This window comes from Gymnoscopelus microlampas, assembly GCF_963454915.1.
Source record: "Gymnoscopelus microlampas genome assembly, chromosome: 10".
NCBI lineage: Eukaryota > Metazoa > Chordata > Actinopteri > Myctophiformes > Myctophidae > Gymnoscopelus > Gymnoscopelus microlampas.
The window spans coordinates 297,501-435,000 of record NC_139947.1 but is presented as its reverse complement, the minus strand read 5'-3'; the positions used below and the strand labels follow the sequence as shown (position 1 = coordinate 435,000).

The 137,500-nt window shown below is 43.8% G+C and overlaps 2 protein-coding genes and 1 pseudogene across 3 annotated transcripts in view; all 3 read left to right on the top strand.

Moving 5' to 3' along the window:
• Positions 1-7,506: 7,506 nt before the first annotated feature.
• LOC311053287 (chitotriosidase-1-like) lies at positions 7,507-26,801 on the top strand (the record flags this gene model as incomplete). The annotated part of the gene is made up of 8 exons (XM_084068746.1): positions 7,507-7,724; positions 10,000-10,056; positions 10,733-10,898; positions 15,882-16,006; positions 16,510-16,615; positions 18,274-18,456; positions 22,084-22,216; positions 26,362-26,801. The coding sequence occupies 8 exons, from the start codon at positions 7,507-7,509 to the stop codon at positions 26,799-26,801; spliced, it is 1,428 nt and encodes a 475-aa protein (XP_083924872.1).
• Positions 26,802-34,332: 7,531 nt separating this feature from the next.
• On the top strand, positions 34,333-98,547 carry LOC311053286 (transient receptor potential cation channel subfamily M member 4-like; annotated as a pseudogene). Its single transcript has 26 exons — positions 34,333-34,442; positions 35,270-35,331; positions 36,191-36,359; positions 39,422-39,617; positions 40,630-40,799; positions 41,929-42,121; positions 43,468-43,532; positions 44,796-45,017; positions 46,427-46,529; positions 54,975-55,099; positions 80,705-80,983; positions 81,554-81,652; positions 84,262-84,390; positions 84,656-84,785; positions 87,247-87,383; positions 87,959-88,077; positions 88,230-88,437; positions 91,296-91,411; positions 92,212-92,344; positions 92,499-92,672; positions 92,965-93,130; positions 93,848-94,038; positions 96,087-96,219; positions 96,812-96,883; positions 98,057-98,132; positions 98,308-98,547. The product of its transcript is annotated as a transient receptor potential cation channel subfamily M member 4-like (transcript).
• Positions 98,548-118,917: 20,370 nt separating this feature from the next.
• Positions 118,918-137,500, top strand: part of LOC311053953 (uncharacterized protein) — an 18,593-nt gene continuing 10 nt past the window's right edge. The window contains exons 1-3 of the mRNA XM_084069766.1: positions 118,918-119,247; positions 123,755-123,904; positions 135,882-137,500. The exon at positions 135,882-137,500 is cut by the window's right edge and continues 10 nt beyond it. Coding sequence (XP_083925892.1) covers positions 118,953-119,247; positions 123,755-123,904; positions 135,882-136,720 — 1,284 coding nt within the window. The 5' untranslated portion in view covers positions 118,918-118,952 and the 3' untranslated portion in view covers positions 136,721-137,500. The remainder of the gene's footprint in view (positions 119,248-123,754; positions 123,905-135,881) is intronic.

Here is a 137,500-nt window from a genome sequence, read left to right as displayed (position 1 = left end):
TTACAATAAGTGCATTCAACATAGGTAGGGTACGAAACTACTAATCACCAGAAGTCTTAAGTTCATTTCCTGCAAAAACAAGCAACCGAGAGTATACCTACTGTAGCGCTAAGGTAAAAGTGCAATATATCAGCTACGTACTTTCTTAAACAAAAATTATTCTTCTTTCTTAAGCAAAATCGAATGAGCAAGAGCTAAAATAAATAAGTGTATCGACTAAACAAGATCCAATAAAACAATACAACAACTAGAAAAAGTGCTCCTCGGAGCACAGGTCTCCGCCAGGTCAGGTACGTTATTGTGGCCTCCTGGTGGCGCTATAACAGGCCAATGTGAAAGGGGTGTCATTTCTTCTTAGGCTTTTCACGGCAATCAGACACTGCATTCATGATATGAGGCTTTTGTTCCAAAAATGTGTTTTGCTAAGATTAGACCTGCTGGTGGCGCTATAACAGGCCAATGTGAAAAAGGGTGCCCTTTCTTCCTCGGCCTAGTGGGAATGTGCGTGCGAAATTTCACGGAAATCGCAAGCTGCATTCATGATTTGAGGCATTTTGTTCAAAACGGACCAATCCTGCAAACTTTGGAAGCCAACCTTAGCCAATGAGGATGGAATATGGAAAATCGGACAGATCCGTGTTGATCACATGACTATAGAGATAATGTGTACCGATTTGCATGACGTTTGGATAAAATCTGTAGGAATAAATGGGTTTTGCACAAATCGGCCTCCTGGTGGCGCTATAACAGGGCTATGTGAAAAATTTGGGGCAGAGGTTTTGAATTGGCATCCAGGGAGTGTGTGTGCACAGCGAGCGGGCCAACTGTGTCGGAGATTAGCTGTTCACAGACGGACACACGGACGGACACACACACGGACACACACACGGACGGACGGACGGACGGGGGGTAAAACATACTCTCTCGCCATGCCTTCGGCCTGGCGGAGACAATAAAACAAGAGTTCGTACAACTAGTTAACAAAAAGTAGGCCAGGCAAAGAGGAAGGGTAGTGTTTCCTGAAGAGGTGGGTTTTCAGCCTGCGGCGAAAGATGGGCAGTGACTCTGCTGTCCTGACATCAGTGGGAAGTTCATTCCACCACTTTGGGGCCAGAACAGAAAAAAGTTGTGACCGTGTCGATCGACCAGAAGGACCCTTGAGTGACGAGGCAATCAGTCGCCCCGAGGTGGCAGACCGAAGTGGTCGGGCAGGGGTGTAGGCATCGACCATAGTCCGGAGGTAAGAAGGAGCTGTTCCTTTCACTGCCCTATAGGCTAACACCAGGGTTTTAAACCGACTGTTGGAATAATTATGATTATTAGCCTACTTCCCAGGGAGGAGATAAAAAGGGGGGGGGGGGGATTGAGAAAGAAATGTCTGTCCATAAAATAGGCCAGGGACGTATTATTATTTACTGTTAAACAACAGCTACAGTTATTATATTGGAACGTCAGACTCTAACTTGGTCTCGTTATTGATCATCAAAAGGTGCTGATTTGGTGCAGGTACCAAACAAGAAGCATTCTTATAAATGGTTCCACTGTAAAATACAGAAGAGCATTATCAACTGTGCTCAAGACATCTGTGGTTAATGAATCAGGGTTTTTTTGTTTGTTCTTTTGGACTGTTCTTCAGTTGCTGTTGGTAGTCATGGCTGCCAGTTCCCACCTGATGTTGTGACTGTTCCAGCAACTGAAGAACAGTCCAAAAAAACAAAAAACGTAAAAAAAAAACTGATAACTGCTAGCTGGCATAATGTCTAGACTACGACTTAAAGGGATAGTTCACCCCCAAAATGACTTTTTAATTGATGACCGGCAGCAGTTCCGGAGACAGTTCCGGAGACACAAAGAATGTCCTTTGTCTCGTACCGGAACCGCTGCCTACCGGTCCGCTGGTCATGAAATTATTGGCTTAGGAATGTGACGAAAACATTTTAAAAAATCCATGAATTCAAGTCTCGATGGGGTGACTAATCGATGGAAAAAACATGTTTTTTTTGGGGTGAACTATCCCTTTAAGTCTGTAAAATGTACAGGTCATTGCGTGTTTTCACTTATACCAAGAGGGTGATACGATCTCCCACCATGCAACAGCAATAGGCTACATTGGACCTGGGCCTTCTTTCCCCTTGGGCTCAACTTGCTTCCAGGAGAAGGTCTTTGGATTGAATTTCCACAAATCATTGAAGGTCTTTTTGATTGATTGATTGAATACTTTGCAAAAACAAGGCACAGTAGCACAGCTTCATACAAAATAATGCTAAAAAGATAACCCTGATCAGCCCTCGGGGCTTTTTTCCATTAAGATCCTGTGTATTCAAATTCATAGACATTAAAGACAAAAAATAGAGGATGGAATATGGGAAATCGGACAGATCTGTGTTGATCACATGACTATAGAGATACTGTGTACCGATTTGTATGACGTTTGGATAAAATCTGTAGGAGTAATGTAAAAAAAAAAAGGGTTTTGCACAAATTGGCCTCCAGGTGGCGCTATAACAGGCCCATGTGAAACATTTGAGGCAGAGGTTCTGAATTGGCACCCAGGGAGTGTGTGTGCACAGTTTCGCAGCGACCCGGTGCCAGAGATTAGCTGCTAACACACGGACAGGACACACGGACACACACACACACACACACACACACACACACACGGACTCACACATGGACGGACGGAGGGTAAAACATACTCTCTCGCCATGCCTTACGGCCTGGCGGAGACAATAATGTGCAAAGCATATATATACGAGTAGTACTAAGAAAGAAAGATATTTACAGTAAACAGTTGGGGGGGGGGGGGTCATTTCCGGTGATTTCCTGGAAGAAGCTGTGCAGAAGGTGTGCTCAGCCAGCATTTGGTCTCTCTGTCCCTCTTCTGATTGGATGAAATTGGTATCCCACCTGAAAAAAAAAAAAAAAATTCACAATGCCTCGCACTGCGAGGCGTTGTGAGCTTGGAGATCTGCTATTTTCACAATGTTTGCCTCTTTCTTACGTAATATTTGACAATTTGGCCAATTTGGTATTAAAATGGTCTTAAAAGTCATTAAATTGTAACTTTATAAATGTGCTGATACCCTGGCTATACTTACACTGTTTGTTGGTTTGTTTACTGTTGAGGCAGAAAACAATGTGGCACATTAAGGTAATCATCTGGCAGCCCCCTAAAATCATTTGGCCCCTTTGGGGGTCCCGACCCCCAGTTTGGGAGCCACTGATGTTACCATACTGATGTTGACTTAATGTTAATCTGTTAACCTGTCTACGTGTTAAGAAGGCAGAGACACTGGGAGTCACCTAAATGCAGTTTGCTGGCCTCATTTAAAAGAGACTTAAAAAATCACCTTTCAGGAGGCCAAAAGAGGAGGTAGTACCATTTTCCCGTTAGACAGCCGACCCCCCTTTTTTATTTTTTTTGCTGTTTTTTTTGTAATGATATTCGAACAATGGTGCCACTATATGTCTATGAATTGAATACCAAGGCCCTCATTGGAAACGAGTCCGCAAGGACTTTTATGAACGGACCTGTTAGACAAAGTATTTTAAATGTAACTGTGCTGTTTTACATTTTTTGCCTAATAAAAATATTCAATCAAAACATCATCAGTGGTGGAAAAAGTACTCACATTTTATACGTAAGAAAAAGTATCAATACTGCAATGTAGAAATACTGTGTTACAAGTAAAAGTATGGAATAAAAAATGTACTTGAGTAAAAGTACAAAAGTTTTGGCATCACAATTTACTTAAAGTATACAACAAGTACCAACATATTTGAAAATAGCCGATCTACAAGCTCACAACGCGTCGCGATGCGACGCGTTGTGAGCTTGTAGATCGGCTATTTTAAAATGTCCTATCTGTAAAATAGGGCTAATGTATGTTTTATAATGTAATCATTTATATCTGCAAAGTATAACTAGTAACTAAAGTTTTCAAATAATTGTAGTGGAGTAAAAGTACAATATTTGCCTCTCAGACGTAGTGGAGTAGAAGTAAAAGTATTGAAAACTGGAAATACTCCAGTAAAGTAAAAATGCCTCAAAATATTACATATTAAGTATAGTACTTGAGTAAATGGACAATAAAACATTCTACTTCATCAGACCACCGATAGCCTGCGACTTGCAGGTCAAACCTCTTTGGTGAAAATAGCAGATCTACAAGCTTGTAGATCTGCTATTTTTGGCAATTATCCACCCCAGGGATGCTAGGGTTCAATTGTTTAATGTCAAATAATAATAAAATAATACAAATAAATAAATGAATGAATGAATAAATAAAAAAGTTCCTATCGCAAAACGATTTACCGCCCCCCCTGTAGAGCTCTGAGGACCCCTAGTCCTGGACCCCCTGTTGAAGAGCCATGTACTAGGTCACAACGCGTCGCAATGCGACCCGGTAGAGAACCAGATATAGAGCCAACTAGTATAGGGTTTAAGTGTTTAGATTGACTTAAATAATGACAGCAATATATATGCATTGAAAAATAAACACCTAAACTAAACAATGGGTGTTGAGGTTTCAGCATGAACAACAGAGAGGGTCTGTCTATCAGCAACACAGTGGGTGGGATCGCTAGTTTTGCAGAAAATAAAAGGGGGAAAAAGCTCATATTCAGTTTCAAATTATGTTTGGGAAACAAAGTGTGGGGAGGTAGAATCATGTGACATCCGATTGTAAGAGCCACATGAATCCATATTCTGGATTCTATGTCGTGGTGGTCATAGAATGGTGGTCCATATTCGTTGCAAATGGACCACCATTTGGGGAAAATAACTGATCCACAAGCTTGTCTGCAATTATTTATTTTATTTTTTACAGTGAAGTATAATAGGGTTTAATAAGTGGTTAATAATGCCTGAGCATGCTTGCATGCGTGTGTGTGTGTGTGTGTGTGTGTGTGTGTGTGTGTGTGTGTGTGTGTGTGTGTGTGTGTGTGTGTGTGTGTGTGTGTGTGTGTGTGTGTGTGTGTGTGTGTGTGTGTGTGTGTGTGTGTGTGTGTGTGTGTGTCTCAACAACTTGGGATGCCCAAAAAAAGGCTGGCAAAGTATTGTGCTGTCTCTGCTATAATTGGCAGCCGCCACATACGGCGGAGGCGCTGTTACTTATAGCCATAGAGTACTGAGTGACATGCTTATTGTATCAAGAAGACATGACATATGCCATGATTTAGTGAATGTAACCGTAACTACCTTTAATATCTGTGTCCTTGTTTGGGGGGGGGGCATGTTGGGAGTCACTGTACAAGACAGAGGCGTTGTTTACATAACCAAACACCTATGACCCACATGAGATTACAAAGGCTGGTCTGTATCTCTGCGTGGGCCACTCCAGCACTGTCCGCCACCTAATACCAAACAAACAGTATATAAACCATGCCAGTTGTCTCACAAAGTACGTTTCCAGTCCCTCACTGAGAAAAAGGTAAGTCATTGCGCCTTTTATTTAACCCCTTGAAACCGGGATAGTGTGTGTCATTTTAGATTGTAGTTATGTTGGGTTGACCTAAACTGTTACTTTTCAGGATTCAAATAAAACAAATTGCAAAGAATATCGGACAAGCTCAAAACGCGTCACTTCGCGTTGCGTTTCGAGCTTGGAGATTGGATATTGTTGATACTTTTGTGTGATACTGTAGGATGATTACTACAGTATTCTTATATTATAGTATAGTTTTTTTTTTGGTATTAAAAAGGTCTTAAAAGTCCTTAAATTGTCACTGGGGGTCCAGGGCCACAGGTTGAGAACTTCTGCTTTAATGAAACCTCCATGAATCATAAACACCTTTCATCATTTCAGGCCACTATAAAGGATACGTCCTGCTGTAATAAACCATGGCTTCACTAACCATCGTGGCCGGTAGGTTGAAATCATTGTTGAAGTCATTGTTAGTTCAATTAAATCTAATGTTCATTTAACAGTATAATATAGTGCAGTTACTCAAATGTATTTTCTGCTTTCAGGTCTAACCCTTTTATTATGTCTTCAAGAGGGTATGTATCTGTTTATTCATTCAATTTAAATCCATAAGAATTTAAAGGTAATATGCTGTAAGTGTGTTTTTAAGTTTTTGTTTTTGTTTAAAAGGTTACAGTTCTATAATCTATAACAGGGGTCTTCAACAGGGGGTCCGGGACCTCTAGGGGGTCCTCAGAGTTACTACAGGGGGTCCGCCAAATCTTTGTGTGATAGGATTTTTTATTTTACCTTAAATTTTAACCCTAGCATCCCTTTTCTGAGGAGAACTTTAGCAGATCTACAAGCTCACAACGCCTCGCACTGCAAGGCGTTGTGAGCTTGTAGATCGGCTATTTTTGGCAAAGAGGCATGGGTGTAGAGGGAAAAAAGAGCAGACCACGTAAAACAAAAAATGTTGAATCTGAAACACAATTTTATAGGATATAGAGGGGGTCCCTGCTTCATCTCTCTCTCAGCTAGGGGGTCCTTGGCCTGAAAACGTTGAAGACCCCTGATCTATAATAATGCTATAGAGTATTTGTTCAGTAACAGGGGTCTTCCATCTCTCCAGCTCTTTAATAAACAGTAAATACATGTTCAGGTGGGTTGTCAATTTCATCCAAACAGGAGAGAGTACCCATTTATCAGCTTTATCACACTATCATTAGTGTTCCAGTTACAATGTGTCTGCTCACTCCTGTGTTTAATCAATTGGCACTCCAATTTCACTTGTTTATTCCGTATACTTTTTAAAATGTGTTTTATCTTTACTACCCAGAGTTGTTGTAGCTGAGCATAATGTGCTCATTTCCATCCCTGCACTATTCTCTCCCCTGATTGGATAAAATTGTTATCCCGGACGGTTTCTGTTTACTAAAGAGCTGAACAAACACTCTATAGCAATGATTACTATCACAATAAAGAGCTATTTAACACTTACTATACGTAAGCAAATACATCTTCACTGCCGTTTATGTCCTAAACCCGATCCTTTTGCATTATTATATAAAAGTAAAACAATAGTTACAATAGACGATCTACAAGCCCACAACGTGTCGCGATGAGCTTGTAGATCGGCTATTTTCACAATGAAGTAGGACATTCATTTACAGCAAAACAAAACAAAAACACAACAATTTGAAACATGAAGATACCAGGTTTCTGCCCGACAGCATCGACATATCACGCACTGCATCTTTAAAAATCATGACTCCATGTTTACTATGAAATGACTCACACAAGAGAAGTCTATGCTTACGTTTCCTTTTTATTTGTTTGTTGTTTGTTCTTCATTTCTTAATTTCTTCATTTCTTCATGTACTTGTTTATTTATATATTAAGTAATTCAGTTATTTAGTTATTTAGTTATTTAGTTATTTAGTTATTTATTCATTCATTCATCCATGCAAGCGATCATTCAATTATTCATTCATTCAATCATTTATTCATTCAATCACTCATTCAATTCAATGATTCATTCATTCATGCATTTATTCATTAAATGATTCATTCATTCATTCATTCATTCATGTATGCATTCATGTTGACAGTGTCTTCCACCAAACCACTGCTGTGCTACTTCACTAACTGGGCCCAGTACAGACCAGGTGTTGGCAGATACCTGCCTGCTGACATTGACCCTAACCTGTGCTCCCATCTGATCTACGCCTTCTCCATCGTCAACCAGAACAACCAGCTGGACACCTATGAGTGGAACGATGAGGTTCTCTACAAGGACTTCAATGGACTCAAGCAGAGGTGAGTCGTGTCCTTTTCTATGTATCTCTCTCTCTCTCTCTCTCTCTCTCTCTCTCTCTCTCTCTCTCTCTCTCTCTCTCTCTCTCTCTCTCTCTCTCTCTCTATATATATATATATATATATATATATATATATATATATATATATATATATCAGAGGTGGGGACTTGGACTCGAGACTCGAGACTCGACTTGACTTGAAGTCCCGATTTTGATGACTTTAGACTTGCTTGACCAAATCAAAAATAGACTTGGACTTGCTTGGGACTTGAATGCCAAAGACTTGAGACTTGACTTGACTTGAACGCTAAAGACTTGAGACTCGACTTGACTTGAGCCCTCTTGACTTGAAAATTCAAGTCTTTTCAAGTCACTTTCAAGTCACTTTCAAGTCACTTTCAAGTCACTTAAGCAAGCCAAAAATGTTTAAAAAGTGTGCATCAACTATAATGTTATTAGTCAGAAATCCCGGCTGTCAGTGACACCTAGTGTAGTGTTGCCAAAGCTGCTTATTTACCCTAACCTTTGGACAAAATTTGGTTTGTTTTTGGCTTGTTTTTGGAAGTCGGTTCGCTTGTTTCTCTCCCGATACTTGGCAACGCTGGCCCACATGTTGCACGTTACCAGGAAGACAAGACGAGAAAAGCAGTATGCAAGGCAAGACCTATACTTCACATTAACATTACTGCGTGCTAAGTGCAAACTATAACCAGTGGTGGAAAGTAACTAAGTACATTTATTCAAGTACTTTACTTAAGTACAATTTTTACTTATTTTTTACTTTACTGAAGTATTTGCAATTTTCAGTACTTTTACTTCTACATTATTTAGCAGACGCTTTTATCCAAAGCGACTTACAGTAAGTGCACTCAACATAGGTAGGGAACGAAACTACTAATCACCAGAAGTCTTAAGTGCATTTTCTGCAAAAACAAGCAACCAAGAGTATACCTACCTAACTACATATGAGAGGCAGATATTAGCCTACTTTTACTCCACTACAATTATTTGAAAACTTTAGGTACCAATTACTTTGTAGATTTTGGTTATTAATACAAAACATACATTGACCACTTCAGCGCTATATACATTTCCTCTTCTACCCCGGATTTGAACACGGTTTCCAGTGCAAGTGCTGAAATTTCACCATCGTGATAATAGAGCCTGCCTGCTTGATCAGAGGATACACTGAATTTGTGTCAGATCCTGTGTCTAGGTGAGACATGGCCTTTGACATTATCTAAATGTCTCAATAGAAGGGCAGGGAGACAAAATACAACCACCCTGATTGTATAAGTTATATTGTAGTAACATACTCTACCATACAGATTGTACAAAATTACATTATATTCATTAAAAAGGGCCCTTTTAAACCCTGTCCTCAAGGAGGAAATTAAAAGTACAGTATCTGCGTTCTGTTGGCCTGGAAGAACCCATGTTTTAAATCAAATGCAAATTGTGAAAAATGCTCATGATTTATGTAAATCTTTACATATCTTGAATTAACATTTTGACTTGTTTGGGACTCGAAACAAAAGGTTAGGACTTGTTTGGGACTCGAAACAAAAGGTTAGGACTTGTTTGGGACTTCAAACAAAAGGTTAGGACTTGTGTAGGACTCGAACCAAAATGCTAAGGACTTGTGTGGGACTCGAAACAAAAAGCTGTGGACTTGGACTTGACTTGGGACTTGGCTGTGTTGACTTGGACTTGACTCGGGACTTGAGAGCAAAGACTTGAGACTCGACTTGGACTTGCAACATAGGGACTTGGTCCCACCTCTGATATATATATATATATATATTTGAAAATAGCCGATATACAAGCTCACTTTATGTCTATGTATTTACATACAGTATAAATGAAACACTGTGGGTTTAAATCCAATTCAAGACCTGTTCTCCCTCTGAGCTTGTAGATCTGCTTTTTTTGTTCAAAGAATTTGGGAACATGTTTAATGTTTAAACATTTAACAACACAAATCTTGTATGGGGGTCCCTGGTGTAAAACATGTTCAGATTTGGGGAGGGGGTCCGTGGTCAAGCACATCGATCTGGGGGTCCTTGACATGAGAAAAAAGTTGGAGAACCACTGACATATATCACACATGATCACACAACAGGCGATTAGACAACGGATCTGTGCCCCCCTGGGGACCCCGGTCAACACATTATATGGGGTTTAAATGTGTAATAATGGCTTATAGTTAAGGTTAGGGCTATTAGTAGGTATACGTTATGTGTCATTCATTAAACATGTCCATGTCTACTTTGCAGCAACCCTGGGCTGAAAACTCTACTGGCTGTTGGCGGCTGGAACTTTGGATCTACACAGTGAGTTCACAAAAGCAGTGGTAAAATATCATACGTTTACTCCACTACATTTATTTGAAAACTTTAGTTACTAGTTTCTTTGTAGATTTTGATAATTATTACAAAACATGAATGATCCACTTCAGTCCTATATAGGCCTATACATTCCGGCCATTTGAAAATAGACGATCTACAAGCTCACAATGCTGGCAATAGGACGCATTGTGAGCTTGTAGATCTGCTATTTTCAAAAGAAACATTTTATACATTTGGAAACTGAAATTGGACATTCTGCATAATGAGCACTTTCTTGTAATTTCTTACAATTTGATACCAATACTTTTGTACTTTTACTCAAGTAAATGCTGAATTCCGGACAGAGTAACAGAGCATGTCTACATTGCAGTATAGATACTTTTACTTAAGTAAAGAATGTGAGTACTTTTTCCACCACTGGTAGTAATGAGGCTGGTGGACAAACACCATTTAGCTTGATTGATTGATGTACTTTATTTAGTAAGACATGAGAACAACAGTACATGGAAGTACAAATTCACAGTACGAGGTCTAATAAACTGGAAGACTCATAAAAGCACTGAGCTTGTTTCAAATGAGTTCCCCACGCACACAAATCATGGTGAAAAGCTGTCGATCAATAAAACCATAAACAGTTGAGATGTGGTGTTGTGTCGTGCAGATTCAGCAGAATGGTGTCATCGGCCGCCAGCCGGCAGACCTTCATCACATCAGCCATTGAGCTGTTGAGACAGCATGGCTTTGACGGACTGGACCTGGACTGGGAGTATCCAGGGGCGAGAGGGAGCCCCCCGGTGGACAAACACAGGTTCACACTGCTCTGCCAGGTCTGTTATATATCACTGTCTGGTTCCCAAACCTTTTAGTTTCCAGAAATTCGATGTTTTCCCGGAGACCCAAACCAGTGAAAATAGCCAATCTACAAGCTCACAACGCGTCGCTATGCGACGCGTTGTGAGCTTGTAGATCGGCTATTTTCACTACCTCTACTGTTTTGTTTTCTTGTATTTTTTTTTTTACATTTATAGATTTATTTATTCATGCAGTTATTTGGAGAAATGGTTCTTTCATCTTTTGAAATAATTGGGGGAAAATGTAACTACTTAAGCCCTATTTAATAGTGAAAATAGCCAATTTGCAAGGTCACAACGCATTGGAGTGTGACATGTGGTGAGCTTGTAAATCTGCTATTTTCAATATTTCCTAAGTTTTTTTTTGTTTTGTTTTGTTTGTTTTTTCATTCATGGATTTATTTCCTGAAAATGTTTTAGATTATTTTTGCTGATTTATTTTTTATTTTCTCGTCCGCGACACAACAATGCTACTCTATCTGTTGTTGGCACAACATCCTTGTTTAAACTATATTGAAGTGGTTCTCAAAGTCTGGACCAGGGACCCTCAGGTTTCCTGGAGAGAGTGCAAATGGAACCAAATGGGTCCATTTGGTTCCATTTGCACTCTCTCAGACTTATGGGGGTCCCTGCAGTATTAATTTTGACAGCACATTTTGATTTAGTTTTAGTCATATCAGTCATATTTTAGTCATCTGAAATGTTTTAGTCAACTAAATCTACAGTTTATTTAGTCGACTATTTTGGCGGGCCGTGATAGCGTTGTAAATGCCTTGATTTATACTTAGTTGCATGCCGAATATAGCCGATCTACAAGCTCGCAACGCACCACAGACGTGTAGTGAGCTTGTGGATCTGCTATTTTCGAGCCGCGACACCCGAGCACAACCAAACATAAAATGACTAGTCTTAGTTCTACTGGATCTCTTCTCCACTTGTCCCTCCCAAACTAGTCTAGTTTTTATTTGCTGACGAAATTGTCAGTATATTTAGTCATAATTTTAGTCATCATAACTTTTAACACTGGGTCCCAGAAATCAAAGAGTTTTGAGAACCACTGCACTATGACTATTATCATTACTAGACCATACCCGGTCGACGCATCCGTGGGGCGATATGCGCACATGATCTGGCAACCCGGGAGGCAGTTCGTCCCATAGCTCGCGGGGCCATCCCACAGCTGGGCAGCCCCGTAACCATGGCGACATTCTTTTACACTAAAACGCTAATAAGAAGCTGAGATTTGATGAAATTGAAAAACGGGCTTCACAGTTAAGTTCAGATGGTAATGGTCAATGGCTGTGTGCAAAATCAGAGCAATTGGTCCAGCCACTGAGGAGAACCGGGTAGCTTCACCTACTCACTCACTCACCATACAAACAGACAGACAGAGGTTACTAGAATTATAGTAGGATGGCTCATTATTGCATTGGTTCTCAAATTGGGGTCCAGGGGTCCTTGAGGGAGTTCCAGGGGGTCCCCAGCTAAATTATGGATACTTAAGAACCAAATGGACCCTTATGGGTCTGTAACTCTGAGAGTGTACAAATGGAACCAAATGGACCCTAACGGGTCCATTTGGTTCCAATTGTACACTCTCAGAGTTAAATTAACATAGATTTTACAATATAAATTGGGGTCCCAGAGATAGAAATGTCATTAAATGGGGGTCCGTAGCCTAATGCATGTCAAACTGGGAGTCCTTGAAATTAAAATGATTGAGAATCACTTCTAGAGAATTCTAGACACTTCTAGATCTTCTCTTATGGGGGTCCCTGTGGCATATCTTTTCAAAGGGAGGCATGCGTTAATCCGACAGACCTTTTCTCCGACTATGTGGCATCCGCGTGCGGTTAGGGTTAGGGTGCGGGTTTGGTTCGGGTTTACTGTTTAATGTCGAACCATCTGGTTTCCTAAAACCTTCTGTAGCCTGGAGCCATGAAGTTTCATGTGGGCTTCTGTGAGAAATACATGTGGAAGTAGAGTCGAAAATCTGCCTGCCTGAATGACCGAAGCTCCAAAACAGTACCTGCAAAAGTTTTACAATGTTTTGCACTGATCCATGTTTTGCACTGATCCATTTATGTGGTCAATTAATCATGACAGAGCCTATTTAAAAATAAACATTTAGAGAACCGGGAGGGGCGGGCAGTGCCACGCATGTATCCGAATAAGGCAACCTATTTTGGGCATGGCCGTCTCAAAAGTCCCGTTGCGTCACATTAGTGTGGAGGTCTGCTGATTGGCTGGAGGGGAACAACGATCATTGGCTGAAGGGATTGTCAGTCAACAGTATTACTCCCGCCCAACTCCAGCCCACAGCCAATATTGCAGAATGGGCGATCAGGCCAGACTCACTCCTGAAATCAAATGGAAATGAGATTTCCGGAGGGAGGGTTTACCAGGCTACTATTTAATAGTGAAAATAGCCAATTTGCAAGGTCACAACGCATTGGAGTGTGACATGTGGTGAGCTTGTAAATATGTTATTTTCAATATTTCCTAAGGTTTTTTTGTTTTGCTTGTTTTTTCATTTGTGGATTTATTTCCTGAAAATGTTTTAGATTGTTTTTGCTGATTTATCTTTTTATTTTTGACCGCGACACAACAATGCTACTCTATCTGTTGTTAGCACAACATCCTTAAACCACACTATTGAAGTGTTTCTCAAAGTCTGGTCCAGGGACCCTCATAGCGGTTTCACACTATGGTCCCGGGTGCGCACTCGAGACCACTTGGCAGGTTTCGTGCTAGTGTGAATGTTGCGCATCGTTCCCCGAAACGGATCGCCGTTCCGTTCCCGAAACCACCTCGGGAGGTAGTCTCGGGTGCGATTCTTGCGTCCTCGGTTACGGTACACTGCAATGTGAAAGCAAGCGTATCGTTTGACGGAAGTGGCCCGCTATTTGTAATAGGTGACGGTATATAAACTCGCCAAAAACAGTCAACAAAAACACGTCGCAGATCAATCCACAGGGGTTCAACCATGGCCGGATCCCGCGGGTTAATTTCATCATTAAATTATAAATGATGATGCGCTAAAACCCGCAATATTTATATATAAAACATTTTTATTTATTTATATAAAACATTACATACAGAAATAGAATGAGAGCGCGAGATAGAAAGAGAGGCCGTGTCATGGCCATATAATGACAGCAACAATATATATATATATATATATATATATATATATATATATATATATATATATATATATATATATATATATATAGTATATCTTGTGGATATCTTGTGGAGTTTCAGCTACTATGCATCCCAGAAATATATAGCTTATAAGGCTTTGTAATTTGAAATTTGTAAGTAAATATGGTAACTCATTTAGATGTAGGCCTACGTAGGTTTATGGTTTCCCAAGGACATGATGCAATTTCTCTTTCATAACAGATACATACATGTGCCAGATAATCCCCACACAAAGAGAGTAAAAAAAGAAAAGACGTTACTTTATTTAGTAAGACATGAGAAACAGTAGGCTACATGGAAGTACAATTCACAATACAAGGTTTCAGTCATTCAGTCCGACTTCACTGTATAGGCTAGTTGCCTTTTCATAAATGATATATTTTTGTACTTAAGCTGTCGTGAAAGTTTATAATATTTAGAGAAATGTAAAGTTTCAAATACAAAAGTAGTAGTAGTTGTGAAGGTTAGCAAACTGGACATTTAGACTGAATGTTTCCTGTATCCTCATCTTGCGCTAATGCACACAAGTGTTTCACCAGGTTTTATTTGTGTTGTTTCTCATAAGCGTGCATCCGTTGTCTGTCAACAACAGTCTGTGCCTTGACTTCTGTGCGCTCAGTGCGCTCCTGACTCTCTCCCCAGCGGCAACCCTATATTTATGCGCGACCAGCACAAACATTGTTGCATAGTTGATGACGTCTGTGTCCACTGGCGAAGCACTATGTGCATGCCGCCACCTGTAGGATCGGGGGTATATATGCAAGTGTATTCGGGCACGTTAGAGCCTTGGCCAGTGTGAATGCTGGCCAGCAAGCGCACTCGGGAACGGAGGACGGAACGCTTCGCTTCAAACGCACCCAATGTGAAACCGCTATCAGGTTTCCTGGAGAGAGTTCCAAATGGACCCTTACGTGGTGCGTAAACTCTGAGAGAGTGCAAATGGAACCAAATGGACCCATACGGGTCCATTTGGTTCCATTTGCACTCTCTCAGAGTTATGGCGGTCCCTGCAGTGTTAATTTTGACAGCACATTTTGATTTAGTTTTAGTCATATTAGTCATATTTTAGTCATCTGAAATGTTTTAGTTTGAGTCTAGTTTTAGTCGACTAAATATCATAAGATTTTAGTCAACTAAATCTACAGTTGATTTAGTCGACTATTTTGGCGGTCCGTGGTAGCGTTGTAATGCCTTAGTTTATACTTAGTTGCATGCCGAATATAGCCGATCTACAAGCTCACAACGCACCACAGACGTGTAGTGAGCTTGTGGATCTGCTATTTTCGAGCCGCGACACCCGAACACAACCAAACATAAAATGAAGAACCACTGCACTATTACTATATCATTATGACTCATTATTGCATTGGTTCTCAAATTGGGGTCCAGGGGTCCTTGAGGGAGTTCCAGGGGGTCCCCAGCTAAATGATGGACAATTGGAACCAAATGGACCCTAACGGGTCCATTTGGTTCCAAGTGTACACTCTCAGAGTTAAATTAACATTGATATTACAATATAGATATAGAAATGTCATTAAATGGGGGTCCGTAGCCTAATGCATGTCAAACCGGGGGTCCTTGAAATTAAAATGGTTGAGAATCACTTCTAGACACTTCTAGATCTTCTCTTATGGGGGTCCCTGAGGCATATCTTTTCAAGTGGGGGTCCGCGGGCTAATATGTGTCAATTTGGGGGTCTTTGACATGAAAAGGTTTTGAGAACCACTGCATTATTGTGTGTGTTGGATGTAGGAGTTACGCTCTGCCTTCGAGGAGGAAGAGAATCTGAACAGAAGGCCCAGACTGCTGCTCACAGCTGCAGTGGCTGCTGGGAAGGCAACCATTGACGCCGGTTATGAGGTCGCTCAGATCGCCAGGTGAGTTCAAAGCCTTTTCACTAACACTTACAATCAGTGGAGAAAAAAGTACCCACATTTGTTACTTCAGTAAAAGTATCAATACTGCAAAGTAAAAGTCCGGAATTCAACATTTACATGAGTAAAAGTACAAAAGTATTGGTATCAAAATGTACCAAAAGTAGAAAGTACTCATCATGCAGAATGTCCCGTTTCACAAGTTTTCAAATGTATAAAATGTATACACATCTTTTGAAAATAGCCGATCTACAAGCTCATTCTCACGCATTGTGAGCTTGTAGATCTGCTATTTTCAAATGACCGAAATGTATAGGGCTGATAGTTGTTAATGTATGTTTTGTAATAATAATCAAAATCCACAAAGTAATTAGTAACTAAAGTTTTCAAATAATTGTAGTGGAGTAAAAGTGCAATATTTGCCTCTGAGATGCAGTGGAGTAGAAGTAAAAGTAGCCTACTGAAAACTGGAAAACTGTGTGTGTTGTTGTATGTGTGTGTAACAGGTCCCTGGACTTTATTAATGTCATGACGTATGACTTCCACGGAGCATGGGAGAAAACCACCGGACACAACAGCCCTCTCACTTCTTCACAAGATACTAATAATGTGGTGAGTAGAAATATCACAACTCACACACACTTTATTAAGTATGTAGAACAACACACTGTTTTAACAGGCTCTAATACACAGCAGCCATATTGCAAGGAAAGTGGGCCTCTTCTTTATTTCCTTCACAGGTCTTACCAATGATACTAATTAAGGCTCTGTTCTGTTTAGTGTAGCACAGGGGTTCTCAAACCTTTTTTTTTAATTTCAAGGACCCCCATTGCTCTGTGAGTGTACAAATGGAACTAAATTGGTTAGTTTGGTTCCATTTGTACAGTCTCAGAGTTACACAACTGTAAGTGTCCATTTGGAACCCCCTCAATAGGCTCTATGCACAGCAGCCATATTATCACTTCCTTCACAGGTGTTACCAATGATACTAATGAAGGCTCTGTTCCATTTAGTGTAGCACAGTGGTTTCCACGACCCCCATAACTCTGATAGTGTACAAATGGAACCAAATGGACCCTTACGGGTCCATTTGGTTCCATTTGTACACTCTCAGAGTTACACACCTGTAAGGGGCCATTTGGAACTCTGTTTGACCAGAATGGAACAGAGCCTTCATTAGTATCATTGGTAACACCTGTGAATGTCTTCACAGTATGGCTGCTGTGAATAGAGCCTATGAACCATGAGGGTCCCTGGATCACACTTTGAGACCCACTGGTGTAGCAGAGTGTTTCCAGTGAGTCAGCACCCTGACTCTGTTTGACCAGAATGGAACAGAGCCTAATTAGCATAATTGGTATCACCTGTGAAGGAAGTAAGGAAGAGGCCCAATTTCTTTTCAATATGGCTGCTGCATAGAGCTCCCGGTAAAATAAAGGCTAAATAACATACATTTCCATCAAATATCAGAGGAAATCATCACATTTGTAGTTTTGGGGTCCCGAGATATTAAAAAAAAAAAAAAAAAGTATCAAATGGGGGTCCATGGTCTAATGCATGGCCTTCAACAAGGGGTCCGGGACCTCTAGGGGGTCCTCAGAGTTACTACAGGAGGGCGGCAGATCTTTGTGTGATAGGAACGTGTTTTCTTTTTCTTTTTAATTTACATTAAACGCTTGAACCCTAGCTTCCCTATTTTAGAGAAACATTAGGCCAAAATAGCCCCCAGCCACAGTACTGGGTTTGGTGATGTTCTATATATTGTATGAATAATCTTTGCTTGTGTTCGTTATGTGCTAAAAGAGTGACTTTGAGAGCTGTTTCACCGTACAATGTAAGTCAATGAGGAGCATATTTTTAGTTATCAATTTCTAATCAATGGATTCATTATTTCTTATTTATTGTCCACCTTTGACGTTACATCATGGCAAGGTAACTACACAACCCAAACCTCTACCAAAGTGGTCTTGCCCTTTAAACGGTTAAACGTCTGAAAATACACATTCAAAATGAACATGAACAATTAAGTCTATGAAGCTATCTATGAAACCAGTGAGGTTTCACAATTTTATACAATATGACGTGGGGGTCGCTGCTTCTCTCCCAAATCTCTCCCAAAGCTAAGGAGATCTTGGCCTAAAAAATGACCCCTGGTGTAATAATGCATATAAAACTGGGGGGTACCTTGACATTTTAAATGGTGAGAATCACTGATACAGTACTGTACACATGACAACTGATATGTGTGTTTGTTTACATTTTGCCACCAGGACTTTGCCATGAATTACTGGAGAGATCAAGGAGCTTCTGCTGAAAAACTACTGCTTGGCTTTGCTACATACGGACGCACGTTCCACACGTGGTCAGCAGGTGGCGCCGTGGGCTCGGCAGCCAGCGGCGCTGGCTCTGCTGGACGCTATACAGGAGAGGCTGGGTTCCTGTCTTACTATGAGGTGAGTGAATGTTGAACCTTAATATTGTTGCTGTTGGGTGGGAACCTTGTACAAAACTGTAACCTTTTAGGAAACAGGAAAAAATTAACCTGCGTCCCAATGGATCCAATGTAGTTATTATTTAGTCACAAGCTCTCGTAAACCCTTTCAATCCGGGAACGGATCTCTGTCATTTTAGATTTATTTAGCTATTCAAAAAATAGCAGATCTAAAGCTCATAGCGTGGCACCGAGTGCCGCGCTATGAGCTTGTAGATCTGCTATTTCTGAAAAATCGTGAAAATCTTTGAATATATATTTTCCAAAGTGAACATTTGTCAAATATTTTGTTCCAGGGACCCCAAGAAGCAAAGCTTTGAGTTACAAATGTTCGCTTTAAAAATATATATATTGATTTTCAAGATTTTTCAAAAAAATAGCCAAAGAAATCTAAAATGACAGAGACGTGTTCCCAGATTGAATGGGTTCATGCTTTTCGTTGGTTCGATATAAACCCACAGACGTGTAACCACTTTCACTTGTTTTAAAAGTAGCGGACATAGCAGATCTAAAAGCTCACAACGCGGTCACACGTTGTGGGCTTGTAGATCTGCTATGTTTGCTACTTTTGTGGTAGGATATTTTACAGGGGGGAAACAACAACTTGAAAACATGGAGATACAAGACAGGAACGATATGGGAACAATTTTGCTCTTTCAATGGCATCATATATGGTCAATATGTCAAGTCTTTTGAATTGGATTCAATATATATATACATATATTCATTCTTCCAACAGATTTGTAGCTTCCTCCAAGGGGCCGCTGTCCACTGGATCGATGAGCAAATGGTGCCTTATGCCACCAAAGGCAAAGAATGGCTGGGATTTGATAACAAACAGAGTTTTGCAAACAAGGTAATACACAGCAGCTTTACGATTTAATCTTAAATTAAAAAAAAATATCTCAATACCATTTGTAAGAGCCATTTGAGCCATGTATATGATTGCTTGTTATAATTGCTTGTTAATTGATGATGTCACTGCAGGGCTTGGTCAAGGCCAAGTTGCCCAGGTATTTAACAGGGCTGTAATCAGCAGCAGGTGTTGCCAGTGGCAGAGGCAAACAGTTTTCGACTGTGTCTCATGAGAGCTGTAGGTCTGTGTATGTTTGAGTTGTATTAAGTGTATTCATTTATTGTATGCTAGCGTGATTGGCACGAAGCTACTAAGAATAAATATAATTTGTTATGAACTTCAACGGACACTTGTGGACATCAGTTTATATGGAACACACGTCAGAACTCCCTCGGCAACCAGTATAGTGCCAGAAGTATAGGACTTATGACACTACACTTAACAGTAGCACCTAAGTATAGGATTTAGGCGTTTCACCATGGATGTGTTCATTCTCACCAAATTAATACCACACAAATAACTACTATGAGTAAATCTCAAATATTGTGACATTTTCATGAAGAAAATCATATTCATGAACTATTTCTGCATTTTGAGACATAGAAGTGGATTGCTTAACATATAAGTCCTTTCTTTCTGCCTATTGCTGTGTTTCCATCAGAGATTGAAGTTATAATTGGCAAAAAGTAAACATAAGCGAAGATGAATTAAATAACTAAAATGTATATACAATTAGTTGAAAGCTGTGATGATGATACCAGCTATATATTTGCTGTTACGCATCAAATTAAATGACTGAATTTGATCATAATTGCATAATTGAGTCAAAATTGATACGGTAAGAGTGGGCACCTGATAAGTCTGGGCACATTCATGTGATATTGCCATTTTTTTCTTTCCAAAATGTGAAAAAGTAATGAATAAAAGTATGCTTTTGAAATGGACTCAAATCATGTACAATATACAGGATTTCAACATGCACGGTACGTCATTATCGGACCTAAATGAACCCTTCAACTTCTTGTTTATGCCCATAATGACTGGATATACTGGTTTTGTAGAAATGTGTTTGAATTGTTGAAATAACATGTTCAAATCCTGTATACGCAACCTCATTTCAGACCAAAAGCAAACACTTAGTCACTATGTTCTTTACATTTTGGGGAATAAATTATAGTGGCAAAAAAATAATTGTGATTAACGATAGTTAGATAATAAAAACTAGAAAAAGTGCTCCTCGGAGCACAGGTCTCCGCCAGGTCAGGTAGGCTATTGTGGCCTCCTGGTGGCGCTATAATAGGCCAACGTGAAAAGGGTGCCATTTCTTCTTAGGCCTTGCACGACAATCGGACACTGACTGCATTCATGATTTGAGGCATTTTGTTAAAAACATGTGTTTCGCTAAATTAGACCTGTTGGTGGCGCTATAACAGGCCAATGTTAAAAGGGTGGAACACTCAACATAGTGTGAATGTGCGTGCAAAGTTTGAGCGCAATTGGACGGTGCGTTCATGATTTGCAGAATGTTGTTCAAAACAAGCCAATAATGCAAACTTTAGATGTCAATCTTAGCCAATCAGTATGGAATATGAAAAATCAAACACATCCGTCGTGATCACATGACTATAGAGATCATGTGTACTGATTTGCGTAAAATTTGGATACAATTGGAAGGAGTAGTATAAAAAAATGTGTTTTACACAAGTCGGCCTACTGGTGGCGCTATAAAAGGTAGATGTGAAAAATGCAGGGCAAAGGTTTTTCCTTGACCTATAGGGAGTGTGCATACAAAGTTTTACACAGATCGGTGCAATTATAGGTAAAAACACGAATCGGCCTGTTATAGCGCCACCATGTGGCTGATTTGAACATTTTCAAATGGTAGTTCTTCCTCGGCCTAATGGGAATGTGTGTGCAAAATTTCACGGAAATTGCATGCTGTGTTCATGATTTGAGGCATTTTGTTCAAAACGGTGCACTCCTGCAAACTTTGGAAGACATTTTTAGCCAATCAGGATGGAATATGAGAAATGTGAAAGACCCGTTTCGTTTAATGACTATAGAGATACTGTGTACCGATTTGTGGGATTTTTGGACAAAATCTGTAGGAGTACTGTCAAAAAATGTGTTTTGCACAAATCGGCCTCCTGGTGGCGCTATAACAGGCCCCTGTGAAAAATTTGGGGCAGAGGTTCTGCTCTGGTATCCAGGGACTGTGTGTGCACAGTTTGGCTGCGAGCAAGCCAACGGTGCCGGAGATTAGCTGTACACAGACAGATCGAATGACGGACGGACACACGGACACACGGACACACGGACGGACGGACAGGGGGTAAAACATACTCTCTCGCCATGCCTTTCGGCCTGGCGGAGACAATAATGCTTAAAACATTAACTTTAACCCCCAGCGTCCCTATTCTGGGGGAACGCAAAAAATAGCAGATCTACCAGCTCACAATTGTGCTGCAACGCAATGTGTTGTGAGCTTGTAGATCTGCTATATTGATTTGAATTGATTTGAATTGATTTGAATTGATTTGAATTGATTTGAATTGATTTGAATTGATTTGTGTGAAATACGAGCGTACCAAATGCTCTCCTTTCACGTCCGTTTTATCAAGTATAGAGGGTTTAACTTAAGTGGTACTGAATGTGCAGCTCAACAAAAGCTAATTCATCCTAGACCTAGTGTATGATGGAGGACAATCTCACGATGAATTAAAATGTCCACAGGTGAAGTACTTGAAGCAGAACGGTTTTGGAGGAGCCTTAGTGTGGACTATCGACCTGGATGACTTTACTGGAGAAATGTGTGGCCAGGGCAGATACCCCCTCATCAGCCACCTGCGCTCTCTACTGGATTCAGGTAAACAAAGACCACTGCATTCATACTGTCACTGTTGGGTAGAAATCTTCAGTGGTGGAACTATAATGGTACTACATCTTTTTAACTTAGGTAAAAGTATCAATATTGCAATGTAGAAATACTCTGTTACAAGTAGAGTCCAGAATTCAAAATGTACTTGAGTAAAAGTACATAAGTATTGGTATCAAAATGTACTTAAAGTACTGAAAGTAAAAGTACTCGTTATGCAGAAGGTCCCATTTCACGAGATTTCAAATGTATAGAATGTATAAAAAATCCTTTGAAAATAGCAGATCTACAAGCTCACTATTTTCATATTGGCAAAGTTTATATAGGGCTGAAGTGGTTTTGTTATAATAATCTAAATCTACAAAGTAACTAGTAACTAAAGTTTTCAAATAATTGTAGTGGAGTAAAAGTAAAATATTGTGAATGTGGGTTGTTTTCTGCAACAAGCAACAGAGAGCAGAAAAAAAGCCCTTTTTCCAAATCCATTACCATTAACCCATTAAAGGTAGGGTAAGTGATTTGCTTTGGTTAAAATAAGTGTTCAATAGCTCTATATTCTGATAGTACTCATTGCTATAGAGTGTTTTTTCAGTAAAAGGAGTCTCCTTGTCTCTCCAGCTCTTTATAAAACAGAAAATGCATTTTCGTTTCAGATTCAGTTTCATTTCCAATTTTATCCAATCAGGATCGAGAACTCAATCAGAATATAGATTAAACAAGTGAAACTGGAAGTGATGACACTAAGAAATGAGCAGACAAAATTGGAACTGGAACACTATACAAATTAAGCTTAAAAATACTTTCTCCTGATTGGCTGAGATTTTGACACCTACCGAAAAATTTATTTTCTGTTTATTAAAGAGCTGGAGAGACAGGGACACATCTGTTACTGAAAAAACACTCTATAGCAATGATTACTATCAGAATATAGTCTTTTAACCTTTTAACAAAATACTTTTTGTTTTAACCAAAAAATATCACTTACCCTACCTTTAAGACCTGAAGCCGATTCTACATGTCTCCTAAATCTCAACAGTATTCTGAAAAACGTATGTTTCTATATCAGTGGTGCTCAATCTTTTTCATGTCAAGGACCCCCAAAATTATATGTATTTGGCCGCAGACCCCCATCAAAATATGTTGTTCCAGGGACCCCCAGAAGCAAACATTTTAGTTAAAAATGTTCGCTTTAAAAATATATATATTCAAAGATTTGCACACATTTTTACGATTTTTCAAAAATAGCAGATCTACAAGCTCGTAGCGCGGCACTCGGTGCCGCGCTAAATATTGTACTTTTACTCCACTACAATTATTTGAAAACTTTAGTTACTATAGTTACTTTGCGGATATATCCTATAATACATTGCAAAACCCAAAACCCATAAATTCCCCCTGTCACTGTGTCGGAATAAACACAAAAACAACATATCAATGTCACTAACAACACAAGCCACAACGCGCACAATTACTCCGCGCAGTCTGTAGGCCACTTCTCACTGCTCAGCACACATCTGCCCCCTCGAAGCATAATTAATTGCGGCCAACACAAACTCACAACATTACGGTCGGCCATGTTGTTCCTTAGCGTCATCGCTGACCACCGCCCAGCGAGACCCAAAGACCGCGAGGCGGACCAAATTTCGTGTACACCATTGTGTTACCTTTTATTTCCTCCGAGGTGGAAACTGGAAAGACTGGTGACGCGAGGTTAGTTCCCTTTAGCTGTCAGCACAGTTGCCAGGTTGCGCGAGCCAAATAAGCAATAGGGTCTGTGAATTTTCCTCCATTTGCCTCCATGGAGGCTTGCTCAAAGTCGATTACAAGTCGCTTACAATAACAGGACATGGCAAAACTGCCCTCTAACAGACAGTGAGCCCCGCTCAACTCTGTCTCTGATTGGCTTAACCTGAAAATTTACCCCGCGTTAACCAATCATCGTTCTCTCCACCACTTTCACTTATTCATCATGTTAGACTGAGAGGAACCACTCTATTCAGCCTGCTGCCTGCTGCACGCTGTCTGCCTGTTGAATGACAGGCAGAGAGAGGACGGCTGCTTCGCAGAAAACACTTCATTTGGATCACATAACGTAACACAAGTAATGTACCAATATCAATCACAGTAACTCTAACTGAATGGGAAAAGGTAACGCGTTACGTTATTAGTTAACGCAAATAGTAGTTGCGTTATGTAGTCCCAACCAGGGTTGAGCTGTAGGGGGTGCTAAGGGGGGGGCGCCGCAACCTTAGTTCTGACACTGTGGGGGCTGGGGGGGCTCGCGCGTGCTCCACATGCACTCACCGTCAGCGGCGGTCGTTAACACCTTAAAGTTTAAACAATAGCCTGTCAAGGTTCGCGCCGTCAATAGCCTCTACAAGGCTGCTTCGCATAACATTAGGCTATACTGGAGAAAAGCCACGGACTTGAATTGAATGCGTACATTCCTCTCACAATGACAGACAACAGTCTCTACACTGCAGAGTGTGAAGGGGATCGCTTAGCAGAGGACCCAGTTCTCTGAGACAAGACAAAGACAAGTTGTCTGATTATTTTAACTACTTATGTGTGGGTGAGTCTATGTAAAGGGCTTTTATATAAAACTTAAAGGAAAATAAAATAATTGATTAATTGAAACAAAAACAAAAACAACAAATTAACAATGCACCAAAATACTAAGAAACATAAATACATTAATAATCACATGTTGAATACCTACAGTATTTCAACTAGCACTGAGCTGAGTGGCTATGTGCACATGCCTGCGCGCGCACGTGACATCATAAAATAGAGCACCCTTAGTTCAAAAACCCACAGCTCACCACTGGTCCCAACACTGGTGGGGGGGATTGAAAGACAGAACAGTACACTAGATGCGCTCCAAAGATGTCACAATATTACACATTACAATACTATGTATTATTATGTATATTATATCTTATGCTATAATAAATATTGTATTAATGATGTTATATAGTATATTATTATATATTATTACATATAACATGTTAAAAAGCTGTTCGCCGGATTGACAGACAGAGCCAGAAACACGGAGCGGACTCCCCACTACCAGGGGTGCTGCAGCAATATCTTATGCTATGATAAATATTGTATTAATGATGTTATATATTATATAACATCAAACATAATAATACATTATTATATCATAATGTCATACGCTGTATTACAGTACATAACACATATTTAGCACATACATTATATCTATAATATACATATACATAGTATTATGACATATGCATACATACATATTTAAATATATTTTTTAAATAAATATAATATACACATCAGCCATAAATGACACAGTCTTTACAACGGCTCTTTCAAAGGGGTTCGCGATGTTTTCTTTTGTATCCAACGATTTTGTTGGCTAGGGAGCTAGCGGGAAGGGCGCGACCTATAGTTATAGTACATAATAACACATACTTACAGTCACATATAAATTATATCTACAATACAAACACACATACTATTATGACATATCAATACATACATATTTATATCTATTTCTACGTATCTATAATATACACCTGACCTGAGCCATAAATGAGCCAGTATTCACAACGCCTCTTTGAAAGGAACAGAACCCCACGATCCGCCTCCCTTCAAAGACACATAAATCCCATCTCTACTGCCCACTCTGTGCTGCAGCGACACGGACACAGAGAGAGGGACACGGAGGGACGAACAAACACAAAGCCCCGCGCAGCGGATGGGTTCGAGGGGCGCGAAGCGCCCCGAGAATCTAGTATTATTACATTATAAAACATGCATTAACCACTTCAGCCCTATTTTATACATAGGCCATTTGAAAATAGCCGATCTACAAGCTCACAGCGCTGTGAGTTTGTAGATCGGCTATTTTCAAACATTTTAGTACTTTTACTTTTGGTACTTTAAGTACATTTTGATGCCAATACTTTTGTATTAGTAGTCATTTTTAATTCTGGACTTTTACTTGTAACAGAGTATTTCTATATTGCAGTATTGGTACTTTTACGTAAAGAATTTGAGTACTTTTTCCACCACTGCGTGATACTATCCTTGATCGCAATTACGTTTTTGCCACAATAATCATGACATGTCATTTTCATATCCATCCCATCCCTATGTGTCAGATTCCTCTGCGCCTCCGACGACCATCGTTCCTCCGGCAATCAGAACAACGATCCCTAAACCGGCTGCCATCACCACCACTGATGGCACCACTACCCCCACTACCACCCCCACCACCACCACTGTGTCACCTGGCCTTGGCTTCTGCAGAGGAAGGGCTAATGGCCTCTACGCGAACGCCAAAGACTCCAACTCCTACCACAACTGCTACAACGGACTCACCTACCTCCACGCATGCGGCGCTGGCCTGGTGTACAGAGACAGCTGCAAATGCTGCGACTGGCCGCGCACCGGCTTCTGCGTAGGGAGACCCAATGGCCTCTATAGGAACGCAGACGACAACAACTCCTACTACAACTGCTACAATGGAATCACCCACCTGCAGAAATGCCACGCTTACCTCGTTTTTAATGAAAGTTGCAATTGCTGTGACTGGCCTTAATGGAATGTGTTGTACACGATGATACAGCAGTGGTTCTAAACCTGTGGGCCGGCGGCCACTTGTGGGCCGTGAGTGGACGCCCATAATGTAACATTAATGTAAAACAATATAATAAAAAAGGAAAAGAAGAGTAAAAAAAAGTTATTGTGTATTTTCTTTCAAACCTGGAAAAATGAGTTTTCATTGTGATAAATAACAACTTAAAGTATATTCATATCATTGAAATAAAATTGCACTGAAAATGCAAGCGGGCCACCCATGTGACCACTTACAGATGGGTGGGCCGCAAATGCCTTTGTGATTTTCAAGTGGGCCCTGATGCAGACACGGTTGAGAACCACTGACTTATAGTACATCATTGCTGTCAGGCTGAAACAATCTTTTCATAAATTAATTATTAACATAATGAAATAAATGTAAACATTAAGGTCTGCTCATTCATTATAACCAGTGTTCATTTTGACAGAAAATGTTGATTACTTTAAGTCATAGCCTTTGAAATAACATTCCATGTAGTTTTAGTCACATTTTAGTCATCTGAAACGTTTTACTTTTAGTTTAGTTTTAGTTGACTAAATATTATATGATTTCTGTCGACTACAGTTGACGCCTTGATGGTGTCGAAATGCCTGATTTATATACTGCCTGAAACACGTTGTGAGCTTGTAGATCGGCTATTGTGACACCCACACGCAGCCACGCATTAAATGGCTTGTCTTAGTTCTAGTTTTCATTTGTTGACAAAATTGTCAGAAAACGTTTTAGTCATCATAGGTTTGTTTTTCTTTAGTTTTTCTTTGTCAGTCAAAAAAGGTTGTAGACGAACATTTTTCGTCATAGTTTTAGTCGACACAATGACCACTGAATAGAACAGACGTATCCAAATGCTGTCCAGGGGGCCAATCGTGGCCCAATAATCTTCCTAAAATGTATTATTTATGGACCAAGTTTCTGAGTGTTTTGAAATGAACCTGGGCAGATTTTTCAGTAGACTTTGTAATTATTCCTAACCTAATTCCTAATTTGTATTAATTTGAATACATTTTTATTTCATTTTACTTCAATGTCACACATTTGGCTACACTGCTGTTTGATCTGTACGTTTACATAAGAAAATAATAAATACGTTATCAGCCACTGGAGTAGTGTGGTGGTTTACCTGCTGAAAAATATTGTCCTCTCGCTGTTTTTTTGGTGTGTCTTGGTAGGAGACGTTTTTTGGGGAAAACAGTGCCCTCACAAAACATGGCTCAACTGTAATATTGAATGGCAGGTGTTTTGCTTTATTGAAACAAGGAGCTTTAAGAAACACTGACTAAATAAAATAATAATAATGCAATAAATAAATAAATAAAGTCTTCATACAGTTGACTAGGAACAATAAGCATCATTAGGCTTGTTTCTGCACATATTTTTTACGCATGCGCACATACACGCTTTTCCACGTTCAGAGTCTGATTCATCAATGTTTTTGGTCTGTGAATTTTGACGGATGTCCCGTCAAACTCACGTCTGCTCGGACATGGGACCAAAGCTATGTCATTAGAATGCCTTATTCTTCATGCAAAATCAATTACAATAGTGCCCTCAAATAAAATATTTATGTGCCCAACGTTTGTCAACACACAAAGAAAAAGGTGTCAAACGATCTATTGCTTGGATGCATATTATAGACCTGATGCAAATTCAACAAATGTTTTAATTTTTTCAGTTGACGCATTTCGAGCGGAATTATTAGATCCCTCGGCGTGTTTGCCGTTAGTGCAAGTGTGGCCACAGTTTGGACATTCATGCCAACTCCAGTGTTGCACTATTAATTTATAATATTGACCACATCACATGAACGCAGTCTTACCATCTGATAGGGATACAGTATAGATGAAATCTAGCTGTTTTCATCACTCCATTTCCAAATCCGACAGTGGAGGATATGTATGTTCGTCCAAAGGACAGATTCCCCTCAGTAATCAATAAGGGCCAGTGCTGAGATTGGGTATTTGGGCTGTATTAGAATGTGACGTCCTAACTCTTCTGATGTAGAAGAAAGTCCCGCCCGCCCAATAGGGGACGCGTCCCACCCACTGCAAATCCACCGTGCACTACCATATATAGCGCGGGCTACGGGGACGGTCTTGAAAGTGAGTGACAGGTGCGTCACTGCGTTTTTTAGAATCCGCTGGCTGCAAAAAACTGTGGCCGCGCACAACCTGCGTTTAACAGCAGCCAACCATGTTTTGGTGGGAGCGCGCCCTAAAGCTCTAATTTAAAAAAAAATCCAATACTGGCGGATTCCAGCATCATCTTTTTACCTCGCTAAAGGTGAGTGAGTGCTCAGCAGAAAGGGCTTATATAATATTGTTTCCAACACACACACACACACACACACACACACACACACGTGTGTGTGTGTGTGTGTGTGTGTGTGTGTGTGTGTGTGTGTGTGTGTGTGTGTGTGTGTGTGTGTGTGTGTGTGTGAATGGGTGAATGTAATGCACAATCTATGTAAAGCGCTTTGGATAAAAGCGCTATATAAATGCACCATTTACCATTTATCAGTGAAACTAGGGCTCAAGCAAACACACATTATAGGCTCTATGCACAGCAGCCATATTTTAAAGAAATTGGGCCTCTCCCTTACTTCCTTCACAGTTCTTATCAATTATGCTAATTATGGATCCGTTCCATTTAGTTTAGCACAGTGGTTCTCAATCTTTTTTTCATTTCAAGGACACCCATAGCCAAAGGGTCCATGTGGTTCCATTTGTCAGAGTTACACACCCATAAGGGGCCATTTGGAACCCCCTCAAGGAACCATGAGACTATTTACATTTTGCATATGCCTTTTCCAATTATTGTCTCCGCCAGGCTGAAATGCATGGCGAGAGAGTATGTTTTGCACCCCGTCCGTGTGTCCGTGTGTGTGTGTCCGTGTGTGTGTGTCCGTGTGTCCATCTGTCTGTGAGCAGCTAATCTCCGGCACCGTTGGCCCGGTCGCTGCGAAACTGTGCACACACACTCCCTGGATGCCAATTCAGAACCTCTGGCCCAAGTTTTTCACATGGGCCTGTTATAGCGCCACCAGGAGGCCGATTTGTGCAAAACCCATTTTTTATATTACTCCTACAGATTTTATCCAAACATAACGCAAATCTGTACACAGTATCTCTATAGTCATGTGATCAACACAGATCTGTCTGATTTTCCATATTCCATCTTGATTGGCTAAAGTGGCCTTCCAAAGTTTGCAGGATTGGCCCGATTTGAACAAAATGCCTCAAATCATGAACGCAGCTTGCGATTTCCGTGAAATTTCACACGCACACATTCCCACTAGGCAGAGAAAGAAATGGCACTTGAACATTTTCACATCAGCCACATGGTGGCGCTATAACAGGCCGATTTGCGTTTCTAACTATAACTGCACCGATCTGCGTGAAACTTTGCACGCACACTCCCTACGGGCCAAGGAAAAACATCTGCCCTGCATTTTTCACATTTGCTTTTTACAGTGCCACCAGGAGGCCAACTTTTGTAAAAACACATTTTTGGAAATTAGTCCTACAGATTGTACCCAAACATCACGCAAATCAGTACACAGTATCTCTATAGTCATGTGATCAACACGGATCGGTCCGATTTTCCATATTCCATCCTGATTGGCTAAGGTTGCACGCACATTCACACTACGTTTAAGAACAAATGCTACCCTTTTAACATTGTCCTATTATAGCGCCACCAGGAGGCCGATTTTTCTTTTTTATATTACTCCTTCAAATTTTGTCCAAACATCATGCAAATCAGTACACATTATCTGTACTAGACCATACCCGGTCGACGCATCCGTGGGGGGATATGCGCACATGATCTGGCAACCCGGGAGGCGACATTGTTTGACACATAAACGCTAATAAGAAGCTGAGATTTGATGAAATTGAAAAACGGGCTTCACAGTTAAGTTCAGATGGGTAATGGTCAATGGCTGTGTGCAAAATCAGAGCAAATGCTCCAGCCACTGAGGAGAACCGGGTAGCTTCACTCACTCACTCACCACTACAGACAGAGGTTACTAGAATTATAGGAGGATAGTCAAGTGATCAAGATGGTTCTGTCCGATTTTTTATATTCCAGCCTGATTGGCAAATTCTGAACATTGCTGGCCCACAATAACCTACCTGACCTGGCGGAGACCTGTGCTCCGAGGAACACTTTTTCTAGTTATGATTCTTTTTTTTGTTATTGTGTGTTGACACACCATCATGGGGGCTTTGTGAGAGAATGGGAAGCATGTGTTGTGTGTCAAGCGTCAACGTTTTCTGGCTTCTTTGATTTCTAAAGAGGGTCAGTTGGAAATCAGTGTTTGAGGAACTGTCAACATTGCAGCACACTGATCTGTGCTTCCTGTAACTTGTCCTCCATAATGTTCCTCTTTGCTTGGTCACTGGTGATGAGCACATAGCCTTTATTACAGAGACATACTGTAGTTGGAAACAAAGGAGAATATGGTACTGTGCACATTCAACCCAAATGGATTCAGTTGCTGGGTTAAGAAAAAAACTACAACATTAAGAAATACCTACACACAAAATAATAAGCTTGCAATATATTTGATCAATCTGGATGTCAAATGCAGGATAACTCGGTCTATTGCAGTGGTTCTCCATCTTTTCAGGCCGCGACCCCCCAAAATAATCAAAATTGAACTGGTCACCCCCCAAAATAATCATATTTGAACTGGTGACCCCCCAAAATAATCATATTTGAACTGGTGACCCCTCCAAATTAATCATATTTGAACTAGGGACCCCCAAAAAGAATCATATGTGAACTGGTGACCCCCCAAAACAATCATATTTGAACTAGGGACCCCCCAAAATAATCATATTTGAACTAGGGACCCCCCAAAATAATCATATTTGAACTGGTGACCCCCCAAAATAATCATATTTGAACTGGTGACCCCCCAAAATAATCATATTTGAACTAGGGACCCCCAAAATAATCATATTTGAACTGGGGACACCCCACACTGACAGGCACTTGGAATTGTAAGAGTTGAGGCATTACATTTAGTTAGTTACTTTTTTTTTTGAGGAATTAAAAAGGTCTTAAAAGTCCTTAAATTGTCACTTCACTGTCACCTGAGGCGAAATACATAAAAAGCAAGTCAGCTTTGATTAATTGTAATTGTACTGTGACAGGGAATGTTTGTGCTGCCTACCATTATGTGAATTATCCATGCATGCATACGGACGGCACATAGCCGAGCTCAACTGCAAACGTCATGAGGGGATTGTGAGGGGAGGAGTGAGACAGAGCCTCTTGGGACAGAGTGAGACAGGACTCGTAGAGACAGAGTCGACCAACACAAGCAGAGCATCCAGAGAGACCTGTCTCCCTGCCACCAACCTCTCCTGAACACCGCACATGTAAGATCGTCTCTGTTTAAATCGTCCATAAATGAACCCTGTTTGACAGACATTGTCACATGACTCACCAGATAATGTGTACCTAATTTCATGGTCTCTTGCAGGCATCATGAAGTAACATTTAATACTTTTTATAACCCATTAAAACCCGGGTATGCATTTGTGTCATTATAGATTTTAGCTATATTATGTAATAGCAACATAAGTTTTTCAGAAAACTCTTAGGATTTAGAACGGTGGTTTAGAACAGTGGTTCTCAAAAATAGCAGATCTACAAGCTCATATCTCGTGCAAGCTTGTGCATCTGCAGTTTTTGACATTTACGTTTTTTTTTAACATTTTTGATTTTTTTTTAACACAAATCTTCTTTTCTGGGAGGGGGGGGTGTTCCTGGCACAAAACATTTTCAGATGGAGAGTCGGCGGCCAAATATATATATCAATTTGGGGGTCCTTGGCGCGACAAAGTTCTGGTGTCCCAGACACCACCTGTATGCTTAACGGGAGAAGAAAATGGGTGCTATTTTCATGCTGTCCCTCCAGTCTGTTCAGTCAGATTACTGATACTACGGATCAGTTATTACACAGGAACTATAGTTACTTCAACATTTCAAGGAAAGTTGGCTAAGCTTTGTCTTTAGCTTCCTCTATTGTGTTTATGCTTATAGCCAAAGCTTCACTGGTTGGCCTGATGGCCAATAATAGACTGAAAATAATGGCTTACAAGCATTGAAGAGAGATGTGAGTGTGTAAAGATGAAATAAATAAAGTCTGACACTAGGTCTAACTGGGTTAACATAATAATTTAGTAGGCTATAATAATATGAATATACAATGTATCAACAGTGATTAATTAATTGATGGATATATGCATGGATATGCGTACATTCTATCAACAGAGACTATAGTAAGTAGCCTACACAGTATTATGCTATAGTGAGCGCAGATGGCCTACAAACGACAGAAAATGCCATTATAGTTCTTTGCATCCCGGATAGTCAATCTAACCCATTAAAGGGATAGTTCACCCCCAAAATGACTTTTTTCCTATTGATTACTCACCCCATGGAGCCTTGAATTTATGAATATTTTTTTGTTTTTGTCGCTTTCCTAAGCCAATCATTTGATGACCAGTGGAGTCTCCAGTGGGAGACTCAAAGAGTCTCCATTGAGTCTCCGCTGGTTTTCATGGGGTGAGTAATTGATAGATAATTATTTTTGTGAACTATCCCTTTAATACCTAAGACCTAATGCCTTCTAAATCAGTAGTTCTCAAACTTTTTTTGTGTCAAGGACCCCCAAATTAATATACATTATATATAAGCTTTCCTGATGGGTTAAGCAGAACATGTATCAGATAAATACCTTTATTTCCATCCCATCTATTTCTAACTCATCCAAATTACTTTTATTGTATTTTAAATGTTCTTATCGTGATTCGTTTTGTATGGTTGTGTCAGGGAACACGTCCCACCAACATGTCACTACCTGTATGTGTGTGTGTGAGTAAGCAATCTGGGAACCCATAGTCAAACAAAAGGGGAAAAAAACAGCGCCCTCTGCTGCAGAGCTCTGAATCTGTCTGTCCATATTTGTATACTTTGGCTATTCAAAAATGGCAGATATACAAGTTCATAGTGTGGCATCGAGTGCCGTGCTATGAACTTGTAGATCTGCTATTTTTGAAAATGTGTGCAAATCTTTGAATATATATATTTTTAAAGCGATTTTCTTTACTCAAATCTTTGCTTCTGGGGGGGTCCCTGGAACAACATATTTTGAGATGGGGATCCGCGGCCAAATACATATCATTTTTGGGGGTCCTTGAAATGAAAACGTTTGGGAACCTAACCGTAGAGGACATTTATAGAATACATATTCAAAGATTTGCACACATTTTCGCGATATTTCTAAAAAATAGCAGATCTACAAGCTCGTAGCGCGGCACTTGGTGCCGCGCTATGAGCTTATAGATCTGCTATTTTTGAATAGCCAGATAAAATCTGAAATGACAGAAATGCGTTCCCAGATTGAATGGGTTAATGAGTATAGTGACACTTAAACTCTTCTTGATTCTTGACTGATTCTTGATTCTTGAAGATGTCATCAAATCCACTGCAAACACAACAAAGAAGAACATGAGCGAGAATGAAGAGAGAGCAGAGATTGAACTTGAAGAGGGACGAGGCAGCATATCTGCATCTGAGAAGGATACGGTGGGCATGGAAATAACACTGTGGTTATTTATGAAGACCTTTAACAAAGTACATTTAAAAAAAAAGAAGCTGTAGGTAAAAAGTTGTAAATGTGTGTCAGGGTTGGCGCTTTGCATGCAAGTGAATTCACAAAGAGAATAATTCCGAATATCACATCCTCTCTTCACGCACTTGACTGTGTGAATACTTTTGGGGCAAACTACCAGTGGTGGAAAAAATGCTTTATTTAAGTAAAAGTATCAATACTGCAATGTAGAAATACTCAGTTACAAGTAAAAGTCCGGAATTCAAAATTTACTTTAAAAGTACAAAAGTATTGGCATCAAAATGTACTTAAAGTACCAAAAGTAAAAGTACTCTTGTAGATCGGCTATTTTCAAATGGCCGAAATGTATGCAGAGCTGAAGTGGTTAATGTATGTTTTGTATATATAATAATAAAAATCGACAAAGTAACTAGTAACTAAAGTTTTCAAATAAATGTAGTGGAGTAAAAGTACAATATTTGGATCTGAGATGTAGTGGAGTATAACTATAAGTATTGGAAATTGGAAATACTCAAGTAAAGTACAAATACCTCAAAATTGTACTTAGGTACAGTACTTAAGTAAATGTACTCGGTTACTTTCCACCACTGCAAACTACCCTGCAGTTATATGAATATGCCCTATACACATTTAATTTTACAAACGGTAAATATCCTCCATGTTTTACATGTCTGGGATTTATCCCATGAATGAGAAAAAAATGAACATTACATTAAAATAAATGCATAACTAACACAGCGGTGTGATGTAATATACCATAACCTGTGGCAAATATTTTCAGGGTTGGATACCAATCCTCATCAAGAAAAGAGAGTGCACCACCTTTGTAGAGGATTCTTCCAGGTAAACAATCTCTCCCCTTTATTGCAAAACAATAAACAGACAATACAAGTCGCTGGGTCCCCAGATGATTAGCTTAATGTGCAATATTGTTTTCTAACTCGACAGTAAACAAACCAACATACAGTATAAGTATTCTGCACATTTCGAAAGTGACAATAACACATTTTGTACCTTAAAAAAGACCATAACTGCCTCAGAACAAACCATAACATAAAAAATGATAAAACATTTGCCAAATTGTCAAATATTACTTAAGAAATATATTGAAAATAGCCGAGCATGTAGAACGTCTATTTTCACTATAATATAGTGAATATTATATTGACTATAATATAGTAAAAAATAGCCAATAGATACATTATATGTGTGGAACCGAGTCAAACTTGCCTCAACTCCTACAATAGGCTCTATGCACGGCAGCCATATTGGGAATGAATTGGGCCCCTTCCTTATTTCCTTCACAGGTGTTACCAATGATACTAATAAAGGCTCTGTTCCATTTAGTGTGGCACAGTGGTTGTCTTATTTTCAAGGACCCCCATAACTCTGAGAGTGTACAAACAGTTACACACCCACCATAAGGGGCCATTTGGGAAACAAAATGGAGTGTTTCTAGTGACCAGAACAGAGCCTTCATTAGTATCATTGGTAACACCTGTGAAGGAAGTAAGAAGAGGCCCAATTTCTTTCCAATATGGCTGCTGTGCATAGAGCCTATTCCAAGTGCTTGTCAGGTTGGGGGGGTCCCCAGTTCAGATATAACTTTTTTTTTTGGGGGGGGGGGGGGGGGGGGTCACGGCCTGAAAAGTTTGAGAACCACTGGTCTAGTTGATGTATTGCCCTATGTTGTCTCCCTCAGCGATGGCACACGATGCCAGTGTGGACGTCAGAGACATCTCCCGGAGTCTCTGGACCAGTCCATGGTCACACACTGGGACAGAGCCCTGCACTCCTCTGAGTATCCTACTGATGCCTTTGGTTGGCTGTGGTTTGAGGGGGTCAGCAGGTGGAGGCGCAGCTATGTACCCGTAAGTGTCTGAGAAATGTTCTCTGTCGCAGTGTTGTTCTCTGTCTTTGGCTATTCAAAAATATCAGATCTATTCGCTCATAACTACAAACTTGTAGATCTGCTATTTTTGAAAAATCGTGAACATTTGTGCAAATCTTTGAAAATGTATATTTTTAAAGCGAACATTTGTAACTCAAATCTTTGCTTCTGGGGGTGGGTCCCTGGAGGCCAAATCCATATCATTTTGGGGGTCTTTGACATGAAAAAGTTTGAGAACCACTGATGTAGCAACATTTTTTCTGTTAGGATTTAGAAGACATTTTGTAGGATCGGAACCTCAGGCCTTAATGGGTTAATACAATTTTTGTTTTAGTCATATTTTAGTCATCTGAAAAGTTTTAGTTTTTGTCTAGTTTTAGTCGACTAAATATCATAAGATTTTAGTCGACTAAATCTACAGTTGATTTAGTCGACAAAAATGTATTTTGGCGGTGCCTTGATGGCGTCGCAATGCCCGATTTTACACTTGGTTGCGTGCTGAAAATAGCTGATCTACAAGCTCACGTGTTCGCATCGTGACATGGTTTGAGCTTGTAGATCTGCTATTTTCAGAGCGCAACACCCAAGCGCAACCAAACATAAAATGACTTGTCTTTTAGTTCTACTGGATCTCTTCTCCACTAGTCCCTCCTTAACATTTGTTTTTATTGTCTCCGCCAGGCCGAAAGGCATGGCGAGAGAGTATGTTTTACCCTCCGTCCGTCCGTCCGTCCGTGTGTGTGTGTGTGTGTGTGTCCTGTCTGTGTGTTAACAGCTAATCTCCGGCACCGTTGGCCCGGTCGCTGCGAAACTGTGCACACCCACTCCCTGGATGCCAATTCAGAACCTCTGCCCCACATTTTTCACATGGGCCTGTTATAGCGCCACCAGGAGGCCGATTTGTGCAAAACCCATTTTTTCTCATTACACCTACAGCTTTTAACCAAACGTCATGCAAATCGGTACACAGTATCTCTATAGTCATGTGATCAACCCGGATCTGTCCGATTTCCCATATTGCATCCTCATTGGCTAAGGTTGGCTTCCAAAGTTTGCAGGATTGGTCCGTTTTGAACAAACTGCCTCCAATCATGAACGCAGCTTGCCATTTCCATAAAATTGCACACGCACATTCCCACTAGGCCGAGGAAGAAATGCCACTTGAACATTTTCAAATCAGCCTCATGGTGGCGCTATAACTGGCCGATTTGCATTTTTAACTATAACTGCACCGATCTGCGTGAAACTTTGCACGCACACTCCCTAGAGGCCAAGGAAAAACATTGGACTGCATTTTTCACATCTGCTTTTTACAGCGCCACCAGGAGGCCGATTTATGTAAAATACATTTTTGGAGATTATTCCTTCAGATTATGTCCAAAAAACACGCAAATTGGTACACTGCATCTCCATAGTCATGTGATTCTGATGGATCTGTCCGATATTTCATATTCCATCCTATTTGGCTTACAGTGGCTTCCAAAGTTTGCAGGATTGGTCAGTTTTAAACAAAATGCCTCAAAACATGAATGCAGTGTGCAATTTCCGTGAAAGTTTGCATGCAGATTCCCACTAGGCCGAGGAAGAAATGCCCCCCTTTTCACATTCACATTGGCCTTTATAGCGCCACCAGCAGGTCTAATTTAGCAAAACACATTTTTGGAACAAAATGCCTCAAATCATGAATGCAGTGTCATCCCATTGAAAGGCCTAAGAAGAAATGCCACCCTTTTCACATTGGCCTATTATAACGCCACCAGGAGGCCACAATAACCTACCTGACCTGGCGGAGACCTGTGCTCCGAGGAGCACTTTTTCTAGTTTGCTGATGAAATTGTCAGTATATTTAGTCTTAGTTTTAGTCATCATAGCTTAGTTTTTGTTTAGTTTTTATTTAGTTTTTGTCAGTGAAAAAACATTTGTCGTCCCTCATCAATTTTAAATTCTTCAGTCAAGAGACTCACGATTTTAGATTCAAGATTATTTGTATTTATTAGTGCTTTTAGGCCCATGATGTTGAGGTAATTGAATAATCCAAATACATCATAAACTCAAATAAAATATGTTTCCCATTAGACCAGGATATTAGTCAGGTTTAGAATAGACACTACACTACACATTGCCATTGTCATAAGAAAAAGTACATTTTGACATCATATTCTTTTCACTGTAGCTTTATTTTGTGTCCAGTGGTGTCAGTTCAGCAAAAGCTAAGGTATGGCAAGGTAAGGGTTGCCAACTCCCAGAGATTAAAATAAGGGACACCTATCCTGGGCGCGGGGCAAAGCCGCGCAGCCGGAAGAAATGTGGGGGTCGACCCCCCAAAACCCCCGAAATGCATAGAAAACCATTATGCATTATACCTATAACACAATACAAACACAATGGTCTTACATCTGCATTAGGCTACTATTCATCTTCTTTTTTTTGGCAGGTATGGGTATGGCACCTGCCCTACCTTGCCATACCCAATAGGCTCTATGCACAGCAGCCATATTGGAAAGAAATTGGGCCTCTTCTTACTTCCTTCACAGGTGTTACCAATGATGCTGATATCGTGCATGTTGGCTCACTAGAAACACTCCATTTTGGTTCCCAAATGGCCCCTTATGGTGGGTGTGTAACTCTGAGACAATGGAACCAATTGGACCCGTAAGGGTCCATTTGGTTCCAATATGGCTGCTGTGCATAGAGCCTATTGATGCCCCTGTGTATGTCTGTTTGTTTTTGGAAAAAAAGGAAGCAATCCATATATTTGAACGGAAATTAATATTGTTATCCTATGCTTCACAATACTTTTTTTTTTAAACATAATACCAAAAAAATGGTATGACCATGACGGGCCGCAGAGACACTGCGTTGGGGCTGCATGCGGCCTGCGGCCCGCGGGTTGAGTAGCACTGCACTATAGGGTCGAAATATCATGCAGATGAATCTACTCCGCAAACCCTGACCCTGTTGATATGAAAGTCCTTATCTGTATTCAGTTTGATCATGTCCATCGCTGACGTCATCTCATTTTGCCTCTTTGATCACCTATAGCTCCTGCGTCTGTCCTGGGACACAGACCCCCGCACAATCTACGACCTGATGACAAGGGACAGGTCCAAGAATGGGTGGGGTTTGTCCAGCACCAACTTGATGGTTTCTGTGGTGGGAGGAGAAGGCAGTGCAGAGGTCAACGGCTGGGTTCGAGAGGTCCTCAGGCAGGGGCTGGTCAAAGCCTTGAGACGAACAGGTACAGTAGCTGTGGGGTTGTGTATATGTGGAAACTACAGTCATACCCCCAGTGATGGAAGAAGTACTCACATGTTTTTTTTTAAAGTAAAAGTAACAATACAGCAATGTAAAAATACTCTGTTTAAGTAAAAGTCTGGTATTAAAAATGTTGGTATTGGCATCAAAATATATTTAAAATATACTTAAAGAAGGGGTGCCGTGATTTTCAGTGATCCCCCCCCCCCTAAAACATAATCATCAGGTATTATGTTTATACTAGGAGGAAGATTTTTTTCAAAAAAGTGTACAGAAATGGTTAAAATTATGTTTTTATGTGGACACGCCTCCAGTTCATTAAGTATACCTGGTTCTCACCTTAGCACCTCCTCCACCACCCTAGCACCACCTGCCTGTCCTAGTCCCCCCTCCTCCTCCTGCCCACACCTGTTGTGTTATGATAATGAGGGGGAGGGTATATTTTTACTATGTCACTAAAGCGCTGTTTTTCTATTGGCACGTTTGACCCTCAAGGTTTCAGCCTCCAGGTAGAAACTCAAAATAGTCAGAGAAGACATAAAACACCATAAAAACACCACCAGGGGGCTTAATGAAGTTCTATCAACCTCATAGACACATGAAAAACAGAAAAAGTGCAAAACCATGGCACCACCTCTTTAAGTAAAACTTCTGTGTTAAAATTTACTTGAGTAAGGTATTGGCATCAAAATATATTTAATATATACTTAACGTACCAAAAGTAAAAGTACTCATTATGCTGAATGTCCCATTTCAAGTTTTCAAAATGCATGCTGGGGTTTAAGTGGTTGAACTGTGATTATCAAGCCATGTCTGAGAATCAGCTGTGAGTGTCTCGCTGCCTTTTCTACCACACAAATTCTCCCTCTTTATCTGTCCTCATCCTTGCTCACATACTGACATAATTCACAAAACACACGCACCCGCACCCGCACCCGCACACGCACACGCACACGCACACGCACACGCACACACACACACACACACACACACAGGAGCCTGGATAGTGACAGAAGGCTTGTGTGAGGGCGTGGGGAGATGTGTAGGAGAGGCGGTGAGGGACTACAACGCCGCAGCCTCTTCTGACTTCCACAACAAGGTGGTGGCTCTGGGCATCGCTCCTTGGGGCCTCGTGCGCAACCGACAGCAGTTGGTCAACCCTCAGGTATACGCACGCACATCACAAGTTGAGTTGTTCTCCATTGAATACATTTTACTGTCATTCATGGGGGGTCCCCACCCAATGACAGAAAACAAACCAACATACTGTAACAGGGTATCTGCACAATTCTAATGTGACAATTTAAGGACCTTTAAGACCTTTTTAATACCTCTAAAATGAAAAAAATCACACCCAGTGTGAAGAGAGTGGTACGTGTTTTTACTCATTTTAACATCTTTTACGTATTTTTACTCATTTTAAGTGTTTTTACTCAGTTTAAGTATTTTTACTCAGTTTAAGTATTTTTACTCAAAAGTGTGTGTGTGTGTGTGTGTGTGTGTGTGTGTGTGTGTGTGTGTGTGTGTGTGTGTGTGTGTGTGTGTGTGTGTGTGTGTGCGCGCGTGTGTGTGTGTTGCACTACTGTTTGTGTGTAATTAGTGTAACTGGTTGCATCTTTGTGTTGCAATCAGCCGCAGCTGTTGAGGTCATGGTGAAGTCGTGCTCAAACATACATACAGACAGACACACACACACACACATACACACACACACACGGACACGGACACGGACACGGACACGGACACGGACAAAGTCATGTATAGGAGTGGTTGGCACCACTCCAAAATCACACCCAGTGTGAAGTGGGCGGTGTGGTCATCACAGTGGTCATCACAGTGATCATCACAGTGATGGAAGCTCACTTAAAAAAAAAGTTTTTTTTTTAAGTGCATAGTCCTATTTATCGGTTATTAATTTCATCATGTGTCTCGCTAGCCAATCACAGTGCTGAATAGAGTCAGCCAATAGAGTCAGCCAATCACAGTACAGGTAGGGGTGTACTAATGTAGAGGGGGTGTACAATGGGTGTACAATGGGTAGCCAATCACAGTGCAGCAAATGTCAATGTCCCAACCCCACTTATAGGGGCGGCTACACCGCCCAATAATAATGGAACCGAGTCAAACTAAATGTTATGCCTCAACTCAGCTCCTACAATTCCAAGTGCTTGTCAGGGTGGGGGGTCCCCAGTTCAAATTATTTTGGGGGGGTTATTGCGGCCTGAAAGGTTTGAGAACCACTGCTGTAAATGACAGTCACTGCCACATGCAATTCCTGTTTTCTTCCATCTCAGGGCATCTCCAGTCGCTCCACACCCACCGCTAAGTACTCTGTGGAGAAAAGCACCGGACACTCCTGTTGTCTGGACAACAACTATGAGGCCTTCCTGCTGGTGGATGATGGGAGTGTAGGGCGCAGAGGCGGAGAGGCCATCTTCAGGCTCAATCTAGAGAACTACATCTCCCACCAACACACAGGCATCAGGGGTAAGAGATGGTGGATGGAAGAACCAGTGGTGGAAAAAGTACTCAAAATTGTTTGACTTGAGTAAAAGTATCAATACTGCAATGCAGAAATTGGCTACTCTGTTACAAGTAAACGTCCGGAATTCAAAATGTACTAAATTTACAAAAGTAGAGAGTACTCATTATGCAGGCATTTCACAAGTTTTATATACATTTTTTTGGTAAATAGCAGATCTACAAGCTCACAATGCGACGCATTGTGAGCTTGTAGATCGGCTATTTTCAAATGGCCAAAATGTATACAGGGCTGAAGTGGGTAATGTATGTTTTGTAATAATAATTCACATCTACAAAGTAACTACTGTAGTAACTAAAGTTTTATAATAATTGTAGTGGAGTAAAAGTACAAAATTTGTCTCTTGGAGTAGTAGTAAAAGTACTGAAAATCTGAAATACTCGAGTAAAGTACAGTAAAAGTACCTTAAAACTGTACTTAAACAGTACTTGAGTAAAATGCACTTAGTTACTTTACACCGCTGCAAATGTATAATCCAAAAATCTAATACAAATCATAAAACATGGAAATATAAAATACATAGGCTACCAGTATGCATTATGAGAGATGTACATAATGTATGGTGCATCAGTGTGCAATAGTTATACATGAACTTAGCTGTAGAATACAACTCTCGTAGACGTATTTATGATTCTGACGTTTTCAATCTACGAGAGTTGTAGGGTTCACCCCCCATGGACACAGGGACTTTCTGCACTATGCCCCGTAGACACTCCAAACATGTACAAATTGAAAACAAAGGTGCTTACCCCCAAGCCCCAAATGTTAACTGTTGCTACGGGGTAGTAGTTTAATCTAATAATCCATATCTTTCAATAAAGAAGTGTTTTAATGCTGTCTGTGGCCGAACGCCATTTTTTCACCCTTGTTTACTTCCTGTTTACATTTAGAGTAATTCCGGGTTTCACCGGATGCGCCCCCTCACTACCGCCCATTGGGAACTTCCGACAGAATCGGCTACAGACGGCATTAAAACACTTCTTTATTGAAAGATATGGATTATTACATTAACTACTACCGCGTAGAGACAGTTAACATTTGGGGCTTGGGGTAAGCTCCTTTAGTTTCAATTTGTACATGTTTGGAGTGTCTACGGGGCATAGTGCCGAAAGTCCATGTCTCCATGGGGCGTGAACCCTACAACTCTCGTAGATTGAAAACGTCATAATAAATACGTCTACGAGAGTTGTATTCTACAGCTAACATGAACTATACTGTATATGGGGCAAAGAGAAAGGAGACAATCCAAAGTTGAATTATGATTTTTTTTAAATACATTTCTTTCCTACAGGCAGCGGCAGCATTGCCATTCCTGTCCTCTGCATGCTCATATCAGGACAGGCAACCATGCTGGAGGTATAGTCACTGCTTCTTGATGAAATAGTCATTCATACAATATCGCTTGGAAAAAGAATAGTGGATGTACAAGCTCGCAGTGTGGCACGAAGTGACACACTGTGAGCTTGTAGATCTGCTATTTTTGAATAGCCAACGCTGACATCTAAAATGACACAGATGCTTTGCGGGTTTAAATGGTTTGAAAAAATATATATATTCAAAGATGTGCACACATTTTCACAAGCTCATAGCTTGTATATATAAAAATTGTATATTATAAAATAAATATAAACTAGAAAAAGTGCTCCTCGGAGCACAGGTCTCCAGGTCAGGTAGGTTATTGTGGCCTCCTTGTGGCGCTATAATCGGCCAATATGAAAAGAGTGCCATTTATTCTTTGGTCTTTCACGGCAATCGGACACTGCATTCATGATTTGAGGCATTTTGTTTCAAAAATGTGTTTTGCTAAATTATACCTGCTGGTGGCGCTATAACAGGCCAATGAGAAAAGGGTGGCATTTCTTCCTCTTAGGCTTAGTGGGAATGTGCATGTGAAATTTCACGGAAATCGCAAGCTGCATTCATGATTTGAGGCATTTTGTTCAAAACGGACCAATCCTGCAAACTTTGGAAGCCAACCTTAGCGGATGGAATATGGGAAATTGTCCAGATCCATGTTGATGACATGACTATAGAGATACTCTGTACCGATTTGCATGACGTTTAGATAACATATATATAACAGGCCCATGTGAACATTTTGGGGCAGAGGTTCTGAATTGGCATCCAAGGAGTGTGTGTGCACAGTTTCGCAGCGACCAGGCCAACAGTGCCGGAGATTAGCTGCTCACAGACAGATGGACACACGGACGGACACACGGACGGACACACGGACAGACACACGGACACATGGATGGACAGGGTGCAAAACATACTCTCTCGCCATGCCTTTCGGCCTGGCGGAGACAATAAAATACATACAACTGATGACAGATAAACCAATAATAAAGACTTACAAGGGGCAGAGCATTTATGAATTGGAAGTGTGTAAAGAAATACTGGTTCATACTATAAAAGTATTAACCAGTAGAGAAGCAATGTTGCATCATTTGTCTTTATACCTGCTTCTGTTTCTGTCTGTCTGTCTGTCTGTCTGTCTGTCTGTCTGTCTGTCTGTCTGTCTGTCTGTCTGTCTGTCTGTCTGTCTGTCTGTCTGTCTGTCTGTCTGTCTCTCTGTCTCTCTCTCTCTCTCTCTCTCTCCCTCCCCAATATCTTCACCAGCGGGTAGACGCGTCTCTGAGGAACTCCACACCCTGGCTGGTGCTGGCAGGTTCAGGAGGCGTGGCCGACCTCTTGAGTGACATGCTGGAGAGCCTATCACCTTTCCCTGCTGTTCAGACGTTCTCCAATGCGGGTCCTAGTGTTGATCTGAAGGTCAGAGTGGCAGAGCGGGTCAGGAGACACTTCCCTTCTGAAGCACAGACAGACACGCTTATTGAACAGGTATGAAAGGGCAGTGGATGGTGCACAGTAATGAGGCTTTCAACACACCCTTAACATTAACCCATTCAAACTGGGAACACATCTGTGTCATTTTTAGATCTCTTTGGCCATTCAAAAAATAGCAGATTTACAAGCTCGTAGCGTGGCACCGAGTGCCACGCTACGAGCTTGTAGATCTGCTATTTTTAGAAAAATCTTGAAAATGTGTGCAAATCTTTGAATATATATTTTCTAAAGCGAACATTTGTAACTCAAATCTTTGCTTCTGGCGGTCCCTGGAACAAAATATTTTGCGATGGGGGTCCGCGGCCAAATACATATCATTTTGGGGGTGCTTGACATGAAAATGTTTGAGCACCACTGATATAAAAACATATGTTTTTCAAAAAACTGTAGGATTTAGAAGACATTTGTAGAATTCCCCAGAAGCAAAGATTTGAGTTACAAATGTTTGCTTTAAAAATATATATATATTCAAAGATTTGCACACATTTTCATTATTTTTTCAAAAAAATAGCAGATCTACAAGCTCTATGAGCTTGTAAATCTGCAATCTATTAGGCCAATAGGCTTTTCTGAATGCACATAGTTGTTCCAGAACATGTGTTCCCTGTTGACTTAGCCAACAACAGGGATGGTGTTATTTGTCTGTTTTCAGAAGTTACTACATTTTTTCTTTTTAATTTACTATTTCTATGTACTATTACTATAACTTATCCAGAGTCAGACAGGGTAATGGATGGTCTTTGGATGCCGTTTGTATGTCTCTGCATGCTCATGAAATTTACAATTTAGGCTTTTAGCAGGCGCTCTTAATCCAGAGCGATTTACAGTAAGAAAGGTAAACACAGGTAATACATCAAATACATAGAAATAGTAATCTAGGATCATAGGTAAACCAAGAACCTATCATCAGTCTAAACAGTGTAATATTAAAACAATATATATGTACATTAAAAAAGCTATACAAACTATAGGATGCCAGGTCAACAGATGGACCTGGCATCTGTCTACATAACATGCTATCTACATTTGAATGTATGGTGAAAGCTAGTTAGTAGGCCTAACTAGCTTTTAGCTTAATTCCTGGATGTGACTCTGGTATCTTGCAGTGGGGAAAATAGTAGAATTTACCCCAAACCTTACAAGGTCTCTGTGCCTGTGGCATGCTGTTAGCTCAGTGGGTGGGGATGTACAGTACATCATGTGTCACAGGTTTGAATCTGGCTGACAATATTTGTCACATCATTGCAAGTCATCCTCTCTGTCTTGCGTTGCACTGTGCCAAACAGAGCAGAACGTCTATCAGTTGTGTATGTAATAAACAGAATGCCGTCATGAGATTGCAGTTCCTGTTTACAGTTCATTACAGAAATTGCAATCCTGTAACCCTTAACCTTGACCCTCAGGCTCTGAGCATCTACCAGAACAGGGAGCTGATAACAGTCTACCATGGAGAGCAGGAGAGGCCAGATGACTTTGATACAGTCCTGCTCAAGGCCCTGGCAAGAGGTACTGTATATAAAAATAATCAGTATTATTATGTTATGTTATTATGGGGCCAGGCTTCCAGCATGGACCCATATTGTTATTCGCATTATTCCGTTTCTTCTTCTGCCACTTTTGGCAGTTCTGGCTGAACCGTGCAGTCGCTTTTTATGAAACTCGGCCATATGATAGATGGTCATGAAAAACGATCAAGAAATAATTCTCACAATCTTTCGTCAAAAGGTGGCGCTATAGCACTCAATTGAAAAATGCCAACTTTGAACAGGTACAACTCATGCCCTGTTTCACCTACAGCCATGAAACTTCGATGCACACATGCGTCTCCTCATGCTGAACAACTTTCACACTCTGACTTTTGACCTCTGACCTTTAGATCTCCCACCATTTTGAATTATATGAAAAACAGTTAAAACCTATCTCCTCCTGGGATTTTTGAGTAATCTGCACGAAACTTTTTACACATGAACTTTGGACCTATACCAAAAAACGTTTGCAAAATATCTTCCATAAGTGAAAAAATGAAGCTTTAATGAGCCAATGAATATTGCAGTTTTATGACAATTATTCATCTGCCCCTAACACATACATGCAGACTTACCATTCTTTGAAACTTTGCAGAAATGTAAAGGGCCATTCCAAATATCACTGAAACCAATCTTACTCCAATTGGTCAAACGGGGGCGCTATAGCAATTTTTTGAAAATTGAAACTTTAAACAGGCAAAAGTCATGCCTCGTTTGGCCGACAGCCATTAGACCTGCTTACACATGTGCCTTGACTAATGAGGAACACATCTATCACGTTGACCAGTAATCACCGCCCTTAGATTGTCCGCAATCTTGAGCAGTTTGAAAAACACTTAAACCCAGGATTTTTCAGCTATTTGCGTGAAACTGTATGATTTGTGTGATCTCCTTTTTCACAGGTTCTTGTCTGTTGGTGGCTTCTCGCTTAAATGTGTGCCCCACAACCTGAAGGTCACCAGTTCAAGCCTCACTTGGTGCAGACTTCATCTAAGTTGCATTTCACACAACATGACTAATACATCTGCAATTGTTAAAGATAACATGAAATACTTAATTGAGTGTTTTTTACATACAGCTGATCTACAATCTCACAACTTTTCAGATAGCAATGAGAGTATGTTTTTTCAATGTATAACATACTTCATTGTGAAAATAGTCAATGTACAATCTGACAACTTTTAATGGTTTGTGAGCTTGTAGATCGGCTACTTTCACTAATTTTGGTTCTGAGGAGATGTACAATTTCTTCATTGGTAAATGGTTTGTGAACGAGTGATCTTAGTGTTAGTGAAACAGGGGCTTGGGTCATGACAGAAGGCAAGAGTTTGTGATCCTCAACAGACAATATCAGCCTGGACAAAGATATAGCACTATAGGTAGTGTTGCAGCTACCTAAGAGTGCTTCATGACCGTAAGGTTGCCGGTTCAAGCCTCACTTGATGCAGACTCATTTAAGTTGAAATGCAAAAAACATGACTCAATCTATTCCGTTTCCATGGCGCTCTCTCTTCAATCTATTCCATTTCCATGTCTTTCTCTTCAATCTATTCCGTTTCCATGTCTCTCTCTCTGTCTCTTCAATCTATTCCATTTGTCTCTCTCTCTGTCTCTTCAATCTATTCCATTTGTCTCTCTCTCTGTCTCTTCAATCTATTCCATTTGTCTCTCTCTCTGTCTCTTCAATCTATTCCATTTGTCTCTCTCTCTGTCTCTTCAATCTATTCCATTTGTCTCTCTCTCTGTCTCTTCAATCTATTCTCTCTCTCTCTCTCTCTCTCTCTCTCTCTCTCTCTCTCTCTCTCTCTCTCTCTCTCTCTCTCTCTCTCTCTCTCTCTCTCTCTCTCTCTCAGAGACTCTGGTTGCCCCAGGTACGATTCCAGGCCAGGTCAGCAAATGTGTCGATGAAATGAAATTTGTCCCTGAGCAAGACTCTTAACCCCTAATTGCTCACAGGCACTCATTGGAAACAAGACCGCAAGGACTTTCATGAACTGACCTGTTAAAGGAATTATCATTTCTCTTTCTCTCTCCTGGCCCCATATTATCGCTGCTTGCAGCTATATTGTTATTTGTTATTTGGCCATTGGTGCCATCAACTTGGCAAGGAAAGCTCAGATACATGACTGGCATATCCTGCATGACACTACAATGACAACAGCCCCTCCAAACCCTTGCAATATAGTCTCTGTTGCCTGTTGCCTCCCACAATTTTCGAATGCTTCCGGTCATACAGTCTGGAGCACGGAAGCAGATGTGACGCCTCCTCCCCGCTTCCGTTTTGTCTTTACAGTCGCACAAATGTATCTGAATATGAATCAAAATCATCTAAGCAAGTAGCTTGCTGCTTAGGTAAGGTAAGGTAAGGTAAACTTTTATTGTCCCGAAGGAAATTTGTTTTGGGCTTTAACCCCAGCTGCAGCCACACGTAAAACAATGACAATACAAAATACAAAATACAAAATACATAACAGGGGGGGGGAGGGGGACAACATTACACAAGTGCACAGATAGTGATCGGTCTACTCTTAATGGTCACTGCAGGGCCTCATTTAGCATTTTAGTTGCCACAGGAACAAACGATTTTTTGAATCGTACATAATTCCATCTAGGTTCGCTATACCTTCTCCCAGAGGGCAGCATTACAAACTGTCCATGTAAAACATGGGTAGCATCACTGACTATTTTCTGAGCTTGTCTTAGCGTGGCCTGCTCGTAAATAGACTGCAGAGAGGGGAGTTGTCTTACTCCTATGATTTTCCCTGCAGTCTGCACCAATCGGAGCAATTTGGACCTCAGTTGCACTGAGAGGTTGCCAAACCAAACTGTGATGCCAAATCTGACCAGACTTTCCAAGACCGCTCGGTAGAACACTAACATAAACTTTTGGTCAACACCATGAACCCTGAGACGGCGGAGGAAATGCAGTCTTTGCTGAACTTTACTACAGAGACTGTCCACATGTGTATTCCACGTTAGCGTGTTGTCAATGCTAATGCCCAAGTATTTATATGAGGAGACCTGTGAGATGGTCGAGTCATGGATGACCACAGGCCACAGCTGACGCTGTGACGCTGTGACGCTGCTTCCGTGGGCGCTGCTCGGCGGCTGCACCGCGACCTGAGAGTTTGCTTGTGTGCCTTATTGTTTAGTTATTTGTATTGTCCGTGTCTATATGTCGTCACATGTAAAGATGTGCAATGTCGCCAAGATGAGAGCCGCAGAGGTAGCTCTGCTGATCCTGGTCATTTGTAACTTCTGTGGAAAGTGCTGGTCGATAGAACCGGGGACTCGGCTCGAGACAAACATCTGGCGTGAAAACGGCGCTACCGGGATCGTCCATGTGTACAGCCGAGCTGCACTACTGGCATTACGGCCGCCGGAGCCGAACACAACGGCGGGCCACGTCCACTTGCCGGTGTTGGATGACATACCCGTGGAACTGATCCGAGGAAAGAGGAGGAGGAGACGAGGAAAAAGAGGGGGAATTCGAAACCGTTTACGGAGGAGATTCACCCGCCCCCCGCTCCCCTTTATCGTTCTGGCCAACGTGCGATCCTTGGATAACAAAATCAGCACGATAAGAACATACACAAGGTACAGCTACGAATTTCGTGAGGCATCACTGTTATGTTTCACTGAAAGCTGGTTAAAACCATCAAAACTAGACTCACTCTATGAGGTCCCCGGATTCACTCTGGTGCGACTGGACAGAGGTGGAGGGAGTGGTTACGGTGGAGTATGTGTGTACATTAATGATCTCTGGTGTCGATCCCTTTCCGTCAAACTCGGGATATGCGACGATCCCAACGTGGAAATCCTGGGCATGACTTTAAGACCGTTCTATCTCCCCCGCGAATTTGGGTGCATTCTACTGTTCATAGTCTATGTGCCTCCTAAAGGGCCAGGAAGAGCAGCACAGGCAGCAAAAACCATTGCTGACTGTGTACATGGACTACAACTACAGTACCCAGAGGCACCAGCAATCGTACTTGGAGACTTGAACCAGTGTTATCTAGACACTGTGTTGCCAGGATTTGTACAGTATGTCAAGGATGCGACTAGGAAAAATAACATTCTGGACAAGTGTTATGTGAACATTCCAGATGCATATGTTGCCAAGGTAGGCCCGCCTATATTGACCTCTGACCATAATGTTGTGTACATGACTCCAGTTTATAAGTCGAAACTGAAGAGAGGAAAGGTGGAGAAGAAAGTAGTTAGGACATGGACAAATGAAAGCAAGGAACAACTAAAAGCATGCCTGGACTGTACAGATTGGGACACTTTTAGAGATGGTTCATTGGACGAAATAACCACAGTTACAAATGATTACATTAATTTTTGTGTACAGCTGGTTGTTCCTACAAAGGAAATTAAAATCTATCCGAACAATAAAACATATGTGACCAAGGACATAAAGAATATAATAAATGAAAGGAAAACAGCCTTCATAAGCAAAGATTTCGGTGCACTCAAATTGACAGAAAATAAGCTAAAAACAAAAATGAGGCAGGCAAAATTGGCACATAGACAGCACCTAGAGGATGCGTTCAAAGCTAAAAATCACAAAAAGGCGTGGGATACTATGAAATCCATGACAGGAATGTCAGCCCCAACCAAACCTATTGTGACAGACAATGAACTTGGCTTTGCCAATGACCTAAATACTTTCTATGCCAGATTCGAATCATTGGGCGATTCCTCTAAGTGCACTGAAATACTTAAGGCTGTAACACCTGCCCCCTCAGACAGAATTATCATCACTGAAGAGGATGTCAGGAAAGTGTTTCGGTGTACTAACACAAGGAAAGCTAATGGGCCGGACGAGTGCAGTGCTTTTCTCCTCAAAAACTTTGCATCCGAGTTGGCTCCTGTGTGGCAACCAATATTTCAAACCTCTGTAGACACACATATAATTCCTCTGTGTTGGAAAACCTCACACATAAAACCATTACCCAAAATCCAATGTCCAAAAGAACATAAGGATTATAGACCCATAGCTCTTACTTCAGTGACCATGAAATCACTGGAAAGAATACTGTTGCAACATCTTGTGAGTATAACTAAAGACAAATTTGACCCCTGTCAGTTTGCTTATAAGAAAGGTTGCGGTACAGAGGATGCGGTTGTCACACTGGTCCACTTCATTACAAAACACCTAGATAAGTCTAATAAGAATCATGCAAGGGTGCTGTTCTTAGACTTCTCTTCAGCCTTCAATACAATACAGTCTGATATTCTGGTGTCAAAGATGGTACAGTTGGAACTGAATCCATACTTAATTCACTGGTATGCTTCCTTCCTTACTAACAGAGTACAGAGGGTGAAAGTGAACAAAACCCTCTCCTCAGCATTAACCACTAATGTTGGTGCTCCCCAGGGTTGTGTAAGCTCAGCTGTATTGTTCACCCTTTATACTGACAGCTGTAGTACTGAGAAATGTCTGTCTGAATGTCGCACTGACAAGCCAGACCAATACATTCTAAAGTACTCTGATGATACAGTTTTGATTTCTCTTTTGGATAGTTCCAGTGATCCTGGACTGCACCAACACAGAGTAAATAAGGTGGTGGAATGGAGTGATAACAACGCTCTTATCATTAACACAAAAAAGACAGAAGAGATTGTTTTTGGTGCCCCACTAGAGATACACAGATCCCCTATTACTATTCATAGTGAACAGATCAACCAGGTATGTTCGTATACATACCTAGGAGTAGTAATAGACCACCTTTTGTCATGGAAAGACCAGATTGAATCAGTGGGTAAGAAGACAAAACAAAGAGTCTATTTCCTTCGCCGTCTGAGATCTTTTGGTGCTAGTAGACAGATTCTTCTTTTGTTTTTCACTTCTGTTATTATGAGTGTCCTGCAGTACTGTAGTACCACCTGGTATGGATGTCTGTCTGTAGCTTTAAAGTCACAACTGCTGCAACAAGTGAACATTTGTTCAAAGATTGTTGGACAACCACTTCAGAGGCTCTATACATCTACGTATGATAACAGTATGATAAGGTTGGCAAGGAATATCACTTCAAACACTAGCCATGCTTTGTATGGAGAATATAGGTTGCTGCCTTCAGGAAGGAGATACAGTGTTCCTACATACAATAAGGTCAAACTGAAGAGGTCCTTTGTCCATCAGACGACATTGAGGCTTAATCAGGAGTTATAAGCCAGGGGTAGGCTGAGTGGTGGACATTGCTCTTGTCTTTGCATGTCTTTATGTATGTATTTGTATTTTGTTGTTTTCTTGTGTCATGTCAAATGTGTGTACTGTTATATGTTGCATACATGGCTGTTTCTGGGTCGCAAGACAAATTTCAGTGCAAACTGACAATAAAGTATTATCGTATCGTATCGTATCGTATCGTATCGTGTCACCTATACTCCTAGGGTCAAACACCATCTCCTGTGTCTTCCTCACATTGAGAACAAGGTGGTTGTCATCGCACCATGCTACAAACCTCTGAACCTCTGAAAAATAGGTAGCTAAATCTCTATCTTTACCCAGTAGGGATAGGATGGCAGTGTCGTCCGAGAATTTAATAATGTAATTATTCGGGTTACCGCTTCTGCACTCATTTGTGTATAAGGTGAATAGGACGGGTGAGCTAACGCAGCCCTGCGGTGCTCCAGTACTCAAGGTTCTGGGCTCTGACATGGTACCGTTCACACTGACCCTTTGTGTACGTTCAGTTAAAAAAGAATAATACCACCTGATAATAAGGGGGTGGACATTAAGGTCCCTCAACCTCGTAATTAAGATATGTGGCTGTATTGTATTAAAAGCTGAACTGAAATCCACCAGAAGAAGGCGTGCATAAGCAGTGTTCTTTCCTAAGTTATTTTCTAAGTGTTTCAAAAGGAAATAATCTAAGGCCAGAACTGCATCCTCTATGCCTCTGTTACTCCTGTAAGCAAACTGAAAGGTGTCCAATGAACAATCAACCGCTGCCCTCAGTAAACTGATAATGATTTTCTCAAAACATTTCATAATCACTGAGGTCAAAGCGACTGGGCGATAGTCATTATTTTCCTTGCAGCATGTTTTTTTGGGAACAGGGATTATAATAGAGTCTTTCCAGGTGGACGGAACAGTACATGAGTCCAGTGACTTTTGGTAGATGGGACACCAAGCCTCTGCAAGTTCCTGACTGCATGAGTGCAGCAGCCGGCCACATATTCCATCTGGACCTGAGGCCTTTCGGGGACATGTGCGTGCAAACATCTTCTGGACTTCATGTAGATCCACAGTAATTCCCAGATCACTGTGTGTGGGTACAGACTCAAGGGCAGCTATTTTCTCCTGCAGGAAATCAGCTGTTTCAAATCTTGCATAAAAGTTGTTTAGTTCATTGGCCTTTTCCTTTTCATTCGAAACACTAAGGCCCTTCTTTGCTGGAGCCATGTTGGTCATGGCTTTCATAGATTCCCACATTTTTTTGGAATTAGCAGTATGCCTCAAACTTCTCCTTCTCTTTCCGTTTAGCATCCCCAATCTTTTGATTGATCTCTTTCTGGATATTCCTCATAGTTACCAGGTCTCCACTTTTAAACGCTCTATGTTTCTTAACCAGGCACTCTTTAATTTCCCTTGAGATGTAGGGTTTATGGTTATTGTTTTTTTTGTCAACACGTTATCTTTACAGAATTTAATGTATTCTGTCATCGTATCTGTAGCCTCCTCCAAGTCTAGGCTGTGGAAAAGGCTCCAGTCCGTGCAGCAAAAGCAACCTTTGAGTGTTTCTATGCTGTCATTGTCCCACACATGAATAGTTTTAACTTGTGGTTTACTGCTTTTAAGCAGTGACTTATATGTGGGAATCAAGTGGACAACATTGTGATCAGACATGGTAAATGGGGGTTTAGCAGTGGACAGTGGAGGTTTAGCCTCAGCTACATAAGCATTCTTTACATTGCCATAACATTTATCTAAAATGTTTTTACCCCTTGTCTTACAATCAACATACTGCTGAAAACCAGGTAGCACAGATTCAAGCGTAGCAGAAATGGAAATGAAAAACTTTAATGTAAAGATATTTTAAGATTCCTGTCTCGGATTTCGGGAGATGTAGTTCCAGACTCCATATAGCAATCGGAGATAATGGAATAGTTGGCTGTCTACGGTCGGCTGCTACAATTCAACTATGAAGAAGTGGGGCCTGGCAGACAACGCAGCATACCAAGTGTGGTGAGCCTGAGCAGACTGCCGAACACATGATCGCCACCTTCCCCTGTAAAGACCACCTTCAGTGGTCCCTAGTGGGACCAGAGACATGGGTGTACACGACACTGAGTTTGAGGATGATACATGAAAGAAGATGTTATGTTATGTTGGGGTATATAATTAACATTGTGTGTGTGTGTGTGTGTGTGTGTGTGTGTGTGTGTGCGCGCGTGTGTGCGTCCATGCGTGTAGCATGCAATAAGAACCGTGCATCTTATGACGCCAGACTTCACACGGAGGATCTGAAGCTAGCAGTCACCCTGAACAGAGTGGACATCGCCAGGAGTGAGTTCTTCAATGGTGACATCAATTGGATGGTGAGAAACATCACAAGATACCTGAATGTTGAAGTCACACAAATATTGCTACTGTAGATTTGGAGTTCCCAATAAACATTGGACGTCTGGCAGACGTGCAGATGAGGTCTATATTGGGTCCGTCCGTCCAAGACCATTTCTAGACGTCTGTGCGACGTGCAAAATAGATTCAATATTTAGACGTCTAAATATGACCCCTTTTAGACGTCAATATGCAGTTCAATATGTGAACGTCTGGCTGGGTAATTTTTTGGACGTCCTGTGGACGTCTTAAACAGGTGCAGTGATTAATATATTTTTTTATTTGTGATTAGAGAAATAATTAACAACATGTACATATAATATACAACATATGTATTGTTATTAAAGACATGATTAATATATATATAAAATATTTTTTTTAAATGTGAGAAAAGCTAAACTTTGAACTATTTCAAAAATCTATAACTTCTTATTAAACAATTCTAGACTATTGATGTAACCTACCATTCGACTCAATATCATAAAATCTATAACTTCAATAAGAAGTTATAGATTTTTGAAATAGTTCAAAGTTAAGCTTTTCTCACAATTTTCAAAAATATTTTTTTTAAATTAAAAAACACGTTTTCAGACTCAGAAGAGGACGCTGAATCGAATGGGCTAGGTCTCGATTTTGTATGACCCTTAGAAAGTGGTTTAAACAAGCGTTAAAGTTTAGTAAACTTGAAGCTTTTTTCACAAACATATTATTATTTTATTTTGACCCTTCCACCCTCTTATTTATATGATATTGAGTCGAATGGTAGGTTACATCAATAGTCTAGAATTGTTTAATAAGAAGTTATAGATTTTTGAAATAGTTCAAAGTTTAGCTTTTCTCACATTTTTAAAAAATATTTTATTTTTCAATTAAAAAACACCTTTTCAGACTCAAAAAAAGACGCTGAATTGAATGGGATAGGTCTCGATTTTCTAGGACCTTGGGAAATACAAACGGTCACCAAAAAGATTGGACGTTGACTTTTGTATAAAAAACTGATTTTGTTGAGCACAAAATCTGTAACTAATCGCTCCAGATATTTTTTTAAAATCCGAAACTTCTCTCAATCCATATTGAGAGTAAGCCAGATTTTTTGGCACCGGCCCTGATTTTTTCTGACACTGATAAAGCTCAAAGGTCAGCGAAAAGACTGCAAAGGTCAACCCTCGTTACATTTTTAGAAATTGTATTTTTCTTCGAGACTCTGGCTTTAGACTAATGTGATGGCGCTGATTCCAAATATGCAAGTTTCTTTTTTCTCGGACAACAGGAAGTGCCTCAAAAGGCCACTTCCTGGTTGGTTTTAGGGTGTTCCAAGCCTGTGATTTCTCCGATATATTTTTTTTCCAAATCTACACGTAAAATAATGCTAAAATTTGAAATAATCAAACCCTAATATCAAATCATGATTTAATTATCCCTTAATTGGCTATGGTTACGGCTTCGCTATCTCGCTCAATATCTCGAATACGATAAGGACTTAGGGTCCACTTTTTGGATATGTTGTAGAGCTGGCTGAGACGCACATGTGGATGTCTTGTTTGTCCCGTTACGACACACTTCTATTTCTGACTTTGTCCTTTGATATGGTCTTAAGATATAAGACTCTATGTGCCTTCTGAAAGTGTAGGAGGTCAACTTAGGAGTGTCGTACCGGGACAAACAAGACATCCATGCGTGCGCCTTGGCGAGCTGTACAACATATCCGAAAGGTGGATTCTAAAAATGCATCGATTTCGAGATATATCGCTTTATTGCGCGAAATAACTTGACATTTGACCCTAGCCAATTAAGGAGTATGGTAAGGCCGTGTGCAAGGAGAGTTATATGGGCGCGTTCGGGGCGACGCGCTGACCCAGAAACAGGTGTCCAATTTTGTTTTTACTCCTTTCAAACAGTTTTTCACTATTATCTCGGCCCCTAGGGGGCACTGAAACAATCGGACAACGTATTATTGATCAGCTCTTCACCCCGGACGCGTCCATATAACTTTCCTCACACACAAACATGTGGTTCTGAAAATGAGGGTTATTGGGCTTCTTGAATAATTTGGCCACTATGTGTACACAGTGGTTACTCCCTATGGTCTGAGTATCTACAGGGCTGACAAGGGACTAGTAAAGTCTAATAGAGAGTATTAGAGTCTGCTAAAGCCTAGTACACTCTAGTCTAGCCTAGTCCAGCCTGTTCCATGCTAGTATGGCCTATACCACCCTCCCCATGTCTGTTCTCCCAACAGGCTGGACTATACTAGTCTTGGGTGCACTAGGCTGTACTGTACTGTACTGTACTGTACTGTACTGTACTGTATATGTATTATTATTATATTATTATATATTATATTATTATATATATATATATATATATATATATATATATATATATATATATATATATATATATATATATATATATATATATATATATATGCCTAAAAATGTATTATTATTATCATCATCATCATCATCATCATCATTACTACTACTGCAGGACCACATTGGAAACAAGTGTTTCATTAAACTTCGATTTGTTATCCTGGGTTTAAGTTATATTGTGATTTTACTTATATCTTTTACCAAAATCTAATCAAATACTATTACTACTACAGCTGCAACTATAGGCTATATATAATAGTAATATTATATTCTTGATATTAATATAATAACATTATTATTTAATATCATTAGATTCATATAAATAACACCGCTTATTCACGGATGTGGCAACACGCTTGTTTCACGCACATGATTTGGCAACCAGCCAGTGAACGGCATCCTGATTGGCTGAGGCAATATGACATCATGCAACTCAATAGTGAACGCCACTCTGATTGGCTGAGGGAGCGTTTACACTCCGCCCAGCATATTCACCGCGCTCTTTCCTGTTCTCGTCAAACTCCGTCCAGCATTTACATCGCGATTCATCTTCTCAGAGGCCAGACGCTCGCACAGTTCTCGATATTGACTTCTGTCGTGTTTGGCTAACGTCTACAAACTTGAAGGTAAGGCCAGCTAATGTAATGTTACGTAGTGTACTACCTGTTGTCTCAACCAATTTTAGCATGTGGTTGCTATAGACTTAGCATGAATTAGCTAACGTTAGCTAAACATTGGTCAACTAAACTGCATACCATAGCGTAAATATTCAAGACTGCAACGGTAACCAAACCGTTAACATGACCAAGCATTGTGATGCTAACCGTAAGTTTGCCGTAAGTTTGTGGCTAACGGGGTTCTAAGCTAATTGCTAAGCTGCTATACGGGCTAACTGGGTAAGATATACTATGAAGCTACTAAGCTAATTGCTAACCTAAGCTAAGTGCTAACTAGGCTAAGTTTTTACGTCAGCATAGGAAACATGTTTGTGGCTAAGGCCCTGACGGAGCATTTTTTGTTTATCTCGACGTCCTGCGTTGCTTGCATGTGAGCTACAATACTTTTTAAACAATTTGCGCCCACCGCGTGTCGACAGGTCGCTCAGTCGACACGCGGGGCCTTTTTGGCTGGCTCACTTGTACAGCTAGGCCTGGGTACCTAGCTCACCGGCGCGCATGTCCTGTTAATGATTGAATTAATTCTAATTGTCATTTTCTCTCTGCATCTCAGGTGGTGTGAGGTTGTCTGCGGTGATTCTGCTCCTTCTTTGGTTAAAGTAAGTGTTAAATAACGCTATATTGTGATAGTAATCATTGCTTTAGAGGTTTTTTTTTCCATTAACTGTTTTAAATAGCTCTATATTGTGATAGTAATCATTGCTTTAGAGGGTTTTTTCCATTAACTGTTTTAAATAGCTCTATATTGTGATAGTAATTAGAGTGCTTGTTCAGTTGTGTTAAATAGCTCTATATTGTGATAGTAATGATTAGATTGTTTGTTCAGCAAGTGTGTTAAATAGTTCTATATTGTGATGTTAATCATTACTTTAGAGTGTTTGTTCAGTAACAGCTAGTGTTAAATAGATATTGTGATAGTAAACATTGCTATAGTCAAGTGTTTGTTCAGGAGTCTCCATGTCTCTTCAGCTCTTTATTAAAGAGAAAATGCATTTTCGGGGCAGGATACCAATTTTATCCAATCAGGAGAGAGAACTCGGACAAGATACAGATTGAACAAGTGAAATAGGCTCTATGCAGCAGTCATATTGGAAATAAATTGGCCTCTTCTTACTTCCTTCACAGGTGTTACCAATGATACTAATGAAGACTCTGTTCCATTATGGTCAGGGTGCTGACATTGTGCATGTTGGCTCACTGGAAACACTCCATTTTGGTTCCCAAATGGCCCCTTATGGTGTGTGTCTGTACACACACCATTAACTGGGTCCATTTGGTTCCATTTGTACACTCTCAGAGTTATGGGGGTCATTGAAAATAAGACAACCACTATGCCACACTAAATGGAACAGAGCCTTAATTAGTATCATTGGTAACACCTGTGAAGGAAGTAAGGCTGCTGTGCATAGAGCCTATTGGGACTGACACAAAGAAATGAGCAGACAAAATTGGAAATGGAACACTAAAAAATGAAGCTGATAAATGGGTACACTCGCCTCTTGGCTGAAATACTGTCACCTACCTGAAAATGTATTTTTTGTTTATCAAAGAGCTCCTGCTAATGAACAAACGCTCTAGCAATGATTACTATCAGAATATTGTGCTTTAAACTTTTTGTCAATTGTTCCAATTAACACTTGTGTGTGGTGATTCTCAAGGGACCTACCTACTTAAGACAACAGGTAATGGACCAATAGCATCCTAAGTGAATGGCAAATATACAAGCTCAAATGCAGTATGTGTGCTTGTAGATCGGCTATTTTTGTGTCCAACACTACAATGATGTGCGATGGACTAATACGCTTGGATTGTATATGTATCTAACCCATTTCCCCCCTCCCTCAGGTGTTGTGCTGCTGTTGTTGGTGTCCGCCCGTCAGTGGGAGTGGTGTGTGTGGTGATTCTCAGGGGACCTACCTACTTAAGACAACAGGTAACAGTTGTCTTAAGTATGTGTGCTTGTAGATCGGCTATTTTTGTGTCCAACACTACAATGATGTGCGATGGACTAATACGCTTGGATTGTATATGTATCTAACCCATTTCCCCCCTCCCTCAGGTGTTGTGCTGCTGTTGTTGGTGTCCGCCCGTCAGTGGGAGTGGTGTGTGTGGTGATTCTCAGGGGACCTACCTACTTAAGACAACAGGTAACAGTTGTCTTAAGTATGTGTGCTTGTAGATCGGCTATTTTTGTGTCCAACACTACAATGATGTGCGATGGACTAATACGCTTGGATTGCATATGTATCTAACCCATTTCCCCCCTCCCTCAGGTGTTGTGCTGCTGTTGTTGGTGTCCGCCCGTCAGTGGGAGTGGTGTGTGTGGTGATTCTCAGGGGACCTACCTACTTAAGACAACAGGTAACAGTTGTCTTAAGTATGTGTGCTTGTAGATCGGCTATTTTTGTGTCCAACACTACAATGATGTGCGATGGACTAATACGCTTGGATTGTATATGTATCTAACCCATTTCCCCCCTCCCTCAGGTGTTGTGCTGCTGTTGTTGGTGTCCGCCCGTCAGTGGGAGTGGTGTGTGTGGTGATTCTCAGGGGACCTACCTACTTAAGACAACAGGTAACAGTTGTCTTAAGTATGTGTGCTTGTAGATCGGCTATTTTTGTGTCCAACACTACAATGATGTGCGATGGACTAATACGCTTGGATTGTATATGTATCTAACCCATTTCCCCCCTCCCTCAGGTGTTGTGCTGCTGTTGTTGGTGTCCGCCCGTCAGTGGGAGTGGTGTGTGTGGTGATTCTCAGGGGACCTACCTACTTAAGACAACAGGTAACAGTTGTCTTAAGTATGTGTGCTTGTAGATCGGCTATTTTTGTGTCCAACACTACAATGATGTGCGATGGACTAATACGCTTGGATTGTATATGTATCTAACCCATTTCCCCCCTCCCTCAGGTGTTGTGCTGCTGTTGTTGGTGTCCGCCCGTCAGTGGGAGTGGTGTGTGTGGTGATTCTCAGGGGACCTACCTACTTAAGACAACAGGTAACAGTTGTCTTAAGTATGTGTGCTTGTAGATCGGCTATTTTTGTGTCCAACACTACAATGATGTGCGATGGACTAATACGCTTGGATTGTATATGTATCTAACCCATTTCCCCCCTCCCTCAGGTGTTGTGCTGCTGTTGTTGGTGTCCGCCCGTCAGTGGGAGTGGTGTGTGTGGTGATTCTCAGGGGACCTACCTACTTAAGACAACAGGTAACAGTTGTCTTAAGTATGTGTGCTTGTAGATCGGCTATTTTTGTGTCCAACACTACAATGATGTGCGATGGACTAATACGCTTGGATTGTATATGTATCTAACCCATTTCCCCCCTCCCTCAGGTGTTGTGCTGCTGTTGTTGGTGTCCGCCCGTCAGTGGGAGTGGTGTGTGTGGTGATTCTCAGGGGACCTACCTACTTAAGACAACAGGTAACAGTTGTCTTAAGTATGTGTGCTTGTAGATCGGCTATTTTTGTGTCCAACACTACAATGATGTGCGATGGACTAATACGCTTGGATTGTATATGTATCTAACCCATTTCCCCCCTCCCTCAGGTGTTGTGCTGCTGTTGTTGGTGTCCGCCCGTCAGTGGGAGTGGTGTGTGTGGTGATTCTCAGGGGACCTACCTACTTAAGACAACAGGTAACAGTTGTCTTAAGTATGTGTGCTTGTAGATCGGCTATTTTTGTGTCCAACACTACAATGATGTGCGATGGACTAATACGCTTGGATTGTATATGTATCTAACCCATTTCCCCCCTCCCTCAGGTGTTGTGCTGCTGTTGTCGGTGTCCGCCCGTCAGTGGGAGTGGTGTGTGTGGTGATTATCAGGGGACCTACCTACTTAAGACAACAGGTAATGGACCAATAGCATCCTAAGTGAATGGCAAATATACAAGCTCAAATGCAGTATGTGTGCTTGTAGATCGGCTATTTTTGTGTCCAACACTACAATGATGTGCGATGGACTAATACGCTTGGATTGTATATGTATCTAACCCATTTCCCCCCTCCCTCAGGTGTTGTGCTGCTGTTGTTGGTGTCCGCCCGTCAGTGGGAGTGGTGTGTGTGGTGATTATCAGGGGACCTACCTACTTAAGACAACAGGTAATGGACCAATAGCATCCTAAGTGAATGGCAAATATACAAGCTCAAATGCAGTATGTGTGCTTGTAGATCGGCTATTTTTGTGTCCAACACTACAATGATGTGCGATGGACTAATACGCTTGGATTGTATATGTATCTAACCCATTTCCCCCCTCCCTCAGGTGTTGCGCTGCTGTTGTCCGCCGTCAGGTGTTGTGTGAGGTGTCCTATCAAGCAACTGATCAAGGTACCATGCAAACAATCTGACATGTACAGTAGTAACTGACCAACGTATATGAATAGCATACATCTACCAAGTATCCTGCCCCTGTCAAATTAACTGCTAAACTTATGCAGACTCACATCTGTGTTTACAGATATGGCTTACTTGAGAATGAGGTCATGGCGAAAACGCAAAAGAGAAATGGAACTGCTTCTACTTCATTCAGAGAGTGATGACGATCTTCCAGGGATTGAAAATAATTGGGACAGTGACGATGTGCCTGGGACTCAAAGTAGTTCTAACAGTGAGAATGTTCTGGGGACTCCAAACAGTTTTAACAGTGACAGTATGCCTGAGACCTCATCAGATAGTTTGGACTTCGACACAGACATGGAAAATTGGTCTACTGACTCAGAAAAGGAACTAGATCTTAACGCTGAAGTGCCTGTCAGCTTCGAAGAGGACTTGAGACATTGGGCCTTAAACAACAAAGAGACACACAGATCACTTAATGAGTTATTGTCCATATTAAGAAAGCAAGGGCACCTATTGCCTGTAGATGCCAGGACACTTCTTGCTACACCACAACGCAATACAACTGAAGATAAATGTGGGGGGCGGTACAAGTACTACGGTTTAGAAAAGGGGATCTGCCGTTTCTTAAGTCAGACAGAGAGCAATGATGTAAACGTCAGCATTAACATTGATGGCATCCCACTTTTCAAAAGTAGTAGTGTCCAATTCTGGCCAATACTGGCAAAGTGTGGCCATTTCGATCCATTTATTGTAGCTATATATAGTGGACAAAGTAAGCCGAGTCCACTTGAGGACTATCTTCAAGAATTTTTGACTGAGTACAAACATCTCCAAGACAATGGGATAGTTTATAAAGGCAGGACCTACAACGTCCATATTGATTCTCTAGTCTGTGATGCGCCAGCAAGGGCGTATCTAAAACGTATTAAGAATCATAATTCCTATGAGAGTTGTGAAAGATGTATAGTCAGAGGTGTTTATGTTGACAGAAGAATGGTTTTCAGTGAACAGGACTGCGCTTCTCGAACAGACGAAGGTTTTTCCAGGGTAGAGTACAACAACCACCAAACTGGTGCCAGCCCCCTCATTGCTGCAGGAATTCCTTGTGTTAGCTCATTCGTCTTGGATTACATGCATATGGTCAGCTTGGGCGTAGTTAAACGCATGTTAATTTACTTGACCCGTGGCCCAAAGATTAGTCGTTTATCTGTGAGGCAAAAGGATGCAATATCCCAACAACTAATTGCACTGAGAGGGAAGATGCCAAGTGAGTTTGCTCGTCAACCCCGGGGTTTACACGATCTAGATAGGTGGAAGGCCACTGAACTAAGGCAGTTTTTGCTCTACACAGGACCTGTGGTATTAAGAAAAGTGCTGTCCCCTGAAAGATACAAACATTTCTTGTCGTTGACAGTAGCCATGTCGATAATGCTGGAGTCAGATGAGAGGACTCGGAATGCTTATCTCCAATATGCTCAAGAACTAATTAAACACTTTGTCAAGTGCAGTGCTCACCACTATGGCAAGACCTTTCCTGTATACAATGTACATGGACTAATTCATCTCCATGAAGATGTGAGCCAGTTCAACTGCTCGTTAAATGACATTTCCTGTTTTCCGTTTGAAAACTACCTGCAACAGATCAAGAAACATGTGAGGAGTGGGAGAAGTCCTCTGGAACAAGTCACCAGGCGTTTGTCAGAAATTGAACATTCGGAATTGAACACTAGCAAAACAAATCCTAAAGTATTTGTTTCTGTTAAAGAAAAAGACAGTTGTTTTCTCTTGAGAGATGACAGATTTGCTTTTGTTAGACAGAAGAATGCAGATGGGACTTTAGCTTGTGAGATTCTGCATCAGCGCCACACGTCACCATTATTTGACCAGCCATGCAGCTCCAAACTTCTAAATATAGTGTGCACACAGAATGGTCAGGGTAGGATGAAAAATGGACTACTGCGTGAAACGGATCTGTTCCGCAAGGTGGCTTGCCTCCCACAGGAAACCGGTGGTTATGTCCTCATACCCCTTCGCCATGGTCTGGAACAGCAATTTTAAAGGTTAAGTTTAATTTTTCTTTGGGCTAGTTCCATCCCGGCTGCACCTTCCTCGATCATCACCTGCACGTCTCCCAGCACACCCTAAATCTCCTATTTGTCTTGTGTAGCAGCATCCTTCTCCCAATGTCACCTAGCTCCGCCGCAGATAAACCATCTCTACCTCACCTCTCGCTTTATCCACCGATCTCTTGCTTTATCGGCTAACCTTTTGACCTGGGCTTATAATGCAGGGGTCTTCAACAGGGGGTCCGGGACCCCTAGGGGGTCCTCAGAGTTACTACCTAGGGGCCGCCAAATCTTTGTGGTATATATTTCTTTTTTACATTAACCACTTGAACCCTAGCATCCCTTTCCTGAGGGTAACTTTAGCCAAACATAGCCGATCTACAAGCTCACAACGCCTCGCAGTGTGAGGCGTTGTGAGCTTGTAGATCGGCTATTTTGGGCAAAAAGGTTTGGTGTAGATGGAGAAAAAAATAGCAGACCAAGTTAAAAAAAAAAGTTTAATCTGAAACACAATTTTATACTCCATCTCTCTCGACTAGGGGGTCCTTGGCCTGAAAACGTTGAAGACCTATGCTCTAATGTAGTAATTTCTGTTCCTTCCATGTTGCTTCTAATGAGAATCGTAGCATTTCAACCCGGCCGCCTCCAGTTGTTTGCCCTCTACTAACATGACCATTTGCCCCGGTGATTTATTGACTATGGTTCATGGAATGTATTTTCTCAGACATGTGTGTGTGCTGTCCTTTTCAGGTCATGTATGCCAGGGCTGTGTGGTTGGAGGATGGAAAGGAGACGGAGGGTACCATTCCTAACAATTGGATCGACAGCGGTGCGGGAAACATCAGATGGCCAAATGTTGCAAAACCAATACACGCTTTCAAGATGATCAAGATGAAGACAAACCCCCAGGATGACTGGCTGACTTTCCAACTAGTCAAGATAAAGATGACTTCAGGCAGGTTTTGTTTTTGGATCATTTCCTCAATAATTCAAGTCAAAATGGTTGAATCAATGTTTACGGTTGAATTGTATAACTTCTAGTTAAAGCTCGTGACTGTGACAACTGCCACTTGACCAGCCAAGCAGAGGACGAAGAGGAGGATGTGGTGATGAGAGGGAAAAGGAAACCTGTTAAAAGAAAAGATAATGACTTTGTTGCTGGGTTCGGTATGTGTCTACTAAAGTTATTTATAAATATGAAATGTGTTAACAGAAACTGGGCCTCACATTGTAGACCATTCATGTTTTATCATGTTCTGTACTTTAACAGAATCTGATGAGGATGATGAGCCGGGGGAGGCGAGCATGATGGGTAACTTTTTTCTATAATCAATTTATAAGGCCTATGTAAAAAATGACAATCAAATGCTTTTATAAGGCTGTCTATTTTCGATATGGATGTGTTTATTTTTACTTAAAATTGCATCCGTATAGGTGACACGCTGCCCTCCTTTCCGAACGCACCAAGAAAGTTGCAGTCCAGCCAGGACAACTCTGTGTTCAATGCTTGTGAGTATTGATGTCAATTCATGAAATATGATAATGATGTATGGGGTACACACAACATGAAAGCAGTTACAAGCTGATTGTTATGTTTCAGACTCTGAAAATCAAGCCATGTCTCGCTCAGTGGAGCGTGCTGCCACTTCTCGGGGCAGGGGAATGGCTACTCTACGTGAGTACGCTTCTCCCATTGCACCAACAAAGTTGAAGTCCATTCAGGACGAAACACTGTTTGTTGAATTAAGTTTGGTTATGATTTCTTTAGTATACACATGACGGCAACATGAATAGGCTGATTCATATGTTTCAGAATCTGAAAATCAAGCCCTGGATGGCCTGGTGGGTGTCTTGGTGGACACAATGTCTGTCGAGTTGGAGAATGCTGAGGGGTCTCGGCCCAGGGAAATGTCTACAAACAGTGAGTATGCATCACATTTAAGCAGTCATTTTTTGGTTTACAAATCAATTTGGTATCTAAGAACATCTGTCTTTTCCAGGCTCCCGACATGCAAGTGTAGCACCTCGAAGCGGAGAAATGTCCACACCCCGTGAGTATTCACTTTCTCCATTGCCCCAAAAAATGTAAAGTACCGGTACATTCAGTTCACAAGCAGTGAGTAAGTAGTTACAAGCTCATCACGTGTTTCAGGCTTGCCTCGCCCGGTGGAGCGTGCTGAGGGATCGCGGCGCAGGGAAATGTCTACACACAGTGAGTATGAATCACATTTAAACCATTTTGTTTACATATATTGATATTTGGAATCTAAGCAAATGATGTCTTTTTCAGGCTCTCAACATGAAAGCCAAGCACCTAGGCGCAGAGAAGCATCCACACCCAGTGAGTATAAAGCACATAGACACATTCACCGTTTCTTTACAAATCAATATTTGGAATCTAAGCAAATTCTGTCTTTTTCAGGCTCTCAACATGAAAGCCAAGCTCCTAGGCGCAGAGAAGCATCCACACCCAGTGAGTATAAAGCACATTGAAACATTCACCGTTTCTTTACAAATCAATATTTGGAATCTAAGCAAATTCTGTCTTTTTCAGGCTCTCGACATACAAGCCTAACACCTAGGCGCAGAGAAGCATCCACACCCAGTGAGTATAAAGCACATTGAAACATTCACCGTTTCTTTACAAATCAATATTTGGAATCTAAGCAAATTATGTCTTTTTCAGGCTCTCAACATGAAAGCCAAGCACCTAGGCGCAGAGAAGCATCCACACCCAGTGAGTATAAAGCACATAGACACATTCACCGTTTCTTTACAAATCAATATTTGGAATCTAAGCAAATTATGTCTTTTTCAGGCTCTCAACATGAAAGCCAAGCACCTAGGCGCAGAGAAGCATCCACACCCAGTGAGTATAAAGCACATAGACACATTCACCGTTTCTTTACAAATCAATATTTGGAATCTAAGCAAATTCTGTCTTTTTCAGGCTCTCAACATGAAAGCCAAGCTCCTAGGCGCAGAGAAGCATCCACACCCAGTGAGTATAAAGCACATTGAAACATTCACCGTTTCTTTACAAATCAATATTTGGAATCTAAGCAAATTCTGTCTTTTTCAGGCTCTCGACATACAAGCCTAACACCTAGGCGCAGAGAAGCATCCACACCCAGTGAGTATAAAGCACATTGAAACATTCACCGTTTCTTTACAAATCAATATTTGGAATCTAAGCAAATTCTGTCTTTTTCAGGCTCTCGACATGCAAGCCAAGCACCTCGGCGCAAAGAAATGTCCACACCTAGTGAGCATTCGTCACATTTTAAAAGGTCACCTTTTTGCTTACTATTGAGACATGTTAAATCTAATACATGTGTGTTCTTCAGGAGCTCAACAAGCACATGGAGGTCCTCCAAGGCATGGCTATCGCTCAAGGTAAGGTTAGGGCACAGCATCAGTAGCGACTGACTTCTACTGGTTGGTCTCCAGCCCTTATATAGCTGCCCTATTGATTTCCTACAACTTGTTCTAGGCCACATATCAGGGGCACTGAACTATGTGGATCCACCTCGCTACTCCGACACCCCGGAGTTCCGACAGCCGGAATCTCCCAGGGACCGCCCGAAGGGGTCCCTGGTGGTGAGTGTGGAAGAGAACCAAGTGCTGCCGTCGAAAAAGAGCAGATCGACAAGGCTGCGTAGGCCTGTGGTGGCCGCGGGGCGCAATACCACCGGCGTCCCCCGGTCCCCATCGGGGGTCCATGGACCACCTCCGTGCCCAGGGACGGTGGCTCCCGGGGCAGGTAGAGCGGGCGGGCGCTCACCCGGCAGTGTGCCGCGAGGCACTGGGCTCCCTGGCCCTTCCCCTGTGTGAGCGGGGAAGGCAGGGGGAACCGCCGACTGGTGCCATCGGGTAGCTAGGGACCATGCCCGGGATGAGGCTCCATCCTGGGGCAGAGCCGGGGCGCCGAGGGGCCCGAAATCCTGGTTCTCTGAAAAAAATCGAAAATTCTTCTAAGTGCCCAGGGCCCTAGAGGAGGCCAGGACGACCCTTCCTGCCTCCGTCATTTTTCCTCCAGGGGCCCGGAAGGCCGACTGGTGCCATCGGGTAGCTAGGGACCATGCCCGGGATGAGGCTCCATCCTGGGGCAGAGCCGGGGCGCCGAGGGGCCCCAAATCCTGGTTCTCTGAAAAAAATCGAAAATTCTTCTAAGTGCCCAGGGCCCTAGAGGAGGCCAGGACGACCCTTCCTGCCTCCGTCATTTTTCCTCCAGGGGCCCGGAAGGCCGACTGGTGCCATCGGGTAGCTAGGGACCATGCCCGGGATGAGGCTCCATCCTGGGGCAGAGCCGGGGCGCCGAGGGGCCCGAAATCCTGGTTCTCTGAAAAAAATCGAAAATTCTTCTAAGTGCCCAGGGCCCTAGAGGAGGCCAGGATGAGCCTTCCTGCCTCCGTCATTTTTCCTCCAGGGGCCCGGAAGGCCGACCGGTGCCATCGGGTAGTTGTAGCCCAGGACAGAGGCATGGGTCCTGGGCAGGCGACGGGTCCGGAGGGGCCCCGAGTCATGGTTCTCCAAAAAATTGAAAAATCGCGCCGAGTGCTGGCATGGGCTCCAGGGGTCCCCGGGGACCCCCTGGAGGACCCCCGGCCGAAAACCTCAACCTTTTTCGGGCGCTAAGAGCTTGTCGATCGGCTCTTTTTGGGGCTAAAATCCTGGAGCTTTCGGAAAAAAGCCGGGATTTCTTCAGAGTCCAGAGCTCCCAAGGAGCTCTGAGCTCCGCCATGGCTCCCTCCTTTGAAATTCTCTCTCGGGAGTCTCGGCCACTTTTGCCAGCGGATAGCTAGGGACCATGCCCCACGAAGGGGCACCCTCCTGGGGTGGCGGCGGGGCGGCGAGACGCCCCGGATCCTGGAGCTTTCGGAAAAAAGCCGGGATTTCTTCAGAGTCCAGAGCTCCCAAGGAGCTCTGAGCTCCGCCATGGCTCCCTCCTTTGAAATTCTCTCTCGGGAGTCTCGGCCACTTTTGCCAGCGGATAGCTAGGGACCATGCCCCACGAAGGGGCACCCTCCTGGGGTGGCGGCGGGGCGGCGAGACGCCCCGGATCCTGGAGCTTTCGGAAAAAAGCCGGGATTTCTTCAGAGTCCAGAGCTCCCAAGAAGCTCTGGGTTCCGCCACGGCCTCCTCCTTTGAAATTCTCTCCCGGGACTCCCAGCCACTGGTGCCAGCGGATAGCTAGGGACCATGCCCCACGAAGGGGCACCCTCCTGGGGTGGCGGCGGGGCGGCGAGACGCCCCGAATCCTGGAGCTTTCGGAAAAAAGCCGGGATTTCTTCAGAGTCCAGAACTCCCAAGGAGCTCTGAGCTCCGCCATGGCTCCCTCCTTTGAAATTCTCTCTCGGGAGTCTCGGCCACTTTTGCCAGCGGATAGCTAGGGACCATGCCCCACGAAGGGGCACCCTCCTGGGGTGGCGGCGGGGCGGCGAGACGCCCCGAATCCTGGAGCTTTCGGAAAAAAGCCGGGATTTCTTCAGAGTCCAGAGCTCCCAAGGAGCTCTGAGCTCCGCCATGGCTCCCTCCTTTGAAATTCTCTCTCGGGAGTCTCGGCCACTTTTGCCAGCGGATAGCTAGGGACCATGCCCCACGAAGGGGCACCCTCCTGGGGTGGCGGCGGGGCGGCGAGACGCCCCGAATCCTGGAGCTTTCGGAAAAAAGCCGGGATTTCTTCAGAGTCCAGAGCTCCCAAGGAGCTCTGAGCTCCGCCATGGCTCCCTCCTTTGAAATTCTCTCTCGGGAGTCTCGGCCACTTTTGCCAGCGGATAGCTAGGGACCATGCCCGAGAACGGGGCATGGTCCCGGGGCAGTGTGGGCGCCGCGAGGCGCCCCTTTGTCCTGGATCTCCGCGTGGTACCTCCCCGTCCCCACTCCGGGGCCCTGGAGGCGCCCGGCTCGCCCTTGCCTCCCTCCTTTGAAAAAGTCTCCCGGTAGTCTCGGCCACTTTTGCCAGAACGAGTGTATGGAACCGGCGTGCGGACGCCGAGGCTGGGGCCGACGGCGAGGCTCCGTCTCGGGGCCGCCCGGGCGGGCCGAGCCGGGCGCCGGTGATGGTGGCCATGGGTCCCTTTCCCCCTCCCCGATAGGGGGGAAAGAACCAGGAAATTGGACGCCACAGTGGCCATCGGGTGTATGGGAAGAGAGAGGCCTCCGGTCGGGCACGGCCGGGCGGCCGTGCGCCCTGGAGCTCCTCCGCGAGCCCGGGAGAAGATGGGCTATTCCGTGGCCCCCTCCTTTGAAATTCTCTCCCGGGCAGACCGGCAACTCGTGCCAGCTCGAGTGTATGGAACCGGCGTGCGGGCGCCGAGGCCGGGCCGAGAGAGAGGCCTCGGGTCGGGCGCGCCGCCTCGGCCGGGCGCCCTGGAGGTCTCTGGAGCCCAGGAGGTCCTGGGCTCCGCCATGGCCCCCTCCTTTGAAATTCTCTCCCGGTAGTCTCGGCAACTTTTCCCAGAACGAGTTTATGGACCAGCGTGCGGACGTTGGGGACGGAACGCAGGCCCGCACGGAGGGCCTGCCGGGGGTCGCTAGGCACGGCGACCCCCGGGAACCGTGGTGGAACCACCACCGCGGGACCCACTGACCGACTGGCAAACGAAGCCCGCCTCTTGCAAGGGCCCCGCCGGCACCTCGTGTGCTCCGGCGGATGCTGCTTGCAGCCTGCGGGCCCGAACAGGCGCGGAGGAACCACGTGCGGAGAGGCCTCGGTGGTCTCTTCTCCGCACTCCTCCGCGGCCGACCCCGTCCTAGCGAGACCGAGACGCCCCGTCTGCCCTAGCTGTCCTGCCACGGACCGCCCGAGGGCCCCCGCTGTCGGCCTGGCCTCGAGCCCCCTCACCGGGGCTCGGCGAGGAGATCCGTATGCAGCGGGGGCGCGAAGGCGCGCTCCGGAGACTCCGTTTCTCAAACCCTGCCCGCGTCGCGTACTCCGGCGACCGACCAAACAGCTGCGTACCGGGCCATGGACTGCCGATCCACCGTAACACGCTTTCGACCGGCTGGGTGGTAAAGGCGGACCGCGGTGACCGTCGCAGTGCACGCCTCCGGGAGAGAGCCGCCCGCCCCTCTCGCGGGGGGCCTCGGGCGGAAGCTCCGCGGACCGGCAACCCCACGGCGCGCGCCTCAGCTGGGCGCGACGTCCGCGGCGGAACAGGAGGCCTACCTGGTTGATCCTGCCAGTAGCATATGCTTGTCTTAAAGGGCGCTGCAGACCTGTCTGAGTTGGGCGTGCAGGCACTGCCAAGTGCCCACGCCGGGACAGTACCTTATATGGGTGTAGAACACATAGGTGGTGCACGCAGGAGTTGGGTAAACCAGAGTCCCCGATAGTACGCCCGCAAGGCAAGTTACCTTGATGGGGTTGGGGGTGGGGAAACTTGACATGAACCTGCGAGCAGCTACGTATCTATGTGGGTCGTGCCCGGCGCCCCGGCTGTCCCGCAACTCAGCAGTGGCTGCGCCCGAGCTGTTCGAACGAGATTCCCCCTGTCTTGCAACAGACCGCCCGAGGGCCCCCCGCGGTCGGCCTCGCCTTTGGCGAGGAGATCCGTATGCCTTGGGGGCGCCCGAATCAACCGAACGAGATTGCCACTGTCCCCTACCTAGCGAAACCATATAGCCGAGGGAAGAAGACAGTCCTCAGCGAGGAAACAAGACCCTGCTAACGGGCATTATAAATACTTTTGCAGCAGCGCTTGTACCACCAGGTACCTGCGGTCCGTAGGCCGCGGGACCCCCCGACTTATCGCCCGCCGAGGGGTGCTTAAGAGTGGGTCCGCGGGACCGGCCGGTGAGCCGGGTCCGACGCGCTAAGTCCATAATAGTCCCATGGGCGCGCGTCGGCGTTTGTACTACCAGGTCCACGCGGAGCTTTGGCCGCGGCCTGTCAGTCCACTTAACGCCCGCTGAGGGGTGCTTAAGAGTGGGTCCACGGGACCGCCTGGAGAGCCGGGTGTCCCCCGGAGGCGGGGGTCCCCCGGACCGGAGCCAGTACCCAGCCTCGGGGCTCCCTGGGCCGGGTCGAGGCCTCGCCGGGGGTCCCCGGTCCGAGTCTGACGGCTGTTTTTCTGGCTGTCGGAACTCCGGGGTGTCGGAGTAGCGAGGTGGATCCCAGGGGGATCCACCTCGCTACTCCGACACCCCGGAGTTCCGACAGCCGGAATCTCCCAGGGACCGCCCGAAGGGGTCCCTGGTGGTGAGTGTGGAAGAGAACCAAGTGCTGCCGTCGAAAAAGAGCAGATCGACAAGGCTGCGTAGGCCTGTGGTGGCCGCGGGGCGCAATACCACCGGCGTCCCCCGGTCCCCATCGGGGGTCCATGGACCACCTCCGTGCCCAGGGACGGTGGCTCCCGGGGCAGGTAGAGCGGGCGGGCGCTCACCCGGCAGTGTGCCGCGAGGCACTGGGCTCCCTGGCCCTTCCCCTGTGTGAGCGGGGAAGGCAGGGGGAACCGCCGACTGGTGCCATCGGGTAGCTAGGGACCATGCCCGGGATGAGGCTCCATCCTGGGGCAGAGCCGGGGCGCCGAGGGGCCCGAAATCCTGGTTCTCTGAAAAAAATCGAAAATTCTTCTAAGTGCCCAGGGCCCTAGAGGAGGCCAGGACGACCCTTCCTGCCTCCGTCATTTTTCCTCCAGGGGCCCGGAAGGCCGACTGGTGCCATCGGGTAGCTAGGGACCATGCCCGGGATGAGGCTCCATCCTGGGGCAGAGCCGGGGCGCCGAGGGGCCCCAAATCCTGGTTCTCTGAAAAAAATCGAAAATTCTTCTAAGTGCCCAGGGCCCTAGAGGAGGCCAGGACGACCCTTCCTGCCTCCGTCATTTTTCCTCCAGGGGCCCGGAAGGCCGACTGGTGCCATCGGGTAGCTAGGGACCATGCCCGGGATGAGGCTCCATCCTGGGGCAGAGCCGGGGCGCCGAGGGGCCCGAAATCCTGGTTCTCTGAAAAAAATCGAAAATTCTTCTAAGTGCCCAGGGCCCTAGAGGAGGCCAGGATGAGCCTTCCTGCCTCCGTCATTTTTCCTCCAGGGGCCCGGAAGGCCGACCGGTGCCATCGGGTAGTTGTAGCCCAGGACAGAGGCATGGGTCCTGGGCAGGCGACGGGTCCGGAGGGGCCCCGAGTCATGGTTCTCCAAAAAATTGAAAAATCGCGCCGAGTGCTGGCATGGGCTCCAGGGGTCCCCGGGGACCCCCTGGAGGACCCCCGGCCGAAAACCTCAACCTTTTTCGGGCGCTAAGAGCTTGTCGATCGGCTCTTTTTGGGGCTAAAATCCTGGAGCTTTCGGAAAAAAGCCGGGATTTCTTCAGAGTCCAGAGCTCCCAAGGAGCTCTGAGCTCCGCCATGGCTCCCTCCTTTGAAATTCTCTCTCGGGAGTCTCGGCCACTTTTGCCAGCGGATAGCTAGGGACCATGCCCCACGAAGGGGCACCCTCCTGGGGTGGCGGCGGGGCGGCGAGACGCCCCGGATCCTGGAGCTTTCGGAAAAAAGCCGGGATTTCTTCAGAGTCCAGAGCTCCCAAGGAGCTCTGAGCTCCGCCATGGCTCCCTCCTTTGAAATTCTCTCTCGGGAGTCTCGGCCACTTTTGCCAGCGGATAGCTAGGGACCATGCCCCACGAAGGGGCACCCTCCTGGGGTGGCGGCGGGGCGGCGAGACGCCCCGGATCCTGGAGCTTTCGGAAAAAAGCCGGGATTTCTTCAGAGTCCAGAGCTCCCAAGAAGCTCTGGGTTCCGCCACGGCCTCCTCCTTTGAAATTCTCTCCCGGGACTCCCAGCCACTGGTGCCAGCGGATAGCTAGGGACCATGCCCCACGAAGGGGCACCCTCCTGGGGTGGCGGCGGGGCGGCGAGACGCCCCGAATCCTGGAGCTTTCGGAAAAAAGCCGGGATTTCTTCAGAGTCCAGAGCTCCCAAGGAGCTCTGAGCTCCGCCATGGCTCCCTCCTTTGAAATTCTCTCTCGGGAGTCTCGGCCACTTTTGCCAGCGGATAGCTAGGGACCATGCCCCACGAAGGGGCACCCTCCTGGGGTGGCGGCGGGGCGGCGAGACGCCCCGAATCCTGGAGCTTTCGGAAAAAAGCCGGGATTTCTTCAGAGTCCAGAGCTCCCAAGGAGCTCTGAGCTCCGCCATGGCTCCCTCCTTTGAAATTCTCTCTCGGGAGTCTCGGCCACTTTTGCCAGCGGATAGCTAGGGACCATGCCCCACGAAGGGGCACCCTCCTGGGGTGGCGGCGGGGCGGCGAGACGCCCCGGATCCTGGAGCTTTCGGAAAAAAGCCGGGATTTCTTCAGAGTCCAGAGCTCCCAAGAAGCTCTGGGTTCCGCCACGGCCTCCTCCTTTGAAATTCTCTCCCGGGACTCCCAGCCACTGGTGCCAGCGGATAGCTAGGGACCATGCCCCACGAAGGGGCACCCTCCTGGGGTGGCGGCGGGGCGGCGAGACGCCCCGAATCCTGGAGCTTTCGGAAAAAAGCCGGGATTTCTTCAGAGTCCAGAACTCCCAAGGAGCTCTGAGCTCCGCCATGGCTCCCTCCTTTGAAATTCTCTCTCGGGAGTCTCGGCCACTTTTGCCAGCGGATAGCTAGGGACCATGCCCCACGAAGGGGCACCCTCCTGGGGTGGCGGCGGGGCGGCGAGACGCCCCGAATCCTGGAGCTTTCGGAAAAAAGCCGGGATTTCTTCAGAGTCCAGAGCTCCCAAGGAGCTCTGAGCTCCGCCATGGCTCCCTCCTTTGAAATTCTCTCTCGGGAGTCTCGGCCACTTTTGCCAGCGGATAGCTAGGGACCATGCCCCACGAAGGGGCACCCTCCTGGGGTGGCGGCGGGGCGGCGAGACGCCCCGAATCCTGGAGCTTTCGGAAAAAAGCCGGGATTTCTTCAGAGTCCAGAGCTCCCAAGGAGCTCTGAGCTCCGCCATGGCTCCCTCCTTTGAAATTCTCTCTCGGGAGTCTCGGCCACTTTTGCCAGCGGATAGCTAGGGACCATGCCCCACGAAGGGGCACCCTCCTGGGGTGGCGGCGGGGCGGCGAGACGCCCCGAATCCTGGAGCTTTCGGAAAAAAGCCGGGATTTCTTCAGAGTCCAGAGCTCCCAAGGAGCTCTGAGCTCCGCCATGGCTCCCTCCTTTGAAATTCTCTCTCGGGAGTCTCGGCCACTTTTGCCAGCGGATAGCTAGGGACCATGCCCGAGAACGGGGCATGGTCCCGGGGCAGTGTGGGCGCCGCGAGGCGCCCCTTTGTCCTGGATCTCCGCGTGGTACCTCCCCGTCCCCACTCCGGGGCCCTGGAGGCGCCCGGCTCGCCCTTGCCTCCCTCCTTTGAAAAAGTCTCCCGGTAGTCTCGGCCACTTTTGCCAGAACGAGTGTATGGAACCGGCGTGCGGACGCCGAGGCTGGGGCCGACGGCGAGGCTCCGTCTCGGGGCCGCCCGGGCGGGCCGAGCCGGGCGCCGGTGATGGTGGCCATGGGTCCCTTTCCCCCTCCCCGATAGGGGGGAAAGAACCAGGAAATTGGACGCCACAGTGGCCATCGGGTGTATGGGAAGAGAGAGGCCTCCGGTCGGGCACGGCCGGGCGGCCGTGCGCCCTGGAGCTCCTCCGCGAGCCCGGGAGAAGATGGGCTATTCCGTGGCCCCCTCCTTTGAAATTCTCTCCCGGGCAGACCGGCAACTCGTGCCAGCTCGAGTGTATGGAACCGGCGTGCGGGCGCCGAGGCCGGGCCGAGAGAGAGGCCTCGGGTCGGGCGCGCCGCCTCGGCCGGGCGCCCTGGAGGTCTCTGGAGCCCAGGAGGTCCTGGGCTCCGCCATGGCCCCCTCCTTTGAAATTCTCTCCCGGTAGTCTCGGCAACTTTTCCCAGAACGAGTTTATGGACCAGCGTGCGGACGTTGGGGACGGAACGCAGGCCCGCACGGAGGGCCTGCCGGGGGTCGCTAGGCACGGCGACCCCCGGGAACCGTGGTGGAACCACCACCGCGGGACCCACTGACCGACTGGCAAACGAAGCCCGCCTCTTGCAAGGGCCCCGCCGGCACCTCGTGTGCTCCGGCGGATGCTGCTTGCAGCCTGCGGGCCCGAACAGGCGCGGAGGAACCACGTGCGGAGAGGCCTCGGTGGTCTCTTCTCCGCACTCCTCCGCGGCCGACCCCGTCCTAGCGAGACCGAGACGCCCCGTCTGCCCTAGCTGTCCTGCCACGGACCGCCCGAGGGCCCCCGCTGTCGGCCTGGCCTCGAGCCCCCTCACCGGGGCTCGGCGAGGAGATCCGTATGCAGCGGGGGCGCGAAGGCGCGCTCCGGAGACTCCGTTTCTCAAACCCTGCCCGCGTCGCGTACTCCGGCGACCGACCAAACAGCTGCGTACCGGGCCATGGACTGCCGATCCACCGTAACACGCTTTCGACCGGCTGGGTGGTAAAGGCGGACCGCGGTGACCGTCGCAGTGCACGCCTCCGGGAGAGAGCCGCCCGCCCCTCTCGCGGGGGGCCTCGGGCGGAAGCTCCGCGGACCGGCAACCCCACGGCGCGCGCCTCAGCTGGGCGCGACGTCCGCGGCGGAACAGGAGGCCTACCTGGTTGATCCTGCCAGTAGCATATGCTTGTCTTAAAGGGCGCTGCAGACCTGTCTGAGTTGGGCGTGCAGGCACTGCCAAGTGCCCACGCCGGGACAGTACCTTATATGGGTGTAGAACACATAGGTGGTGCACGCAGGAGTTGGGTAAACCAGAGTCCCCGATAGTACGCCCGCAAGGCAAGTTACCTTGATGGGGTTGGGGGTGGGGAAACTTGACATGAACCTGCGAGCAGCTACGTATCTATGTGGGTCGTGCCCGGCGCCCCGGCTGTCCCGCAACTCAGCAGTGGCTGCGCCCGAGCTGTTCGAACGAGATTCCCCCTGTCTTGCAACAGACCGCCCGAGGGCCCCCCGCGGTCGGCCTCGCCTTTGGCGAGGAGATCCGTATGCCTTGGGGGCGCCCGAATCAACCGAACGAGATTGCCACTGTCCCCTACCTAGCGAAACCATATAGCCGAGGGAAGAAGACAGTCCTCAGCGAGGAAACAAGACCCTGCTAACGGGCATTATAAATACTTTTGCAGCAGCGCTTGTACCACCAGGTACCTGCGGTCCGTAGGCCGCGGGACCCCCCGACTTATCGCCCGCCGAGGGGTGCTTAAGAGTGGGTCCGCGGGACCGGCCGGTGAGCCGGGTCCGACGCGCTAAGTCCATAATAGTCCCATGGGCGCGCGTCGGCGTTTGTACTACCAGGTCCACGCGGAGCTTTGGCCGCGGCCTGTCAGTCCACTTAACGCCCGCTGAGGGGTGCTTAAGAGTGGGTCCACGGGACCGCCTGGAGAGCCGGGTGTCCCCCGGAGGCGGGGGTCCCCCGGACCGGAGCCAGTACCCAGCCTCGGGGCTCCCTGGGCCGGGTCGAGGCCTCGCCGGGGGTCCCCGGTCCGAGTCTGACGGCTGTTTTTCTGGCTGTCGGAACTCCGGGGTGTCGGAGTAGCGAGGTGGATCCGGAGGAGTCCATCTTTATGGTCATGGCCTTCCTGACACATCGATCTGTGTATTTATCAGATGGGGACTAGGACAGCATATGTTGTCTTTGCACATTTTTTATTGTCTTTTTCTATACTATGCAGATGCAGTCATGAAATTCGATCCTGAAGCCACAGAGGACCTCATAAAGCACCATGCCGCAGACCACCTCAAACACGCTCCAGCGAGAAGGGGAGGCGGAGGACACAGAGCAGACACTCAGAACTGAACTAGAACTGGCACTGTCCATGTTGGGGGATCTTGCATGGTGTCACTATACACAGATTGTGTACTCGTCTTGTTGTTCAGTGTTGTTTTGGGTGGGACCGACCCAAGTGAAAAGGGCACTGATGTTCTCCCTATACAAAGTAGGCTAGTGCTATTATTTTTTTTATTATTTTTATTTGACCAGTGATGTATAAAAAAATAAGCTGTAGCTGTTCTGTTGCTAATCAGCCTAGTGACTGCTGTGTGTGACCTTCTTCTGTGTCTTGAGCTAGACTGTTCCCTGTTTTCAGAGCTGTGTCAGACACTGACAGTACAAAATTGTTGGAGTAAGTGGATGTCCAGCTTGTGTTCTGTCAAAATATTTCATGGCTTCATCTTTTTTTTTGATTGAATACTTTATTTGTCAGAAATGTGAACGGCACAAGCTACGTTATAGACCAATTATTTGTTTACTAACATTGAGCCTGGACGCACAGGTGATTGTTTCACGCAATCAATTCCCAACCTGTTTCGGGGTGCACTGGTTTCAGCACACCCCAACCCCCTCTTGTGTGTGTTGGCTAGTGAGACGCGTCCTAACGGGACCTGATATAATGGGTTTCGTTGCGCGCATACTGGCTGCACGCAGCCAGTATGACGTCGTCTGTTAAGGGGTCTATAAGGCTAATAGGATGACTCAAGTCCTGCAATGCTCAGCTCACAAGGAAAATAAAGAGATGGAAAGAAGTGTGGATTGAATTGTGAATTTATTTGTATCTATAATCCCGGTTTACAGAAGGTGGCATACCCATTTGATGTTCAGTTCAGTTTGCCTTAGCTTTGATAGCACAGCTGCATGTGAACTGGAAACACATACCTTCAAATGTGTTTCCAATTAACATTGCTGCTGAGCCAATCAAACAAAGCTACAGGAAAATGAACTGGAAATGGGCCACTGTCTGAAAATGGGGATTAGTTATAAACCGAGCCTAGAAGCAGTGTAAAAAAGATGTCTACAATTAGTCTAAATTTGACGTAGAAAAGACGCCCACAATGACCTAATTTGGACTAGAATAAGCCCTTATATAGAGGTCCTGTGGACGTCAAAATTGGACGTTCAGAAGACGTCAGAAAAAGACGTCAGAAAAACGTTTCAGTCTGCACCCTCCAGAGACCAAAATGTGACGTTCAAAAATGACCTTTAAAAGACGTCGTTTAGACGTCTCATTGTTTGCTGGGTTACTTTAATAGTTCCACTGTGGCTACTGTCACGGTGGCGAATTTCGCAATTCTGGGGCTCCAAGCAGAGCTCAAGTTTAGATTTTTAGGAGAGTACAGTAGCTATACATGCCCACAGCAGAGTAACGCCAACTATTTTCAACAACTTTAAAGGAGAATTTAACTCAGATCAAGAGTCCATTGAATTCCAATGAAGTTGCCAGGTGTGCGACCGTGTGATATCTGTGATTTTCCCGGAAAAAAAAAGCTTATCTACAAGCTCAGCATTTAATAGGTTGTATTTTAATGTCACCATGACAAAATATATAGCCTACTTTTACAAAAGAATCTGTGCTGATTAGTGCCAACAAGAGTATATTTTATTCATGAGTATGTTTTGACCACTTTAAATATCAGTTAAGACAACAACATTTAAGATGGCTGGCGGTTTAATTGATGACAAAACATCACTGCGTGCATTGCAGTTCAGTGCAGATACTGACATGATACTGATCATGATACTGACATGATACTGACCATGATACTGACCATGATACTGACCACCATGATACTGACCATGATACTGACCATGATACTGACATGATACTGACATGATACTGACCATGATACTGACATGATACTGACCATGATACTGACCATGATACTGACATGATACTGACCATGATACTGACCATGATACTGACATGATGCTGACCATGATACTGACATGATACTGACCATAATACTGACCATGATACTGGCCATGATATTGACATGATACTGACCATGATACTGACCATAATACTATTTATGATATTGACATGATACTGAAAATGCTTCGGCCACTGTGATACTGACCATGATACTGATCATGATACTGACCGTGATACCGACCGTGATACCGACCGTGATACCGACCATGATACCGACCATGATACTGACATGATACCGATCATGATACCGATCATGATACTGACCATGCCTTTATTTTTTTAAGTAAATTTTCTTTTACCATCAGATAGAGCTCATGGAGACCTTCAAAATTATAAATGAAAGTCAGTTTTGTCAAAAATGTCCTTTTTTTCTGCTCTACACCTTAAAAAAACAACAACTAAACAAACAGCTAGATAATCTGTCCCTGTTGACCTCCATTCTGTCCGACAGAATCGAGACCTAGACGACTGCATGACGGAGGCACTGGTCAACGACAAGCCCCATTTTGTGCGACTCTTCACCGAGAACGGCTTCAACATCCAGGCCTACCTGACCTATGGCAGGCTGGAGAGCCTCTACCGCTCGGTGGCCAAGGGCACGCTGGCCTACAAGCTGCTAGTTGAACGCCTGGAGGAGCGGAAGAAGAGGACAGGGATCTGTGTGCCAATGGAGTGTGTGAAGGAGCCGCCAGAGCGGCTTAAAACAAGGAGAGAGATCAGCCTGTATGAGGTGGGGTTTAGAGAAATAATGTTGTATCTCCATTTTCTAACTTGTTGTGTTTTTTCATAAGTTAACGCTCTACTCGATCATACTACAGCGTCACACAAAAGCATGAAAGGTAGAAGATCTACAAGCTCGAAACGCGGCGCAAAGCATCGCGTTTTGAGCTTGTAGATCTGCTACCTTTGCTATTTTTTTATTCGAATCCTGAAATGTTGAATCCTGGATTCTCCCAAATCCAGGAAAAATGACAATCCAGGTGATTGTCAGGAGACAAGACATGACTTAAAGGACAACTTCAGCCATTTTCACATTCTTCATGTAATTCGTCCTCACTAATGCTCATTATACAAATTCAAAAAATCGATTCGGCCTGTGTCAGGAGGGCTGCAGACACTTCAGACACACGCCTACCAGTGACATCATCATTAGGCAGGTTTTTTTTTGTTGACCCTGTTTTTATTTGGACAAAGCCACTTTGTTGGTTTAAGAGGAAATTTGGCCTTTGTGATAAGTTTGTCTTATTTCCTTCTTTTTAAAATATATTATTATTGTTTTGCCTCTTCCCTGTGTCTCCAGTTGTCAGGTGTCTTGAGGACGTTATTGGGCAAAGAGAAGCCATTCTACTGCCGTGCTCTGGATCTGGAAGACTTCACCTCTGGCAGGAGGTCTCTGAGGGTACTAACTCCTCACAATACTGCTACCATTATTTTATCTTTAACCCATTAACTCTTTAAAGACGGGGTGCCGTGGTTTTCAGTGACCCCCCCCCCCCCCCTACCTACAACATAATCATCAGGTATTATGGTTATACTAGGAGGAAGATTATTTTCAAAAAAGTGTACAGAAATTGTTAAAATTATGTTTTTATGTGGACACGCCTCCAGTTCATTAAGTATACCTGGTTCTCACCTTAGCACCTCCTCCACGACCTTAGCACCACCCACCTGTCGTCCCTCTTCCTCCTCATGCCCACACCTGTTGTGTTATGATAATGAGGGGGAGGGTATGTTTTTATTATGTCACTAAAGCACTGTTTCTCTATTGGCACGTTTGACCCTCAAGGTTTCAGCCTCCAGGTAGAAACTCAAAATAGTCAGAGAAGACATAAAACACCATAAAACCACCGGGGGGCTTAATGAAGTTCTATCAACCTCATACATAGACACATGAAAAACAGAAAAAGTGCAAAAACATGGCACCAGCTCTGGTGCCAACCGGGAAAAACACCATTTGTGTTATTCTTTGGCTATTCAAAAATAGCAGATCTACAAGCTCATAGTGCGGCACTCGGCACTCAAATCGTGAAAATTCGTGCAAATCTTGGATTATATATATTTTTCGAAGCGAACATTTGTGAAACATTTAGTTCCAGGGACCCCCAGAAACAAAGATTTGAGTTACAAATGTTTGCTAAAAAGGCACTCGGTGCCGCGCTCTGAGCTTGTAGATCTGGTATTTTTGAATGGCCAAAGAAATCTAAAATGACAGAGATGGCGTTTCCCGGATTGAATGGGTTAAGACCTGAGGCCGATTCTACAAATGTCAAGGACCCCCAAAATTATATGTATTTGGCCGCGGACTCCCGAGAAGCAAAGATTTGCTCAAATTTCCATGATTTTTCAAAAATAGCAGTTCCACATGCTCATAGCACGGCACTTACTGCGCTATGAGCTTGTATATCTGGTATTTTTTTAATAGCCAAAGTATAAAATAATGGTTTTAAGTGGTTACACAGATGTGTTCCCGGTCTTAATGGGTTAAACATGAACCCTAACATCCTTATTCTGGGGTGAACATTAGACGAAAATAGCAGGTCGACAAGCTCGCAATGTGTTGTGTTGCGATACGGTGTGAGCTTGTAGATCTGCTATTTTCAGTGAGGATATTTAACGTAGAGGGAAATAAATGTGCGGCCTAGTCTAGACCCCTCTACTTAAGTATACAGGGTTCAGTGATTAATTAGCCAGCCTGTACCATGCTGCCATTTTTCAAGGATCAGTTACACGTGTTGTGTTTTATCAAATTAAATAACTTTTATTAGTTTAATACCCATTTAAAAATGTACAAACCTATCACTGTTTCTTTCTTAACCCATTAAGGGTTAGGGTTGAGGTGCGAGGCGGGGCTTTGATGCGAGGCGGACCTGGCTTTTGTTCCCCCCCACATAGCAACCAGGAAGCTACGCTAGGGGAACGCTGAACACGCGTTCACACGCAGACGTGATAATAGTTATTGTCCATGATGGAGGCGCGCCGACTTAGCAGAGCTTGAGGCCGAGGAGGCGCGCCCGAGCGCCTACACCGACCGGCCGATGGTCTGCTAGTCGAATCAGCGCCGTCCGAGTTGTAAACCGAGGGGGGGAATAGATCTTTTCATGGGTTACTATCCACTTGTGCGTGTGTGTCGTGGATAAACTAAAACAAATGTTAAAAGCCAGAACACAATACAATTATCTCAACAGTAATGTTTTCAATAAACCAAGCATGAACGTGCGTGCGTGCGTGCACACGCATGCATGTTCATGGCTATGCACGTCTATGCGCGTTGCATAGTTCTAGTCTAGTGTGGCTTGCATTGCCCTCTAGTGTTTCCCTGTAACATATATATATATATATTATATATATATATATATATATATATATATATATATATATATATATATATATGTGTACATATATATATCCGTCTGAACGCAGTAACCTGATCTAACCACCCAAGACACATATTAAACTGTCCAAAACGTCACTTGCAGCGCGACCCGAGCGCCACTGACGTCATTACAGAGCGAGAATTGATTTTGATTTACGAGAGCACAAGAGGTGTAATGAAAACAAAACAATAGTGCAGAAGAAATGGCGAGCAGCATTCAGTGGACAGACAAAGAAATTCAATGTGTCCTAGCACTTTGGGGGGGATGCCTCAGTACAAGCTAAATGTGTAGGAATGTACAGGAACAACAATATATGAAGATATGTCTCAAGGCATGGCAGAAAATGGGTTCACAAGGTCCTAAAAGTCATGACGCCACGACGCCTACGTCGTTACCACGGCAACCAAAGCAGATATGTCGGCACAGGGCGCCTTTGGGTTGACGTAGTTTAAATCAGTCTAAACGCACAGATCTGTGACAGATCAGATCTGGTCACTGGCAAATGCAGTGTGAACAGTCAGGCCAAAAGATCGGATTTGAGAAAATAAATCGGATTTGACTGGATTTGATTGCAGTTTAAACAGGGCCTTTAATGCCTTTCTTCTTCATAGTTCTGTTCTTCTCTCCTTCTCAGCATGCTAGTAAACTTCTGCGTGGAGACTGTTCTTACAGGGAGCAGCCCTGTGAATTCCCCTGGACGTCTCTCTTCATCTGGGCTGTCCTACAGAACCGCAGTGACATGGCTGTCTTCTTCTGGGAGATGGTAAAACACGTGATGCCCGGAAAAAGCTGAATTATTTTTATATTTGGTACTGTGTATACATGAACAGTGATGGAAAACTTGTGAAATGGGACATTCTGCAAAATGAGTACTTTTACTTCTGGTACTTTTAAGTACATTTTGACATTACCAAATTTTGAATTCCGGAGTATATCTACCTTAGTATTATGCAGTATTGATACTTTTACTTAAGTACAAAATGTGATTACTTTTTCCAACACTGCCTGTCTCTCTGTCCATCTTCCAGTCAGAGGAGTCGGTGCTGAGTGCTCTGAGCGCGTGCAAGATGCTCAGGGAGATGTCCAAGATGGACTGTGAGACGGAGGCCAAGCATTCTATGGCCGAGCTGGCACAGAGGTTCGAGGAACTGGCACACGGTGAGAAGCCTCTCACCGATAAATGACTCAAACTGACGTTTTTTAAGCCAGTGGTTCTCAAACTTTTTCATGTCAAGAACCCCCAAAATGATATGAATTTAGCCACGGACACCCATCTCGAAATGTTTTGTTCCAGGGACCCCCAGAGGCAAATATTTGAGTTAAAACTGTTGTCTTAAAAAATATATATATCCCAAGGTTTGCACAAAATGTTCACGATTTTTCAAAAATAGCAGATCGACAAGCTCATAGCGCGGCACTCGGTGCCGCGCTATGAGCTTGTTTATCTGCTATTTTTGAATAGCCAAAGTATAAAAGGTTAAAATGATTGTGACGCTATATTAACACATTTTGCTGGGGACCCCCTGGAACCCCCCCAAGTACCCCTGGGGGTCCCCGGACCCCACTTTGAGAACCAATGTTTTAGGCAGTGGCTCCTGAACTGAGCTCAGAATCCATGGGAAGCCGATGTCACGCAACTCATTATTGGTTATAACCGCTCTCTCAGATCCCCTACTCTGACCGTATAACGACGCAAAAGCCATTTCTACCCCAATGCTTCACCTATTAAAACCAGGAAAGCATCTTTGATTTCAGCTATATGATGATGATTTTTCTTTATTAACGTGTCATGCTTCCAAGTAAGCCCAGCCCAGTGGGCTTACAGCAGTGGTTCTCAAACTTTTTCATGTCAAGGACCCCCAAATTGACACTTATTAGCCCGCGGACCCCCATTTGAAAAGATATGCCAGGGACCCCCATAAGAGATGATTTTTACGGCTCTCTAGCAGTGATTCTCAACCATTTTAATTTCAAGGACCCCCAGTTTGACATGCATTAGGCTACGGACCCCCATTTAATGCCATTTCTATCTCTGGGACCCCAATTCATATTGTAAAGTCAATGTTAATTTAACTCTGAGAGTGTACAAATGGAACCAAATGGACCCGTTAGGGTCCATTTGGTTCCATTTGTACACTCTCAGAGTTACAGACCCATAAGGGTCCATTTGGTTCCTATCCATCATTTAGCTGGGGAACCCCTGGAACCCCCTCAAGTACCCCTGGGGGTCCCCGGACCCCACTTTGAAAACCAATGACTTACAGGACACTTTTACTTTTTACTCATTATTTCATTTGACATGAACAATGAACCAACATGATAATTCACAAACAAATAACTAAATCAAACACTCAGGCTTTATACTGTACATGGCAGATTACATAAATACAACTTAAAACACAGCATTGGGCCTGTTACACCACATCTTAACACGAGACCCGGACATGAACCTATTTGAAAAGATTAGATTGTCTTCTACTCCAGGCTCCAAAAACAAGATGTGCCATCTTTAATATACCTCTTAATTAAACAACCACTCCAATTTCTGCTTTTATATATATATATATATATATATATATATATATTTTTTTTTTTTTTTTTTTTAAACTTGCATCTTGTACATCTGCAATTTTTGAACATTTTTGAAAAATCTTGAAAGTGTTTTTAGCGGCGCCCATTTAATGCCATTTAATGGATATTAGCCCTCTATACCTGGCTTTTGCGTCAACGTTCTGATTGGTCAGGCTCGCCAAGGTTCTGATTGGTCAGGTCCGTCAACGTTCTGATTGGTCAGGCCCGCCAAGGTTCTGATTGGTCAGGTCCGTCAACGTTCTGATTGGTCAGGCCCGTCGAGGTTCTGATTGGTCAGGTCCGTCAACGTTCTGATTGGTCAGGCCCGTCGAGGTTCTGATTGGTCAGGTCCGTCAACGTTCTGATTGGTCAGGCAAGGGAACTATTCATGACATCCATATTATATCATGAATACAAAATTAGATGGTTTATATAAACTGTAAAAATCCGGAACATAAACACTCTGGGTACGGCTTATAAATTGTATAGATTATTTCATAACACATACATATCTTTCTGGTACCACATGTATACACACGCACACACAAAGTTTATTTTTTAGGTACCCACTCTATCAGCTATGACAGATCAGTTTTTGCCACTTACCTTGGAATGCATTTGGTGATTCGCTTCCAATGGCACTATTTAGTGCCACTGGAAGCCTTGAAATAAATTTACAGAGATTTAATATTGTTTCTCTAGTAGAAACATATATCTATGACAAAATATATCAAAGGCGCCGCTACCTTCACACAGGTGTGATTTTTTTTTAACACAAACATCTCTTCTGGGGGTAAAAGCATTTTCAGATGGGGGGTTTGCGGCCAAATATATATCAATTTGAGGGCTCCTTGGTACGAATAAAGTTCGAGAACTACTGATTTAGAAGGCTTTTGTATAATCGGCCTCAGGTCTCCATGGGTTGAACACCTTTTCAACCCTTGATGATATTAGGTCAGTTCCCCTCTGCTCTGGCTGTTTGCCGATGCATTATGGGTATTAGTACTGCCACCACCAAGTTAACTGCCATGCATCTTCCCCTCCTCAGATGTGTTCAGTTCCTTTTACCAGAGCAGTCACTCCTTCAAGCTGCTCACCATTGACTCTCCGGTGTGGGGCTCAAACTGCCTCCAGATGGGCATGGCTGCTGACGCATGTCTATTCTTCAGCCATGATGGAGTACAGGTTGGTCCGTCTCTGTCTGGCCGGCTCAGCTATTAGTCTGGAGCAGTGGTTCTCAACCGGGTTCCAGGTGGTCCCGCAGCTAATTGATGGAGAGTTGGTATTGGTAACCAAATGGACCCTTATAGATCTTAAGCTCTTGAGAGCGTAAAATGAAACCAAATGGACCGTAGTATCTTTTTTAAAGTTTTTATTACACGATACTTACCTTTTCAATCCTGCACCTGACAAATAATCTAAAGTATAAAAAAAAACACTAACACTAAAACTAATAAAAACTAACTGAATAAGAAAATAATTATCAAAACAAACTAAAACTAAACTAAAATGAAAAATCCAAAACTATGTGGAATTGTCAACGGGACAAACTAAAAAGTCACCCACCAAATAAATAAATACATGGAAAATGGTAAACGATCTCCGCTCATCACCTTGGTATGTCTCTGACCAGTTTTTTGGCCCCCCATCTGCTGTTTATATCCCATATCCCAGAGGGACGGTGACGGTACCATTGCTACAGAAACTGTAACATTAACACTCAGAAATGGCGAAAAAAAACAGACCGTTCTGCTTCTCAGGCCAAGCTGTCTAAGATCTGGTTGGGCAGCATGGAGAGGGACACGACAATGTGGAAAGTGCTCCTCACCCTTCTCTGCCCTGTGCTCTGCTACACCAACCTCATCACCTTCAGATTCAGGTTGGTGCTCGACGGCCATACATGTTTAACACAATAATACGCTTGTTGTCACAACCTGTCTATTACACTTATTACCAAAACGATCCATGGAATTCAAAATGTGTTTAAAGACTAGAAGTTGAGAGGGTTTGTCATGATGCTCCGCCTTGCAGAATTCTGTACTCCAGATGGCATCAGTTCTGGAGTGCTCCCGTCACTTCCTTCGTGGGCAATGTGCTGATGTACTTCCTCTTCCTCCTCCTGTTTGCCTACGTGCTGCTGGTGGACTTTAAGCTGCCGCCCCCTAGTGGCCGCCCGGCCATCAGTGAATACGTGCTGTACTTCTGGGTGTTCACCTTCATATGTGAGGAGATCCGACAGGTGGGTGGAGGGGGAGCTTATATCTCTCTTACATTTCCTGTTGGCACACACTCACCGCGCAGCCAATAAATACACAAATGGGGTATAAATCGTTTGTCATTCACAGTGGTGTAAAGTAACTAAGTACATTTACTCTCAAGTACAAGCTCACCACCCGTCGTGATGCGACGCGTTGTGAGCTTGTAAATCTGCTATTTTCAAAACATGTTAGTACTTTTACTTTTACTTTTGGTACTTTAAGTATATTTCAATGCCAATATACCTTTGTACTTTTACTCAAGTAACATTTTGAACACAGGCCTTTTAATTGTTACAGAGTATTTTTATAATGTGGTATTGCTACTTTTACTTAAGTCAAATATCTGAGTACTTTTTCCACCACAGGTCATTAATATACCAAAGAGTCAAACATAATTCAAGGAACAAAACCTTCCTGGACTTGCACAGCACAGCATAAAAATGTCCCTGAATGGTGTCTACTAGTGATGTGCGGGTCGGGTTTTTTCATGACCCGCCCCGCCACGGAACCTACGACCTTTAGTGGTATAAATCACTTTCAAATATGTTTGGGGTCATTTTAACATCTACTCAGACACCCCAGCCTGGTTCAGTATTAAGATATCTGATATTCATTCACTATTGCCGGTGGACACAAACCCATGTAAAACTATTGCCTGTGGACACAGTGGTTAATCTCAAGTGCAAAGGGGCTAAAGGGCTGACAAGAGCCTAGTACAGCCTAATAGAGCCTATTAGAGTCTATTAAGACCTAGAATATTCTAGTCTAGTCTATTCCAGCTGGACCCAGCCCTGTATAGCCTATTACAGTCATTTAACTACCCCCATACCCTAGGCTATTCTCCCAGTGGGCTGGACTTTGTGTGCTGGAATGTGCCGGACTGCTGGGCTCTGGTGGGCTATAATGGGCTCTGGTTGGATGTGCTGGGCTCTGTTAGGTTGTACGGGGCAGTACTATACTATAGCCTAGACATTTTCATGTAAAACTATTGCCGGTGGACACAAACCCTTGTAAAAATATTGCCCGTGGACACAGTGGTTAATCTCAAGTGCAAAGGGGCTACAGGGCTGACAAGAGCCTAGTACAGCCTAATAGAGCCTATTAGAGTCTAGTAAGACCTAGAACATTCTAGTCTAGCCTATTCCAGCTGGACCCAGCCCTGTATAGCCTATTACAGTCATTTAACTACCCCCATACCCTAGGCTATTCTCCCAGTGGGCTGGACTTTGTGTGCTGGAATGTGCCGGACTGCTGGGCTCTGGTGGGCTATAATGGGCTATAATGGGCTCTCGGTGGGCTGTGCTGGGCTCTGTTAGGTTGTACGGGGCAGTACTATACTATAGCCTAGCAATGTTCATGTAAAACTATTGCCGGTGGACAAAAACCCATGTAAAACTATTGCCTGTGGACACAGTGGTTAATCTCAAGTGCAAAGGGGCTAAAGGGCTGACAAGAGCCTAGTACAGCCTAATAGAGCCTATTAGAGTCTAGTAAGACCTAGAACATTCTAGTCTAGCCTATTCCAGCTGGACCCAGCCCTGTATAGCCTATTACAGTCATTTAACTACCCCCATACCCTAGGCTATTCTCCCAGTGGGCTGGACTTTGTGTGCTGGAATGTGCCGGACTGCTGGGCTCTGGTGGGCTATAATGGGCTCTGGTGGGCTGTGCTGGGCTCTGTTAGGTTGTACGGGGCAGTACTATACTATAGCCTAGAAACTTTCATGTAAAACTATTGCCGGTGGACACAAACCCTTGTAAAACTATTGCCCGTGGACACAGTGGTTAATCTCAAGTGCAAAGGGGCTACAGGGCTGACAAGAGCCTAGTACAGCCTAATAGAGCCTATTAGAGTCTAGTAAGGCCTAGAACATTCTAGTCTAGCCTATTCCAGCTGGACCCAGCCCTGTATAGCTTATTACAGTCATTTAACTACCCCCATGCCCTAGGCTATTCTCCCAGTGGGCTGGACTTTGTGTGCTGGAATGTGCCGGACTGCTGGGCTCTGGTGGGCTATAATGGGCTATAATGGGCTCTGGTGGGCTGTGCTGGGCTCTGTTAGGTTGCCGTGCCCTCTTTTAGCCAGTGGATGTGTAAAGTGCATCCGTTCTTTCTTAGGCGATGACCATCCCTGCTACAAAGTTTTGTGGCGTTATGTGAAGCCATTTGGGAGTTGGGTGTCTTTTTGCGATTGACCACGGCCATTGCCCCGCCCCCTTATGGCCGAGGGGCATGGGAAGTTAATTTGGTTCCTCATCAGCCCATGCTACACCCTTCCACCAAGTTTCATAAAAGTTGGCGCAGTAGTTTTTCCGTAATCCTGCTTACAAACAGACGCTCAGAAACAAGTGGTGGTGAAACCATATCTTCTTTGGCGGAGGAATAAAAAAAACTGGGACCCTTATTTCACTGGCATCCGGTGGATTCTTATTGGGGACACATTGAACTTTGAAAAAATGCTGGATGCCAACTTTTACTCAAAAATGCCTACATGGTTACAGAATTTTCCATTTTCGGCCCCGTCTAGAGTCAGGGTGCTAATATTGTGCATGTTGGCCCACTGGAAACACCAGTGGGTCTACAGTTGGGGTCCAGGGACCCTCACGGGCTTCCAAATGGCCCCTTACAGGTGTGTAACGGGTCCATTTGGTTCCATTTGTACACTCTCAGAGTTATGGGGGTCGTGGAAACCACTGTGCTAGACTAAATGGAACAGAGCCTTCATTAGTATCATTGGTAACACCTGTGAATGTCTTCATAATATGGCTGCTGTGAATAGAGCCTATTCACACATCTGTCAGCTTGATTCAGTTTGGTCGATGTGTTTCATGACTTTCAGGCTTTCTTTGAGGACCACATGACTTGGCACCAGAGTTTGAGGCTGTACAAGCAGGATGTCTGGAACAAGTGTGACCTCACTGCCATCGTTCTGTTCATTATTGGTCTCGTCTGCAGGTTGGTACACAGACATGATTGGTTCCTGTAGTACACTGTTTCCCAAACAGCAATCTGGGAACCTATCGCCAAATGAAAAGGAAAAACAGTGCCCTCTGCTGTTTTTTACCATCTCACTTATGATGTTTCTATGATGAAAGAGCAAGTTAAAATGTGAATATCTTTCCGTGGTTTTGTCTGCTCCGAGGACGCTATTGTTAAATGAGTTTCGGTTTGTTTCTAGTGGGGAAGGATCGGCAGACACGTAAATCCCGCCCACTACTATTTGATTGGGTAAAGCGCGGACTGCTTCCTGATCTGAAGGCATGCCCACTTGTAGGCCAGTGCGTACGCGATATGACGAAACCCCCGACAGATTCAAACGCAGAGCAGAATCCTTTCTTGAGAGATTACCCAAACAATGGTCGACTCGGGACCCATACGTGGGTTTTATGAGTAAATACCCATTTATTTTTTTGTTTCCTACATTTTGTTTTTAATTATTATGATTTAATAATAATTATTAATTAAGAAGTAGTGAAAATAGCCGATGTACAAGCTCACAACACGTTGCATCGCGACGTGTTGTGAGCTTGTACATCGGCTATTTTCACTATAGTTTGGGTGCCGGGGAGACATCACATTTCTCTTTTGGGTCTTGAGCTAAAAAGGTTGGGAACCACTATAGTAGACTACTTGAAGTAGATCGAGAGCTTTGAGAAATACCGGAACCATGATAATCTTCAAATCAGAAAAATCAGAGTTTGATTCAAATGAATTAAATGAGGTGAAATGTGTTTTGTTCTGCTCGTGTGCTTCAGGATGTTCGAGTGGTCGTATGAGTCTGGACGATGTGTCCTGTGCATCGACTACATGGTCTTCACACTCCGTCTCATTCACATCTCCGTTGCTCACAAACAGATGGGACCAAAAATCATCATTGTTGGCAAGATGGTAAGACATAATACAGATAGTAATGCTCTTTTATCATCTTATGAGGGTAGCATGGGTCACTGACATTATGTAATGAACACAAAATGTCTTGTTTCTCACTGTTCAGATTGACATTATGTAATGAACACAAAATGTCTTGTTTCTCACTGTTCAGATGAAAGATGTCTGTTTCTTCCTCTTCTTCCTGGGGGTGTGGCTAATGGCATATGGCGTAGCCAATCAGGCGCTGCTCTATTCCTACGTTCCAACCCAAATCGTATCTTCCGTCGAGTGTTCTACAGACCTTACCTGCACATCTTCGGACATTTTCCTGTTGAAGAAGTAGATGGTGTGTGTGTGTGTGTGTGTGTGTGTGTGTGTGTGTGTGTGTGTGTGTGTGTGTGTGTGTGTGTGTGTGTGTGTGTGTGTGTGTGTGTGTGTGTGTGTGTGTGTGTGTTTGCGTGCGTGCGTGCGTGCGTGCGTGCGTGTGCTAATTTCTTGGCCACCGGCAATGCTGCTTGCAGCTTTATTTATATTTGTTTTAGTTTACCATTAGTATAACAGTTTTGTATTTTACTACAGATGGACAGTCATTCATTCATTATTTTATTTATTTTCATGTTTTTTTTTTGTCATCAAAGTGGGAGAACAGTGGGACCTGGCCTGCACTGACAATGTGACACAGATAGAGGGCGGTGCTGAGCCATGCAGGATCGAGTACAGCAACTGGCTGGTGATAGTTCTGCTGGTCATTTACCTGCTGGTCACCAACATCCTGCTCATCAACCTGCTCATTGCCATACTCAGGTAGAGAACCAAGCATTTCACCTTCCTTCTGTCTGTAGCTCCATAAGTGCCCTCTCTGTCCCTCTTCTTGGTTTCCCTCATTCAGCTACAGTGGTGTAAAGTAACTAAAGTAATGTACTCAAGTACTGTACTTAAGTACAATTTTGAGGTATTTGTACTCTACTTGAGTATTTCCAATTTCCAATACTTTAACTTCTACTGCACTACATCTCAGAGGCAAATATTATACTTTTACTCGACTACAATTATTTGAAAACTTTAGCTACTAGTTACTTTGTAGATTTAGATTATTATTACAAGACATACATTAACCACTTCAGCCCTATATACATTTCGGCCATTTGAAAATAGCCGATCTACAAGCTCACAACGCGTCGCAATGTGACACATTGTGAGCTTGTAGATCGGCTATTTTCAAAATATGTGAAAACTTGAAATGGAACATTCTGCCTAATGAGCACTTTTACTTTTGGTACTTTAAGTACATTATGATGCCAATACTTTTGTAATTTTACTCAAGTACATTTTGAATTCCGGACTTAAGTAACAGAGTATTTCTATATTGCAGTATTGATACTTTAATTTAAGTAAGAAATGTGAGTACCTTTTTCACCACTGCTCAGCTGGTAGGCCTATCTCCTCTCATTACCTCTGATGTTGCCCTTCTACCCATTCATCCCTTTATGTTGTTGTTTTGCCACTTCCACAATCCTCCAGCTACACCTTTGAGAAGGTGCAGGAGAACAGCGACATCTACTGGAGGTTCCAGCGCTACAAGCTCATCCTCGAATACAAGTCCCGTCCTTCTTTGGCTCCTCCGTTCATCATCCTCTCCCACGTTCATCTCTTCTTCTCGTTTTTAAAGAAGAAAATCCACAGGGTGCCTTCAGGCCCGATCTACCACAGTGGTCAGTATTTAATTTGGATCTAATGAAAAACAAATTAAAGACTCAGTTAATCCTTCATCTTTAGATCAGTGGTTCTCAAACTTTCATGTCAAGGACCCCCAAATCTACATTTATTAACCCGCGGACCCCCATTTGAAAATAAATGCCAGGGACCCCCATAAGAGAAGATTTCTACGGTTCTAGCAGTGATTTTCAACCATTTTAATTTCTTGGACCCCCAGTTTGACATGCATTAGGCTACGGACGCCCGTTTAATGGCATTTATATCTCTGGGACCCCAATTTATATTGTAAAAATCTATGTTAATTTAACTCTGCGAGTGTACAAATGGAACCAAATGGACCCGTCAGGGTCCATTTGTACACTCTCAGCGTTACAGACCCATAAGGGTCCATTTGGTTCCTAACTGCCATTTAGCTGGGGACCCCCTGGAACTCCCTCAAGGACCCCTGGGGGTCCCCGGACCCCACTTTGAGAACCAACGCTTTAGATGACACTTTTGTGTGATTTGACAATTGAGTGAAGTCTTGAACACCATGAGAATCATTTATAATTGTCAATTTTACTGTGTGCGTATGCATGTATGAATGCACAGGGCACAATGATGGGAGACATTACCACCGTCATTATTCTTGAAAACTGATCTCATCTGTGCAAAATCGGGCTGTGTAACAGTGCTTTTAGTACCAGTGGTGAAAAAAGTACTCAATGTCTTTACTTAAGTAAAAGTACTGTAGCAATACTGCAATATAGAAATACTCTGTTAGGGCGCGCTCCCACCGCACTTTTATTTTACCTCTGGGGCAGAATCTGCCAATGCTTTGTCAATGCAAATGCGTGGATTCTTGGGAAAAATCCGCAAGACCAGGAATCCACGCATTTGCATTGACAAAGCATTGGCAGATTCTGCCCCAGGGGTAAAATAAAGGTGCGGTGGGAGCGCGCCCTTACAAGTAAAAGTCCGGAATTCAAAATGCACTTGAGTGAAAGTACAAAAGTATTGGTATAAAAATGTACTTAAAGTACCAAAAGTAAAAGTACTCATTATGCAGAATGTCCCATTTCACAAGTGTTCAAATGTATAAAATGTATACAAATCTTTTGAAAATAGCAGATCTACAAGCTCACAATGTGTCGCAATGCGACACATTGTGAGCTTGTAGATCTGCTATTTTCAAATGGCCAAAATGTACATGGGGCTGAAGTGGTTAATGTATGTTTTGTAATAATAATCAAAATCTACAAAGTAACTAGTAACTAAAGTTTTCAAATACTTGTAGTGCAGAAAAAGCACAATATTTGCCTCTGAGATGTAGTGGAGTGGAAGTAAAAGTACTGAAAATTGGAAATACTCCAGTAAAGTAAAAATACCTCAACATTGTACTTCAGTACAGTACTTGAGTAAATGTACTTAGCTACTTTACACCACTGGTACCTACAGATGTATGACATTGATTATGATGGTTGGTGACCAACGTAATGTTTTGATTTGTTGACATTGTCTGTAGGGCTAGGCCAAGCATTTCAGCTCAACCTCAGCTCACATCTGTTGAGCTACTGCCCAGATTATGTTAACACATTCCCTTTCGGGTATTAATTAATGAATTATGTAGCTTCTGCCAGGGTTTTTTTTTTACCTTATATTGACGATCTCTACAGAGCCACGTGATGTGCGCGTGCACGTGAACAAAGCATGTCTGGTGGATGGGGGAGGGTCTGATCTCTCCACCAGAGAAAAACAATTGTAACCGCAATCGTCCATTTTGTCCCAGTCGGCCGTTGTTTAACAGCCGTTTTCACCAAAAAATGGAGAAAAAAAGAGAAAGGGGTGTTTTTCTAAAACTGATAAAGAAGGAGCGGACGGGAATGTCATTCTTTGGGAAGACGTAACATCTGTCCATTCCTTCTTTCAGGGCGCTAGGATCATTCCTAAGTTGCGTTAGAGCGCCCTCTAGTGGAATTTTCAAAAGAATATATCTTTTTTGAAAAGACGGAGATCTCCACCAAATGGCAGGGAATAAATTCAGTATTTTCCCCCCAACGGTTAGAGTTGGAGATCAGACGTAATGAGCGTGAACGTATCATGAGATGGGAGAGCGACCAGAAGAAGAACCTCCTGGCAGCCCAGAGGGACATTCAGAGAGACAGTGACTCTGAGAGGATCAAACAGATGTCTGACAAGTGAGATGCCAACGATGCTGTGATGGGAGAAGTGCTCACATGTTTTACTTATATACAGTTATCAAGTAGAAGTCCCGTATTCAAAATGCACTTGAGTAAAAGTGCAAAGGTATTGGTATCAAAATATACTTAACGTGCCAAAAGTAAAAGATCTAGAAGCTCACAATGCATCGCGATGCGACACATTGTCGATCTTGTCGATCGGCTATTTTTAATGGCCGAAATATATATAGGGTTAGTGTCCCTACTCACGGTGTAGTGTAAGTGGTTAGTGTATGTTTTTGTAATAATAATCAATCTACTAGTTAATCTAGTAACTAGTAACTAAAGTTTTCATGCAATTATTGTCGAGTAAAAGTACAATATTTTCCTCCGAGATATAGTGGGGTAGAAGTAAAAGTATTGAAAATTGTAAATACTGAAGAAAGTAAAAATACCTCAAAATTGTACTTAAGTACAGTTCTTGAGTGTGCACTACGTTAATTTACACTATTGGTTTACGATTTCATGTCAATTACTAAATTCACCTCCGGCCACAGATCAGCTAAATGGATCTGTACTGAATTGTACTGAACTGTGTGTGTTTTGACAGAGTGGACAGTGTGCTGCAACAGGTGACTGAAACCAGAGACTTTGACCAGAGGCTGAAGCAGATGTCTGACAAGTGAGATAACTAACCTCATTGGATTTCAATCACCAAAGGCCCTGACAGATAGAAAGAGTCAATCACTCATGTCAATTTAGGCCACTTGTTCACATCAAAAGTGGGAGAATTTGAAGCGTCAGTATATATTTGGTTGCACTGAAAGTACTAATAATTTGAACCGCACCTGAATGAAACAAAATAAGTCAAATACGCATACACAATTTTTTAATTGTACACCAAACCTCTTTGCCGAAAATAGCCAATATCTGCAATGCGTTCCCCTCAGAATAGTGATGCTAGGGTTCATGTGGTTCATGCAAAAAAAATAAACGAAAGGTGGCCCCCCTGTTGTAACTCTGAGGACCCCCAAGGGGTCTTGGACCCCCTGTTGAAGACCCCTGCTCCATGTCATAAATTAACATGTCTTGTGTTTCTCAAAAGAGAATTTAGAACACTCAATCTTTACACACTGCGATACGTATTTAAACTCATCAATGAGTTTTTAGACCCATTAAACACTGTAGTGCACTGATACACACATAGTGTGTCGACGCTCCAAAATAGAAACGTTTTCTGAAAGAAGCGTCAGGTCGACACCTCCAGGGTGTCTACTGCCGTTGTAAACCGTCTGACGCTTTCATTGCGACAAGGCTTTAAATTCACATCCGGTCACGCAATTGCACCAGTGTAATGGCTCTGTAATGCAATTTACTGTATAACAGAAAGATAACGTGACATCACACCATTGAAAGTAATAGCTGAAAACCTCACAAGATGGCGCCACCTGTCCATTGAACCATTGAACTGTTCCGACTGTATATCATAACTGTATCATAACCTAGTGAGCTGCAGCTTTTTTGAATTATGTGTGTATATAATAATAATCAATCATCAATAATTTGATGACCGGCAGAAAGATGCTAATGTCTTCGGTGTCCTACTGGCGCTACTGGCGCCTACTGGTGCCGCCGCCGGTCATCAAATTATTGGCTTGGGAATTAGACAAAAACTAAAAAATAACCATGAATTCAAGTCTCCATGGGGTGTGTAATTGATAAAAAAAAAAGTCATGTTGGGGGTGAACTATCCCTTTAAGAACAGTACTTGAGTAAATGTACTTAGTTACTTTACGCCACTGCATGTGAATGAATCAATGACTCAATCATTCAATCAATCTGTGTGTTTTGGCAGAGTGGACAGAGTGGACTGTGTGCTGAAACAGCTGACTGAACAACTGAATGAAACCAGACATTCTCTGAAGACTGAGGTAAATTCAGGCTTATTCAAAGCTCTTCCACTCCTCAGGGTTGTCTTGATCTTTTGTCTGTGATGACACCTCGGGATTTACTCAAAATGTAGCTCACCATTCTCTCAAAGGGTTTTTATCATTTAAATTCTGATATGCATGCCTTTATGATGTTTTTACTGTTTTGATCCACTAGATGGAGAAAAGCTTGAATGCTCTCAGCCAGATCTTGGATACTCTGGCACAAAGCACCCTGGCAAACCCTGGTCAACCATCACCCACTTTTAGAAGTATCTCTACAGACATGTGTGCAACTTCTGGAATGGTGAAATAACTACTTTATACAGTTAGCGACAGCAAAGATACAATAAACCACATTTAAGTATGTCTGCAGGCCATGCTTTAGCATGCTTTTAAAAACTATTTAGGACTGTCATGGTCAAATTAGCCCAGTGCAATCAATCAATTGAGATGATTGAGCAGATGATTAGCGAGTCATCGAGGGTGTCATTTTGCTGCTCTCTGGTGGTCGATCCTCGTATGTGTTCAAAACCATGGCCTGAGAAACTTAAATGCATTTAAATAAAAAAATAACAACAAAAAAAACACGCAAATCGCTGGCAGTCAATGGGGTAAATTATGAATAAACTCTGGCAGTCAATGTGTGGGGTCCGGGGAACCCCAGGGGTCCTTGAGGGGGTTCCCAACAAAATGATTGACAGTTAGGAACCAAATGTACCCTTAATGGGGCTGTAACTCTGACAGCGTATGTATGGAACCAGATGGCCAGGTCCATTTGGTTCCGTTTATATGCTGTCAGAGTTATATAGGGGTCCCTGAATGTATAAAAACCATACTGGGGGTCCTTGAAGTTAAAAAGTTTGAGAATCGAAAATAACATTTTAACTTGTCCTTCCATTATAGAAACAAGTGGGCTTATAACCAAGACAATCCATGTTCCGTTGGAGAAATATTGTGAGTGGGAATGAAAACATATGCGCCTCACCATTTACCATTTACCAACATCCTGTTATCATGGACAGCAGCACAGCAGCACTACATATATACAAGGAAACTTCGGTCACCAAAACCTGTCATCAAAACCTCTGTTCTGTCCGGTTCTCCTCAGTGGCTGGCAAAATTTACTTGAATTTGCACACAGGCATTGACCATTAGCATATGCACAACATGACGACGCCTGTTTTTCACTTTCCCAAAATGTAAGCGGTTTATTTGCGTTTTGATGTAAACACCGGAGATTCGGAGTTTGGCCTATGGGATCTATAGTCGCCATGGCTACAGCCATCGCCAAGGTTACAGCTCGCAAGCTATGGGATGATTACTGTTGCCATCTTGCACACAGAGGACGCATGTGACAACAGTAGCACAGGCTGAGGCAGACCTCGCTCCCAGATTAGCTACAAAATTGTAAAAGAGTCTAGGTCTTTCATTTAGGAGCCGTGTCCACACACAGCCTTTTATGAGCGGAGGACCACTATGGATATCATTTTCCATAGCACTCGCTCACGCATTGACACGTTCCAATCCACATTGTGTTAGCTCTTGATGCTAATAGCATTAGCGTGTACAATGTTTACTCATTCACGGAGCAGAGCGTCGCCTAATGTACGATCTCACCGCGGGTTACAAACTACATTATTTCAAGTAGTGTATATATATATATATATATATATATATATATATATATATATATATATATATATATATATATATAGCGGATAACACTCTGACATTAAGTTTCACACAACAAACATTAACACTGCGCTGTTTTTCCAAAATACACATTGTATTCAATTAAATTCATCTGAGCACAAAACAAACGCATTAATACAGTACATGTAATCAAAAGGTGGAGAAAAAATGTCCCCTCATTTTTTAGGGGAATTAACATGTATCTCCACTTCTAATTTTCTGACAGTTCTTTGAAAGAAGCCAGTGATTCACAACATTTAATGGATGATGTCAGGGCATTCCGCATTATGGTGGCAGAGTAGTAAAATATTGTTTTGCCCATTGATATTTGCTGAACCCTGTCTTCTACCCTGAGCCATGCCAGACTAGTAAAGTGTGATGGAATTAGGTGGGTCATGGGCTGTAGGCTGAGTAGTAGCTGTTTCAGTTTGTTTTGGGAGGTCTGAAGTTTAGTTCACGCAACAGTTATAAATAATGGTGATATTTATTTGAAGTCATAAGGCCTAGCACTAGATAATACATGTGTCTGTCTGATATAATTTGTCAATTCAGATGCTCCTTTTAAAAAAACATTAGTTTCTGTTCAACTAACAGCTTCTCTGTGTTAAAATGTTTTTAAAGTCATAAATAAGTAACAGTGTTGGACTTACAATATTGTGACGATATCCGACAGTGAGGATATCTTCAGATGTGAATTTGGTCCAAAGTGTTAACCATGAACTGCAACTGAAGTTTTTTTGCCCCTTTATGAGTCCTCATGTGTTTGTTTAGGTTACTCATCTGACTAAAGCCTTTGCTACAAACTGTACAAGTAAATGGCTTTTCCCCTGTATGAGTCCTCATGTGTGATTTTAGATTACCGTTGTCACAAAAGCCTTTGCTACAAACTTTACAATTAAATGGCTTTTCCCCTGTATGAGTCCTTATGTGTTTTTTTAGATGATGTGTGTGACTAAAGCCTTTGCTACAAACTGTACAAGTAAAGGGCTATTCCCCTGTATGAATCCTCATGTGTTTTTTTAGATCACCCTTTTGAATATAATTGTGGCCACAAACTGTACAAGTAAATGGCTTTTTCCCTGTATGAGTCATCATGTGTCTGTTTAGATTACCGACTGTAGCCTTTGCTACAAACTGTACAAGTAAAGGGCTTTTCGCCTGTATGACTCCTCATGTGTTTTTTTAGGCAAGAGCCTTCACGAAAGCCTTTGCTACAAACTTTACAAGTAAAGGGCTTTTCATCAGTATTTTTGATGGACACTGCTCCTAAACACCTATCAGTGGAAAAACATCTATCCATTGAAAAAATGAACAAATCGTTTGGCCTTGGCTTGCACATGATACACCTTAATGTGAATTCCCTTGTAGGAGACAAGCTAACACAAATCAAGCAGATGTTTTATGATGGTAAGGTTGACATTTTAACTTTCTCTGAAACAAAACTTGATCAAGCGATAACTGATTCTGTGATTGAGATTGAAAACTACAAACTCTTCAGAAAAGATAGGAACAGAAACGGGAGTGGTGTTTGCATGTATGTTCATACTGACAATGTCTGCATCCTTCGGGAAGACCTGATGGATGAAAACATTGAAGCTGTGTGGGTCGAGATCATTTTTAAACATACCAAACCTGTGCTAGTCGGTACCATATACAGACCTCCTACCCAGACTGATTTCTATGATAGTCTTGATGAATGTTTAGCTAAAGTGGACCATGCGGAGACGATACTTCTTGGTGATTTTAACACTGACATGCTCCGCAAGGAAGCGTCAATGTATAAGTCATTCAAGGCGTTTTGTGATCGGCATTCACTCCACCAGCTGATCACTCAGCCCACAAGGCTGTGTGTTTCCACTCAAACTACCATAGATCTCATTCTAACAACGGACAAGGAAAAAATCCTAAATAGTGGTGTTTCTACCTGTGGCATATCTGATCACAACATGATCTTCTGCACCAGAAAGAAACGTAAACCTAAGACCGGTTACCACAAAACAGTCACAATCAGAGACCTCAAAAATTATAAGAGTGAGGACTTAGATCACAGACTGGAGGAACAGGATTGGTCCGACGTTCTAAACAGCACACAGGTAGACGAATCCTGGCTTAGTTTCAAAACTAAATTCATTCAAATTTTGGACAGTGTGGCTCCCATGAAAACCATCAGGGTCAAAACCCGCTCGGTACCATGGATGAATTCGGACATCCTTACTGCCATGAAAGTCAGAGACAAAAAGTGTTCTGAGCTTCATAAAAGTAGGATCAAACTAGCCAAATGTTTTAACAAAGGTCTCGAATCCCACGTAGCTAAACTTGAAAAGGAAAAAAAAACAAGCTAAGAAACAAGGTAAATGGCATGCTCCAGTTAGCAGAAAAAAGCTACCTCGATGACAAGATTGAGGAAAATCAAAGAAAACCACGAGAGCTTTGGAAGCTACTCAAGAACCTCCTAGGCTGCAGCAAGAAATTGAAAACCAGGCTTTCAAACTTAAGCCTCAAGGTGAATGACACTCTCATTTCATCCAAACACGAAGTGAGTAAAATCCGCAACATATTCTTCACGACCGTAGCCTCAGATTTGGTTGAAAAACTTCCTCCACACTCTGGGAGATATGGTGAGGAGTATGTTGTCTCATTTTACGAAAAACAGGGTGTTTGCAAAGATGATTTTAAACTCTCCCCTGTGGAAACAGAAGAGGTGTTTAAAAAATTGAGTGCTCTTCATCAACACAGAGCCACAGGCCTCGACAATATCCCCCCAAAAATTTCTAAAAGACTCAGCCGCCTCCATTGCTCCAATCATTACCCATATAATAAACCTCTCCACCATACAGGGACAGGTCCCTAACGATTTCAAAAAAGCAAGGGTGACCCCTCTGTTCAAAAAAGGAAACCAATTAGACCCTGGCAACTACCGCCCTATTTCTATTCTAAGCTCCATCTCGAAAGTCATGGAAATAGTCTATGAACAGGTCGACAAGTATCTTGCCGTGAAAAATCTAATCTACAAATTCCAATCTGGCTTCAAGAACAAACCACTCCACTGACACATGCCTTCTCTATTTCAACGACTCTATCAAACAAGAGATCGAAAAGGGTAAATATTGCGGCATGGTCATGCTGGACCTCCAGAAGGCTTTTGACACCGTTAATCACCCAATTATGATCAAAAAGCTCAAAGCAATAGGTTTTGATGACACGTCAGTGAACTGGATGAGATCCTACCTGGAAGGGAGGGAGCAAGTGGTGGAAGTAAACGGCACCCAGTCCCCCCCCCTCCCAGTGACTTGTGGTGTTCCCCAAGGAAGTATACTAGGACCCTTACTGTTCCTGATATATGTGAATGACATGTCTTCAGCCTGCGACTGCAACCTGTTCCTGTTCGCAGATGACTCGGCCCTGCTAGTCTCGGACAGGGACAGGCTGCAGGTTGAGAAAACTCTCAGCTCTGAACTCAACAAGATCTGCATCTGGCTCTCCGACAACAAGCTCTCATTACACCTGGGCAAAACAGAATGCATCCTCTTTGGGTCCACTCCTAACCTCAGAAAGGCAGAGAGCTTCACGATCAAAGCGGGTGATGAAATCATCAAAAGAAAAAACGAAATTACCTACCTGGGCTCTATCTTGGAGGCTGACCTCTCTGGTGACAAAAATGCTGAAAAAACGATCAAAACGGTCCACAAAAAAACACGCTATTTGCGGAGTATTGATCGTAAAGTCAGTAAGAATACCCTGAAGACTCTTGCAGTGGCCCTCATACAAGGTCATTACGATTATGCATGTACTTCATGGTATCACAACACCTCCAAGGCCTTAAAAACAAGGCTCCAAACATCCCAAAACAAACTTGTAAGGCTACTTCTTGGCCTCAATTACAAAACCCATCTAACCCCTGATCATTTTGATAGGATTGGATGGCCTAGGGTTGAGGACAGAGTACAGCAACTTGCTATGGGCCTGGTCTTCAAGATATACCACAACATTGGGATCCCCCTGTATTTGTCAAAATACTTCCAAAATGTTAATGATTTCCATGATCACAATACCAGAGGCAGCTCCACAAACCTTGTCCAACCCTTTTTTGGCTCAACAAAGGGAAGTAACTCGTTCTCATGCTATTCCTCAAAAATGTGGAACGCCCTACCAAAAGGAGTAAAGGAGTGTAAAACCCTACTCTCCTTCAAAACTGCCCTAAAGATACACCTTCAGGAGGCTGCAATTGGAAAATGGCCCCTGTCTAAGTCCTAACCTTACCTACCCCCCCCCCCCCCCCCCCTCTCCTTCTTCTTTTGTACATATTTCTCACTCTTTATACCAGTAACCTGTAAACTGATTGTATGACATTCTATAGTAGTTGTGTATAACTGTCTGTCTCTTATATGTCACCATGATTTGTGTGCATGGGGAACTCATTTGAAACAAGCTCAGTGCTTTTATGAGTCTTCCAGTTTAGTAGACCTCGTATTGTGAATTTGTACTTCCATGTACTGTTGTTCTCATGTCTTACTAAATAAAGTACATCAATCAATCAATCAGTATGAATCATCATGTGCTTCTTCAGATTTCCCTTAAGATTAAACAGTTTGTCACAGACTGTGCAACTATAACCTTTATTCCCTGTGCGACTCTGCATGGAGTCAGTTTCTTTCGATGAGTTCAGGTCCTGGGACATCTTGTTGCTCAAAGACAATCTCTGTCCTTCCACATGTTGTGTCTTGTGTGACTTCAGTGTGTTTAAAGGTGACTGATCTACACTGGTCTCCCACTCATCACTGTCTTCAGTGATGTCAGATTCAGAACAGTGTGAAGAGAGGAGCTGGTCATCACTAGTTGGATGTGATGTTCCACAGTCCTCTACGTGAGCTTGTGTTTTCATGTGTTCAGTTGAGGTGCTGGCTACAGGCTCTGTGTCTCTGTTTTCACCATCATCATCTTCACTTTTCACTGCTAGTAATGTCAGCATTGGCCTATCAACCTCTTCTAGTCTTTGAAGTAGCTCTTCCTGCTCCTCTTTAATGTGTGGAGGCTCTGGTTCCTCCTGGACCAGACTGGAGCTCCTCTCGTCTTCAGGGGAATCCTCCTCTTTACATACAGGGAGATGCCTGAGGTCTGTGGAAAAGATCAAATAAAAGCAAACATGAAACTAGAAAAAGTGCTCCTCGGAGCACAAGTCTCCGTCTGGTCAAGTAGGTTATTATGGCTTCCTGGTGGCGCTATAATAGGCCACTGTGAAAAGGGTGCCATTTCTTCTTAGGCCTTTCACGGCAATCGGACACTGCGTTCATGATTTGAGGCATTGTGTTCCAAAAATGTGGATTGCTAAATTAGATCTGCTGGAGGCGCTATAATGGCATTTCTTCCTCGGCCTAGTGGGAATATGTGTGCACACTTTCACGAAAACGCACTGTGTTCATGATTTGAGGTGTTCAAAATGGACCTATCCTGCTAACTTTGGAAGCCAATGTTAGCCAAGTAGGATGGAATATGAAATATCGGACACATCCATCTTGATCACATGACTATAGAGATACTGTGTACCAATTTGCGAATCTGAAGGAGTAAGAACAACAAAATTGTTTTACAAAAGTCAGCCTCCTGGTGGCGCTCTAAAAGGCATATGTGAAAAATGCAGGGCAAAGGTTTTTCCTTGGGCTCTAGGGAGAGTGCGTGCAAAGTTTCACGCAGATCGGTGCAGTTATAGGTTAAAATGTGAATTGGCCTGTTATAGCGCCACCATGAGGCTGATTTGAAAGTTTTCAAGTGGCATTTCTTCCTGGGCCAAGTGGGAATCTAAGTGGAAAGTTTCTCGGAAATCACATGCTGCGTTCATGATTTGAGGCATTTTGCAACTTTAAAAAGGCAATATTAGCCAATCAGGATGGAATATGGAAAATCGGACAGATCCGCGTTGATCACATGACTACAGAGATACTGTGTACCATGTTTGGTGTCATTTTTACATCTACTCAGGTGTTTGTCAGCACCCCATACAGTTTTTAAGTTGCTTGTTTCAGTATTTAGAGATTTTATATACATTTTATCAGACACTCCCACATTGTAACTTCAAACTCCATTTCAACCACGTTGGATTAATTGAAAACACACGTACTTGATTCTGGTGACTGATATTGTCCTTCCAATGTGTGAGGGGCCGTGTTTTTTTCAATTACTTTTGTCATTTATTTTGTATTACATTTTTCTACACAGGTTTGTATACGAAGGGGTCATGTCTGATAAGATTAATAATATCTAAATACTGAATCGAGCAACTTAAAAACGGTCTGGGGTGCTCACAAAAGCATGAGTAGACGTTAAAATGACCCCAAACATGTTTGAATGTCAAATATCCCTTTAATCCTTATTTATTTATTTCATTAAGTGTTTCATAGGTGTGGTAGTTGGAGTAACTGACGCTGTAAATAAATGCTCCATTTCTAAACCATAGATCTATTCTTATTTATTTATCAGCTGAAACCATTCAAATTTACCTATGCACTTTGTGGGGAAAATGTAACACTGTCTGCGTTTAGTACTGTAATCAAATGTGTACACTACAGCTGTCCATCATAATAGATGATCAGTAGGGCCGAGCCGGAAATTTCATAATCATGCAACTGACAGCCACCTATTGACAAATGTACCACTTGGCATATGCAAAACGTCTGTCATAATTACCATTTGTTAGGGCCCGAACACTGCACCAGTGCGAAACCGTATTGAAATGCTTATATAATAAGAAATACTTATTAGTATTCTTAGAAAAAATGGTAGTGTTTTTGAGGGCCTAAGCGTACTCAAAAATAATTTGCAACTTTGCACACACATCGCAAGTGGTGAAAAATTAAGTGTATATATGTGTATATATGTTGCAGAGAAAAGAAAAAACTAAAACTTAGATCGGCTATTTTCAATTCCTGTTTGGAGCTGAAACATGGAAGTTCGATGCTTCGCCACGGTCAAAAACTCACGATTTTGATCAAGTTTACATCATCTAAGTATTTTATGCAAGCTGAGCGAGTTTGAGGTTGATCTGACTAACCTTCTAGGAGGAGTTTGTTAAAGTATAACCTGTGTAGATGGCATAAAATGACTTGAGACTTGGACGTGATACAGGTGCGTACCAATTTGTATAGATGTAGGTGAAACCGTATTGTGGGGCTTCAACTTTGACATTTTGTAGGGGGCCATGCGATGTGTGTGCAAAGTTGCAAATTATTTTTGAGTACGCTTAGGCCCTCAAAAACACTACAATGTTTGCTAAGAATAATAATAAGTAATAAATAATAAATCTATAACCTGAACTTGTAGATTGGCTATTTTCACTATTTTCTCACCCCACCATTGTACAACAAAGTATAATACAAGGTTAAGTGGTTAATCAGATTAATTGATTTAGTCAATTATAACAAATCTATTACAATTTTACTAGATTTCACTATATTATGCAATGAACCTGCAAGAGCAAGATTAAGTCGGTTAGTGTTTCTAAATGTTGGTTTCAATATATTTTCAGTGAATTGTCCAGCCCTAGTAGGCAGAGATCTCTGATCAGATCACACAGGAGACTATGAATTAATGCATTTATTTGGTCATAAAAGGAAAGAGCACATCAGCACTTCAATAACATATATAATATACACAATATGACCGAGGATAAAAAACACAATAAAGCCCTGAGGGTTATTTATATTGTGGTCCTCTAGGCACCACCAGTCTGAGATGATTGAATGAACAGAACGCCATCAGGTCAGCTATGGCTGAACTTGGCTTGGCACTTGGCAGCGTAATAATATGTGAGCACAGCCTAAGTGTCAACAAGTTGTTTTACCTGGTGCACGGTTCAGAAGAGTTCATACAGACATTCATTAAAATGCCCTTTAGGTACTTGTTATTTAAACAGGCACGGGCATACGTATGTGTACAATAAACGCCTTGCAATTTAAACCCATCTGACCTAGGAGCTTCTATGGGGTGATAGTGGGGTTAGATTTAAAAACATATATTTTACCTGAGAGAGTGTTGCACCTGGGGTCTATTTCACTAAAGCGGAATTACATTATCCTGGTTTAAAAGGCAAATCCAGGTTTGACAAGCCTGGTTTATTCAGTTCCACGAACGCCAAGCCGGGCTGAGAAGGAGCGGCTTTGTCGAGCCAGGGTCGTTAAACCAGGCTGAATGTGTGTTTACCTATTCCTAAAAAAGACCATGAAAGTCGATAGCAGAATCCTTGAACTTGATCAATCATGGAGCCCAAAACCAGAGCGGCGTTCTTCTCTGTGGCTGAACAGCAGCACTGCAGCAGCTCATGGAATCAGTAAAATGTATAATAAGCAAGAGAGGAAACATGAGGAGTTTAAGTGAATGTTGGAATTATAATTATAAACACTTAGAATAATTTTCTAATTTCGAAGATCTACAAGTGAAAAGTTTGCCTTTTGGCTGCCGGGGGTCCCCGGTCCACGGGGGTCAACGGGGGTCCAGGGGTACACGGGGGCCAGGGGTCAACAGGGGTTCGGGAGTACCCGCCCCCGCGTGTACTCCCGGACCCCAGTTGACCCCCGACAGGGGTCCGGGGGTCAACGGGAGTCCAGGGGTCCATGGGGGGCCGGGGACCCCCGTGGACCCCGTGGACCCCCGGCTGCCATAAGACATAAGATTTTTTTTTTCGGGCTTGTAGATCTTCGATTTTTGCTTAAGAATTGAATAAGTGTGGAAAAACTCATTGGTTTACGATTGGAGTCATTGGACTAACAGCTATTTCACAAAACTTGAAGAACAAGGCACTGGATTAATAAAGCTTGGCTGTTAGCCTGGTCCAGACCAGGCTAACTTCACAGCTAAATTGCCATGGTAACTAAGCCAGGATTGCTTAAATTTTCTTTCGTGAAACCGGATCATGGATAAATCCAGGTTTACTGACTAAGTTAATCTACCAAGCTAACTCAGCTTTTGTGAAACCGATTCCTGGATAATTTAAGCCAGGATAGCTGATTAAACCCGGTTTATCCCTTATCCAGGTTTTGTGAAACGGGCCCCTGGTCTTCCTATATAGTAATGTCAATGTTGACACAGCAGCTTCTTCCTGTTCCTCTTTAATCTGTGGAGGTTGTGGTTCCTCCTGGACCAGACTGGAGCTCCTCTCCTCATGTTCAGGGAAAAACTCTTTACACACGGAGGACACAAGAGGTAGCATCAGCACTAGCCCTAAGAATGGATGTGATGTTAATTTACATACAGTTAATGTATTCCACATACACAGCCATAGATAACTCCTGTGCATGTTCAAATCATATATACTTTACATTATTTCACACAAAACATACATTTATTCTTACTTTTTGTTTTAAAATAATTCATTAATTTAGGTAAAAAAGAAAAAAACATAAATAGCTGGTGCCCACTGGACCTGGAGATTCAGAGAATGTTGTTTGTGTAAATATCATGGAAAAGTGGAGACAAATTACTAAATAGCCTACACGTTTTCTGCCACAATATTTCAGTGACAAGAGCTGAGCCTATTAATCGCAAAATTAATTATTGGTTGAGTAGCCTAAACACGAAACAGTGAATCCCTCCACAAAAATGCATTGTGTGTTTTCTGTGGCTGTGTATGGAAATACATGCTATACATGGAATATCTGCCATTCTAGGGCTAGGCTATACAATATAGCCTAAGTAGGTGTTATGTATAACACATATTAATAGAAAATAAATACTAATAATAATTCATTAATACACTGCACACGTGGTGCACTGCTTTCAAACAGTCTTTGTTGCTGTAAAATGTTTTGTGTCCCTCCGTATTGTGTTTGCACCCATCTGTTTGATCTGGTGCTGGACACAAGGTGCTGCATTTTATTTATTGTTATTTATTTTGAATTATGTCGCACCTTAGTTTTTTCGTTAATACCCCCTCACCGATACTCTGCTGATGCCGGGCCCCAACCCATTATTAATGCATGTATGGCTATGATATTACATACATTTAATGTACTCCCGATACACAGCCATAGTGTGCAAAAACATTTCTATGGCTACAGCACCACACCTCATAGTTATTCAGCTAGAATTACGTGTTGAATGTATGTGTTTGACATGAAGCATGAACCGACCTGCAGTGTTAGGATGGATGTCCATGAAATCATGTCCAGCAGTTTGTATTGTGTCTCCAGCAGAGTTTGTCTCTATCTCTCTCTGGAACAGGTTGCACATGAACTCTGCAGCCGCACTGAGGCGCTCCAACACAAACACTCTGACATTAAGCTTCACACTACAAACATCAACACCACGCTGTTTTTCCAAAACACACAATATCTCCTCTCCCACGTCATGTGTTCATTTATCGACAGCCGTACAGACTCCATTTGGCTCATTTTACCTCCTTTACCAAGCTCAGCTGTTACCACTGTAATACTTATATAATGTGTAAAGCTCAGCTGTTCCTACATTAATTAATTTATATGATGTGTAAAGGCACAAAGATAAATAATTCCACCATTACGTTAGCCGGCTACTGAAAATAAACAACACGTAGAACTATTTATTTCCTGTTCAACGTGTTTGAAGAATAGAGTTAAATAAGTTATCTAGAGAGCGGGCTGCCCCGCCCCACCTATTCATTTCAATGAAAGTTGCTCACCAGCGCATGAAGTGTCCAGAAGAACGCTCTTCTACCGCATGCCCGTTGATCGGAAGACTTGAGCACCGAGCAGGCGCACTAGGGTTTCAAACGGTAGAAGCATGCGCAGTAGCGTTTTAAATGCGCAAATATTGCAATCCCAGAGTTGACCACCAGGAGACGGCAGCTTCACGAGGCCGAACGCCTCCGTCTTTGGGTCAATCCACACATCTCCGTTTGCTGGCGTGAAACGGTACGCTACGAGACGGAAGCCTTTGTTCCGGATCCGGCCATTTCTGTCTGTTACTCAATGAAAAGCGGAACACGGATGTGCTTTTTCCGGACCGATCGCGTCCGTCTTTCCGTTTTTTTTTAAACATGGGAGTGGATGGGACTTCCGGCCGTCCGTACGGTCGCGAACGGACATGTGTGGATTGACCCAGTCAGACCAGATAACGTTGCCGGCCCCCCCTCATCCCCCCGCCTCCCCGTTCCTCCTTCCCAGACCACGCCCCACTCACACAACACACACATCAACAGACGCATGAGAGAGAGAGAGAGAGAGAGAGAGAGAGAGAAGTGAATAGGCTAGGAAGTTTGAAGTCAGTGATTAGCAGAATAGTGATGGTTATTGTGGCGTTTTCATACGCTCATAATCCCATTTAGATTAGAACACACAGGACGCTCTGACACACGCTTGACAGGGTATCACTAGACTGATTTATTACCAGGTGCCATTCATCAACAACTCACGCATACAGGCGCACGCATGCGCATAGCAAACTTGGCATATATAAGCATGTACAATTCACTTTACGTGACACCTCCCCTCTTAAGTAAAGAAACCTCTTTTTGTTTTCAAAGGCAATATCTTTTCAAAACATTTTCAACTTGCATCAAAAGTAACATCAGCTCTTTTTTTTTTTCAATACAAATTAACGTGTGCATCAAAAGTGTCTTTCCATGAACTTGACAATTAACTGTAAATGTAAACAATATGAAACACACAAATTAGCTGTAAACATTTCAGTGCCAAACCTAACTAGGGGAGTGGGTAAACTACCACAACCCCTCAAGAGAGGAGGCAGGGATTATTCTGCCCTTATGCCATCCATCTCTATCTAACTATCATAACGACTGTTAGGCTTCACCACTCTTCCGCTCCTGGTGACAACAGGACCTCCAGGCCCTGCTGCTGGGTGGCTGCTGACAGGCTGTGCAGTGTCCAGTACCGGGGGTACCGGACCAGGGTGTACTGGTGAATAAGGTGCTGGTTCCGGCGGGACCGCTGGTGGCTCTGCTGGAGGCTCTCTGTTGACCAGCTGGATGTTCCTGCGGTTCCGTCTGGGCGTGTCACCTCGGCCTGTCTGCATCGTGAACGACCGTGGCGTCGCTTCCTCGCGCTGCACCACCGCTGTTGTCGCTCACGTTTTCTCTCCGTCGATTTTAAGACGAACTCGATCACCACAGGTAAGAGGCGGGAGTGGCCTTGTTGAGTACCTGCGGTTGTAAAACTTCTCGTAGGACCGCTTGGCTTGCTTGTCATTTCTCCTGACCTTTTCCAGGTCAGGCCAGGCAGGTTTCAGATTCTCCATGAGGGTCGGCAGGGTTGTACGCAGGTTCCGGCCCATCATGAGCTTGGCAGGGCTCTCCTTTGTTGGCTCTGTAGGTGTTGAGCGATAACACAGGAGTGCCAGGTGAGGGTCATCCTGTTTGAGGATGGCTTTGGCTGCCTGAACCGCGCGTTCAGCCATGCCGTTTGACTGGGGACAATAGGGACTGGACGTGACATGTTGGAAATCGAACTCTGCCGCGAACCTCTTGAACAGCTCCGCAGAGAACTGAGGCCCGTTGTCCGTTCGGACCTCCGTTGCGACCCCCCAGCGGCTGAAGGTGCTTTTCAGCTTCCCAATGACTGTTTCACAGTTTGTCTTTGGCAGATTGAGAATTTCCAGCCATCTGGAGAAGTAGTCAATTATGACAAGGTACTGTCGGCCTTTGTACTCACAGAGATCAGCTGCGATTATCTGCCAAGGCAGCTCCGGCAGTGGTGTAGTGATTAAGGGCTCCTTGCGCTGACTGGATCGGTTGATGTTGCAGTGTCGACATGACTGTATGAGTTCTTTCACGTCATTTCCAATACCTGGCCACCATATGGCATCATTGTAGCGCTGTCTACATTTTGTCAGCCCCTGGTGACTCTGGTGGATCTTTTGAACCATGTCGTCACGCATGCTGCACGGGACAACAATCTGGTTGCCATGCCTCAGGACTCCGTTTAGCTCACTCAGTGTTCCACGCTCGTGGAAGTATGGCTTCGCCAATATGGCTACGCTTTTGATGTGACCTGGCCAGCCGCTCTTTATGTAGCTAAGGACACACTGGAGCTCACTGTCCATCTTTGTTTGCTCTTTGATCTGTTCCAAGACCGGCCTCCTGACTCCTACGCTCTCCTCTATGGCATTAACGTATGCCTGGACCTCCTTTTCCAGGCTGTCCGGTTCTGTGCTCTGTAGCGGTTGCCGTGACAGTGCGTCGGCGGCGACAAGGTTCTTCCCCGGGACATACACAGCTACAGGGTTGAACTTCATCAGTCTGATGAGGAGACGCTGGCAGCGGAGGGGTGTCGTATCCAGATCTTTTGAATTAATCAATGAGACCAATGGTTTATGGTCTGTGTATAACTTGTATGACTCTAGGCCACACAGGTACTGGTAGAAACGTTCTGATGCCCACACGCCCGCCAGACATTCTTTCTCGATCTGGGCGTATCGTCGTTCAGCATCAGATAGAGTACGGGAACAGAATGCCACGGGCTTCAGTGTCCCATCATGCTCCTGCATCAGTAAGCCTCCCAGGCCATAGCTGCTTGCATCGGCACTGACGACGGTGGGCCTCTGGGGGTCAAAGTAGACTAAAGCTGGTGCTGAGGAGATCAGTGATTTCATCTCAGTGAATGCTCTTTCTTGTTGAGGACCCCAGACCCATTCTCTGTCAGACTTTAGCAGTTCATTCAATGGCTGTAGACAGGTGGACAGGTTTGACAGGTAGCGACCTATGTAGGTTACCATTCCTAGGAACCGTCTGAGTTCCGGAACGTTCGTCGGGGCGGTCATGTCTCTGATAGCAGCAACTCTTGCTGGGTTTGGTTTAATGCCATCTTTGCTCACCACCTGCCCCAAAAAGTCCAATTTTGTTTGAGACATTTTACACTTCTCTTTGTTGAGCTTGAGGCCAGACTTTTTTATGGACTCCATCACCTTGCTGAGTCTCATGTCATGCTGCTGTGCGGTTTCTCCAAAAACCAGGATGTCATCCATGTAAACTATTACGCCTTCATGCCCTTGTAGCAGCTCCGACATTTTCCTCTGAAATATTTCGGGTGCTGAAGTGATGCCGAAAGGCAGCCTTTTAAAGCAGTATACCAGCGGGGTGATAAACGTAGTCAGCAGGGCACAGTCCTCCTTCAAGGGGATCTGCCAGAATCCGCTGGCCGCATCCAGGCTTGTGAACACTGTACTACCTGCTAGCTTGGGGAGAAGGTCATCAATAGTAGGCAGGATGAACTTTTCTCGTTCAACACACTCGTTCAGCCTCTTCAAGTCAACACATATTCTGATTTTGTTGTTTTTCTTTATAACTGGGACCATAGGTGCACACCATTGAGTTGGTTGTGTTACCTTCTGTATGATGCCCAGTGACTCCATCCGTTTCAATTCTTCCTCCACTTTGGGTAACAGCGGAACAGGGACACGTCGTGGTGTGGCTATACTGTAGGGTTTGGCCCCCTCTTTAAGCACAATACCCACAGGATCTCCCTTTAATGTGCCCAGCTCACCAAACACACTCACTTCATTCAGCCGTTTGATCAGGCCTAATTTGGTGGCCACTGCTCGGCCAAGCAGGTTTTCACCACATGACTTGACTACTACCACTCTGAAGTGACAGTCACGCAGCTTGTTCTGCACCTCAGCCTTGATTTTGGCTAAGAACTGCCCTTTTGTGGTCACAGTGCCGCCTGGGCTTCCAAGTGTTGTTTTTACAGGTTTAAGCTGGGGCTTTTTGGCTAGGCTATGATATGTAGCTTCTGTGATCACTGACGTGTCAGCCCCTGAGTCAATTTTAAATGTCACTGGAGTATTAGCAATGTTCAGTGTTGTGTGCCAGGGTGGCTCATCCTCAGTAATGACTTCATTCACTTTTGTGTGATGCTCAATGAGTGACCCTAGGAAGACAGACCCCTCTTCATCACTCTCACTACCGTGGTCATTTACTGTAACCTCCCGCACACTCTTTGAATAACACGCTACTGCAAAGTGTCCCATTTTCTTACATTTGTTGCATTTTTTTCCTTTAGCTGGGCACTGGTCTGGATCACTGTGTTGTTCCCTGTGACATCTTCCACAGTTTCCTTTTTCTTTTTCGTTTTTCTGTCTGTGTGCTTTTGCTCCACTTACACCATAGTCTCTCCCCCCCTTCTGTCTGAAGGTTTTGACTTCATCTATATTGTCTGATGAGCCTTGGTTCTGTCCTTTAATTAGCTCGTAATGCCTCGCCATTTCTATTGCACTACGCAGCGTCAGATCATCCTTCATTTGTAGCTTTTGAGACAGTGGCTTATCACGGATCCCAATGACTAATCTATCCCTCAGATGGTCATCTTTTAGGGCTCCAAACTCGCAGTTTTCTGCTAACTCATAGGGCTGCCTAATAAAGGCTTCCACGCTTTCACCAGCATGCTGCACTCTTGAGTGAAACTTGGCCCTCTCGAATATGACGTTACGTTTCGAGATGAAATGTGCGTCAAACTTAGCAAGCACCGGGGCATATTTATCTGCATCGGCTGCATCCGTGAAAGTGAATGATTTAAATATGTGCTCAGCCTCTGCTCCCATGGAGTATATTAAGGCGCTAACCTGTACGGCTTCCACCTCCTCGCCGAGTTTTGTTACAACTCTGTACCGGGAAAACCTTTGCTTCCAGTCTGGCCAGGTTGCCGGCTTGGTAAAATCCAGCTGATCCGGAGGGGAAAACTTCGCCATGGCGATGCACACACACGTTCAGATGACTCAAAGTTACTCTTCTTTTTCTTTCCTCACTTTTATGTTTGCTTTTGACACCATGTGGCGTTTTCATACGCTCATAATCCCATTTAGATTAGAACACACAGGACGCTCTGACACAAGCTTGACAGGGTATCACTCAAGGGCGCCGATACCGTGGGTGCTTCGGGGCTGAAGCACCCACCTGAAATGAGGAGCACCCACTGGGTGCTGGTCCCCAAAAAAAAAAAAAAAAAAAATATTTATTTTTTATTTTTTTATTTTTTATTTTTTCAAAATCAGTAGTGGTGGGTGCCCGGATTTACAGTACCATAACCATTACAGTAGCTACTAGCTGTCTAACTCGGAGATCCACTCATTGGTGGGGGGGGCGCCGCGCGCGAGTATGAGGAGGGGGGGTGCACGCGCTCATACTCGCAGTCAACGCGCAGCCGCTCGTACTTGCAGCGCGCTCCCATTTGTTTACGTTTTGCCGGCTCTAGACAGTCTTCACCTAGCAGGTAAATTAACACAAAGTTCACAAACTAAGAGAGAGAGGCTTGCCTTTACTGCACTAATAGCAAGATGAAGCCACCAGCACCTTCAGCAAAGAAGAGATTCACCCAGCAGAAACTAAATTTCTTCAAACCCGCCGAGGCGAACAGCACAGTCAGAGTGAGGAGGAGGAGGAGGAGGAAGCGGAGGATAGCACAGCCAGCTCCGCTGCTGATGGTGGTCGTGGTCGGTAAAGTCATGAGTGAGTCTGAGTTGACATTCATTGTTGTAAAATCATACCAGTACCACTGTACTATTGGCAAACTGTTAATAAAGTACCCAAAGAAAAAGAATGCCTTTTCTTTCGGCCGCGGGTGGGGGGGCGGGGGAGTTTAAACATACTCAGTTCAGAGTACATTTTGTGTACTGAATAAACCGAATTAACCGAAATAAAGTTACAAAACCCCCCCAAAAAAGTTAATTATCCGACCCAAACCCGCAAAATTTTTCGCGCACGCGCTTCGCGCGTGCGCGAACGGGCCCCACATGCACGCGCGCGCATGTTGGGCACCCGCATGTGTTTATAAATATCGGCGCCCTTGGTATCACTAGACTGATTTATTACCAGGTGCCATTCATCAACAACTCGCGCATACAGGCGCACGCATGCGCATAGCAAACTTGGCATATGTAGCCCTCCCATCCACCTGGCTCATTCACAGTAACTGATGGAGGAACTATAGTAGGATACACATTTTAGCTTGTGAGCCCCCACCCTGAACACACTCAGGGAACTATAACTTAACTCTAATGAAATAGATAGACAATAATTTGACCATCATTAATACACACAATCAAGGACCACATGTACTCAGCACTTGAAGTAGGGTGGGTATTTTATTCACCAATGACCCAACTCTCATAAGCAAACAAAACAGTTAACCAAAAATATCAGAAAGAAAAGAAAAGAAAAATACCCGGGGTTTTAGTTCTCAAAGTCTAAGGTACCATCGTTGGTGCACATGTTGGAGCTCTGTTGGTTTCACCTTAATCCACAAAGATTGTCATTTCCTTACTCACAGTCTCTGTCTGTAGGGATGGGAAAACGTAATTCCCCAGCAGAAACACACAGCCCAGGTCAGACGTCCTTCTCCTCTGCCTGCAGGCACGTGCGTGTGCGCGTGCACCGTGCGCGTGTGTGTGTGTTCTCGTCCTGCACGCAGTGAACCAGCTTTTCAGTCGCAAAATCGCGGTAAAACGAGGTCTCTTAAACTCACGTTCACATGACTTAAAAGAACAAAACTCGCAGACTCTGTTGCGAGTCAAAAGGCACTGTTAAACTGTGTTTCTTCAAATGTTCATCTAAACATATAACAGCTAGGCTAAAACGTAGCCAACACAGATTGAAACTAGTAGCTGGTTCACTGTTTCTCCACCGACGTTCTTCTCTCCGTCCCCCGACGTACTTTTCACTTAAAGTAACACTTATCTAAAACAATTGAACAGTTTCTCTTGAGTCTCTTATTCTCATAACATTAGCATGCCTGCAGCTCCACTTGAAGCTCTCCCCACAGTCTCCTTCTACCGGCTTCTCTTCCGCCACAACAACGACACACCCCTCCCCCCGTTTCTTGTCTTCTTAAAGGAGCAGTGCATAATACTGTCTTCTCACCATCCAAAATACCCACTATATGCCAGTTTCAAAATGATACTTTGACATAACATGTTCAAAATAAGAAAACAATAAATGACTTAGAATAAATAATAATATCAACAGTGAACATTATTATTATTATTCCTCAGGGGCACTACACATATATAAGCATGTACAATTCTAGCCCTAGAATGTCTGTGATCTTACATACATTTCAAGTATTTCAAATACACAGTCATAGATCACCCTCGTCGGCGCGCTGTGTAGTGACGATCTGCGCGGCCGTAAAAGTGCTCTAAACTCCGTCTGTACTCACCCAATAATTAATTCCTAAGACTTGGAGTCATATTTTGTCCGATATTTGATCCGGACCGACTCAAGTAAATGGGTCCGTCACTCAAGTCGCGCCCCCCTAGCGCATCCAGACAGTCGTCCGTGTGAAGCTCGTGGAAAAGTGGAGATATTTGACTAAACACACGTTTTCTGGCAGAACTTTCAAATGGATATGAAACTAGAGGACAAAATATGACTCCAAGTCTTAGGAATTAATTATTGGGTGAGTACAGACGGAGTTTAGAGCACTTTTACGGCCGCGCAGATCGTCACTACACAGCGCGCCGACGAGGGTGATCTATGACTGTGTATTTGAAATACTTGAAATGTATGTAAGACCACAGACATTCTAGGGCTAGTACAATTCACTTTACGTGACAGTTATAATCAAATGCAAGAACATTGATCAGCTGTTTAAAGCCCCTGACATCTAATATGTTTGGTGACTGTCCTATGAATATGTTCCGACTTGAAGGAGGTGAAAGGAGGGAGGGAGTTTCCTCCGAGGTGGAAAGACTGGTGATGCGAGGTAAGGGAGGGAGTAGTAAGTGTCTTTCCACAGTCAAAGCCAGATGCATTTACAAACCTTGTTAATGGTGTTTGCAATGCTAAACAAATACAATGACTTTCTTAGATCTGTTCTTTACCTGTAGTGAAGGTCAGGGCAAGCTGCATATTATATAAATACATACATACACACGCACGCACACTATCAGTCTAATCGTTATTCAGTAACAGTTACACACCTCCTCCACCAGGTGGCGAAAGCCAACAATGCCTGGATCCTTCATGGTTGAAACACGTTGACCCGGAAGCAAATGCGTGTTGTTTATTTTCAGAGGCGGCGCAGCAGTGAAGAGTGACACAGTTACAGATACAGAGGAAGGAAAGTACTGTCGGATACAGTAATACAAAGGCAAGACATAACAATAAGAAGCACCATCGATAAAGAACAGTATACAACAAGTATACACCTAAAAATGTCTCGTAAAGGAGGCAAAATGAGTCAAATGGAGTCTGTACGGCTGTCGATAAATGAACACATGACGTCGGTGGGAGAGGAGATATTGTGTGTTTTGGAACAACAGCGTGGTGTTGATGTTTGTAGTGTGAAGCTTAATGTCAGAGTGTTTGTATTGGAGCGCCTCAGTGCGGCTGCAGAGTTCATGTGCAACCTCTTCCAGAGAGAGATAGAGACACTAGAAACTCTGCTGGAGAGACAAAACAAACTGCTGGACGGTGATTTTGATACGGACATCCATCCTAACACTGCAGGTTGGTTCATGCTGCATGTCAAACAGCATACGGGACAACACGAGTCCATATCGTTAGGAGTCCTCCTTTAATACTAAGCGACTGTAGGCCTACGTGTTATTGTCTCCGCCAGGCCGAAAGGCATGGCGAGAGAGTATGTTTTACCCCCTGTCTGTCCGTCCGTCCGTCCGTGTATGTGTGTGTGTGTGTGTGTGTGTGTGTGTGTGTGTGTGTGTGTGTGTGTGTGTGTGTCCGTCCGTGTGTCATTCTGTCATTTTGTGGACAGCTAATCTCTGGCTGAAATTTTTCACATGGGCCTTTTATAGCGCCACCAGGAGGCCGATTTGTGCAAAACACATTTTTGAACAGTACTCCTACAGATTTTGGCCAAAAATCCCCCAAATCGGTACACCGTACCTCTATAGTCATTAAAATAAACAGCTCATTTCAGATTTTTCATATTCCATCCTGATTGGCAAAAATTGTCTTTCAAAGTTTGCAGGAGTACTCCGTTTCGAACAAAATGCCTCAAATCATGAACACAGCATGCAATTTCCGTGAAATTTTGCACACACATTCCCATTAGGCCGAGGAAGAAATGCCATTTGAAAATGTTCAAATCAGCCTCATGGTGTCGCTGTAACAGGCCGGTTCGTATTTTTACCTATAACTGCACCGATCAGTGTAAAACTTTGTATGCACACTCTCTAGAGGCCAAGTAGCACCTTCAGATTTGTTTCAAATGTGAAGTGCAATATACATAAAATGTGTTGTTGTTACAATTAGATACTCACAGAAACAAAGACGGTTAAGGTGTTGAAACCCTACTCTCCGCGGTGGGAAGACTCTCAGACCCCCACCTTCTGTGTAAAATGCACTTTTTGGCCAGATAATAAAATATTTTTTTCAGAACAGAGAAATGTTTTAGTCACTCCAGTGCTACCATCTACCAATCTGGCCAATGGCATGTTTCTATTGACCAGAAAAACACACGTACAGTCAAATAGCGTTAATGGGAACTCCTAACGCTATGGACCAGAGATAGTTCAACACAAGTTTAGCTACAAGTAGCTAAGCTGCTAGCTGAACTACAATTTCTCGTTTTTTTCTCTCGATTTTTTTTAATAGTTAAGTGCACAACACTAGACACATAAGACAACATACTCACAATGAAATAAATAAAAACAAGACAGAATCAACAACAAGCCAGCAACCAACAATTGAGCAAAAATGATAATAAAATTAAAATAGTCATATACAAATACAGTTAGACTTCTCATATATTGGTCACTCTTAGTCTTTTCCATTCTTCTTTCAAAAACCTTGCAATTGGTGACCAGTCTCAGCGAGAGTGCTTCTTAATATGTGATAACCTCTCAATTGGTAATATGGACATCATTTTCTCTTACCATAAGTTTATATCAGGGGGGATCCTCATCTAACCATTTTTGCAAAATTGAAAGCCGTGTGGCATACAAAGATATTCCTAAAATGTATCTATACCGGCTTTCGTAATCTGAATCCAAGCCCAGTATACAGTTCATTGGGTTTAGGTAGAGGTGCTGCGATCATGATTTTTGAGATCCGATCCGATTCCGATCAGGCAGCATAAAACCGATCCAATTCCGATCCGATATGGCACGGCAATTAATATTAATATTTATTTTACTAAATGTCAAAAAAGGATTGATCAAGTGATATTACTCAAACAGAGAACATAACCTCCACAGAATAATAGTCAACAAGTTCCACAACAGTAGTTTAGAAAAACTGCCCCATTTATTATTAACCAACAATGAGTTGGCTTTAACCTAAACAGCAGAATTAAATAAAATACAAAATAAAATAAAAGATCCTGTGTAACACAAACTTGGCTTCCGTTTGACATGGTTATATCAGGTAAAAAAAATAAGTCACATATATAAAAAATAAATAAAATCCCTTTATACAATAACAATACACACACAATATTGTCCAACTGTATTGTCCAGGGCTCCAATTCTGCCCAAAAGCAATGCTACATTGGTCTACTAAAACAATAGGGTGAACAAATAACACAAGTTCCACAACAGTAGGTTATGAGAAAAACATGCTTTATTTATTTTTATATATGTGACTTATTTTTTACCTGAAATAACCATGTCAAACGGAAGCCAAGTTTCTGTTACACTTACACAGGATCTTTTCATTTATTTTGTATTTTATTTAATGCTGCTGTTTAGGCTAAAGCAAACCCGTTTGCACTGGTGATGGGGTCCACCCAGTGCGAGTGCGCAGTCATTAAGCGAAATCCGACATTATTTATGGCTGGTCATCCAGTACTATAAACTGGGCAATGTGCTATGTTATTTCTTTTGCCTTCTTGCTCTCTCTTGGGATTTTTTCACGCTTCAAATGTATCTTCCAACGTTGGTTGTTGGGGGCCAGCGTGTGGTCGCCTTTTCTTTTCTGTAGCTTTATGGTGTTTTATAAGATGGTTAATTAGGTTGGTTGTGTTGTACCGTGTATTGGCGTCTTTTAGACACAACTTGCATTGGGCTGTTGGGTCCTTTTAACACGAAATACACCCATACGGCTGACATCGCTGCTTTCTGCTCGTAGTAGCTCTGCGTTGTGTCGGAGACACGGAGCCTCCAGCCGTGCTAATAACAAACACTGGTGCGATCACATGGCCGCTACATGCTGGAGCCAGTGTTGCCATATTTTGTGAGAGAAATAAGCGACCAGGTCTAGGAAAACAAGCCCAAAAGAAGCAACTAGGCCACGGGCCCACGGCACATGAGCACTGTAAACCTATTTGCAATTATGCATGGCTATTTTCACACAATAGAAATAAGCCCCAAACACTGCAACGCGCAACTACCGATTTTTACAAGCAACTTTACAGAAAAAGAAGCCCAAAGTCGCTTATAATAAGCCGACATGGCAACACTGGCTGAGGCCAACGTGCTGGGAGTGGGAAGGATCAAAGTGCTGGAGCGGATTACTGGAATGGAGTGCTTTAATCGGAGCGTTTTATCGGTCATTTTGCTGGAATCCGATCCGATCCGATCCACATTTTTTCATTGATATCGAGCCGATATCCGATCAGTAAATCGGATCGCGGCATCTCTATCTGTATCCCGAAAACTTTCATTATCTCTTTGAACAATTAACCAGAAATGTACACTTTTGGGGCAAAACCCCATCAGATGTACCAATACTGTTTTTACATTTCACACATTGCCCAGTACACGTAGGATCATATTTACTACGTATGCCTGGAGTTACATGTAACCTGTGGATGATATTATATTGTGTTTCATAAGTATTATTGGATCACGTGATTTTCTTTGCACTTAATACGATTATTTCCCACTTTTTATCATCCAGCTGGTACTCAAAATCCTCTGCCAAAAATGCTCTACTACCAAAATTAGGGGTGTTAATAAACTTTTGAGAGTATATGTAAAGTATGACTGTCTTCATTAAAGAAGAGGCTTTCATTAATATATTTTCCAAATTATTCACCCTCATTTCCCTTTTATATTGTGGTGCAGATTGGATATATCTCCTAAATTGTAAATATCTAAAGAAATGTGCTTGGGGCAAATTAAGTTCAGTCTTAAGTTGGGCAAAGGATTTCAAGGTACTACCCAAAAATAGATCTTTTATCTTAGAAATACCAGCATCTTTCCAGACTCTGAACCCGACATCTGAACATGATTGAGCAAAATCAGGATATACAAAACACAGGAGCAAGAACAGAATATTGATTCATAATACCACAATGTCTTCGTATCTGATTCCAAGATTTAAGAGTGTTTCTCACAATAAAGTTTTCCCTTATCCCAGGAAGTGCAATAGCTGTGTAATAGCTCCATTTATAAATGGTATCTCAGATAGAGCTGACCCACAGCCAACAGCCGCCACATCAAGAAAAGTAGAATCATGATCATTTCTTATCCACTCTGCTATATATCTAACATCACATTGGGAAGAGCTAATCCCCCTTCTATCACTGGTGCCTGTAATTTCTCCAATTTAAGTATAGGGTGCTTGTTTTTCCATACAAATATGCAAATCATACTGTGTATTCATTTAAAATACGTAATTGGAACATAATTAGGCAACATCTGCATTGGGTATAAGAGTCTCGGTAATACATTAATTTTTATAGCAACCCGTCCAAGTAGTGATATTGATAGGGGGCTCCATCTTTGAAGATCTATTTTTATTTTATTTACCAGTGGATCTAAATTCATTTGTATCATTTCCTCAAATTTCAAGAGAGACGTAGATGCTTATATACTTAAAACCATTAGGAGACAACTGAAAAGGAATGTGTCCCATTAATTCTGAGCTTGTTGTGCTACCAAGTGGCATACCAAGTGGATTTGCCAAAATTGATCTTGTATCCAGAAAACACTGCAAATTCGTTAATTATCTCAATAACAGCTGCGACTAAGGACAAAGGGTTATTTAAACTACAATTTGAGTTGTGGTGCTAATGCAACCTCTTCTGTCCTCCTTCTGTCTGTGTGTAAAGAGGTTTCATCTGGACATGAGAAGAAGAGGAGCCCCAGTCTGGTCCAGGAGGAACCACAACCTCCACAGATCAACCGCGAAGACGATGAGGATGGCAATGTGTCAACATTGGCATTACTACATAGGAAGACCATGTGTAACATTCTCTCAGGTAAAACAATATAAATACTAACAACGTTATACTAGTACTAATTTAAGCCCACTATCAGCCCATAGAGGCTGCTAGGTCAGATGGTGTAGGTTCAGAAACAATTTTACATTTCAATACAATACCAACATTTAGAAACCAAATGTGGGTCAATTGAATAATCAAGGTTTAAAAAAAATACTGTATATATATATATATATATATATATATATATATATATATATATATATATATATATATATATGTATATGTATATATATATATATATATATATATATATGTATATATGTATATATATGTATATATATATGTATATATATATATATATATATATGTATATATATATGTATATATATATATATATATATATATATGTATATATATATGTATATATATATATATATATATATATATGTATATATATGTATAAATATATGTATATATATATATATATATATATATATATATATATATATAGTGCAGGTCATGTTCTACTTGCCCACAGGTCTTGTCCACTTGCCCAAAAAGTTACTTCTCCATTATAGGTTAAACTTGGATTACCGTTCAATTTAATACTTATTTTTTTACTTTCTACATTGCGAAGTGTAGCAACAGTGAAAATAGCACATTATATATAGGTCAACAGTGCTCTTATGTTACACACATACAGACCCGAAGACTTGATACGTGCAAAGCTTTGTGTGACCGTTCACTAAACAAACGTCAGTAGGTACTGGCATTGCTGTTTTGAATCTGACATAAGGAAGGCTTTATAAGATGCCCCCCCTCCCCCTACCATACCCTTAAACATGATCAGCATCTTGCCCTCTCCATATTCTGCTAAAGCATATAAGGGTTGGTCAGCAGCAGGGTTGGGAAGTAACGGATTACATGTAACGCTGTTACATAATCAGAGTTTTTTTTTTTTTACGGTAACGGTAACGTCTTACAGTATATTTTAAAATGTGTAATCTGGATTACAGTAACGGGGGTTACAAGTTATAAATTATTATAACACCAAACAATCACCTGCCAGAGCGCACACTCCGCACAGACTGCAATGGATCCGTGGAGACCGCAAGGGCGCACAGCACGCACCTCTGTCAATATGGTTATGGTAGACCCACCAGTTGCCTGGTTGAGATTCAACATCAAGTGAAACGTTGCACATAACCAGTGGTAGGTTTGATTTCAAGCCTATATTCCAGTTTAAAATGCGTGCTTTTGACAGAGAGAGGGGGGAGAAAGAGCATGAGAGAACCCGACGTCGGATCAACTGTAATACAAATTAATAACTGGAAACTTAATTAAAAGTTTAGGCTATCAATATCATACAAAAGTAGAGAGAAGCTGTGATCTCACGCTCTGATGGACAGTACATATAATCCTTTTGCAAACAATATCCATGTTCTCTTCGTGTGTCAACAATGATCCAAATGGGAAGTTTATTTCAGCAGATAGAATGTGACAGTTTGACATCGTTTGAGACGTTTTTGGTGCGCAGCTCCTCTTTAAGTTAATTGCCTTCTGCGCACAACAGGGCAAATCTCTGCCACGCCAGGATGACCTACCCAGGCCCATGAAATTCATAGGCAGTCATGGTAGCCAATTAGAATGACATCTGCTCAAACTGACTCATACACTGATACAGAATCATATATAGGCTAAATATTGTCACTGTTGGTTGGAAAAACTGTTCCTTTTAAAAATATATTATTTTAAAACAATTTAAAATGGTGAAAAAAGCCAATGTACAAGCTATAATTATTAATAATTAAGCAATACTATATTTTAAATAGTGAAAAATCAACTAAAGTCATTAATAGTGCAAGTTCAATCACATTTCATATGAATGAAAATAACTTGAAATCTATGATTCTAATGTGATTAATGTGACCCCTTCAGTCAGTGAAGTTCAGGGCTGAATGTGACAAATGTTGAGACAAATCTGGCTATGATGACTTTGTACAAATATTGGTAATTTTCCAATACATCGTTTTATGAAATAAATGGGTTATATTTCACAGATAGTTACACTATTCTTGTACTATATTAAAATTAAATAATCCTTAACCTTCAAGTTAAATTCATTATTTCCGTGGACTTAAAAATCATCGTTTTATTTGATGGCCTTCTTGCCCTGGCATTTGGCCTTTGTGCCCTCAAACAATTGACAACACCAAAGACCAAGTGGCCTTGCCCCTAAAATGATGAAATTCTAGGCCTGCTATCAATGGTAAAACTTGACTAAAATGTTTAGCAAGTAATTTGTAACTGTAGGGGATTCCTTTTTAAAAGTAACCCTCCCAACCCTGCAACAACTGCCCCGGGTTCAAGAAAGCCACTGTATCGCAAACTTTGTCAAGGGAATGCTTGATTGTTGCTACAGAGTGAGCTTGGTCTCGCAACAGTGGCATTAGGGCTGAAATGCTAACCTCAAATGGCTGGCTCCTCTTTTGTATTGCATGGTAGGCTGACCATGTGATGCAGACACCATCAGCCACTGCCTCAGTGAATAACACTTTTTCCAACCAGGAATATTCTTGCTTCAAGTGTGTCTTGATAGACTCAGGGGCTGGGAGTAAATGGCATGCCACTGGAGGAGGATTGGAATTCTTCGTAAAATAGGCTGGGCGGACATTGGTGTAGGCCTCTGGAAGCATGGGAACTTTCTGCACCTTCACATCTGACTTTACTTTGCCTAACAGTTAGTTCACATACTTCACCAGCATATGCAAGGCTTGGATGTTGGAAGATGGACACACTTGTACCATGGAAAGTTTGAGCTGTGGTCGCAGTCGGATTATGGTCAATGCTATCTACAGCTGCAGTAGTGAATAACTGCTTTCTCAGGACAAGTGGACAGACTACTCCATCTTCCACGTATTGGGCTACAACCGCCTCTAACTGGGATATCTAGCACTCTGTCATATGACATGCTGAGCTCATTTTCATGGAGTTTTCTCTTTTTTTTTTTGGAAAACACAGACACACCCATAGAGACAGCAAAAGGTGTCTCACGTTACCACCTTCACTGCAGAAGTGAGGGTGGTACAGCCTGTTCTATGTTTGCATTGTCATAGTTGCTTCTGAAATGTGACTTGTGATTTAGCATGTCTCGTCTAATTATCCCAGCAGCTTTTGCCAGATGGATTGCTTCACCATACTTTGATGCTTGGGCAAGGATTGAGCCCACACTTGCAGTTCGGGGATGAGAAAAATCTGGTCTTCCTTGAGTTGAGTTGAAGCTGCTCCAAGGTTCAAGGTTGTGCTTTACTGTTACATCTTGTGTACAGGTCCATAAGAGTAAAACTCATTTTTGTTTGGCTTCCTTCAGACAATGCAGCAGCATATGTAATAATAATAACAATAATAATAAAACTGTGAAAAGATTTAAAAAAAAAGAAAGTGCGAAAAAGAGCAAAAAAAAGGGAACATCAGCGTACTATGTACACGTGCATATGATCTTGGTATATTATATACACCAACAGCATTTTTTCAGTTGCTACCACCTAACTTTATGTAAACAACTTCACAGTATCTTCTATATTCAGCAGACTAGGTAGGAACGGTTCAAGCATATTAGAGTGCAAGAAAAGAACAGGAGAGGTGTGAGGGATGGGGGGATAGCGTTTCTTCTGGAAAAGGTCAGCAAGCTTGAAGATGGGTGGATCTTTATCATCACTGGCAGCCTTTATACACTGAGAGTGACCAGTTCAGAGAAGGCAATTGGATATGCTTCCTTCCAGTGCTCTTGCTCTGCCTTTTGCCATTGGACCTTGAGGTAGTCTCGTTCTCTGTCATACAGAGCCGTCAGGCAGACTGTGTGATACTGAAGTTCTTGAGCTATGACATCTCCGCCACTGAGTTTGGTGAGGAGTTTTCCATCACTGAGTCTTTTTGAACATTAATTTACTCTCTTATTCATTTTTGGTATCATGACTTGGCTCATCTCACCCCCTTAAGTCTCACACAGAAAACACTTGCTTGTATTGTGGACCTTTGATGGGATCTTGCTTCTACTGCCCTAGTCTGTAGCAGTAGCTGGGGTTCTCCTTTTCCCAGCCCTCAGTTGCATTGTACTTTGCAACTCACATGATATAGTGCTTTGTTTTTCCTCAAGGTGTCCTCTATCCCATCACCCTCATTTAGCCTTGCAGGGTCCAAATAGATTAGTAGAGCTTGAAACTATGAGTTACTTCCGTAACCCCGGTTTTGTTAATTTGCGAACGAGTTGTTCACATATGGGAAACAGCGTCCTCTGGCGATGATACAGAAGCTTCACATTCACTTTAGGGGCGGCCATAGCTGAGTGGTTAGTGAGCCCGCCTAGGGAGCCAGAGGCCCTGGTTGCCCCATGTTCGATGCCAGGCCATCCCAGCATATGTGTCGATGAAATGAAATTTGTCCCTGAGCAAGACTCTTAACCCCTAATCGCTCACAGGTTCTCATTGGAAACAAGACCGCAAGGACTTTCATGAACGACCTGTTAAAAGGAATTATCCTTATCCTTATCCTCCCTCAGGGCGTATCCGAGATGCCCTTCGGGCCAAAAAAACTTTTTGGCCCGAAGGGTCTTCCGCCGCTTTCCGGTAGTCTCTTCCCGGTAGTCTCTTCCCCGAAGGCATAAAAGGACCCGGAATGCGGAAGTTCTTTCTCTTGCACACCAGCTTCCTTCTGCCTAGCAAAAAGAAGGGTGTTTCTGTGAACAACTCGTTCGCAATTTACAAAACCGGGGTTACGGAAGTAACCCATAGTTTTGTTTCATTGCTCTCTCGCTGTTCACGTATGGGAGATATAAACCCCCGGAATGTATCTACAAACGAGATACCACAACACCTGCCCCAGCACCTGGGCGCCAGGCCCCCCCCCCCCCCCCCCCCGGGTCGTGGCACCCCAGCGCCCCAGACCCACCGTTGGACCTTGGATCCCCCGGAGGGGGTCCGTCGTGGTCTCCGGCTCATTTTCATTCCGGCTGTTATTTGTTGAATTGTTTTGTTGTTTTTTAATACACAAGCATTTGGTAAAAGAAAAGCATTGGCAACAACTGCAGGAGACACAGTAGCATGCACATTCAGGTAATGGGATTTTACTCCGACATGTGTATGTGTGTGTAGCGTCTTCTTCTCGGTGTTCGGCGAGCGATCCTCCATCGCGTCTGCCAGCTCCGATGAAGATCTCCTCCTCTTCCTCGGTGACCCGTAAATGAGTCCCGTGGCCACTAGATTCAGGTGCAAATCCCCCGTCTGGGAGGAGAGGGAACCGGGGGAGAAAACGTCCCTGCTTTCCTTGCAGGGAATGGCAGTGTCATTTACCCCGCCTGGCACCGCGACCCTTGTTGGTGCCTCTTTGGCTGGGCCTGTGCTGCGGGGGGCGTAGGCGGTCATCCTCCCTTCGGTCCCGCTGTTTTCTGGCAGCAGGTGGAGCGGAGGAAGAGTGGGCCTGGCGAGCTGGGCCTTCCTGCCGGTTCAACGGCCTACCTCGGTCCGGTTGTCGTGGGGAATGGGACTGAGGTCTGGGGGGAGGCGCCCTGGGGGGGGCTTGGATGCAGGACAAAGCAGCCTCGTCCTGGGCTTTTCGAGCTGCGTGGCTGTCCTGCAGGTAGCCCATGGCGCCCTGAAAAAGATTTCCTGGGGTGACTTTTAGGTTCAGCAGGTTCTTTTTGTCATCAGGGCCGCTAAAATTAACGTGGTCGAGCCATCGTGCTCGCTCGTGGGTGACGCAGAGCCCCAGCACTCTGCCAGTCCACTCTGTGGAGTGTTTATTCAGGCTGATCATTTCCTGAGTGAGGCGTCGCATCTCGGCCAGCTGCTCGGGTGTGGCGGCGTCTCCCGCCTCGCTCAGAAGCACCTTCAAGGAGCCCTGCAGAAGGGTGGTAGCGTTGAGAGCCCTGGCGCCTGACGTCGATGCTTTTTAGATGGCTTTAGTAGCCCCAGAGCCAGCGATGTCCTTCTCGTTGGTGAAGATAGGAGGATCTTTTGCCGTGGATAAAGGTGTCTTCTGGCCACGAGGCTGGCTATGTAAAAGGGAGAGGGCTAAGGTGCGATCCATGGATGGAGGGGGGCCGAGGCCCAGTTCGCCCGCGCCTGCACAGTCGATATCGAACCGTAGCGTCCTGGGATCAGCGTCAGGGGCCGTGGGAGCGTCCCACGACGAAGAGAGGGCTGCACCGAAACCCTTTGCCAGGTGAAGTTTGCTTTTCTTGGCGACTTTTTCCTCCACTGAGTCGAGTCCCTGAAACTCCGAGGTGTTAACGGGGGTCTCGGTGATCTCGTCGCCTGGCCACTTGAGGCCACACCTGACGGTGGCTGTTTTATAAAGCTCCAGGAGGGAGATTCGGCTCTTTCGGCCAGTGGGGGGGCAGTGAGCGCCTCAGTGTGAACAGCTGTAGTGTGGGGTGTCCCCACTGTGGCTGGGGTGAGAGTCGGGGGCTGCGGTCCGCTGCGTGGGCGTCATGCTAGGACGACCTCCCCGTCCCCCTCGACCTCATCGACGACCAGGAAGTCCCGTTCGCCGTCGTGCTGCTCGGGCTGGTAGGCGGTGAGGGCGTCGTCATCAGCCTCATCCTCGCCAATCGAAACTACGCTCCCGGGCGCCAAGGAGTAGTGGGAAGCCGCACGGTGCTCTGTGCGGCCACCGGGTGGGGTGGGGGGGGGTCCACGCGGGGCTCTGTACTCACGTAGTCGCCCCTCGGTGGGGAACGAGAGCGGGGAGCCTGGTTAGGCCTCAGTGGCTCCAGATCCTTAGGGCCGCTGGCTGCTGCTGAAGCATGAGGCCGACGAGAGGTGTCCCAGCCGGCAGCTGGGTTAACAGGTCCGCGGTCGGCAGATCGCCGGGAGGAGAAGTAGTGGCGGTCGCCGCCACGCTGCTCCTCCTGGTCCTCGTACAGGGGCTGTGGAAGCTGGAAAAGGCTTGGAGCCTCGTGGAAGCGGTTCCTCCGCTCGGCGGAGTTGAAAGAAGCGCACTCGAGGCATCTCGGATACAATTCGTAAGCACCGTCCTCAGCGTGGGCGAGGCCCAACAGCTGGGGGCAGGAACGGGAGCTGCACCACCGCAGGGGGTACTCCTGACGGTCGGTTACATGATGGCTAGCTAGGCTGTTAGCTGCTAGCTGCAAAGGTTTTTCTTTCTTCTTGAAGGGCTGTGCTTTCCTCCGGAAAACACAGCAGAGAAAAGGATGATGTCTTGGGAACTCAATGGACGGAGAGTCCTACTCGTCGCTCTAGAGTTTTAAGACCCGCAGACTTTCTTTCTTGATTGTAGAATTTTTCTTTGTTTGTAGAATTTTTGCGTGAAGCTCCTTCATCGTAGGCAGAAGGAAGCCAAGAGAAAGAACTTCCGCATTCCGGGTCCTTTTATGCCTTCGGGGAAGAGACTACCGGAAAGCGACGGAAGACCCTTCGGGCCAAAAAGGGTTTTGGCCCTGAGGGAGTGAATGTGAAGCTTCTGTATCATCGCCAGAGGGCGCTGTTTCCCATATGTGAACAACGAGAGAGCAATGAAACAAAACTAGCCAAGTTCTTATACCCATCCTCTGCTGTTTTCACAGGATTGACTGGGGAGATGAGATTTTCATCCTTATCAAGCTTGACTTAGGCAGCATTTTTTCCAGTCAACAATTCTTGCTTTACTATAGCTCACATCCATGGCCAGTCGCCCAGATTTAAGGGTCAATCCTTTTACCAACCTGAAATGAGTGTAGGCCAAGTCAGAGCATGTAGATGTGTAAAAGTAAACTATAGAGATGCAAACTACCCTTTAGCCAATAGAAGCAGGAACTAAATGATTGGGCGAAATGGTATGGGCTGAAGCCGAAGCTTATTATGCCCACCTATTAATTGGGCGATACCTCTAACTCCATATCTCTCCACCGATCTCATTTGCCCCAGATTCTGCACAAACATGGGGATGAATTAATTCTACTATTCACACTACACTCAAACATCCCTTCCTCCAGCAGTCAGATCCTACAATGATACAGTGTATAAGTATACTGTGTAGAGATAAGTGCACCTTAACCTCTCCAAAACCATCTTACTTTGAAATGCTGGTAGAGGGCAAATGAGAAACATCATGGACAAAGCTGCACTCCAATTGTCCTTCCTCTGGCTGTCAGACCCTACAATAATGAAGAAGCTAAATAAACCTTCACCAGATTTGAAATGTGCAATGCTTATGTCAATTTAGGTCATTATATGCCTATACCTTTATCTGAACATACACAATGTCTTACATATAGTCTAATCTTTCATTTCAGATCTCTATCCATCACACTGTATATAGGCTACATCCAACTATAAATGAACTATAGGCAGACTATTTTACAGTTCAACAATATACTTACTTATATAGAACTATGAGTTTGCCATTGAGTCAAGAGTTTAGTTCGTTCAGGTCTAGTAACATTAGCTAGCTAACATTAACGTTACCAATATTGCTAGCTAGCATTAGCTAATGTTAATTTCAGAATCACTGCAAGGTAGTTCATTAATATGTATTGTCTTATTTAAATTATTGACGGCCATGTTGAAAAATGCCTGCCATCTTGGCTTTTCAAATGTCCTATTGGACAAATTTGATTGATACCCTTTGGAGAGCAAATGAACCAAATGTCACACTTTTATCATAATTTTCACGATAACTCCTACCTATATGTCCATTTTATCCGCTCCACTCTTTAAAAAGCTGGGCCTTCCTGCCGGTTCAACGGCCTACCTCGGTCCGGTTGTCGTGGGGAATGGGACTGAGGTCTGGGGGGAGGCGCCCTGGGGGGGGCTTGGATGCAGGACAAAGCAGCCTCGTCCTGGGCTTTTCGAGCTGCGTGGCTGTCCTGCAGGTAGCCCATGGCGCCCTGAAAAAGATTTCCTGGGGTGACTTTTAGGTTCAGCAGGTTCTTTTTGTCATCAGGGCCGCTAAAATTAACGTGGTCTAGCCATCGTGCTCGCTCGTGGGTGACGCAGAGCCCCAGCACTCTGCCAGTCCACTCTGTGGAGTGTTTATTCAGGCTGATCATTTCCTGAGTGAGGCGTCGCATCTCGGCCAGCTGCTCGGGTGTGGCGGCGTCTCCCGCCTCGCTCAGAAGCACCTTCAAGGAGCCCTGCAGAAGGGTGGTAGCGTTGAGAGCCCTGGCGCCTGACGTCGATGCTTTTTAGATGGCTTTAGTAGCCCCAGAGCCAGCGATGTCCTTCTCGTTGGTGAAGATAGGAGGATCTTTTGCCGTGGATAAAGGTGTCTTCTGGCCACGAGGCTGGCTATGTAAAAGGGAGAGGGCTAAGGTGCGATCCATGGATGGAGGGGGGCCGAGGCCCATTTCGCCCGCGCCTGCACAGTCGATATCGAACCGTAGCTTCCTGGGATCAGCGTCAGGGGCCGTGGGAGCGTCCCACGACGAAGAGAGGGCTGCACCGAAACCCTTTGCCAGGTGAAGTTTGCTTTTCTTGGCGACTTTTTCCTCCACTGAGTCGAGTCCCTGAAACTCCGAGGTGTTAACGGGGGTCTCGTGATCTCGTCGCCTGGCCACTTGAGGCCACACCTGACGGTGGCTGTTTTATAAAGCTCCAGGAGGGAGATTCGGCTCTTTCGGCCAGTGGGGGGGCAGTGAGCGCCTCAGTGTGAACAGCTGTAGTGTGGGGTGTCCCCACTGTGGCTGGGGTGAGAGTCGGGGGCTGCGGTCCGCTGCGTGGGCGTCATGCTAGGACGACCTCCCCGTCCCCCTCGACCTCATCGACGACCAAGAAGTCCCGTTCGCCGTCGTGCTGCTCGGGCTGGTAGGCGGTGAGGGCGTCGTCATCAGCCTCATCCTCGCCAATCGAAACTACGCTCCCGGGCGCCAAGGAGTAGTGGGAAGCCGCACGGTGCTCGGTGCGGCCACCGGGTGGGGTGGGGGGGGGTCCACGCGGGGCTCTGTACTCACGTAGTCGCCCCTCGGTGGGGAACGAGAGCGGGGAGCCTGGTTAGGCCTCAGTGGCTCCAGATCCTTAGGGCCGCTGGCTGCTGCTGAAGCATGAGGCCGACGAGAGCTGTCCCAGCCGGCAGCTGGGTTAACAGGTCCGCGGTCGGCAGATCGCCGGGAGGAGAAGTAGTGGCGGTCGCCGCCACGCTGCTCCTCCTGGTCCTCGTACAGGGGCTGTGGAAGCTGGAAAAGGCTTGGAGCCTCGTGGAAGCGGTTCCTCCGCTCGGCGGAGTTGAAAGAAGCGCACTCGAGGCATCTCGGATACAATTCGTAAGCACCGTCCTCAGCGTGGGCGAGGCCCAACAGCTGGGGGCAGGAACGGGAGCTGCACCACCGCAGGGGGTACTCCTGACGGTCGGTTACATGATGGCTAGCTAGGCTGTTAGCTGCTAGCTGCAAAGGTTTTTCTTTCTTCTTGAAGGGCTGTGCTTTCCTCCGGAAAACACAGCAGAGAAAAGGATGATGTCTTGGGAACTCAATGGACGGAGAGTCCTACTCGTCGCTCTAGAGTTTTAAGACCCGCAGACTTTCTTTCTTGATTGTAGAATTTTTCTTTGTTTGTAGAATTTTTGTGTGAAGCTCCTTCATCGTAGGCAGAAGGAAGCCAAGAGAAAGAACTTCCGCATTCCGGGTCCTTTTATGCCTTCGGGGAAGAGACTACCGGAAAGCGACGGAAGACCCTTCGGGCCAAAAAGGGTTTTGGCCCTGAGGGAGTGAATGTGAAGCTTCTGTATCATCGCCAGAGGGCGCTGTTTCCCATATGTGAACAACGAGAGAGCAATGAAACAAAACTAGCCAAGTTCTTATACCCATCCTCTGCTGTTTTCACAGGATTGACTGGGGAGATGAGATTTTCATCCTTATCAAGCTTGACTTAGGCAGCATTTTTTCCAGTCAACAATTCTTGCTTTACTATAGCTCACATCCATGGCCAGTCGCCCAGATTTAAGGGTCAATCCTTTTACCAACCTGAAATGAGTGTAGGCCAAGTCAGAGCATGTAGATGTGTAAAAGTAAACTATAGAGATGCAAACTACCCTTTAGCCAATAGAAGCAGGAACTAAATGATTGGGCGAAATGGTATGGGCTGAAGCCGAAGCTTATTATGCCCACCTATTAATTGGGCGATACCTCTAACTCCATATCTCTCCACCGATCTCATTTGCCCCAGATTCTGCACAAACATGGGGATGAATTAATTCTACTATTCACACTACACTCAAACATCCCTTCCTCCAGCAGTCAGATCCTACAATGATACAGTGTATAAGTATACTGTGTAGAGATAAGTGCACCTTAACCTCTCCAAAACCATCTTACTTTGAAATGCTGATAGAGGGCAAATGAGAAACATCATGGACAAAGCTGCACTCCAATTGTCCTTCCTCTGGCTGTCAGACCCTACAATAATGAAGAAGCTAAATAAACCTTCACCAGATTTGAAATGTGCAATGCTTATGTCAATTTAGGTCATTATATGCCTATACCTTTATCTGAACATACACAATGTCTTACATATAGTCTAATCTTTCATTTCAGATCTCTATCCATCACACTGTACATAGGCTACATCCAACTATAAATGAACTATAGGCAGACTATTTTACAGTTCAACAATATACTTACTTATATAGAACTATGAGTTTGCCATTGAGTCAAGAGTTTAGTTCGTTCAGGTCTAGTAACATTAGCTAGCTAACATTAACGTTACCAATATTGCTAGCTAGCATTAGCTAATGTTAATTTCAGAATCACTGCAAGGTAGTTCATTAATATGTATTGTCTTATTTAAATTATTGACGGCCATGTTGAAAAATGCCTGCCATCTTGGCTTTTCAAATGTCCTATTGGACAAATTTGATTGATACCCTTTGGAGAGCAAATGAACCAAATGTCACACTTTTATCATAATTTTCACGATAACTCCTACCTATATGTCCATTTTATCCGCTCCACTCTTTAAAAAAAAAATGTAAAAAGAGAAAGTTGAAATATTTCATGGTTGCTTTGATTTGATCTTTTCCCCAGACGTCCTGCATCTCCCTGTGTGTAAAAAGGTTTCTTCTGAAGAGGAGAGGTGCCCCAGTCTGGTCCAGGAGGAACCAGAGCCTCCACACATTAAAGAGGAGCAGGAGGAGCTACTTCAAAGACCAGAAGAGGTTGATAGGCCATTGTTGACATTACTAGCATTGAAAAGTGAACCTGATGATGGTGAAAAGAGAGAGACAGAGCCTGTAGCCAGCACCTCAACTGAACACATGAAGACACAAGCTTATATTAAGTACTGGGTACAATCACAACCAACTAGTGATGACCAGGTCCTTTCTTCACACTGTTCTGAATCTGACATCACTGAAGACATTGATGAGGATTGGGAGACCAGTGTAGATCCGTCACCTTTAAACACACTGAAATCGCACAAGACACAACATATAGAAGGACAGGGATTGTCTTTGAGCAACAAGATGTCCCAGGACCTGAACTCAGAGGAAACTGACTCCATGCAGAGTCACACAGGGGAGAAAGGTTTTAGTTGTACAGTCTGTGACAAAATGTTTAATCTTAAGGGAAATCTGAAGCAGCACATGTTGACTCATACAGATAAAAAGCCATTTAATTGTCAAGTTTGTAGCAAAGGATTTTGTCAAAAGGGTGCTCTAAATATACACATGAGGACTCATACAGGAGAAAAGCCCTTTACTTGTGCATTTTGTAGCAAAGGCTTTGGTCACACAGGTGATTTAAAAAAACACATGATGACTCATACAGGGGAAAAGCCCTTTACTTGCACAGTTTGTAGCAAAGGCTTTAGCCAAAAGGTTTCTCTAAAAGCACACATGAGGATTCATACTAGGGAAAAACTTTAGTTGCAGTTTGTGGCTAACACTGATCCAAATGCAGATCTGAAGATATCCAAATGCACATCTGAAGAAATTGTCACTGTTGGGGTGGAAATTATTGTATGTCCAACACCGTTTTATGATTACTTTAAAAACATTTTAAAACAGTAAGAATATCAGTCAGATCTACAAGCTCATGGGTTGCATCACAATGCGTTGTGAGCTTGAAGACCAGCTATCTACACAACTCTTGTATGATGAAGTAGAGCATACATTTACGGGGGGGAAACAAAAAAGTTGAAATGGAGATACAAGGTGACTAAATGAGGATTCAAGTTATTTTTGTGAGTGTCATCTGAGTTGACAAATGATATCAGACACATTAATGATCTAGTTTATTATTTATTTTGGTCACAATTGTCCAAGGGTGGGACAATGTCAGGTCTCTGCTCTACATGTAAAGTGTCTCAAGACAACTTGTTGTGAGTTGACAAATAAGATTGTATTGAATTGAACAAAAGGTGTTACGTACAATAGAAGCAGGAAATAAATGATTGGCCGAAAAGGTATGGGCTGAAGTCGAAGCTTATTATGCCCACCTATTAATTGGTCGATACCTCTAACTCCATATCTCTCCACTGATCATTTTCCCCAGATTCTGCACAAACATGGGGATGAATTAATTCTACTATTATGCCACCACATTTGCAATGTCCTACCACCAGCCATCACAAAGTGTGACTCACTACATTCCTTCAAAACCGCCATAAAAGAGCACCTGTCTACAATGTCCACTGTGTATCTGTA